The following is a 136,263-nucleotide window of genomic DNA, read 5'->3' on the forward strand; positions in this document are numbered from 1 at the left end:
TTGTTAACATACTCAGACCTGATGATCATTATGTATGCATCTGTCTTTCAAACATGTTAAAAATGATGCTTGCTTCAAAGGGCATTCAACTGTGAATGCACTGTACCAGTTATAGATATAGACAAAGAAAACACTAAAACTGTAAAAGCCAAGTTAACATGAATGATGGCTTATTGGATGATGCTAGAGATGTAAGAGGGGTGGGTGTAAAAATAAGTTCATACTACTACCCACTCCTATCAGCGTGCAAATATTACTTTACTGTCATTTTTCTTTTGCTTACTTTTGTTTTACATTTATTTTGTTTGCATATTACTTTTATTCTTTTATTACACTACGTTCAATAAAGTCAAACTCAAACCAGAAGTCAGGTTTGAAAGACAGATCTCCAGGAGGGTGGAGCATATTCGCCAGTCCATCATCAGGCAACACCCCAGCATAAACATAGTCACGTCACACTTAAAGACAATTTAAAGAGACCAATAAACCTTGCAGACATGTTTTTGAACTGTGGGAGGAAGTCAAAGTACCCGGTGAGAAGCCTTGTATGCACAGGAAGAACATCGTATTGTTTTATATAGAATTTTTTTAAGTTTAGAAAATTCTTTGAATCATTAACTGGCTTCAGGTCTTTGTATTTAATCTGAAGACATTTTTTTTGAACTCTTGTAACCATTTTGCTGTGTGACAAATTGTGTTTGAAGCATCTACAACTCCAGTTGATGGGATTAAAGGAAACTAAGGAAGTTTTTCTATTGTGTTCACTTTACACTGATCACAGCAAGTTTCTGTTTTCTTCCTGCCTCTTGCCATCCGCACCTCCTCACTTGAAACAGACAATGAAATAAAACCCTTTTCTGCTCAATCGCTCCAGTGGACGACGCACTGAGACCCATTTGATGACGCACTAAATGATTTTTATTTTCTGGTGGAAAAAGAGGGTCTGGAACCAATTTTTCACTGGCGCAAAGAGGGCAAAGGCAGGTTTTGGTATGGCAGTTGATAAATGACTGGTGGGAGGTAATCCATCTGCTGCATCAACAAGGAATGGGATTGTCTACTGTAAAAAAAAAAAAAAATCACAGTTGGAGGCAGATTCCTATAAAGTCCGAACATGCTGTGGAAAACAGTAACATGTTTGTGTCTGCATGTTTGAGCGAGCGATGGAGTGAGTGTCTTTCAATCTTTCTCACTTTTTTTGCTTCGTTTCTCTAGTTCACGCACACACACACACACACACACACACACACACACACACACACACACAAAGAATGGCCATGTGCCATCTTGCCTAAATACCAACTATCTATCATCCGTGATATTTCATATATTTTAAATTCAATAAGCCAATATGATTTATGTAGTGGCTCGGGTGGCTTCGGTACTTTGAGATTTAAGGCTAGAGACAGTAAAATGCATTAAGTAGTTCTTTGTTCTTTGTGTGTTTTCACTGACCAGGAACAGCATCTGAGGACTTCAGGTCTTTTGTGTTTGATCCTGTACAAAATCACATTTACATTGCATCCAACTCTTTAATATTAAATTCAATATCCTGCAAAATGACCCTAAGGTGTACTCTGATACATCCAACTGCATTTGTTGTGAATTTCTTTTTACCACTAGTGAACTTTGCACATTAATGTTTTCAGTTTCTTCTTCTCAGTAAGGAATCACTGTCATGTTTAAATATCAATATAGTTTGAAAATAAAACAAATTATGTAGAACCATCAAAATCTTAGAGATATTTTAAATGTTTCATTTTTCACAAATATTTTATTATAGTTTTATAAATAAATAATGTAAAATATAATTTTCAGATAAAACCTATATCTGTTTTATAGGTTATATGTATTGATAATCTTATATCAATACATATAACCGTTTGTCCATCCATCTCTCCATGTCCCAATGGTTATGTAAACATGACAGTTTTACCATGTGGCCATTTAATAAGTTTCATATTTATATTAAATTTATCTCATTGTGAGAAATAACTGTAAAATAGTGATTTTTTTTTTTTTCAGATTCTGACCATAGTTTTTTATTTCAAGTTTTGCTTCATGATATCTCCACCTCAGTCAAGAACACATTCAGTCCACCTGTCTGCCTTTGGATTGGTGCTATTGCTTGGTTGTACTCAAGACACAGAAAAAAAAAAATATGTGCATTTCTTTCTGCTGTTTATATTTTTTATTCATGCACCTACCTTTTGCAATAACGGCGTTCTTCAGCTGCTCCTGGTCCAGGAAATAAACAGCAGGAGAATAATAAGATTCACATTCAAAAGTCCCCCTCTGAGTTGCTTCCACAGCTACAAAGCACTCAGAGGAAGAAGTAGTCCACATGTAACTGTGTATTCTCACAGTACGACTGCAAATACAGTAAAAGTGGCTGTGTGTGAGTGACTGCATACGGTTGTGGTCTGAAACGTACTTACACTCATTATAGGCTTCAATTTGGTGCTTTAAAAAATGATTTGAGCCTCTTTTAGATTGGAATGAAAACGTGCAACTACAATAATTATTTTAATAAATGTCTAATAAGGTTTAGTTTATTGTAATCTATACGGTGCACTAACGATAAAAAACCATCATCAAGCTTGACAACTATTTTTTTTTTTTATAAAGTCTGAAACATCGTCTTGTCTGCTCCAAGCATGTCTCTACCTTTTGTGGCTTAATAGCTCAATTTTTTTCCTGATCTAAACATTTCGCCAGGAGGCATTTGACTTGGCAGTGCGACCCACTGCCTAAACGATTTACCTTCTTTCTTAGTCTGTCCTCTCTCATTCAGTTCTCTGTGGATGACGATGCTGGTGTTTCAGCAGCTTGACAGGTTCAAGATTTCAAACCAATGTTTGAATGTCCAAACCAATTTCCTTTCATTTCATGGTGACAGTTTGTGTCAGACGGTTGAAAATTGGACACAAATGGGTGCTCCAACACAAATTGAAACTGGTTTTGGAAGGGCTACAACTGGCTAACATTAAGTTTCTAAAAGGACCACGACTTCAACATTGTGGGAAATGTGAGGATTTTACAAGGAAAGTGTGGTCAAGGCTAGCAAAACCAATGAACTTTAACAAGAGAAGAGGTGCCTTTTATTGGACTAGAGGCAGGGTCATATTTAAGGGCTCTAGGAAGAACCCAGAGTATATGAAAGAGAGGCCGGGATTCGAACCCAGAACCTTCTTGTGGCAAGGCAACAGTCCTACCAGCTGCACCTCTCTGCAGACTTCTTATTACAGACAATGCTTTCTAAAAGTACATTTCTCTTAATAATCTCAGAGCAATTTGAAGTTTTTGTAACATCGCACACATTTTAATTAGTATGTGGCATCTTTTAGCTTTTCTTCAACAACTGACTTGTGTCTAAAAGCTTTAAAAAATATGTGCTTACAGCTGTTGCTGCGTACCACATGGGTATGTGGTACGCAGGTTATGAAAACCTTTTCAGTTTTAATGACGCTTTCAAATAAATGATCTAAACTATTAAAGTGTTGTTCAGTTGTAGTTGTAAGCCAACTCTGTGACTAGACTGATGAAACATTAGATTGTCATTTGTTCAAGTTCCTTTGGAGGGTTTTTAATCTCTAATTCTGTGAATCTAAACCGCTTGAAGTAGGAAGTTCCCACAGGCTTTGAGTTGGATATTTGATTCTGGTTTTTTGTTACCCGTTACCTCCAAGGTACTTGCATAATTTTTCACAGTATTCCTTTTTTTCCTCACTGTTTTTCAGTTTGTTTTGTTGATTTTGACTTACTGCTTTGTTTCTTTGTTATTCTCAGACAAATCCAGCTCTCTGTACTTAGTGTTTGAGGCACTAAGTACAGAGCTTACCTTCTTGTTGATTCAATCAGATTTCTTTCTTGGAAGAATTTGGTAATTAAATGATTTCTTTTGTCTTTAGAAGAATTAACCTTGGAGCTCGTATGTCTCCATATCTTACTGGACATGAGTGGAATGGTGGTGTGCAGACGGGGCTTTCTTTTGTATTTGCGTGGGCACTATTTTTATTTTTTTGGTTGTTTTTCAGTGAGAGCACCTCGAGAGGCGTGTTGCAACACAAATCCCCAGCAGTACATGAGATGAAGAAAACAAATGAGCACTTTTCCTGTTTTCTGTGCTGAAAGTGGAGCCTCTGTGTGCTCTTTTTCTATCTCAGCAGGGGAAGGTGTAGATGTGTAGGCCTCTGTGAACTGTTTTTTTTTTCTCCCTGTTTGTGAGCCTTTTCAATGTGTTTGCCTTTGAAAGGGAGGGAATAGAGATAGAGCTTGTATTTTGTAACCTTAACCTCAATATTTAAATTCACATCATTTCTATTATGTGTTTTACTTTTAAATCAGGCAGAGAGCAGTTCAAATGTGTAATTTCTGTTATTCTAATGTAATATCCCTTTGTCTTGGAAAGGTGCAGTGACAGAAGGATCATAGTCACAAGATAACAAGGTTCCCACGGAAATAAAGGTATCTTGCACACATACATACACACACCTACGTGTATAGACACTGTAGCGGGGTCTCTCTCTCTCTGTGTCTTTTAGTGCCAGACCAAACCTGTAACCCCAATAGGAGCAGTGGGTCCCCACAACATAATGTGTGTTAGGAAACTGGTCCTTAAAATGCATAAGACCATACACACATAATATTGTTGATTTGGATATATTAGAGTGTTATGCTCACTTACAAAATATATATTTGTTGAATCAAATGGGTGGGAAGAAAATAAATTCCCCAATGGGACCTTAATTGTGTGAAAATCTCTAGACCATGTCACCTTAATTTTAACATCAGAAAACCCTCAAAACCAATCCAGCAGTTCCCCTGGTACAGGAGAATTTTATTTTCCTAACTAAATCCTTTAATGAAGAATTATGTTTTTCTTAATTAAATTTTGCTTTTATCCCCTTCAGTTGCAAATTACTTTATTACTTCTCTTATGTGACTTGATAACAGTGTTTTAGAACAGTCATTGAGGGCGAGGCAACTAAAAAATTTCTGCACAACTGTTCTTTTAGCGGCTGTGTAGAAGCCCACAGTATAGCAACCTGTTTGTGTGACCAAATAAGAATCTACAATACAGAATGAATATCAGATTTTGCATTTGTGACCATTTATTTCGATTATTAAACGCGCTGCTAATAAACACTTGGAGAGAAATGCCAAAGAGAGAGTCACTTTCTAGCTACTTCCTCTCCATTTGTTACTGATCACAGATAATAAACCAGTTATCATTCTGATCAGAAATTCAATCACTCCTTTTCTCTCTCTCGGTGTTTGAAATTCCTTAACTATAACACAGAATACTCAATTGTCGGTTTAGTAGAAGACAAAAGGGGGCGTATGTGCTCCTGTAAAAATGATACAAAAAATATTTCTCATTGTTTTATTAACAAAAATGAAATATATTGTTACTTTTGCCTGATCTAAAACAAAACTAAAAAAAAAGGTGTAACCCTATTTAATGTCATACAGTGAGAATGTCTTTTATGACCTGCATATCTGGTTTCATTACATACATTCTGGATTGTATGCATATTTTTAATTTTGTTTGTGTGGCTGCACAAAACAAGAAGGCTAGCAGACGGGGGTGTAGGGCTACACATAAAGGCTTTCCTTATTTGTGACTGACAAATAAAGAGAGCCTACATCCTCAGCCCACATTATTTTGTGACAAACAATTAAAACTCCACCTACTTAAAGAATATGCAGAATCCCAACAGCAGCTGCTTTAGGGTTAATGACTTATGCTAATTTTCCGGAGAGTCAGCTAGCTTGTTTTAGCACAGTTAGCCGACTCCCTCGTTAAAGAAATCTCTGAGCTGTTTTAGCTTGTCACATGATACTTCTTGTAGAAATCAATCACTGTGTTTCATTAGCTCTTTCTGCACTGGGAGTGTGATTCATTACCTTTCTTAATTACTCATGGGTGAAGCAGCTTGGTAATCTTAATCTGTTAATTAAATTTTCAGCTCATGGATCTGACAAAATAGACCTGAAACCTGTTATGATTGCATGCTGGATGAGGGAGATAATTCACACAGATTTCAAGTTCTAATCAGAGATTATCAGGGGTCCCAGGCACGAAAGTTCAAAGCATGTTTTTTTATTAGTAATTTTATGGATAATGAGATTAAATATGTTATTTTTTTTCTATTAAGAGGATTAACATCAGATGCCTATGGTGTAGAGCCTCTGACTGTTTATCATACAGTCAGACAGGACAAATGGTATTGCCACGAGAATATTAATCACCTCTTTCTGTTTAATGCAGTCATTTAATTTATGGCTCAGTGGCTAATACCAGAGTGCAATGATTTGTTTTACTGGCATGTTGCACATTTTATAGAAAAATGGTCCACTTTAAGGTTTAAAACCTTAAACTTTTAAGGTTTATTTAAAAGTTTATGTTTGTCTCTGTAGTGCTGATCTAACAGTTTTGTGGCATCGAAGCTTCTTTAAACCGTTCCTATTAAAGTGACACATTCATCAGATAGATGTGTTTTCACTAGAGGTTTTGGATTTATTTCCGTCTGCAAAATAAGGTTGTTTTTTTTTTTTTGTTTTTTTATAGAAACCAAGCACAGTTTATGAGTGTTTTGATCTTTAACATATAAGGCTAGAAAACGGTAATCGCATCTTAATTTGACTTTTGATTTGATTAGAGATTTGTTTTGTGGAGATATAAGTGACAGTAAAGCAGGTTAACAGTTTAGGGAATAAACTTCTCTGCTGTTGTAATGGAATAATTAGAGGCTGTCAATAGTAGCAGAGTGAGGGATGGTAATTAAAGATAATGGTGAGTCAAGAGGAAGGACAGAAACCAAAATAGCTGTTGAATCAGTGTCAGCCTTTCTTCTGGTTAAACTGTTTTCTTGCTCCTCTTGTTGATAAACAGAAGGAAACAATCCACTAACAGAATAAATCCTCGTCTTGAATCCGTTAATCTTCCGCAATTAAGTGAATGTTGTTTTCCGTTTCTGATTATCAGTAGATTTGGATTTAATTTTAAATGAATTGATCTAGTTAAAAGCAGAGAAATGATATTTTCACTTATTTTAAATATAAAAATTGTAATATTTATTTCTTTTAAAAGACCTTAAATCAACCGCGCCTTACAGGTTACAATGCTCTGAAGGTCTGAATTGCTGGTCATACATCAAAGAGCTTCCTTTAACTTCCTTTATCTTGGTTGTATTAAATGAATTTGTCCTGAACCATTTTAAATTAAAAATCAGTACATAATTCCCCGCCATACTCTAAAAATAACCTCACACTCACACTGTTTGAACACCAGATGGCACTTGCTTATTTATTGTGTAATGTATTACACAATTGTGGGGTATTTAATTGCATTTATTAAATGTCACAGTTAGCTGCAAACCACAGTGATTGCACACCTTTGAACTTGTCATATGTTTACTGCTTACTTACACCCGTAACTAAAGGCGAATGTGAAAAATTTTCACACAACTGATTAAGTACAAGCGAATGAGGTATTCAAGCTCTTGCCCGTCATCATTACCAGCCATTCTTGCATTGATTTGTTGTGGAGTACTTTAGATGGTATCGACATGTACACTCTTTCTGCCATGACAGCGCAAAACATATGAGTGTTCTCCTGGATCAGCTTGTTGCAAGTACGTCGTTAGGCTAACGGCCTAAATTTGTCTCTCACTTTGCTTCTGGTTCTCCTGAATTTAACCCACTGAGGGACAAGGAAGGATATTTCTATTGTACTCTGTTTATGCTGCATGTACTTTTTTTTTTTGCTAAAACCCCCAAAAACAGTCGTGGAAAAAATGACCACCTTGTCAAATGTGTTTTTTCTTTAAACAGTTCAGTAGTTTTTGTCGTTGTTTGTTTGTTTGTTTGTTTGTTTATACTCGTTTATGAAAAGTGAGCAAAGACCAACACAGATGGAGAGAGGGAGAGTATGGAAAGAGACAAGTCTGCACTGAACTGAGAGAAGAGGTGAGAGCGACGGCAGTGGAAGCCTTTGATCTTAGGTTTCTAATCAATGGGGATTATAGTCTGCCTGCCTGTGTCGGTGCTGATTATTGCAGCAGGATCAGGGGATGGTAGACGTCGAAAACTGCAGCACAAAAATACACAACTGCGCCATCATGTCTGCTGTATTTGACTACATGCTTGCACTTTTTAATGGTGCTATTAATTCAATTTGAACAAATATTTGGAAAGATTATTCAGGCGTGTGTCACAGCTAAGCATAGTTTTTAGATATTGTGTTGTGGAAATAATACTGTGGCCTATGTGATTATGTGGCTCATGTCCCAGCGATTTGACTTGTGTCGGATGGAAAAACAGTATAAAGCAGTGCTACGGAAAATAAGTCTCCAACATATAGATGGATAAACTTTACTGTCCTTAAATCTACATAGTTTTGAGGTCTGCTGGAAGCAGCCAAATATTTCTGTTTGTCTGTGAGGTGAAGGATTTTTTTTTTTCAAGTTTTTCTTTTGTTTAGAATTGTGTGTACCGCTTTGACTTGCCAAGGATTATCCAGACATTGTACACAGAATTGTAAAGCATGATGCAAACAATGCATGGTAGTATAACAATGGCAGAAAGAGCACTAAAACATGATTGGAAACAACTATTCTTTAAGGGACCTTTGTTTTATTTATAGCTGCTGCCTTAGCAGCGGTTGGATTTTATTATATTTCTGCTTTGTTTTTTCTTCTCTCTGTTACATCTCTGCAGTGGAAAACAGTCGGAGCTTTCTTTCACTGTGGCAGGCTCTCTCTTAATGAAGAGGACCTTTTGTATCATCTCCTGACCAGGCTATTCTTGGAACTGATAGCATCAAAATCAGATGTCCTGGAACAGAGATGTAGCAAAGATAACGCCTTCAGTCTGACCTCCCATTTCCCCGTGTCGAAGGGTTTTCCATTTGACCTAAAGTTGGCGCGATCAATAGAGGATGTCTTAACTGGCTCTCCCTTTTTCTTAAGTATCTGATATTTCCTTAAAACATTACTGCTTGAATGATTCAAGCAGTAATGTTTCTCTACAAATCCGGTACAAGATAATTTCCATCGATCTCTCTATAGAAGATGCGGTGCATTGTGTAAAGTTTTCCCAGCGTTTTTTTAAACTTCCCAGTCAGATTAAATAAATTACTCACTCGTATTCGATTTCTAAATTTCCTATTCGTAAAAGTATAAGTTACAATAAATAAATACAGATACAGCACAATTTATTTGTCTATTTTTCATAAATATTTGTTTGGCTATGATCAGTCTCACTTGATCATAAAGATCCTGAAGATTTCAAGATGTCCAGAGCAGGGCTGCCTTTGTGTCTCAAGCCTTAACTCATGAAAGCTTAAAATGCTCATGTGTCACTGGGCACTCGTCCAACAAATCCCTTAAAGGTAATGAACAATATTTACAAGCGACGCACTCATTTCATGGCTGCCAGTAAAGTAATGTGCAAAGGCCAGCTGGTGTAAGAGCAAACTGCTTTGACAGTTATAGATCAGATCCACCCTAAAGCTTAACATGCTAATAGTGTACGTTTATTGGGAAGTAAAAATGTTAACGCAACACGGTTAACACAACTTAATTTCAAGGAACTCGGTACATTGTTCAATACTTTACATTTGAGGATAAAATGTTTCACAGATTGAGTTTAAGATGTAGTTTTTTTTTTTTCTTTTATCAAAAACCAGAGTGAACCAAAAGCAAACTTTAACTTTACTTTTGGTGTGATTTGCTTGTGTGTGAATAGCATTGCCCTAGTGTGTGAATACACTCAAGTGAAACCTGGTGCAGACCAAACAACTGCACCAACTGGTGCAGTTCACAGACTGGCCTCGATCCGAACCAACCACAGAAAACATGAGCCTTTTTGGACTTCACAGGCCACCGTTTTCTGGGCATCTGAGTGAAAACGAGACCTTCAGTGTTGCTTACGCTAGTGCAGCATGTATTGGTTGTACTGAAATCTGATCTGTTTTCTGCTTATTGATGCCGTTGCCAGCGTGATGTGGGTAAGGGCACGCAGAGCGTCTTTCTCATTCAGCTCACAGCGTGCATTTCCAAAATTAGAAATTCCACTGCAAAACAAGCATGGTATGATATGCTCTTGACATTTGAAACGGTATTACAGTTGCAGTGAAAGCACAAATGTGCACAACAGAAAAGTCTTTAGTAGGACTTCCAAGTTTGTTTTCCTCCAGGGTCTGACCAAAGGACTTTCCTGGTGTGCATACACCTTAGCAAACAAAGATTAATTGACTAATTAAGATCTATACAGGCGTGTTTGGTTAATATGTTCTCCAGCGCAAACGTAACATTTTGAGTGCATCTCAAATCGATCGACTTTTTTCAGTTTTCTGAAGGACATTTATAAATAAACAAAAATGTAATATTTTGTATTTATCGGTTTCCAACTAAACAGTAGTTTTAGAAATGTTATTAAAGGAAAAAAGAATCACTGGCACTTTCTGTCAATAGTCATAAAATAAAACATCACTACTTGCACTTCAAAGTAACCCTGTTTTCTGTTTTTTTTTTTTTTTTTTAGTCATTGAGTTGTTTGTTTGGTAATTAAATACAATTCCCGCTGAGTCCAGGGAGCATTTCTTCACTTGCTTTCCTGGTATCATTTCGACAGCCTTAACACAAGCACATGTCAATTGTTTTGATCCCTTGTAGTTTCTTTATCATCAGCGAACAGCTTATGGTATTTGATTGTCATAGCATTTCCGTGTCACTTCAGCTCGCCTTTTAAATCGCATAAAGAGAGGCGACAGACAGACGGCAGATACCAAAGGTGGAAAAAGGATTATGTATTTCTTCCTTCCCCATTTATTGCATATGAAAGATACTGGAGAATGTGTTGTCATTTTAGTCTCACAAGAGACAAAAACCTTTGAAAGTGGAAGATGAAAGGAGAGGCTCATGAGAAAGATTTGGAGAGGGACCAACACACAACAGCTCACAAGGTGACAGAGAGGAGGTTTTTGATGTTTTTTTTTTTTTTTTTAAGGTCATGCCTGAACAAAAAGATATAGGGGAAGAGAACTGAGTGAAGCTGGAGAAAATTGGCAGAGCTCTACAAATGGTGGCAAAAGGTATACACTATTTGAATGTACGCAGGTTTGAATGCAAAAAATAATTAAAAAAAAAAGAGTAAAATTTCTAAGGAAATTTCTCACATAAGGTATAGTAGAAAAATCAGCATCTCTTATAACTTCCTCTGACTAACTTAACGTTTATCAAGATTTCCAGTGCTTCTTAGTTGATTCTAATTACTACACATGTTCCTAAAAATAAGACAAATTGAGAAAAGAAGGAAACTGGCAGGCATACCACTACAAACTATCTCAGGATTAATGCAAAGGATGTCCTTAAAAAACTGATAGTAATTACTGTAATCCCCTCCAGCATTGTGTATCTGCCTTGTGTTGTATTGTACAACCCTCATAGATGTGACATTTTTTAATCCTTTATATTCTCCTTAGTACATGCAATCATCTCCATTTCAAGTAGGAAAGAGAATGCTAATGTTATCATGCAGTGTGAGCAGAGCTGAGACCTTGAGTCTAAGTAGTGCTGTTAAAATTCATGTTATTCAGACAGATTTTTTTTTTTTGTAAATGAGAAAACTGGATAGTTAAACCATTTTGTGATTGCTTCTGTACCTTTGATTATTATTCATGATTGTGTTCAACTTTTAAATGAGTATTCTGTTTTGTGCTGTGATTATAAATTTGATTCTCACAAGGTCGATATAGTTACAGTGACAATGTTTTTGTTTTAACTATCATAAAATTAGTTTTTTTTTTGTTTTTTTTTAAGGACCTTGGATGATTTTCTGTGGATGTGTCTGCTTCTAGGTTTGAGTTAATTCAAAGGTTTTCACACAAGAGTTAACTATCCTTTTCCAACTCATCATCCTGAGTGGATCCTGATTCTTACTGCCTTCCAATTTCTCCATTAACAAAATATTCGAGAGTGAAATATCAAAAGTTATTTGTTTCCTTTAATTTCTTCTGCACATGTGAGCATCCAATCTGTTATCTGTTTTTTTTTTATATACTGATGACTGGATGGTGGGCAGTGATCACCTGACCTTTAGAAGATGTTAAATATGCCCACAACATGCATCTAATGGCTTTAATCAATGTAACAGTGCTCTTTTACATCACCAATCAACTGATCATACACTTAATCGATTGATCCTTTCTTAAATATTATCTTTTTGCGGGTGTTGCAGAGGATATATATTTCTATGTGAGCTTCTAGGTAGGATTTCGTCTTTTCATCCATTTTCCTCAGTAGCAGTCACTAAATACTGGAAAATAAATGCAAATATCAACATATTCTAATTTCAGTTTGTATTAACAGGTTACTTCATTACTTCTCATACGTGTTTGTTTCCATTTTCATAAGTAAATGGATCAGAGAGTGCAGTGTGAAATGGTGTGTGGTTGTCAGTGACCATAGCTTTTGCTTTATGCTGTTAAACTGAATCCATTTTTTTGGCCTTTTCTTTGTGCAGCCATAGCCCAAAGATGGAGGGAAACAAAGACTTATACAGCCCTCAGGTTGAAGGAGCAGCCAATGAACAGAGCCCAATGGTCCTGAAAGACAAGGCAATTTGGCCAGAGTGATGAGAATAATGAGAAAGGCATCGTAATGTTGCCAGAGTCCAATTTACAAGGTGCAGAGGGTAGAAAGAGATTGAGAGAAAGAAACTGAGATGCGGGGATGGAGATGGAATAAAGGGGCATGTGAGATGTGAATGAGAGAGAGTGTGAGCAATCACCCCTGCTAGAAGGCTTGGTATTGGTTTTACTTTCATGCTGAGGTGGCTGCTCATTAACCTGTGCAAATGAAGGTTAGGGCTTTTCCTTCATAGGGCAAGGAAGAAGGGGATAACAAGGCCTCTGCTGAAGAAAGAAAAGGGATACTGTAACTAGATGTGGAAAAGACAAAATACTTTTTTTTCCCTCACCCTCCACAGTGGATGACTCTGAGCTTAAAAATCAGCGTCTCTGAGTGAACAGATTTACTGTGCAAAGTGACAAAAAGACTTTAGAGACGGGGATCAAGAAAATCCTCTGTCAAAGAAAGAAAATGAAAACCTTGTCAAAAAGATAAGAAGAGATGGTGAAAATGACAAGACCAGATAATGAAAAAATGAGAGTGGCAAATATATATTTATATATATAAAAGAAAAAGGAACAAGACCAGGATGGACCAAAGGTGCTTTTTTTTTTTTTTTTTTTCGGGGAAAGGTGACTAAAATCCCAAGGAAGCAAAAGTGCAAGTTCCGCAGAAAATCCTCCTCCTCTTTGCCGAGTGCAAAGCTGCTGAGGAGAGACAACATTTCAGCAGATGGAGGTTTTGTGCCCTCTGGTAACCATCCAGGCCGGGGATCGACATCAGCCTGCAGCATCTTAAACCACAAGCAGCACTTGATGCCGTCTTTTGCGCTGACTGCTCATGATCACAGTGCCTCTCTCAGCAACTGCATCTCGGCAGCTGGGGATATACTTGCGGCGACACCGCTGCAGCAGGGCCTTAGTGGAGCTCGCCTCATGAGCACTTTCGCTGTCCTAATCGTGAGTCTCGTAAAGGGATAGTGACAGTCAATTGCTCCCGAGGCTGATTTATCCATTCTCGCAGAGTCCCGAGAGGGACCCAAGTAGGAGAAAGACCATGTACACAGATTGAGACATATGTCTACTGGGCAGACAGCAAACACTTAATCAGAAGGCAGTCGTCTTAAAAAGCCTTGCAGCCATGGAATGAAAGCAGCACAATGTAAGAATGAGAGTTAATGAAGCATTCCAGTGTGTTTCTCTTCTGTAATCCAACTGGGATGTTAATCTCCAGTGGGCCCCACGCTGCCTAAACAAAGATACACACACCTACACACGAAAAGACTATGATCAAGAGGTCTGTGTGTGTGTGTGTGTGTGTGGGAAGAGATGAATTCAGGGTCTGCCTTTGTTTATACAGCTAGTTGTAAAAGAAAAAAGAAAAAAAGAAACATTGAAATTCTCATGCCATTTTCTCTTCTATTGTGCAGTACTTAGGGTTAACAGGTGAAATGAATAACACTTACCTGGCCCTCATGGCACCTGTTAGTGGGAGTGAACATTGTGTCCACACCACAAAGTTGATGCGCCAGATAAAGAGAAAATGAGACAGGGTAAAAATTTGAGCAAGTCTGACGAATGCGACCAGATCAGCGCATCCGACAAAATCAGAAGGATGGAGGTGTTTCCATCTGCAGTGGTCAGTTTTTCTCAAAAGTGGTGTAAGGTGGTGAGTTGACTGCAGGATCATGAGCGGCCAAACTTCACCGATGCACCGAAGCCTTGGCCGTTCATTAATATTAAAAGGTACTGTAGCTCATTCTGCTGAAAAACTTTATGTTGATCCTGATAGAGAGAGATAACGAAACACAAGGTGTATTGAAGTTGGATGAGGTTGGGTCTACAGAGATGCAGACCAGTCAGGATCCATCCCCATACTGAGTGCTGACTATTCCTCAAAATGTCAATGAAACTGTCTTCCGCCAAATAGATATGGCCCATGAATATTTTGAGGAACTGAACAAATTCTCCAAGTTTTGAAGAATTTGCTATATCTCAAATAAATCAGACATCTAAGGGTTCTACGGGCCACTTCTATTTAATTAGGTTAAACTTTTATTTCCATTTTTGATATACATTTCATAACAAAAGTGACACAAACGTTCCCTTACTTGCTTTTATTTTCATTTACACAAAACTGCTAATTAAGACAGGAGAATGTTGGATGGTTTCTGCAGACATGCGTCTGTGAAACATGCATTGAGATTCTACAGTTTGCTCATTAATTCATGCATCGTCCAGACTGAGGCTCTGAAGACGGAACAAAGAAGCAACTTTTTTCTCTTTTCCACAGTTCTCTCTTGTCTAAATAAATCTTTCTACCCTCATCTCTATGTACTTCATGTGCACCTTTGCATAGCATCCACTGATTTCTCAAGGGACTTGAACTGTTGTTCCGGTTGCCATGCAACTGTGAAGCTGTAGAAGGGAACAGGCAAAGCAAGTCTCAAGAAACACGATCAGATGTCTTGATCCAAACATCTCCAAAAGAGTAACAAGTCTTAAAGTCGGCTGCAAAACTTGGAATAGTGATGATGTGACAAAAATGTATTGCATTTTGAACGCATGGCCTTTCGAGACAGAAAGGCATACTCTTTCAAAAAGCTTTAATCTTGCTCTGAATTTTTAAATTCTGGATATTTGTGATATTTCTTTTGGAAATGCTGTATAATTGAACTTATAGCAAAACACTAGTGCATTATATGGACTCATTACTGAGCATTTGCATCACCTCTGTCTCCATTTGATTGGAAAAGAGCACCACTCCTTGAACTTTAGAAAATGTGAAAAGGAAATATAATTTGAAATGTCAAAAAGTTGTTCCGCAAATAAAAACTTAAAATAAGGTTAGCAGAAAGTCAGCTGCTGCTCAGACGTCAGTGACTAGTGACAAGTGTTCAGATTACGATTGAGTGTGCCATCTACATTTTTGCCATTTTTTTTATTTTATGATTTATTTTTAATAAAATTATGTCTCATAATAACTAAACCAATGAAGTTATCGGGCTGCACAGTGGCGCAGTAGGTAGCACTGTTGCCTTGTAGCAAGAAGGTCCTGGATTCGATTTCAGGCTCAGGGTCTTTCTGCATAATATCCCATATTATTCTTTTTACCATGATTACTTTCAGCTACATCGTTTGCCAAATATTATAAACATAAAAACATAATTTTCAGAAATATCTAAGGTTTATGCATAAATTATGAATTTATTTGGAACTTTGAAGACCTTGCTGTCTCTTTAGGGATAGTCTGTGGGCTGTACCTGGAATATTTTTTCAGAGTAAAAGGTGTAGAAGCATCACGGTGTGTGACTGTTGCCTATGCAAATCTAACCGAGCATGAATAACAAAACCAAGCCTGTATTTAATAAATGACTCTCAAGCCATCTGCGACTCCCGTGAGACTGCAATGAGGCATACAAATTTTATAATGTAGCAAAATAGAAACTTATTTGTTATTCATTGCATTTAAAATTTCAGTAAAAAATGTGAAAGTTAGCATGTAGACGAGAGGTACTATTGCCAATTAAAATTTGCATAAAACGAAGCTCTTCATACAACATGTTTGTAAGTGTGGACTTATTAGAAACGTCAGTGCTATGTGATATATTCTGCAAGCTTGACTAAACAGTTAACAATGTGTCTAACTGTGATGATTATAAAAGGAAACATAAGGCACCGCTGATGCTTGACTGAACGCGGGCATCAAAATGGTGATCTAAGCAAAGTTACCAGATGGGAGAATCTCGCTGGCTGCTTAAGTTTTTGTCTTTAAAAGATGGTCAGTGATACATGGAGAAGAATAAGGGGAAAAAAAAAAGTTTCCCTCAATCATGATGTTCATGTTTAAGAAACTCAACAGTGATATAAATGGTGTGATCATTTCTCACGTCGTATTACCTTATTTTTGTCCCACATCAAATTTAGAATTTTTCCAAATAAAGTAATAAAATGGTTCTTTTATGAGTTGTTCTTGCTTTAGGCTATATGAAACTCTTTCCCGATGATGGCAACTCAAATTTGCCATGAAGTGGCTGGTGGGGGGTGTGGAAGATGCATTTAGCCTTTTGTGTAAATTGTAGTAATTTGGTACTTTACTAATAATTTTCTAGTCACCTTTTCTATTTGTTTCATCCTCTTTTGATAGGTTGTTATGCTAAGTGATAGGACAACTTGCATCATCACTATGGTTATTTGGGATTCACCATTTATTTTTATGTTATTCTGCTCTGCTGTCTACCATGAACAACTGATGTTTTTTTTTAGTTTATTTATTTTTTTGTGTGTGTACCCGGTGACAGAAAATTGGATTACTGTCACTTTGTAATTGCACTCTGAGATATAATTCTTTATTCATATCTCCTCTCTTGCCCCTTAATCACATTAAAGATGAAAGATTTCGCCATACCAAGACAGCTCAGGGATAAATTTCATTTAACATAGAAGAATAAGTAAAAAAAAGACGAGATCAAAGTTTTTTTCTACCTGACTTTTAAGCCTTTGGGTTTTTTGTGATTCATTATACAGTCTGGGTTATTTTTTAAAGGGGGTTCTTTAATGGAGGCAGAATAATTTTCACCTTCCTTTGTGACATTACAGAGAAGCACTGATGGTTTTTGTTCTAATACGAACAAGCAGTTTTATTTTAGCCTTGGAGGGAGGCGAAGCCAATCAGTTTCTCCCAAGAAATCACCTGTGATTGATGTGACAGCAAACTTTCAACAGGATCTTGAACACCCTGACTTTACATCTCCCCTGGTAATAAAAATGTAGTTGTGAATAAACTAAAAGAGCCATCAGTATCTTACGTGAACCTTCTTTTTGTTCTTTTGTAAGACTGAAACCCCCCCCTGCTGATCACCTCAAGTTTTGACGAACAACACAGTCATGCACGCATCAAATCTCTTCATTCATACAATTATTTTTCCATTTAATTATTTCTCATGCATTTTTAAATGTATTTTTAAATATAAAACAAAATGACGTGATGGGGCTTTGAGGTTGTGTATATCAGAGCATTTGGCTTTGTGCTGGCTTCTTTTCTGAGGGCATGCACTTACTGCTACAAAAAGTAAGTATTCAAAGCCAGCTTTTAATGCCTGGAGCATGTTGATTCTCTTGAGCTGAAATGAGTGGGTCTCTTCTTAATTGAGCCTCCATGAAAAACCTCACCTAGCTGTTAACGATAATGCTTGTGGGCATCAGCCTCTTCCATTATCCAGTTTCATGAGCTTGTGACTTTCAACCTATTTTAAACTTTTTAGCACTCTCTTTAGAAACATATTTTTAAGTTGAAAATGAATTTCATGTTTTTTTTTAAATTATTTTATTTGGTCTGATTTTATTTTGTTTTAGTTATTAGCATTTTTATAAATGAAAAAAACAATCCGTTGTGTGATGATGTGACCATCTAATTTCCCTCTGGACAGTTTGCATTAACATCTAACAAATGACCAGTTTGGATTTTAGTCACATTTTAGATCGCCTATTAGAATAACAAGGTAATCAAAACATACCAAAACAGGTATGTGAAAGCAAAAGTTGCTGACGAATCAGCTTTCACTTGCTGCTTGTGTCAGCCTTTTTGGTAATATGAGTGATAGGAAAATGCAGGTCACTGGGTTGCATAAAACAACCAGTTTTAAAAATTTATGGTGTCAGGTTTTTGTATCAGTAGATAGAATCTCTCAACTGTCAAACAGCAGGGAGAAGAAGATCACACTATCTTGACTGTTATTTTTTATTGTTTACATTTTTAACCAATTTTGTTTGTGTATGGAAGCATGCATTTTATTAAATGAAATGTGAGAAAATATGTCAGATAGTTATTATAAAATCTAGAACAACTAATGATTACCGTATTTTTCGGATTATAAATTGCTACTTTTTTCCCACACTTTGCACCATGCGGCTTTTATGTGGATTTTTCTTCAACCACCAGGGGGCTCTTTAGCAGGAAATGAATCATTGGAAGTCAGAATTGGAAATCAAAGAAGAAAGCGCTAATCTTCATTTCGAACAAGCACATGCTAGCAGCAGGCACGATGGAGAAATGTTTTCAAAACTCATGCTGCGTCCTTGTGGAAAACTGAGAGCTGCGGAGATACCAGCGGCTTATAGTGAGATGCGCTCTATAGTCCAGGAAATACGGTAGATTTTTCAAACGAATATGTGCATTAATGTAGTCTGACTTTGTTTGATAATTAAAAAAATAATAATAATTCAGTCATAACAAGTATTGTGAAGACTTGGCCTGCCTATATGCTTATTTGGGATTTTGTTATCTTGTCACGTGAAGTTGCCCACCTTGTCATGGATGGATGGATGAATTAGATATTATGTCACAAGATGTTCATTCATATTAACAATCAAAAGAGAAGAACGATAAAATTATGTAATTCACAAGTATCAAACACCTTGTTGCACTTGATCTTAAAATGCTGTCTTTTGTTTTATACTTCTCAGGGAAAATTTATGATGAACCATTTATTATCCCAGCCTCTCCCAAAGACCGCCTAAAGTAGCTTTTCTGTTAACAGGATGGTTGTAGTCGGTCTTGCTCACCTCATCCCATCATTTACATCAGTGGTGTTTTGCTTGGTGAATTTGGCAGATAAATGTCTCCTGGGTAGTGAAACATTTTCCATCTCATAGGCACAGACTATTGGGGCAAAGTCCTTTTTCAGCAAGGCCAAAGTCATCTGTAAAACCAGCGGTGTGGTAACATCAGCTAGATCAGTATATGCAATTACTTTGTCGTTTTTTTGGCTTGTTTTTATGGAACAAAAATATTTAATATTCAGAAAAAAAAATTTACAGTAAAGTGTTCCTTTGCTGAAATGTAAAGTATGTACGTAGATAGGAAAGCTGAGGCATTACATATGCAATAATGACAAAGAAATTCTTTGAATGACACAATCTTATAAGGATGCCTGGCTCTAGCACTGTAAACCTGGCTGTTTCTTATTTATGTGCAAATGCACTGAGTCCCGAGCCCGTAAGGCGGGCTAAGATGCTTTCCATCTTGCTCTCTCAAAAGGCTCCAGCTGAGAGAAGCAGGCTGCTTTACCAACATGAGATGCACTGTTGAGATAATAAAAAAGGTTTCTAGAATTCAAATCACAGATCCTCTTATCCACCATACACACACAGAGACATGGTTAATCTGAAGGGAACTGGGAATGAAATTACTTCAAATCTCATTCAAAAACACGATCAAATGTCCTCAATATAAATATTCTGTTGAGTTTGATTGATGCATTTATACTCTAGCGACACAAACCAATCAACTCAAAATAATCACCTTTGAAGTTGTATTCCTGATGGAGACCCTGAACAAGTTTCGTATTTCTTATTTGCATGTATCTCACTACACCTGGCTAGTAAAACCGAAGTCAATGTCTTATTTGGAGCTTCAGATTTGGCCCTCAAATTACCCAGTTTAGGCTTAAGGTAGTTCCAAGACTACCTTAAGCCTGTTCTAATCCAATTACAGCCACCCTGTTAACAATAGCAATATCAATACAATTATAGATGTATCCGAGTAGAAAATCTGTGTAGTTACTACTTTGCCCAGTTATGCCAATGTACATCATACCTACATTTATGAATATTGTATATGTTTTATTCAAATAAGTGAGCTCTAAGCAAAAAGTGAAATAAAGTCAGGCAGGACTAAAGGTCTATTTTAAGGTTTGAGTTATGGCCACATTTCACAATCTCTTGCTTAAAATCTAAAATATTTACACTAGTTAAAGCTGAAATGAATTATTTTATCCTGAACAGACACTTGTTCAAATTCTACTAAAAATGTATTTGTGAAATGTTGATTTCTTTTCTTTTTTTCTTTTTTTTTTTTTTAAATGTCATAATTCAATAGACTTGTCAAACTTGGTCTGAAATACCGTACACTCCGAAACCGACAAAAATTTAGGAAAAAGCTGTCAGTTTTAGTTTTTAACTATGCTGCTATTCTGATTCCAGTATTTTGCTCCAAACAGACTGGATTGTAGCAGCATCCTTAAAATGACATTGGAAATTCAACCACTAGCCTCATCCCATCACATTCCTAAGTGAGATGACCAAATATCGCTCTGTGAAATATCTTTAAAAATTTCTTAGCTGAGTGCTTAATATTTCTTTTTCATTTTAGATTTACTCATGTTGTTTTTATTTTATACAGGACCACAGGCATTTATTTTTATATTTATAAAGGATAAGCTTTCAGCTCTGCACTTGCACAAAGTAATGACTTTATATTTCAAAGTGTATTTATGTACAGACACATAACAGCCATTGTACTAATTGCTTTCTTTGGAAATGTCATTGAAAATAACGACTTTTCTTTTTTCTCTTCCTCTGCTCCTTAATATAATAGGTGTGAGTGGAGGACAGTGGTGAAGTGTGTCGCAAGGATGCCAGAATCAAAGCAACTTCATTGCACCAGAGAGCTCACAACAATGTTGGCTCTTGCTCTCCTTTTTGCACTACAGGTAAAATTGCCCTAGCAGTGTTAAAATTCAAGTGTCCCTTTATAGTCATTTGTTTTGTATCCAATCCTATTTAAGCCAAGATCAAATCTATAGTTGGCATACAAATTCTGACTTTTGACAGCATGTATATTTGCTGGGGATTTAAATGTTTTTTTTAATTTTTTTTTATCACTCCTTTGAAAAGCAGGCACTTCTCAGTTTGTTGAACCAGATTTTAGCAGTTGGTTTTAACACAGTTAGATCTGGATAATATGAACCAATTTTAGAGCAACACTTGCATTCACCCAAATGTCTGCATTTTGTTTTTTATTTTTTTGTGAAGTGTAAACCACATTCCGCATTTATTATTACAGCCAGGCTACATAAAAGGGTTCTGTGTTAAATTGGTCTGTGTGCAGCCCAGATCTGTCAAAATCGTTAAATACAGTCCTTAAATGTGCCGCTAAAATGGTTTGCATGCGCTTACCGAGAAAATTTCTACATGTTTCCACAACTGATGGTGCAAATAAGTCAATAGGATTCAAGAACCACATTACTGCTGTGCTCTATGGTTATAAAGCTACAATTCAAGCCCCGCGTGTCAAGTAGGGACATCTTTTAGTGCAGATGATGTTTGGTATGATTTCACTTTTATCGAGGCAAACAAAAATATGTGCTTGGCAACTGCAGTGCATCTGTTATAAGTGGGAGAAGCTCACAAGTAAATTGTTAGGATTGCTCTTTGGTTGGCAATACATTTTCAGCTTCAAATGCACTTCAGTTTGAAAAGACATGAAAGGGTTTGTGTTTTGTTCATTTGGACCACAAATAAAAAATCCTTTCATTCATAGGTGGGAAAAAAAAGGGAAAAAAACTTTTGATTCGAGCTTCAAAGCTTTCAAATGGCTATCATTCTGAAATCAAGCTGCAACGACAGGTGGAGTTATTCAAATCTTGACATATCTGTCATTGTTAGCTGCGTGTTGGTGTACTGAATATGCTCAGTTCTCTGACAGAAAAAAATGGAGCAATTCTTCAGTCTTTTATATATATATATATATATATATATATATATATATATTGTATTGTATTGCTGGTCTATCGATACAGGGTCACCAGCCCAATTAAGGTGTTTAAAGCCCCTGTTGTCAGTTTTGTGTGCAATATGGCACTTCCCAGCCTCCATGAGACACTGAGAGAGCTCTCATAGACAAGTGGGGGTCCAACCTTTTAATACTGGCCTAAACAGATAGTCGAGAAGCAGCCAAGGGGACCATAATAACTCTGGAGAAACAGCTGAGATCCACAGATTAGGTGGAAGAATCTGATGACAGACCTGTTAGTCATGCAGTCCAGAAATATGGCCCTTTTGGAAGAGTGTCATGGAGAGAACCAATTCTTCTTGTCATCTTTCATTTATCATAAAAGTTCTGCTATCAAACATATGGAGTTTGTTTTTAATAAGGTGCAACCAAAAAGGCTGAAGCTGAGGACGGAGGTTTAGCATCTTGCACACTGTAAGCCCCCCCCCCCCAAACCCCCCCTAAATTAGGGTACAATGTTAGCAGCTGTGGTTGCTAGAATTTTACGATAAAATTCTGGCAACCACAGCTGTTAATATTTTACCCTAAATTAGAGACGTTTCTTCTGTACAGTACAGGCAAACATGCAACCCAATCTCCGATAACAATATTTAAATCCAGACCTTAATCTAATTTGTAACTGATGGTAAGATTTAAGATTTGTTGTTCATATGTGTTATTCATCCACAAGCCTGAGCTGAATTGCAAAACAAGGTTGGACAAAAATCTTAGTCTATTTAAAGTTGGTGAAGAAGACGTACCCCAAATGACTCTCAGCTGTAGTTTCTTGAAAATATGGTTCTACAAAGAGTTGATCCAGGTGTCCTTAATGAACATTACATTTTTCAGAGTTTAAATGCTTTTTAATGCAAATTAAATTAAATCAAATCGCAATATAGAAAGTTTAAATGGGGCTCTAGGGTACTTTTGTAGATATATATGATTACTTCTATATGATGGGATCTTGCTTCTTACGTAATACATTTCACTTTGGCAGTCAGAAAACCTACTAGCTTTTAAACGCAGAGCTGTCACCACTGATTTTTTGGAGATTACTGTTTCTCTATTTGAAAATGGTTTTGTCAGTGTTACAGTCAGAAAACACCATTTTTCAGATTTTGCGTTTTATTGTCACAAATAAGACGCGACAATAAAATACCCCTGGGCTCTTTTCTTGGTCGTTACTCCATCATTTTGTAAATGCACTCTCATCTGAAGGACAAAAAAAAGAGAGAGAGAACAAACCTGAATCCCCTGAGTCCACAAAACGTGTAATGTTGTTTTTTTGTTTTTTTCATGTTGTCTCTCGCTCCAGGGTGCTGCACACGCTGCTCCATCAGGAGACAACAAGCTGGTTCGAACCACCAGAGTGAGGAGGCAGATCCCAGAGGGGGATCAGTTTCCCTCTGCTTCCTCAGTCAATCAGACACTACGAGAGCAGCCTCTTGTCTTTAACCACGTGTACAACATTAACGTGCCGATGGAGTCTCTGTGCTCCGTCGACCTGGATGCATCTGTGGCCCCAGGTGACCCTCTCATCCCTCTGATCAGCTGGATATTGTGAAGGCTCAATTTAGAGAAATAGTCTCGCCATTTTAGAAGCATGTGCAGTATCAATTTTTATTTTTATTTATTTCTTTTTTTTATTTAAAAAATTTAAGACGTGTTCTTTGAATTGTGCAGATTCTCACGCTGAGTTGGGATCCAGACCTCCAGCTGAGGGACCAGGGGAGCCAGCCGGGCCAACAGAATACGCGGAGCAGACGCTTGATGCAGAGAGTCAGGTGGCTTTTCTGAACATTATTGTGCACTATTACTTTCAGTAATTTCACACGATGACATAAGTTATTTAGAGACGAGTGTTGTTTTTACCCAAATTAAAATCAATCACTTTTATAGCCTTTGCTGTTCAATTGGGTTCAGTGCACGGAGTCTGTTTGGATTTTTCATGTCTATTTGCTCTTATTATACAACAACAAAACAATGCGTTTATTACTGACAGACATTTCAACAATCTTTCTAAAATTATAATAATAAAACAGCCTCTTGTCTGGAGCCTGGGCAGTTTGAACAATCAGTGTCCTACCTTAGCTTGCATTTAAGTTACAGATATCTTCTGCCACTTTCCCTCCTGACCTGTCCCCTCCTCTTGTCCTAAGTGGAATTAACAAAATGCAACTGCATAGCATTTTTTTTTTTTTTTTGATTAGTCTGCATTGCTTCATGTATATTTTTCACCTTGTCTGAGAGTGTTGCTGGTGGGGAGAAACCTTACTGTAAGCTAAAACTAAAAAAAAGTAAATCGTAAAACTGTTTGCGGACTGTTGCATATAAAATTCACTCGCAGTAAACATTGTGCTAGTATTAGTGTTTGACCAAAGAAAGCAAGGCAGTTGCAGGCCTTTCACTTCATGTATGTGTGTCTGATGGGTAAGATAAGACTCAAGAAATAGTCTGCATCAGGGGGCCCAAAATTTCTCGTATGCTGATCATAATCTTATACTTAAACAGGAGTCTAAAACCTTAATTCTTCAAACATGAACAAACCCAAGAGGACATTCGAAATAGATGATTTTGTTGCCTTGCCAATGCTGTGAAATTCAAACCAAACTGTTGCTCCTTGCTTAGGTGACGTTTACGCACCGCATCAACATACCAAAAGCAGCGTGCAGTTGTCCAGCGATAACCACAATCCAGCAACTCGCCACCAGAGTGGAGATGCTGGAGAGAGAGGTGTCCATGCTCAGAGCTCAGTGTGGATCTGGATGCTGTGGGGAAGGCTCTGCCATGGGTGAGTTCTGTCGCTTCCTGGCGACAACGCATTTAAATAAAGATTCAGGTTTTTTTGTGTGTGTTCTTTATGTAGAAAGAAAGAAAAATTGAACAGGTTAACAAAAACAAACAGACAGACAAACAAGTATGCCGAGCAGAAAACACGAGGCACAGACAACACGGTGTTATTGATTCTGATTGGCATTTTCTTTTTACCCGCTCCGTGGAGAAAGGGTGTAGAGAAACCTCTGATAATTCTCCCATCCATGTTATGAGAAGACCAGCGTGGACAGATCCACAGAATAAATGACGGTTAAAGTATCTTCTCCAATGACACCATCACCCATTTCAAATACTCTCTGAAAACGCTCCATCTCCATGGTGAGAAAATGATTTTCTCTAGCAGTCATGATCAGAATCAGAAAGAGGATGACACACTCAGCCGAGGAGGATGGTTGCTGGAATAATCTAATTGAAGCAACTGTACTTATATTTGTCCTGACAACTGTTTTCTAGTCTGTGTTTGCAATTGTCTTATTAAAACACAAAGTCTTTGACTTTGAAATGAGTTTAACAAATTTTATTCAACATGTAATGTTTTCTTTCTTGCTTGAAGAAGGTATCAAACTAGAGCCATTTCGTAAAGCAGACCATGTCCACTTTTCGTCTTAGGTCGTCTGGACTTTGTCCCGGGTTGCAGCGGCCACGGGAGCTTCAGCTTTGATCTGTGTGGCTGCATCTGCGAGGAAGGCTGGGGGGGCAAAAACTGCTCCGAGCCTCGTTGCCCAAATGACTGCTCCGGTCAGGGGGTGTGCATCGAAGGGGAGTGCGTGTGTGATCGGGACTTTGGAGGCGACAACTGTTCAGAGCCACGATGCCCCTCCGACTGCTCAGGCAGAGGCCTGTGCATCGATGGGGAATGCGTGTGCGAGGAGTCCTTCACAGGCGAAGACTGCATGGTCGGACGGTGTCTCAACGACTGCTCGGATCAGGGGTTGTGTGTCAACGGGACATGCCAGTGCCGCCCCGGCTATGTGGGAGAAGACTGTTCGTTGGTGTACTGCGCCAACAACTGTAGCAAGAAGGGAGTCTGCAAGGAGGGTTTCTGTGTCTGCCAGGATGGCTTTGCTGGAGATGATTGTAACTCAGGTAAGCTAATTTTATTATTATTATTATTATTTTTTTTTTTACTATAAGAAGTATATTGGCATATGTTATTTAACCATGTGAAGCAAAAAAAATAAGAAATCCCTCAAAAAAGTTGTTCTTCATTAATAAAGATCTGAAAGATTAAATGCTTGAGGACAGAAACACAATAATAAAAAAAAAAAACACACAAGCTTACACCACACAAGAGCTGCGGGAAACAGAATATGTGTTTCTGACCTTTTTATTTTATTGTTTTGACTATGATTTTCTGACACTGTGATAACAGGGCTTGGTTGTAATCCTGAGATTACAAAGTGCAACCGAATCCCCCATGGTTTTTTGTTGCAGTTATTCCTCTCAGTATCATCATTTGAAGATTCTGACGAAAATCTCAGCACTCTGATTAAATCAGTGTTAGATCTGTTGTCGAATGCTTTACAGATGATTATTTGTAAAAAAAACAAATTATTGAAAAGACAAAAAAATTCTTTAAAGAAACAAAAAAAATCTCGTCTATGGTTGTTGGAGTGCCCAAACCTTTTCAGTACATGCCCTAGTTTTAAAAAAATTGCTATGTGCAAAATATTAAGACTTTATATGCCTAAATATACCAGGTTTTACCATGAGTGTTCAGTTTTAGTTGGAGTTGTCAAGAAGGCAAAAGAAGCAATATAAAACCACTTATTTTGTTATACGTGAAGTCACTGACTTCACGTATGACGTGGCTAACGTGGCATAATAATTAATCATTTGTCATTTTAAATATAACTGGCTAGAAAACCAGTAGATATCATACTAGAGTGGGTGACCAATGAAAAATGGAAAACTAACTTGAAAAGTCTCACAATTTAAAGAGATTAAATTATCATAAAAAATGTTTTGAACCGATACCGTGTGTATCGATTTGGAGAGTAGTCAGTAATTGTTTTTAAAGCTCTGGGTCCAGGGGCCATGCTTTTTAGTCATGTAATACAAGAGTCTTCTCAACGTTTCAGTGTTTAGCTCACCAAAAAGGAGAGAAACATCTTAATAATGCAGCTTTTTTTTCTTTTAAGTGAACTCTTACATTTAGCCTCACTAGTACCGCACAAAGAAAAATCTATTCAGATCATGTTGCACAAAAAAAGCAGTTTCAGTTACCTTGAATGAATGAATGAATGAATTTGGCCTTTTCTCATGTTGTTGATCATTTAAATTTACCTTGTCGGTAGAATTTTATTTCTTAAACTCTAATCTTTTTTGTGACTATGATAAGAGATTTGAAGATCTTAACATGCCTGAAGTTAAAAAATAAAAAAAAAAAATATGTGCATGAACATCTATTGAATTAATTTCTCTTATAAACGGAGAAAAAAAAACAAAAAAAACAACCTTACTGTGTTTTGTGTTTAACATAGATTCCACAAGCTTGAGGTGGGAAGATTACAGGCTTCAGCTCCACCATTGTTAGCATACATGCAGGGCTGTGAAATAAACCTTTTTGTGCTGCAAATGCAAGTAGTGGGGGTGCATGACTTGCTGGACAGCAGAAGGTCTAACGATGTTCATTTGTCAAAAGTCACATTCATCTGGGGAGCCAACTGTCACATTAACTGCAGCTGAGACAGTTTCTGAGCTGTGCCTGCCTTTGTTCAAAGCCGAGCCTCAGTGCCAAAATATCACATCCTCCTCTGCCATTTGAGTTACCTGTCAACAAAATGATGGATGGGGACAGATAGGGGAGCAAGCGATAAAAAAATCAGGAAGGGAAAATGGTATTTCTAAGGCTGATTCATCCGTTCCATTTCCCCTTATTTAATATCTATACCAAGTGAGAGGGACTGATTGCTTATTTATTTTTATTTTTTATTTTTTTGTAATTAGCCACTGCTTGTAGGGTGAGTTTGTTGAATACAAAACGTGGCAGTTCAATAACCAGAGGAGCACCGGGTGACAGGCTTAAGTGTTTCATGTTATCAGGAACCGAAGAGAAACGGCATGCATTTTTTCCTTCAATTATGGTGGCCTATATTCTCTCAGTATGTGAAATAATGGAGACTGTTGAATTTAAATTGGATCTTTTTAGTCATGGGGTCAGAAACTGCACATATATTTTTATGTGAAAATTCTGTGGCACTGGGTACCTAGACAAAAGGTATTCCCCAGTTTTTCAATGACATCTTGTTAAAGAGAAAGGTACAGACAAGTTTTATTTTATATTTTTTTTAATCATAAGCCCCTCATCACACCTATTAAAAAATAAGCCTTGCTTGTTTGTGTTTCTCTATAAAAATGGACTCAAACACTGAGGGGGAAAAAAATGAGTTGTGGTCAAGCTAATTATTCTGGGTAAACATGAGGGAGAAATGATTTGAGAGAGTAGTTATCGATTTATTTACTAATGGGATCAGCAGACTCACTAATATGTGGCACAGATTAAAAATCTAGCAATCTATTGGTTGAAATAATAATAATAATAAAACAATGTCTTTAGCTGCTTCTGTTCTACTCGGCTAAGAATCCATGTAAGTAGACTTTAACGGGCACATCATGCAAAGAATGACTAGAATCACAGCACATTGTGAAACAAAGAGGGGAAGGAGAAGCTTCTCCAATCCAAAGACAATGAGTGCAGAGGGGTGTGAAACCAGATTTAAGTGAAATGCATAAAGAAAAAGTAAAGAAATGAGCAAAAAGTGAAAGAGAAGCATAATCTGGCTGTATTTTAGCAGTATTGGAGATTGCAGAGTGCAGAATTTGAAAAAATGAAGATATTCATCAGAGCTCTACATTAGAACTTATTCTAGAAATGCGTTTCCATCTCTCCTTTAGCTCTGTATCTCTTTTTTGGAAAAGCCAAAAGCCACTTCAACCGAGAGTAAAACCATTTTTGCAAAACTGAGGAAATTATTTCAAGCTTTGAGATTTCCATCGACTTGAACGTGATACTTCAAAATGAAACAAAAATTTAATTAAACCACACAGCTCTGCATTATACAGCACATACAGCGGTAAAACCAGAAGACATTATTAGCCTGCCTAAGTGGGCGGAGCTCTGCTCGGGTTGCTAGGTGAGGGGCTGGGCTCTATTGGGGTTGCTAGGTGAAGGGCAGTGCCTGTCAATTGAGTTTTTTTTTTTTTTTTAAAGCTGATTTTCATAACACTGACTAAACATGAAATTATTGCTAAAAAAAAACATCTGAGTGTTTTTATTGTTTTAAGTACTAGGACTGTTTCAGCAGTAGAGACCTGAATGGAAACAAAAAAACTTGAAAGGCCCCCTCTGAATGAAATATATTTAATTTAGATTACATAAACAGTAAACTATAAAGGAGGATAAACTGGGAAATTACTCAACAGTAAAAATCTTGGCAAACAGTATAAAATGTTTTGTATAATTTTGTTATGAATCTCATCCTTTAGTTGGGATCCCGTTCAGAAAGTCTTATTTCAATTTATTTATGTTTTACACTGTCATTTTTTTATTTTTATTTTTTACTTTTTTGCTGTAAGATGTTATTATATCTAGTTTTTAAACCACATTTTATTAAATGTGAGCCAGTAAAGGAGCCCATGCAACATCAGACCTCTCCCCTGGATCTGCTTCTTGTGTAACTGCACATGTCTCTCTATGCTCATAAACTGTAGGCTTAACCTGCTGCTCTCTTTAATCAGTAAGGAGAGGTTGAGAAGAGGGAAGGATGTGGATGTTACTGGGGCAGGAAGGAGATGAGCTGAGAGACGGGGCTAATTTGTGTATTCGCAGATGGCAGCATACTAAATGAAGCAAAAATGTAAGAGTATCATCTAAGCTGTTTCGAGACATGAAAATATTAATATATCATACGAATGAAGACAGATTTTTTTTTTTTTTTCGGGGTTTAATCAGAATGTGAAGACAGAATCAAGCAGCAGCAGCAGCAAAAAAAAAAAAATACATATGAGCTGACATTCATGCAGACAACCCGTCTGAGAACATATTATTCACAAGTAATTTTATTAGATTAGGGTTGCAGCCACATTTTACCTGCAAGTCCATGATGCAAATCTCCTGCTCCACAACATCCCAAAGGTGCTCTGCTGGATTTCGATCCAGTAGAGCACTGTGTGTGGGGGTCTTTGAAATCATTGTTGTTATTGTTTACTGTTCAACAAGCACATCTGAGATTACAAAGAAGACACACTGCATTTGTTTATTACTTTGTTTACTCTACCGTATCCCACAGTGCAATGCAAACCTTGTTACAGATAGATTTTTGACTCAAGCTTTGTGCATTGACCTGGTAGGTGTGTTGCCTCAGAGTCAGATTGCATTCACACCCAATACTAACTGATCCAGAGTTTCTTTGCAACTGTCCCGAGACAGAGGAGGCGGTATGGGGATCCCCGTCTTGGTGTGATTGTTCTGTTCACAGCTACAAAACACACCAAGATCAGAGTGAACCAGAATTTGTTTTAAACGGACTAAACACGTTAATTGTGATAACACCTTGAATGTATTCGGTTTAGACTGAAACTATACCTTCTGACAGAATGATATCTAGACCCTTAAAAAGTTTTTGCTCTTGTGATAAACTCTTTAGTAGTTTCTGTGTAGCAATCTACCAAAACTGACATGGATGTATTGATTCTGAAATGGCCTGTTTTTGAATATCAGTTTTAATAGTACTTAGTTAAAATGCCCTTTGCTAAGTCATACTGTTTTTGATCTCCAAGCACTGTCTATACTTGGTGAAGCGCTTTGTAGTCCTCTGACTTGTTAAAATACAAGTCATTTTAGAGGCCTGCGTGACCACGCTTAACCATTAGAACCTTATTCATGTTGATACAGAATTTTATTCTATCAAGATGTTAGCTTCACCTACCTGTATTTTGTTGGCGTGAAAGACTTACTGCCCACCGAGTCGTGACAGGGTCAAGTCTCTGCAGAATAGTGGGGACAATAGCTGCTGATTTCTTGTTCCTGCAGTGAAAGTTCCACCTCATCCACTCCATTTTGTCAGGACTGGACAAGAGCCAAAATTAGGATGGACAAAAGAATAGCTGTAGTTCCAGGCTTGATTCTTATCCCCATTTTCTTTTCCTCCTTGGAATCAGTGCCTCTGCTTGTGTTGACATCATTTGTGCTGGTTAACTAAAAAATAAGTCTGTTTAAATGTCTCGTGCAATGAAGTTGTTGCTGCAACTAGGGATTAGTGATTTTAAAAACCCTTTTTATTTTTTCTTAAGTATTGTATTTTTATCTCACACATGGACCAGCTGAAAAGGACTGAATGGCGGTGCATTTTACAATACATTCATTTTTGCCATTTACTTATACAGTATTGATAAAAGTAAAAAAAAAAAAAAAAAAACATGTTTCTCTAACTTGCAATAATGGATTATGAGAAGGTGAACTTTAAACTTATCTGAGAGAAATAAATTGACATTAGTCATGTGCATCGTAACAACAGCTACTGTTAAAAAATGTTTTGTAATTTAAGACTACTTCCTAGTTTTATATGCGGGTGGCAAATAATATTTTTCACGCTTTCTGAAACATTTATTGTTGTACTTTAGTGTTTCAGATAATCAAATTAATATTATTATTGGAGAAAGGTATACGAAATATTTTTTTAAATGATGATTTCCTTCTCTCTGGTGGAAAAAAAGCTTTAGAAAAACACTAACTTTCTTACTCAGGTTGTTTGTCTTTTATTGAAATTTATTTGACAATTGTGCATGACAAACATGCAAAAATACGAGAAATCTGTAAGGGGGCAAAACCTTCTCAGACCACTGCGTAAAGGTCTTAACTCAATCAGGTAATAGAAGTTAATTACACAATGGAGCATCTGATGGTGGAGTGACCTTTGTTGTTAGGCTCAGTCTTTCCGCTGATTACACCTAATGAGACTTGGAATTATCACAAGATGCTGAAATGACCTTCAGTCTGCCGCTCTTTTGAATTTAACCACAAAAGATGCAATTTGGATAAATGGTGCCAATTTCTTTTTATACTGAAGCAAAACTTTAAGAACTGTAATAAGTTAAAAGATATAACCTCATCTTCATATAACATCTAATTGATCAGCTGTTTCTGGTGGCTTTCCCATTACACTGCTTCTGGTGTATTTATTTACCGTCTTTGAAGAAAATGTATCCTGAGAAAATGCTGGTATGTTGAAACCTTTCTTGCAGCTGCATCATATTCAAATATTAATAAAAGCTCAACAGTGTTCGTGAATATTGCATTACTCTTTACAGAAAACGTACACACTTTAGCTTCGGGACAAATTTTACATTCACAGGAACTCTGCTCCTGTCTTTCATCTTGATTTATGTCTCTGTTTTTGAGTGAATGACTTCACTTCGCCTGCAGGCTGACCTTATTTCATCACTGTTCATCTTTCCTCTGGACTTCTGTTGCTTCCCCTTGGACTTTTATTTTCTTCCTGTACCCAACCAAGTTGAGTTGGGCTGCTGAAATAAATCTCGCTGCAAAATGTTGGAGAAGTTGTTTGTGCCGCTTTAAAATAAACAAGCTGCTGCACAGCATGTTGCCCGTCTGTCAGGCACGTGGGAAAGTAGTTGAAGTGGCTCCTGAAATGTCCCAAAAGTTCCCAGAGGAGGCCTCGTTGTATGGCCTCTTGTGCTGCGGAGGTGAGAGGTTGTTTATCACACCGTTGCACTCATTGGCCCTTTACCTGTGTCCGCTTCACGCTTCTTGTCTTTATCGCTCACTTGATCATCTTTCAGGACTAATTATTTACTCCTCTCACGCACACGCTCCATCCACTTTTCCCACTCTATTCTGTCCTCTGTGTGTCTCTGACTTAAACCGTTCGTGTCCACCGCTTCATCTTCCTGTGTACGTCCTTCACTTGTCTCCCCAGCCCCGCTTTTGTTCTTTGTGGCAGGGGAAGCTGTAAACACTCCTGCATATGCCTCCACATTTACATTCATAGCCGTCGGTCTGGTTTATGGCTGGAAAAGCTCGCCTCTCGCTACAAGTGCAGAGTTCTTTTACTTGTGGGAATGTTCAGTGTCAGTGAAGTGGTGAAATGAAAGGTGTTTAGCAAGCCGTACGGAGTGTCTTTAATTACGACGATGTTTATGCTCTCTTTTATTGGAGGCTTCTGAACGTGTGCCGAGTCTGGCGCAGAAGTCGAGATGTAGCCAAACGAATATGGCATTTGATTTCATTTGGTTTCATGAGTGATTGAAACTGAGCCCGTGAGCTGCTGCGGCCGAGTGTTTTATCAGGCACCGCTAATGTTTTTGTTTGCTAATTTAAAGTGTGGAGACCTGCTTTGGGCTAAGCCATTAATGCACACAGCATTTACATTTATTGTATTCACAAATCGTATTCGCTACAGGATCTGATGCGATCGAAAGCTTTACAGCCCTCATTTACAGCAGTTTATTTATTTATGTTTGCTAGTCAGATGTATTGAGAGTGGTTTGACTGATCAATCATCTGTACTGTACATAAAGGCTATTACACAAAAGTGCATTTAGAAAAATGAGCTTGCTTTTTTTCCCCTCATCATCAGCTGTTATGACAAAAATAACTGGAGTGTGGAAGAAGAATGTTATCTATGAGTGTTTTTAATATTTCAGCATAGTGTCAGTGTCAGATGTACTCATTGCTCGCTTATTTTAATACTGAAAAGAGTTGAGAGGGGAGAAAAACTGTCTATATGTGAAAACACTCAGTGAATATTTAAATAATTACATCGTGTTCGATAATTCTGAGTAACATTACTTTTGTTGTTTGACAGACGAACGCCTTCAGGTGAGGCTTTGCACTGCTTTGATGTTTGAATTAGCTCATTATTTTTACTGACAAAAAAGGATTGTTTACATGGCAAATGGAAATGGTGAGATATGATGGATCTTACTGTGTAAAACACATGCTACTGAGTGTAACTGAAATAAAAAGGAAAATTAGTTTTTTTTTTTTTTACATATTTCATTATCACTACACGTTTCAGTCAGGCCCTTTACTGGTGGAGCATCAATCATATGTGTGGACAAAAAAAAAAAGAAAAAAATGGTCTTAAAGACTACTCAATGCAAGCATTTTAATAGTTCATAACATAACCTATCCATTAACTGCAATGACATTATTGACACTGGAGTTCTTTAAGATGGTCCAAATGGTTGTTGTCTCCTTTTGAACTAATGTTCAGCTTCAGTCTGTGGGATCAGCTAATGTGGATTTGTAATAAAACAGAGTTTCATTTTGAAGGAAAGTTTTTAACTGGCTAAAACTTTAGAAAAGATTCTCAGATATCCAGACAGAAGAGGCCTCGACTTTTTCGAACATTGGTTGGGAAAATAAAGTTTTTAAAATGTTACACTAATGGGTCAGTTAAGGTTGTTCTGACTTGTTCTGAATGCCTTTAAGAAGCAGGAAACATCCAGATTTATTTTATCCAAGCACTTAGAACAGCTTTTAGCTGTCATTTAACTCTTTTTCAGCTTCCAGTGTTCTCTGGCCAGTTTTTCTACTTTTATGATAGTCACATCGTTTAAAAAAAAAAAAAGCAAATAGGCAGCAAATTTTCACCCACATTGTTAAAATCTTGCAGTTGACAGCAGTTATGTTATTGTTTTTTCATTACTTAATCTCAACATTCTTCTCTATTTTCCTTATTTTTTGACGACGTGTTTTTATTCAACATGGCCTCTGCTTTTTAGGCGGAGACCATAGTGTGGAGAGCAGTAGTGTGTGAATTTGTGGTATAGCTTTAAACATGCCTTATGCATGTGATGGTCATTTTTTTTAAACCTCTGGCAAACAATTTGCAGATTGTGAAAGTGTTAAAAAGAAAGTCATCTAATGACATTCTTGCGCACATTGGCCTGCTTGTGCCATACATTTATTTTTCGTAGACTAACTTACTCAAAAAACAAGCATATGGCTGAGTCCGGATTTGTTTTTAATTACAAAGAAAACTGATTTAAATTTAAAATAGTTTTTTGTTTTCTTACACTTGCTGTCTTTGATTATTTTTTAACTTTATGGACTGTTATAATTTGAAGGTTTAATCTTTAACAAAGCAAAAAAAAAAAAAAAAAAAAAATATATATATATATATATATATATATATATATATATATATATATATATATATGATATATTTTGTGTGTGTTTGTTTCAACAGTGGCACCTGCCATGAATTTAAATGCACGTGGAGTTACAGATCGTACTATCGAGCTGGAGTGGGAAGGGTCCATTATGGTGACAGATTTCTTGGTGACCTATACCCCAAGCAGCCCTGGAGGTAAGGAGAGATCTCTATTTAATCTAGAAAAAAAATACCATTTCAAACATCTGTCGTGTCATAATGCCGTGCAAAAGCAACAGGGGATAAAAGTGCATCCTTTTGTCATATTTTTTTTTTTGTTGTTGTTGTTGTTTCTGTCAGGTGTGCAGCTAGAAGTGAGGCTCCCAGGAAACACATCATCTTGGATTATCACAGGTCTTGAAGCGGGCATAGAGTACAACATCAATGTGTTTGCTGTCATCAACAACTCAATCAGCGTTCCCTCCAGTATCACTGTTTGGACGTGTAAGTTTCGTTCTGTACTTTGTTTATATCTTCTTTTCAAAAGACTCACTTGGCAGTTGCTGGAGTTTACGCGTTCAGTCCCAGACCTAATGTACTTTTTCTTTTTTTTTTCTTTTTTTTTTTTTATAGAGGTTTTCCATTAATACATTCTGACAGTCTCATGTCAGTTTTATAAATGCATTTACACCTCCCCTTAAAAAAAAAGAAAATACTTCCAATTTGTTTAAGATCACGACCTGCTTGTTTATGCTGTCTGGCTGTGATATAACCTGCAAAAACTGCTCAGTGTCACACACACGCTGGCAGGTGTTAATGGCAAGCCAGCGGATCTGCTGGGGAGGCATGCCAGTTGTTTTCATGCCTACTAAGAGCGCAGACTTATCAACCCCCTAAGTAAGTAATAGCCTATTCATTATTGCAGCTGATGTGTGGCTGCACAAACACATTTCCATTAGTCCCATCAAGGCTGCTAAAATCATCCTCAATTTCACACATAAGTGAATTTTATTTCAGTTATGGTAAAAATTTTGAGTAATAAAGTCAATTTAGAATAATTAAACTTGATGGAGCCATTTTTCAGTGAGGATGTGATATATTGGGCTGTCTTCTTGAAATAACATAAAACAGAGAATCCGATTATCCATCGAGATGTTTAGATCGTAGCTGCTGGTGAACAAGGCATTTTAATATCTTGCAGAAATAATGTGTGCTGGTGAGTAATGATTATATTTTTTGTTTACTGAAGTGCAGATTATATATATTAATACAACAAAATGATCATAGATTATTGTGGAAGTATGGAACGCCCTGGAACGCTTTCAAATTCTGTCAAATTAAATACCATAAGATTTAATGTGTTTTACAGGTATTTCATAAGACAAATCAATAAAAAACATTCCAAAATGTTTAAGAGATGATTATAATTCAGAAATGTGTAGTGTGCACTCAGCTCCTTTACAAGTGAAGCCTTGGGTAAAATTAAGCTCAACCAGTTGCCTTCAGAAATCACCAAGTCGCTTAGTAGTCATTTTGTGCATAATTTAAACTCGATATAAAAATCTAAATCCAGTTGTTTTGTTAAAACTATAAAAGTTAGGTTAGGTTCTAAAATAATATTACAAGATTTGAACATCTCACAGAACACCGATCAATTAATTGTGTGACAGCGTATAATATGACTGAAAACATAACCTAAACTGAAAGTTAAGGTAAGGAGATCACTGCTAAACACTGCCCCACTACTGCTGGGGTGCTTTTGTTTTGAAGGACAGGAACATCACTCAAAGTTTTGAAGATGATGAATACAAAACAACAAGCAAGTCCAATAGTGGACTGATTTTGATTTTAGCAATTTCAATGTGCAAGAAACTGTAGTTCATGTAAGGACCTAAATCCATTTGAGTACCTAAAAGCACTTCATCCAGTTTGACCAAATGTGAACTATTTTGCAATAAAAAAGTCATTTAAAAACATTATACTCTAGATGTTTAAAGCTTCTGGAGACATACAGTGGCTCACTGTCTTTTTGTGGTTCAGTATTTGCAGATTAGCCTGTTTGTTGATTTTTCTATGGATTATGACTCCGAGTTATCCGCGGAAAGTCACCTATCTAAGGAATATTTTGTGTATATATCTAAACTATTCAAAAGAAAATGCAACTTGTGAAGCTAGAATAACTAGGCAGACTGGTACTTAACATGTCATTGGTTACCATGTCTGCAACCATATCAGCTGTATTCGGATCCAGATCATGGAAAACTTTGACATTTAATTTTAGTCACATGAATCTGGATTGGAATGAACAAAAAACAGTTACACCTTAAGAATAAAGAAAAGCGAAAGTTAATGTAGCCTTATTGATAATCAGTCTAAAATGTAGTAAAGTACAAGAATGAAACAGAGTGTTACTAAACAAATGCTTTTTTTCTATGTATCCAGATCTCTCCAATCCAGATGGATTAGTCTTCAAATCTATCACAGAGACATCAGTGGAAGTCCAATGGCAACCGTTTTACTATTCCTTTGACGGATGGGAGATCAGCTTCATCCCCAAGGTAGAACACAATGTTTAATACTGGGGTTGCATGATATGTAGAAAAAAATGTGATGTGAAATCATGTTTGAGAATGTTTTGATTACGCTTTTTATGATTCAGTGCATACATACACAGGACTGCCTTCTACAAGTGTGTTTATGCCATCTATCACAAAAAACCCTAATAGACTTTATATGAACTGAAATTATTGCAACGAAACCAAAAAGTCGACACATCCACCTGAATAAAATGGTACAGATAACCTGAATGATGAACATTCTGAAAGCAGCAAGGTGTAATGGTTCCGCATGGGCTTCTTTTACACACCATTTTGCAATGGTCTTGAGGAGCAGAAGCTCAGTTTAGCCAGAATTTACACAGTATTTTCAATATCGCTTTAAGTTTAAGTGCCTGCACAACATGAAGCTTGAATGTAATTAAAGAAGCGGCTTGTGTTAAGGTCATTGGCTGTTAGATGGATAAACAAGCTTACTCCCTTTCCCCTTTTCTTTGTGAAATCATATCAAGGACAGGTTTTGAGCTAAAATGCGAGAAGTACTGTAACCTTATATAGACTCCAAATTCTAATCTCCCCTCTCACAGTAATTGGTTTTCTTCTTTAAGGTGTTCTCAAGGGAGACACCCCCTGTTATGGGCTGGCACTAAGCCCTAAATCTGAGGCTGAGAGCATTTTTGTTTTGTTTTGTTTTGCTTGTTTTTACTGTATTAAAGAAAAGCAGTATCATTTCACTGGTTTTAGCCATTCTCCTATTTTTTCTTTCAATAACTCAATACCTCGTTGGTGTCCATCACCTCTCAGTTTCCCAGATCTCTTGATTATTATACCTTCCATGCACCACTTCTTGCTTGATATCTGTAACTCTTTTCTCTCTAACTACCTTGCATCCTTTTCATTCTACTGTGCATTCCTTTCACTCAATCTTCCCTCACTGTCTCTTTCTACCACCACAGGGGAAATCATATTAAGGGTTGGCAGTTCCACCCCCCGTGGATTTAATCCAGCAGCGGGGATTGTGAATTTTGACAATCTCGTAATGGAAGTAGGCATTAATGCTTTGGCCTGTGTAACACAAAATTCTCGAAAGGGGAAACAGAGAAAGGGGCACGGGGGAGAGAAAAGGGAGCTTTGAGACCACCATTGTTGGGAAAAGCAACACTGCAGTGCATGTGAGGAAAACTAAAAGCTGTTTTGTTGCAGTTTTTTGAGCACAGAACGTAAATAAACGGTACACGTATGTTAGAGTTAAGGTATAATGATTAGGATCATGCACAGTGTGTAAAAATATCCAACAGTAAGAATGTCAGTTTTATAACTTTCCTTTTGTAAAAGTATATTAGAGCTTTTAGTTTATTATTCTGTAATTGTGCGTATTGGGTTTATAGAAATGAAACATAGCATGATTCCATGTATTTACTGCTAAAGCATCCGTTGACACTGGATCATCTTCAAGTCAAATTTAAAGGCAACGTGCGTTTATTTTGCATCTTTAATTGCATGAAATATATACATCTTTTTTTTAAAATCTGTTAAGATTACCGATTTTATCTCTGCGTAAGTAAAGCATTTTTTATGTGTAAATGCACAAAAATTTTGCCTTTAACCTCAGTCTTTCAGAAGCCTTTTGATGGAGGAAGACAGTGGGGGTGGATGGTTTCTCCATTATTTGGCTCACAGCAATACCAAGTGACATTTAAAACATGAGGAGCACTCAGAGCATTAAGTGCTCCGCCACAGCAACGACTCTGTCTCACAATCAAAGTGAAAGTCACTGGGTTCTTCTTTTATCCACGCTACTGCTCCCCTGATAGGTTTCATGATATTCTTGCTGCCTGGTAGGGACACACACAAACCAGCAGCACTGCAAACAGAAAGAAAAAAAAAATACAGCTACTGTGAAGGGGAATAAAAGAGAACGCTTTTTGGTGCAACTTTTCTACATGAAAAATATTACATATGAGTGGGATTTAGAAGGTTTAAACTTAGCACTTGGACTCTTTTTCGTAGTTTTTCTCCATGTAAAGGCATGCTTCAACTTGAAGCTTACGTTTTGCCATCACAAGAAATGAAAAATTCATCAATTTTTCATAAGTTTTCTGCAATTAAACATTTGATCAGGATGCAGTTTGTAAATTGTAGACCTAATGTATAGAAAATAATCTATCTTGTGACATTTTCAAACAGAGTACTACATTTAAAGTCAAGTCAAGCTTATAGAGCATATCTCAGCATCAGCACGGTTCTCAGTGCTTTACATCATAAAAACATCATACAGTCACCAATTGTGACACAAGCATTAAACATTACATTTTATCAAATGCCATCATCAAAATCACAAATGCACATTGAATATGTTGATCAATTTTACATGTTCTTAGTGTTTCTCCAAACAAAGGTTTTAGCCTTGATTTAAAGAAACTCGGCGTTTGAGATGTTTTGCAGTTTTCTGGAAGTTTGTTCCAGATTTGTGGTGCGTATAAGTTGAATGTTGCTTCTCCTTGTTTGGTCCTGGTTCTGGGTAAGCAGAGTAGGCTAGAACTAGACTGAAAGTGAACAAGACACAGACATTGATATCGTCACAGAGAGAAACAGCCACTGTGCACATAACTAAGAAAAACGGGATATCTAAATACGAGGAAGGGTAGGAACAAGCTTACACAGGTTTGCCCTGAACATTAAGGCGGTGGAAGAGCATTTTAGCAGTTCTTAGCAAGTTTAAGATCCCAGGAAATGAGAGCCTCCTATCAAAGCAAAAGCTTCAGGTATCACGCCTTTAGGCTTATACTGAGCAGCAAATATTAGAACAAAGAAAAAAAAAAATTCCTGAGGAAATATTTATAGCCACTCTTAAAAAATCTTGGGCTGTTTTCTTGCCTGTGAAAATGTTTAATTTTCAGTGTGATAGTTAAAAAAAAGAACTTGCTCTGACATTCTGTGTGACAACAGGTTGATCTTTATTACTACTGGATAAAAATGAAACTTCTGAGACGTGTCTAAGATCTAAGGAAAAACTTTACATTGACTTTAGGGGTGAGGTTTTTGAGTAGGTTTTTATAAGCCCTTTCCTCACAGATGGGACTTTAATCACTTTTTTGCTATCAGGTAGCTGCTTGGTGTGGAGGTGCGTAATTATGAGCACCGCCGGGAGCACATGCATCAATTTTTGAAGTAGAATGATCATGATTTTGTAGCCCTGCAAGCAGCACATCTCTCGGAAGAACAGGCACGCACCGAAAGAGCAAGAAACGGTGCAGCTCTGGCCAACATTTCTGAAAAAAACACCCTTGTGTACATGCTACTCAGAGCCTCCCTCTTCCTCTCTGCTACGCAACAGATTCTTCCAAATAGCAGAGTCTGCCATGATTGATCAGGCTAGTTAACACGACCACCACTGACGGCGGATAAACAGTTTTTTTTTTTCCTGGATTGGAAAGTTGTTCCTCTGCCATTAGCGCATTTAGCAGCATGTTCACGAGATTGATTGACACGCCCAAAATAGTGAGGAACAGACTGCAAAGGAGACGCTCCAGAATAAAACAGACGTTAACCAGCTACAGTAAGACTTGACAGTGGAGAAGAGACTTGAGTAAATAGACAAAAAGAAATCAAATAACACCAAAAAAATCACACACTCCTCCACTCTGTGATACGGACAATGATTCTGTTTCCATTTTTCGACTTTCATTGTTATTCAGACTGATTGAAATGTATTTATTCCAGTTTGATTATGTGTTACTGACAAACCTAGACTACATTTCATATTAGAAATGTATTTAAAGAAAGTTGCTACATCCTTTATGTTCTGCTCCGATGACAATCGTCAAAGTGCAAGTGGTTGGGGTTCTCAGATCAGCAGTAGGTAAAACATCTGTCAGCAGGAAGTGCATTTGCAACATTGACTCTTTGAGAACAGCTGGATGCAGCTGGGGCCTCTGTACTGATGAGTGACAGGCCTTTGGAATTGCACAGACTGCTGCCTCTGCAGAACACAACCTGGAAAAAAAAATAAAAAATCACTGTTGCACATAGTTTTTTTTGCTTGGTAATATGGTTTGGGAATTTAATGTGCTAAACCATCCAAAAGTTTACAGGTAAAAAAAAAAATGGACTGCAGTACGTTTCTCTGTACATTTACAGGAAGTGTAAATTGTTTTCAACAAGTTAGTTTTATGTGGACTTCTTCGTCTTCTATAGCGTCACTGTTAAAATATCGTTAGCTTACCTTATCACTTTTGTCTATTATTGTAAAGGACAATGATGGCGGCATGACAGCCCAGCTGCCCAGCACCATCACCTCATTTATTCAGAGCGGTCTGAGGCCCGGGGAGGAATACACAGTCAACCTGGTGGCGCTCAGAGAGCAGGGTCGGAGCCAGCCCGTCACTGCTACCTTCACAACCTGTAAGTGTGACAAAGCATCAACTGGAAATTGAAGTGATTTATGATAGATTATTACACTGATAGTTGCAAAGAGCTGGATGCTGACCATCATTGAGCATGACATTTTTCATACATATCCTCCCAATCAAAAGGACGAAATAAAAAGTTTAGAGTTTGACGTGTACCTAACCTGGCAGAGTGTTACCGAAGAGAAGACCTGTGACATCCGGGCATATGCATTCAAATATGCAACTGTCAGCCATTGTCTTTAAAACTTAAATATATGAACTATCATGATTACATTTACCTCACCATTCAGATAAATTGGAAGGAAAAGCAAAGTATATGTTTTGTTGTTAAACATTCCTTTTTTGTTCACGTGTCCTGCTGTTAAATTTAAGGTATATCCTATGAAATAGCTCATTGCATACACAAGTAAGGGCAGCTTTGATTTAGGAAAAAAGATAGTTGGAGATGACATCTTAATTGCTTGCTTAACTTTATTAACTTAGGATTCCATAAATCGTCAAACTAGACACGTTGCGTTAACAAAAAATCTATTAAAATCTGATTTTATTACATTCAGTCTTTCAGATTCTATGTTTGGGTGCATGAGTTTGAATGTCTGTAGGATAGGTTTGTGTGTTAGTTTGTCAGCTGAAGTTGCAAAGACAATACACTGGCGAGAAGAGTAGAAAATTTTAGCACTCATCATTCAAGAGCAGCAAGAGGCAGGTAGCCCCAGCTCCCAGAGGCCACAGCAGCCTCAGGCAGACAGACACCAGGCATCCCCCACCTGCTAGCTTTATCCCCACCACGGAGGCAGCTTGACAGTGAAGCACAGGAGAAGTTGCCCTCAGGGCAGAAAGGCGCTGGGAGAGACACGTTAAACCAAACTGCCCTATCACCCATTGCTATCACATACGTCCATACATCCTGTGAGCCATAGGCCACCACGCAGAGAACAAATGACCCCCAACACAAACACCATCACGCCAACAAAGCACCCAACCCACTTGTCCTCCTCCTGTAATGCTGCCAGAGCCCCCATGACAGTCCCCACTGAGACAGAGCAGGTGCCAACCCAAGAACTACATAAGGACAATGTCACTCCACTGTTTCCTGTTTGTTTGTTTTTTTGTTTTTTTTTTCCCCCCGGAGTACGCATGTGTGCCGGTGTTTAGGTGAAATGTTGTTATGAATGCAGGTGTGCATGCTCAAAATGCATTAAAATTGGTGCTGGAGGTGGTGCCTTGAAGACCCCTCTGCTTTCTGACAGATGATTTAATGTCCACAACCCTGTGTGTCTCAGATGCAGTAAAATTGAGGTGTAGGATGGATCTTAGCACAGTAAGGAATAGACTTTCCTTATTTGAAAACAAGGACATTTAACAACTATTAAACTTGCTTTCCGTCATGCCCAGATTTCTTCATGAAAAATGTTTTTATGAGCAGAAAATAAAACAATAAAGACTTGGAAAAACATCAGTCTTACATTTAGTAAATTGAGTTACTGAAACAAATGAACTTTTTAGTAATATTCTAAGTTATTGAATATGACTGTACATTATACTGGGCATGTTGCAATGCAACATGCTCCTGATACTATGGAAGGAAAATTGTTCAGATGCAAGTTAAAGACTAACTATACAGCTATATAATTGTACATTAACCGTACAGGCATAAAAAAAGTATTATCTTATTACTTATATTTTTGTCCCCAGCGCAACGTAGCTGATGTATGGGTCCCACTCCTCACCCAGCAGACACTATTTAGGTGTAATAGGTCCAATTCAAATCTCATCCATAACAATTCAGACGCCGACGTCTGCAGTCAAAACACCATCAATTTCCTGTCAAGTCTTCGTTCAGTTTTTTGGGGGGTTGTAATTAGATATCGATTAATAATTCATGTCATCTGCTCATTAATTTTTCACGGCGGCTCGCTGCATGACACCTTATTGGATAAGAAAAAAAAAGCGGAAAAGACAAATTTGAAGTTAGTAAATTATTCATAACAAAGATTTATCCCTCCTTGGAGATGGAGGGAGTCGGGAAGAAAACCCAGAGGGAGAGCAGAGCCGATGTGGGAGCTGGTTCCCAGGAAGTGGCTTCCTTGGATTGTTTTCTGGGACAAGACTCAAGGGGCCAATTTCTAATACATCAAGGATCAGAATGGACCTGCAATATGTCAAGTCTGAAATTGAGACTTATTTAGATCTCAGAAGCTCACCGCCTGTAAGAATCAGATCACTGTGAGATATGTCTGTGAGAAGTCAAACCTGTAACAAGCGTTGGTGAGTAACTATGCTGTCACAGTATAGTATAGAGCGCTGCTCAAGTTTTAAATTCTGATATGTCTTGTGGAATGAATTATTGTGACATAAAAGTAGTGATGAGAAATCTCAGCTTGGTTCTTTTTGAGTTGAGTTAAATAAAATTGACTTACAATTTAATATAAATCAGATAAAATGGAGAATAATGTAATTGTTGACAGAGGCCCCATGTGTTTTTTTAATTTAATTTTATTTTATTTTTTACACAAATGCACACGGACATATAGTGCTTTGCAGAAACATTTGTTCCTTTTCTCATTTGGTCATGGCACAGCTACAAACTTCAATGTATTTTATTCATGTTTTATGTGTTGCAAATAATAATGAAGGAGCCAAGGTCCAATTCTAAATCCATCAAAGAATATGCTGCAAGACTTGATAATATGTGTATATATATATATATATATATATATATATATATATATATATATATATATATATATATATATATATATATATATATATATATATATAGTAGATACCTGTAACTGCAAAGCATAGGTGGTTGAGAAATACCCCAATACATATTTGCTTATGTTCATTGATGGCATTTTACTTTAACAACGAGCCTCATTTTGTAACGGTTAATCAAGAAAGATGTCGATTTGAGTTCTTAGCACCTTTGCTACTTCTGTTATCTGCTAAAACCAGCAGCTGCCAAATTATAGCTTTCTCTGAGCCATCAGTATAAAGCGTTAATTGTAAACATATCTAATATGGCATTATTTTGATATAAATCTCATAATCTTTGATAAAGACACTATGCTGAGAAGTATAGTGAATCCCTCACCTGTCAGGCAGTTGGGTTTTCCCTTATTATCCATGATATGTGTGCAGCTTCTTACATCGTGTAAATACCTTTTCCTGACTTGTATCCCGCTTCATGTTTTACACCTTTCACAGATAAAGTTTGTTGTCGGAGCGTGTGTCAGCTCTGATAGGTTTAACATGAGTAGCTGTCAGACCAGGTTTCTCTGGGGATAAATCCGCATCGACCACTGTCAAACCCCGAGGCACTGAGTGCTAACACAATGAGTTTGGGGTTTTTATTTTAATGTTCCAATGTGGAATTCAGATCCCCATCTGAGATTGAAACTGAGTAAGTTTCGATCTCAAAAACTTACTCAGTTTCTATCCGAGAGACTCACTCAGAAATGTACTCAGCTTTTGTTTTTTTGTTGTTTTTTTTTGTGTTTCTCACCTTTGATAACAGTCAGCAAACAACCATCGTTCAGGTTGACAACATGATGCCTCTTTTGTTTTTTTTTTGTTTTTTTTGTTGCTTTTTTGCAGTGATTGATGGTCCGACTCAGCTGATTGTGCGTGACGTGTCGGACACCGTAGCCTTTGTGGAGTGGACACCACCAAAAGCAAAGATCGATCAGATTGTGTTGCGTTACGGCCTTGTGAGAGGAGAGGGCCCGCGGACCACCTTTAGACTCCAGCCCACACTTACCCAGTACTCGTTACAGGTGCACATTTGTGTGTTGTATGAATCATCACAGATCTGATCATATTCTAACATATGAGGGGACTCAGCTGTCATTTATATCACTTATGGAAAGAACTAAGTTCTCAAGGGATGTCTCCTTATCTTTGTTTCATGCTCAGAGTTATTGTTTCCTGTGGTATGCATAAATTATCTAATAAAAGGGTTGCTTTGCCACCTGTGTCAGGAGATAAACCAATGGCAAGAAAGAAATATTATACCAGTTTAAATAGCTGTGTTTTTTGTTTTTTTTTTCCTCCTGTGCAGGTTCTGCGTCCTGGTTCACGGTATGAGGTGTCTGTAAGCGGAGTTAGGAAAGGAAATGAAAGCGGCTCTATCTCTACTGAATTTACAACCGGTGAGGTCTGACAGCAACCAGATGTAGTGATAGTTTACCTGCATGTGTGAATCCAGGAGTAATGGTATAATGGCCTATAATGCATGCCATATTATTTATCTGCATTACACAAAGGAGCTTTTATTTTGCTCAAGGTTGCATAGAAAAGCACAACCTTCAACAGAAAAATCTATTGAAATCATTTGAGTGTATTATGTTCAGCTACGGTTTAACATTCAATCTGCATTGATCAGGAAATGTGAGAAGAGCTAAAGTAGCAGCCTGACATAAAGACTACATATGATAAATTTACCCTTTCTTTTAGTGGTTTCTGGTGCTTTTAAAAAATAAAAAAAAAACTGCTGATATATTTGCTTGCTCGCAATTTCTGAGAATTGGTCTTTGTGTCCCCAACATTGTCAGCTTTATCATTCTTCTCAGAGATCGATGCCCCCAAGAACTTACGGCTCGTGTCCAAGACCTCGACTACCCTCGAGCTTGAATGGGATAACAGTGAGGCTGAGGTAAAGAGACGTGAGACAGATTTAATCCATTTGTCTCAATTTGCTTTCAACCACTTTAAGAGATTGATGGCTGTGGGATTCATCTCAAGATAAGAGGTTTTAGTTATTTTGAATGTCAGTTTTGTAATCTGTTTTGCTTATGAAATTATGCTGATTAGAGCTCCCGACTGAAAGGTTATTATTAGATTGCAGGGGAAAAAAAAAAACAAGTTGATCTCAGCAGTGAGCATTTGAGCTGTCAATAGATAAACACCCTGTCACTCAAGAAAAATGCTGTCTTTACAGTTGCGTTTAAAGTAGAGACACCACAGATTATTTGAACTAAATGTACTAAATGTAGTCATGCAGACTGTAGAATTATGTACTGAAGTCACACAAATCCAGGGTTTCCCCCAGAAAACTTGCTAAGCCCGGTGGTCGGGGCACCGAGGTGGTCCACTGGCGGTCCATTGTTCTTTTGTATTAAAGATGCTAAGTAGACAGAGTACAAATATTACTGGGTAATTTAATTATACGTTATGGGAAATCAGTGTTGGTGAGACGCTATTTAAATCCACAACTAGTCTTAAAAACAACTAATCAAAAAATACAATTAAAATGAATATCAATTATTTGCACTTCTGTTTAATCCAAAATAAGTCAGTGGCTCAATAAGGCCCCATAAATGCTGATATTTTAATACAGACCACCGATATATAAATGTAGTATTTGTTTACTGAGATTATCAGTGCTGCTAAATTTGATTTAATGGTGTCAGCATACATAAATTGTACGTAAATTGTAAGTAAGTAAACTTTATGTATGTAGCACCTTTCACAGACATGAACATAACAAAGTGCTTTACAAAAATGGAAACACATCAATAATAAAATAATCTATTTCGTGTCTCAAACAGAAACTGTTGTGGTTGCTCAAGTTTGGGGGACGAGTTTCTCAGATCTCCGCGCAGCCGTGCGTAATAACTCTGGCTGACCAAGTAGACAAAGCATTTGATATGGTTTGGTGCACCGTTTAACTGGAAAAATAATACTAAAATTAATAATAAAATACTATAAAACCAGCGTGATGCGTTACCACGAGGCGAGCGTGAAAGCTCCTCACCGGGCTGAAGCTGCATGATGAACAGCACTGCATCGTTAACCACTAACGCTCTGGCCAACCGGGACCATAGACATAAACTTTACAGGGAAGACAGGGCCACACGCCGGGCAGCGTGTTGAGATGTAAAAGCCAAACATAATACTGTCCACAAAGTTAAATCATTCTCAACACTCGCTCAATGCGCAAATGGCTGCAAACAGACACGTGACTACAAGTTATTCCTGCGGTTCACATAGAGCTGCACAACCAGAGTTAATGTGGTTCGTTTTAAACTCTTACCTTGATATAGAGTTCTCCAAAGAAAAATAACTACCCATACCGGACTGTATCCATACAGGTCAGCCTGTGTCCAGTTTGAGTGAAAGGAGGTAAACTTAATAAAGCAGCGGCAGCTCGAGGCAACTGCAGCGTGTGATTGGTCCGCTCTCCGGCTTTAAATGCATAAACTATAAACCTTTTAGAAATAAATCTGCTTCGCGAGTGAAACGCTCAGAACACAGACGCTTGCAATCTGGCTTGAAGATTTATCTTAAAAAAAAAAAAAATAAATTAAGCGATTCCCCCGAATTACTAATTTTTCTAAAAATAAAAATAAGCAAGCTTAGCCTGGCGGGGGGCCAGGCTTGTAATACACTGGGGAAAACCCTGCAAATCCATCAGTTAGACTTAATGCTCAAACTTTTATGGAACTGAAAACATTACTATTGATCAAATGTCATCACTCCCCATCAGTGGTATGCAACAGCTATAAATTCACTTCTAGTTCTTCGTAAATCCAACTTAGTACTAATCATAGGATAAATACAATGTAGAAGCTCACAATCTCTAGATTGTGATGCACTTAAACACACTTAAAAAAGATCTACTTTGGAAATCCATCCATCCATCCGTCCATTTTCTTACACCCTTGTCCCTTAGTGGGGTCGGGAGGGTTGCTGATGCCTATCTCCAGCTAACGTTCCGGGCAAAAGGCGGGTTACACCCTGGACAGGTCGCCAGTCTGTCGCAGGGTACCACAGAGACACACAGGACAAACAACCATGCACACACACTCACACCTAGGGAGAATTTAGAGAGACCAATTAACCTGACTACTTTGGAAATATAATATCCAAAACATATGAAATCTGCTTTTGGAGGTAAAAAGCACAGAAAATCTTGGAATCTGATTTTTCTGGGTGCTTTAAATGTAAATAGTAATGATTCTTCATTCAATCACTGAGGAATTTTTTTTTTTTTCATTTTATATCAAAGTCACATTTATATCGTTCAGTCTCATTAATCACAAAGAGCAAACCAACCAATCAAGCAAACAGAAAAAGTGAAAATATAAATGTATGGTTAAAAATAGAAAGTTTAGACCTCTGAATAAAGCCAATCGGTAACCATTCCTGTGCAGTTTCTACCTCACCAAATCCCACCACAACATGAAACTTTTTAAAGAAAACTTAAACGCTGACTGACTCCCAATTTAACATTGTTTCCATAATGTATTATAACACTAAGATGTGTTAAAAAGGTTCACATGAGATTTAGGCTGACGAATAAAAGGATACGAAGCATAACATCTCTTTATTTTCCAAAAGTTACATTCAGATTTTTGTTTCTGCAAATGTTTAAATGTTCAAATACAGGTGGAGGGGTATCAGGTGGTGTACAGCACTTTAGCAGGAGATCAGTATGATAAAGTGATTGTGCCACGCAACGAGGGTGCCACCACTAAGACCAATCTCACAGGTAAGTGCAGAAGAAATTATGGTTTAACTTCTTTAAATTTCTGCTGTAAAACTTTCATATATTATTTATTACTGAGCTCTTCAGGGCTCTCATGCTTAATTCTCAGTTTTAGTTATGCTGTTAGTCTTATCACAGTCCATCTAATGAGCACTGAAGACGTTGGGGAGTGGCTGTGTTTTACATGGCAGGATTATCTCCAGAGCTAACATTTGGTTGATGGGCTACTGATGGTATCTCCCGATACGCTTGTTGTCTTGCAGGCACATTGAAGGAAAGATGGGTCATCTGGAATATTTTTTTTTTTTTTCATTTGTTAAAGGCCTTAATGCTGCAAAGGTCCCCGTTTCCACCCTCTTTATTTTCCGTTGCTCATCTCTTCATCTATATTTCTGCAACTCAAGACTTTGACACCTTCTCGTTTGACTTTGATTCCAATCATCATGCGGCTGACAAAAACTGATTTCTCTAAAAATCCCTCCTGTGTTCATGCAAACGTCCTCATAACCTTTGTTTATCTTTCAGAGCTGTGATGGAAAACTTCATTTTCTAAGTGCCTGTGAAGAGGAGAGTGTGAAAGTGTCTCCTGGAGTTTGACGTATTGCTCGTTGAATTGCTGCGTCTCTCTCTGTCTCTGTGCATCAGACCTTCTGCCGGGGACGGAGTACGGCATTGGCATCTCTGCCATGAAGGGTATCAACCAGAGTACACCAGCAACGATGAATGCCAGGACAGGTAACACTTCATGATTCAGTGAATGAAAACAAAGTTTAGCTTCCGCGTATTTAGAGTACAGGAAATGCTGTTTGGAAATGTCAGCATAGCAAGTCGGCTTATTTGTTTTAAACAGTCACCGCTCACTTTGCGGGGAGCGCTCATGTTTCACCCAATATAAGTCACTTGAAAATGCCAGGCGAATAAGATTTTTTTTCTTTTCTTTTTTTTTTTTTTTTTTTATAGAGGCATTTAGCAATTTCATTTTATCTGTGTTGGATCAAAGTTCCCATTGCAGCATTTTAAATCTGTAATCATCCATGCTATTTAGCTAATGGCCCTCTCTCTTTATCTCCGCAACCCAAAGGCCATTAGAATTTTTATTGTGCTTTGAGTCGTTTGACTGAGTATTAAAAAAAAGAAAAAACTTGATTCGACCTTCACCTGTTTGAAATGTCAGCGTGGATGCCTCGCTACTCTTTCAAACTGCATAGTTTTGTTCTTTTTAACAGCTAATTGTATTTCTATGGTTTATGTAAAGTCATCCTTTTGATTGTTTTGAAGGTTCTGCCACAGACAAACCCCCTGTAATAGTTAGATTAAAGCAACTACTTATGAATCTCTGGCTCGATGTATTTATTATATAATCATATAGGTCATTCAGGAATTATTTTTTTTATCACCTTCAGTTTCTCTTGAATTTTTTTCTGTCTTAATTTTAATTCTTAATATCTGATGAGGTAGCTGCAGACAAAGTGTAACTTAACATTGGCTTTAAAGCTATTAATACCCTGCCCTTACACTCTAAAGGGTATTTATTGTTCCTGCCATTTCTTATGTCAGAGCTGTAAGAAAACTGTGAAAATGTAATGAATAAAGTTAGTTAGCTTTAAGGACTGTTGTAAGCTATTATTTTAGTAAACTAGTAATTTATTTCCGTTATTCTAATGATTAATCCAGTAACTGAATAAACATTTTTCCATTATCTATCTGCTACTTAAGCTAGTAGAGGAAATATATGAAAGAGAAATTGCAGTGATACTGGAGATACTTTGTCCTTGTGATATGCATTTGAAAAAAAAAAACAAAACAACAAAACATTTTTTAGAATAATAATAGTGTCATGCAAAAAAATCCAGTCTCAGGTCTGTCCAGCTAAAGTTATTTCACAGTCCTGCTGAATGTAATAAAGTTATGTTTGCCCTCTGGTGTTGCAGGCCTGGATGTACCCATGGATTTAACTGTGACAGCTTCTACTGACAACTCCATCACTCTGGTGTGGGGTGTAGTCCAGGGTCCAATTGACCACTACAGGGTCACCTACACATCTTCCTCTGGTATCACAACTGAGGTAATAAACACAACAAATATGAGCCGGTTTACCGTCACCCAGGGATGAAGTTCATACATTACAGGGATCCACTCTCCACACTGTTGATTAAGATCTTAAAGCACATGTGTCAAACTCAAGGCCCGCGGGCCACATGTGGCCCGCCATGCCATTTTATGTGGCCCCCCCAGCATTTTATAGGCCAATGATTGACTTAAAATAGGTTTTGAGCACGAATTGACTACAAACTACATCTCCCACAATGCATTCCGATTGTTACCAGCCAACATTACGGCTTCTCGCCACTAGAGAGCAGCAGAGTCACCTCAAGCTGCTTATTGATTTTCCCAGCGAATAAAACTGAGATGTCTACAAGCTAACGTCAAAACGTCCAAGAAAAGAAAAATCGATTTACAAGTAAGACTGTGGATGAAGATGTGTGAGTTGGTGTCAGGGCGGCAGCTGGCGCTAGACTTTTTTGTTATCCGTTATCTTGACCGACAACATAAAAAAATCGGTCATGCACTATTTTTACCTGTGAAATTACAATCATATTAACATCGGCTATTTAGTTGCATTTTATGTGGTTTAGTTAATATTCACCGTGAATCCAGATCCCATCACAAATTAAGCAGATAAATGCATCTACATCTAAGTAACTTCACTTAAATTAATGTTACTTCACCCGCTGGGGTCTGAACGCACTTCCTCCTGGTTCCCGGTCTGCAGAAAAATCCGCCGCGTCCGCAGTGGTTGAGCAGCGGACTGCGTATGTTACAGTCTAATTAACTTTTGCATCGTCATTTATTTCCTCAAGATAAAGTACCGGCTCCTCAAATGGATCCTCAACGTTGCATTCTCTTTAGTTTTCTCTGTAATGGAGACTTGAATTTAACGCTCCATTTCAACCAAAGGTTTGTAATGCGCTTCCTAACCAGACGCTCCAAACCGTCCGGTCCATAACTCTTCAACACGCTGTCAGCTCCCGGTCAGAAAGACGCATTTAGTTCAGAGTCCATGAGATGATATTCAGAAAGGATTTTTAATTAATTGATTTCAGTTGCCTCTGAGACTAAATCTTTGCGTAAAGTCTATAATGTCTGCCCATGTGACTTGTTTTTATTATTTGTTTGCTTACCTTTAAACACTGATTTAAATATTGTAATTTTTAAACTGAGCAGTAATTTTACATCCATGGAAACTCAAATGTAATATTTAAAACTTCAATACATAAAATCAGTTATTCAACTATATGAGATGTTTAATTTATTTTTAACATTGTATTTTTATACATTTATGCTAGGGCTGCCCAAGTCTAGTTTTCCAGAGCTACCATCTGCAACTTTAGATGGTTCCTTCTCTAACACACCTGGACCATTGATAAGCCTCTACAGAACTGAATGAGGGAAGTCAACCTTTTGTCTGGGGTGTTTTAGCAGGGATGCACTCCTGATTTGTACCGTCAATGTGGCCCGTTGAGGGTGGCCAATATGCTGAAGTGGCCCTCGGTGAAATTGAGTTTGACACCCCTGTCTTAAAGGCTCTGAACCATTTTGGATAACCTGTAGTGTGCAGTTGCTCTCAATTTGAACTTGCGTGTCTTATTCTTTCTGTTCCAGCTGACAGTTCCTAAAGACATAACCACCACGACTCTGACAGACCTTGACCCTGGAACTGAATATACAATCACGGTAGCAGCGAGAAGAGGGAGGCAGCAGAGCACTGCAGCAACCATCGATGCCTTTACAGGTAAAGAGAAATGTCAGTTTTGTATTTACACATCTAATGCATACCTTTGGAAGAAGCAAGAGTAGCCATGCGATTTAATAAGAGTCAATTAGGGCTGTTGTAAACGAATATTTTAGTAATCGAGTAATCTATCGATTATTCTTACGATTAATCGAGTAATCGGATAAAAAAAATTATAAAATGAAATATTGGTAAATCTGGCTTAATACCGGTGTTACAATCAGATATTAATATCAGTCCAATTTTTCATATTTGAGCATCCCTAACAGTTGCTTTTTTGTAGTTTAGAAAACTAACCTGTAACAATAATAGCTCACTTTCTAAGTTAACCAGAAGAAAAGTTATAGAAAAATCTGAAATTATATTGAATTTAATAACAAAGAGGCAGGCTCACAAATATGCTTATAAAAAATGTCTACAATCCAGCTTTTAGTTTATGTATTCATCTTCAGTGAGTTTAATAGATTAATTAAACTCACCTTGCCACCTAACCTGTCACGCTTTGGGTTTGAAAATACGGGAAATGCCGCCTGGAGTGGGAGGAGAGGGCGAATGAACGTAAGATGGGTTGGAGGGGAGGAAATAGACCAGCGGACTGACGAACCGTTAGACCGGGGGACGAACACGGGGGGAAGCAATACGGGATATTTACGACACCTTCACTGGTCACACTCAGAAACTCATCTACCAGCCATGTACGATGCGCTCCGCCACCCGTTTCTTCAGACCGGGAGATGAAATTTATTGTGCGGTTCGTCGGTAAAGCTACATTTACACGGTAAGCATCAGCTACTCAGCCACCCGCCCTGTTCAGGCTATCCGCTCACCTCAGCGCTCTTCCCGCCGTTCGCTTTCAACCAGCAGCCCCTGAGGAGAAATGCTGCCGTACTCCAGGCATTCCCCCAGTCATTTTAAGGATGCTTATTGGTTCCCCAAAAACGATAAAAAGTCGGGCATTATCATCAATCAATAAAATCCCCACGGGCCAATCTTGAAGATTGGACTTTATGCCGCTGAGACTTAGCTTTTGTCAACAACTCAGAGGCGGAAGTGAGAGCTCCGCGCAACGCAAATTAAGTCCAGGCCGGAACACGGTGCGCTAACTAATAAAACATAAATTAACGAAGCTTCGAGGCAGGTAAATTTTCCTCGAGGAATTTTAGTAATCGAGGTACTCGAATCATTCGAGGAATCGTTTCAGCCCTAGAGTCGATGGATTTTTTTTTTCTTATTGATAAATAATAAATGATTTTTTTTTCTTTTTTGCAGTTTTACTGAAACTTTTTTTGCCAGTATCACTTTAAATACATGAGATAAATGAATTCCCAAGAGTCTGTGCATAGACAGAGACATGAAAGATCAGCCAATTACTACAGAAGCTTGAGACTGGTCTAAAGATGCTGCTGCATAATCAAGCAAACTGTGACTATAATGAACTAAAGTGTGGCTGCAGGTAAGGTACGCCATGTTAAAAGAAAACAGAGGACCTTAAAGGCTTTGAAGAAGCAATTAGCAGAGATAAATTATTCAAGTCAGTTAATGAGGTTGTTACAAGTGTTTCCTTACTATGCCTCTGTTTTGCATCCAAATGTATTTGACTTTGTTTTTGCTGGATTCTGTGCAGCACAGCGTTCTCACGGTTGCCTTTCCACACTGTCATCTTGTTTCTAAACCTGATGTCATTTCTTGGCATTCAGTTAGTTTCCTGTTTTTTTTTTTCACAAAGTCTGTCCATCAGAGCACGTCAGATTATCTGTCATTCTTCTCACCTCTGTAGGCTCTTTGTTACTTTTGTAAAAAGCTTGATGTGGTCTTTGCTTACACAAAGGATGATGTCCAAATGACGGGCACCACTGTCTTCTCTGCTGTCATTATCATCACCCTCATCATCTGCTTTCTTGTTCACTGCTACCATCGTGGCAGACTGGCAGTCGTCGCTATCACTACATCATCATCATTACCATCACCCTCATCGTCTTTCTGCTCTTCTTACCATGGCTTCTTGGGTAACTTCAATTTAACCACCCGCCAAGAGATAAGGACAAGATAAAATGACGGATCAAAAAATTCAGGGGAAAACTATTGATGTGTCTGTCATCTTTTCATTCACCGCTTGGCCTATTGGCAGAAACTGTTTGCACTCAGGGAAACCTGTGATAGCAAAACCAATGAAATATGTCAGGGGCCGTCTGTGGATCAACACCACCTTTACCACTCTTTTAATCAACTATTGATAATGTTTCACCACATTAACCAGGGATTATTTAACTAATTAATTATTACTTTTGAAAGATATTGTTAGGTTCACTCAATTATGCAGGAGTTTCTTTCAAAGGCTATTTTGTTTGCGTCCAGATTTTAGGACAAAAAAAAGATAAAACACTACTGAATTAAAAACCGACATTTGTTTAAATACTAGGCAGTTTGTATCAACTCTCTGATTGGTTTACTGTCATACTGTCATCTCAATTCAAATAAATAAATAAATAAAAAAATACAGCACATTTCATCATAACCACGGTCATTCTTTTTGCAATATTTAAGTTTATTCTGAAGAAATAACTTCAACAAAATATTTCTTCGGATAGCACTTTTTGCTTCCTAACTTTTTCCTGCTACTCTAAAGAAGGACAACTGGGGCTCATCATTAAGTAGGACAAAGAAGTCTGCGTGGCACACACATTTCTGCTGACGGCATTGACGTAAAATATCACTGCAGTCCGTGAAAGACAAAAGCTGGCAGCTCAAACCGACATTTGTGGATGTAGGTCAGTAATAATTGTAATAATTGTAATAGCAATAATAATAATGCAGCTTTAATGCAACGATTGACGGCAAAAGATCTGTTCAGTATGCGTTTCATCTGGATTAATCAGTTGAGGAAAAGTTATTGTTGCTATATTTCTCCTGCCGTATGAATCCACACGTGGCTAATCAAATGAGCCTCTTGTTGTGTTTGGAGGAGATTCATATATATATTACATTAGCTCCCGTTTGGGTCGGACAACATGACGGCAGCATCTGCTGTTATCACGCTTTCACAGTTCCGTCACATCTTCATCATTATTGCGGGTAATCTCATTAGTTTCTCCATTTCATGACCAATTAAATCATTATTGCCACATGACTGTGGTTTGCTCTGACTCACCTTGTTCATCAAGTCTAATCTTCCCAACTTTATTATAAGGAATCTATTACACCATCCTAGAGCGCTCCCATCCATCATTGCATGGCTTTGACACTCATTTCCATTCATCTTGCGACTGTTTGTCCCTCACCGCCTCTCATTCGCCGCTGGAATGTTAACCTGTTCTTGAACGCTACCGAGTGACTTCTAAACCCCCGTTCCTCCAGGGATCAGGCCTGTAACCCACCTTTACCTGTCGGAAGGGACGTCAGATTCAGTGTTGGTGGCATGGAGTGCCCCAGCACCACCCGCTGACCTCTTCATTCTGAGCTACAGCTCTGCTGACGGGACAGACACTTCTAAGGTGACACTAGATGGCTCCAAGACGAGGTCACTGGTCCAGGGCCTGCTGCCGTCCACTCACTACACGTTCAGTTTAATCACAATACAAGGGGATGTTACCTCTGAGCCCCTTACGGCATCCCTCAGGACAGGTGAGCTGCTCAGTCTGAAATGTGCTGTGTGTGCCATGGATGCATACAGTTTTCAGCATTTGTGACTTTTTCAAAGCAAAACGGAATCGGCAGCTTATTTTAATAATTGCTTGTAAAGTGTTTCTTTCATGAAGCTTTTTTTTTTTTCCAAAATAACACTCTTAATCCAGGGAGAATCAAAATTATTACACTCACTTAACTTCACCTAATACAAAGCAACAGCTTCTCAGAATAAATTGTTTTTTTTTTTAATCAGAAGTTATGAAAATCAATGTCTTCCTTTTTTTAAGCAATTTTTCAAAAATGTAAATGATGGACAATTTTATTACTAGGGCATGTGTGAAATCACTGCACACCTTTCACGGAAATTTGGTGGAATAATTGGGGATGGAGTGCCTCAAGAAAATAAACAGTGCCTCAAAAAAATAAACAAAAAAAAAAGAATGGGAATAAGGCGTTTTTAAAAGGAGACATTAATGTGTGGATGTCTGAATGGGTGATAAAAAGGGTGAAAAAAGCTGGCAAAATTCAATTAAAAAGGGATATCAAATTAGCATATTTGCAAAAAACGTTTTTTCGGCTTTTCATTTTTGCAGAGCTGTAGAAGGAAGACTTTTTTTTTTTGTTGGAGGCAAAAAAGTAAGAGGCTTTTTTGTTCTCCTAGGAAATCAGATGGCTGATACTCACCACAGTCAAAGTATTCAACTGGAACTCTGACTAATGATTCAGTGTTTGTTCTGAATTGAAGAACTTTTCTGCCAGAAGAATTTTGTGCAAAAACTGGTGACACATTATAGTCCTGAAAGAAGACTTAAAGAACAAGCAACGGGACAACATGGCTCACATTTGGTTTAACAAGGATTGTCTGCTTATTATTATTATTATTATTATTATTATTATTATTATTATTATTATTATTATTTTCTCTATGCATTAACTCTGAAGTCCCACCTGAATTCTCTTTTACTTAACTAAAACACTTTAACTTTCACAAATTAGTTTATTTTATCTCGTGAAATATTTCCCAGGATTTATTTTTTTCCATATTTCATCTGAATCAGTTTGATGGTGACATTCCATTTAAAGGTTAGTATTCATGTTTGAGTGGATAAATTACTAAGAGGAGGGTCAGAGTTGTATTCATTTAAAAACATTTAGGTGTTTTCTAAATTTTTTCATTTCGTTTTTTCCCCAAGGAGAAATTTGTCATAAGAAGGGAGGTATTTGAATGAATAGGAAGGCCTACAAGCACAAAAATGAGTATTTTAACCTTTACCGGAGGCTCAGATTTAAACAAAAACAGTTCAGCACCTTTTGGGCTGTGTCTCTTGCTCTCCTTTTTTGATTAACCTACACATTAAAAGCACATTTTCGAGGATGAAATTGGATGGGGATTTGGAGACGGATGCATAGTATTTCTTCCACCTCTCTTTTCAGGACCTCGCTTTGATCTGCCTTGTTTGAATGTGAGCGTTTATGAGGCTCCGCTCTCCTTTTTAGCTTCGCATTTGATTCATTTGCCATATTTAAAATATGCCGCTCGGCTTTACGTTTTAGCCACAGTTATAACAGACGATTTTGCCGAGCTGACTTTGATAGTCATTTTGCCACAATGGTCAGTTCAAGTTTCAAACTGTGCTTTGATGTAAGCTTACACAGTCTGTACACTACTGTCATCTGCCTGCGGGACATAGAAAAAGTATTATATCTCTGACAGAACAGTTTTTTTTCTCCTCTGGTGGGTTTTAAACCTATTAGAAAATATGTGCATTAGCGCCATACAAATATATAGAATAACATACGATATATAGAATTACATGCAACTTCAAATTACAACAAATATTGTTACTGAAGTGAACATTTTTTAGTTTAGTTTCATTTTGTCTATCTTTGAACAAAACAATAATGTCTAAATCATTATATTACTGTAACTTTATAGCACTTAAAAGGACTTATCAGCCCTTTCAGGAGACACTCACAGAATAAATGCAATTGAATGCACACTATCATTTATTCAGGAAATCTTCTGATCATTACATTTCTCTGGTATATTAGTCCGTTCACTCCAGGTGTTTAGTGTGTCATTGCCATTAAGGGAAAATTAGGTGTAACAATGTGTTAATTAAGAACAACCTTTGAAGATTTCTATAAAGTTATTTGATCAAGCTACCATAGTAGATTGCATTGTTCATTTTAAGTTTGCTCTTAAGGTGCTTTTGCTGCTTTTTTTTCTTTTTTTTATTGGCCTTTGCTTTATTCATACCCTTCAGAACGCTCTGTTCTTTCTTCTGTTTGAAAACAAAGTGAGAACTAAAACTTATAATGAGGCGTCATTTCATTTTACGGCTCTCACATGTTGCTTTTGAAAGCAAAATAAGCCAGTATTGCTATTGTGAAGCTTTATTTAATCTGGCTTTTGATTGTTTCATAATTAGTTTGTTTGCAATATGTTTATTCATTTACTAAACATTTCTACCATATTTTGAATACTTATTATCTATTTGATTAGTGTTTTATTTGCCATTGTTTTACATTTTATCACAGACATTTTTATCTTCATTTAATGGGGCAACAGTGGTAGGAGTTTATCCTGTAACCGTTGGGTTGCTGGTTTGAACCCGAGCTTTTTCTGTCTTAGTTGGACAAGATGCTTCACCCAGTAGGTTTCCCTCCTACTGGACAGTACTGGCTACTGTCCAGGAGGACCATCAGCGTTTAAATGTGTGCGTGAATGAGTAAATGCAGTGCAAAGTGCTTTGGAGTTCTCAGGACTTGACAAAGTGCTATACAAGTAGAGGTCATTTACCATCTTTGTTTTGTATTTATGGTTTTATAAGCAAATAAAACAAACATACAACGGCCATTTATACCATTCTATCATTTTTGAGCTACTATTCCCATGTGTTGAGCATTGTGAATTTGAGTAGTTAATAATTCTTTACTAATTGTTGTCCTAGAAATGGACCCTCCAAAGGAACTGGCGGTCTCAGATGTGACGGAGGACTCGGTGACCATCTCTTGGATCAAGCCACTGGCTCCCTTTGAATATTATAAGCTCTCCTACCAGTCAGCCAGAGGTAGCATGCGTTACGTTTCATCACGCTGTTTGAACTAAGCGGGTTTTAATTTTATGAAATTCACTATATTATTATATGGAAATCACGGTGGTGTTTCTAGCTACAGTTAAATTAACACGGCATTTGCTTTCTTACACAAGGTACATTTTGTGCTGGCACACTCTGTTACACAGTGTGTTATAGCAATTAATCATGACATTTTATCAGTCGGCTTTAATTGAATTTTAAATTAAAATTCCATACTGATCAGCAATTCATTCCAGATAGCAGCCGGTTACACGGTACACCGTGTATTAAATGTGGGATAACAGCTGGGCCTAAGATTTCGTCATTTCTTGTGCCCGCTTCAGGTCGAGTGGACAGCGAGATGATCGACAGCGATGTGACAAACTACACCTTGTCTAGTCTGTTTCCTGCCACAGAGTACGAGATCAGCCTCAACGCTGTCAGAGGGAGTCAAGAGAGCAGACCTGTCACCACGTCTGTCTTCACAGGTAGCCGCTAACAGTCAATAAGATCACCCACAACACTGTGCGCAGGACAGACAGTGGCGGTGCTGTTTTTTTTTGTGTTTTTTTTTGTTTTGTTTTTTTTAGCGCATCATTCTTTAATAAGATTTATTTAAACAGAACATTCTAAAAGGAGCCAGAAAATGTGTCTTAGTTTTTCAGAGTAAAACGTGAGGATGTGCTGATCGGCTCCATCAATGCGACTAAATGCATGAAAAATCACTGATTGTAAAGGGCAGTAAAATAGCCCACAACAGTTTAGCCGTATTACATTAGCTTTGGTATTATGTAGCACTTAACTTACTCACCAATATGTTTGTTTGTTTTTTCGTTTTACTACAGTATCTGTTGTTCTTAATAGCTACAGATATGTTGATATGCTGTTTTGACAGTGAGTAGCTTTAGTGTGTGTTTTAATGTCTGTGTAGGATTCAGAACATCACCACCCTGCTGTCAACCGTAGCGCAAAGGAAAACGCACCTTGACTCTTTTTTTTTAAATTTTAAATCAGTAATTGTTTTCAATATCTGCTTGTATTAGCCTTCATTAGCCTGTATCTCTATTTTAATATTTCTTTTTCTGAAATGCTTTATTGTTTCTTGTGCTTGCTTAACTCATCTTCCATGTAAATCCAGGTGATGCTCAGAAGGTCGCTCAAAAACCAGAGTGATTCTGTATATGGTGCCAAATTGGCCTCTCAGCAGACAAATGCTTCATGGTGATGTTTATTAAAGGGATCGAAGAGTAGGCCTCAAACACTGCTTTTGAGTAATTGTCTTATATATTGTGGAGCTAAGACTGTGTAACTGCGGGGAAACTTTTAAACAAATCACGAGAAACGGAACAAACTTTTGACAAAATGAACCATTAACCATAATTAAAATCGTTAATTATGCGACCCGACCCTGGATAAGCGGCGGATGGATGGATGGATGGATGGATGGATGGATGGATGGATGGATGGATGGATGGATGGATGGATGGATGGATGGATGGATGGATGGATGGATGGATGGATGGATGGATGGATGGATGGATGGATGGATGACAGACAGTGTTTTGGTAGTATATGTAATAAACTCAAAAATCTCAGGATTTAACACCTAAAACAAGGTTAAGATAAGAAACTTAAAAATGTCCATATGTAATTTTCTTTTCTGATTACTATGACCATTTTCAAGCTACAACAAATGTGACTTAATTTGCAAGAATAATCTGGGATTTCATTCTTTGCTGGACCATCAGACCAATTTTTCCTGTGCAACTGGGTTTCATGCAAGAGTTTGCACAAAGATGTCACATAAAATATAAGATACAGCTGACACTGTAGAACTCTTTCCTGGAGCAACAGATGAAAGTGTCCATACCACGATTCTGTAATTGGTTACCACCTCCCAGCTCCATCTCACTCTGAGCCATCACTCTTGCTGCTTTCTCCCCTCACTTATCTCTTTATCCATTTTACTCTCTTCGATCTTCCGGTATAACTGTCTGTCTCTGCCTTTTTCCCTCTTCCTTCATCTCTCTGTCTTATGTTTCCTATTTATTTCCTTCTCTCTTTTCTTAATCCTACCTTGTCTGGGTCTTGCTGTACTATTTTTTTTTTCCTTTTGTGCATGTGAAGGTTTTTCACTTTGAAATGAGGTATTAGTCACAAATCAGAAGAACAAAGGACATCCTATTTGCCTTTGTAAAGCTATTCTCGAAACCAAAGAATAGCACAGTGGCTCATTGTTGCTTGATAACATATACTGTGTTTGATGAAGGAACATTTCCAGCACTCAGATACATTTCTATCAGCTAATTCTTTCAATAATTCCAGTATACTTGCATTGAGCAGAGTCGTTGGGACTTGCCTGAAAAGAACATAACTCTAAAGTCAAGTTTGTTAGAAGTGGTAAATAACATTTTCTTCACATAGCACAAGGTTCAACCGGGGACAATTTTGCTCTCCACAACAATACATTAACAGGGGATTGGAGGAGTAATCCAGCCTTGCCCCAGCCAAGTATTTAATGACTTGAAAATCACAGCAGTTTCAACATAACTCGCCTTCATAATCAATTATTGTGGAAAAGGTTGAAAATAGCAGCCAGCCACTCTTTGTTTTGCTAAAACGGCTGGTTATTTTAATCTAACATGAAACTCCTGACATTAAACATAGACAATGTAGCAATCTGTTTAAAGGGATTATAACTGTACTTGTAGTGTGAAGACCTCTCACTTTTCACAACTCAAACATCTTAATCAGCCACCTTTTTAACCAGCAAAGTAAAAGTAATATTTTTTTATTTTTATTTCACTAGACCTGCTGAGATTCTAGTTCTTCTAAAAACCACCTGAAAGGTTTATTTTAACTCGATGTCAGAAGACCCTTTCAATGACAAGATACTTAAAAAGGCTTCATTTTGCACCGTTTGAACCGATTTCTAATGTACTCACAGAAAAGTAGTTGAATGTCAGGAACAATTTATTTTAAATAACTTTGACTTCTGGCACTTTTTCACGTTGTGTATGTAAAATACTGAACAATTATTACTGTAATATAGCCAAATAATATCAGAAGGCAATGCAAAGATTAGATTTTTGATTTACAACCCAATTAAAACAGAACGAAGTGACTGAACAGGCTAAACACTGTTGGAAAATATTGATAGTATTTCATTATTCAGATCTTTTTATGAAACACAAAACATTTACTGTGGTGTTCAATAAGCATCACTACGCAGCTGTTCATCTGTTGCAAATTATATAGATATATTGGTGATTTTATATCGAATGCATTCAGTTTTACTTGAGAGTCATTGCCGCTTCATGTGATTGTTATTGACAGCATTTAGGGAGTCTTTTGTTTCGGACTGAACATGTACTTGATGCGTGGCTACCTGGAGAGCTTAAAGATGACATTGCATAGCATCATAATGGTACTTATTGTTATTTTGGTCATAATGGTTATATTGTTAGTCAATATCGCCATGATGTGTTTGTGCAACGTCGTAGTTACCTTAATGAACAAATAGCTACATGACGGCATAATGTGCAATATCTTATATTATTGTACAAAGGGATTGTAGGCATACATAATCGTTTACATAACCCTGAGGGATTTTAGTGTTAACATATTGCTTTATAAAACTTTAGTGTACAACTTTTACAACTACTACAATCTAAATCACATGGCCCAAATATATTGTGACATAAAGAGAACCGGACAAATGCAACATACAAAATAACATTTGAAACGCAAGTGAGAAAATACTGAAGAAAAGAAAGCAGAAACATTTTTACTTTTTTGTTTTTGGTAGAAAGCAGCAAAGCTTATTTCAGGTCATTTGTGTCCCTCGTGTGTTGCAGGCCCAGTGAAAGCTGTCATCCTTAGCTAGAGCACTCCAACATATAATTAAGGATGGGACATGTATTTTTTTTTAAGTGCTCTATAATCATCAGAATAGCATTTAACAAAATAACAGTCATGTCAGTCACACTGTAAGATTTTATAATAATCCCAGGCTTTTAGGCGATACTTAAATTAATGTCATGGTGGGGTAATAATTATCTGCTGATAATTGTGCAGTTAAAAAGTGCTTTAGGCTCAATTGGCTCTACACCAGGGCGTAACAGAGAAATCTGCTGTAATAACAGGTCATGTCTCACATTTCACATTGATCTATTAGCAAGCATTTTACTTCCACATGCAGTGTATTTACCATAAAAAATCCTAAATCGGCAGGTTTCCCTGCAACTCCCCACGGCGCAGCTCACATACTGGGTAAACATGGCTGCTGCAGCAGGTACAAATATTTGACTTTTCATGGTAGGAGTGTTGGGTTGATACCACAAACACCCCGTATGGCTCAGGGATTAACATGGAGTACAAGTTCACATAGTGATAAATCACTTTTTTGTTTCATTAAAAAGAGGCGGTGCAGAGAGGAGCGATTGTAAAAAAAAATTATATATATATATATATATATATATATATATATATATATATATATATATATATATATATATATATATATATATATATATGCAAACCTTACAATGGCTACTTGTGTATCATATCCTTTTTTTATAGCTAAATATATATATTTAGTGTCTGTTTCTAAATAAAATATGGATTAAAACTGATTACAAATGCAAACATTTTTGTTTAAGCTGTTGAACTTGACATTTTGGATCTTCAATGAGGGTTTTTTTCTTCAAAATCCAAGTATAGAGCCACTTGTTTTTCCTTCAATAAATACAGCTGCATATCATACCATCCTTTTAACGTTAGAAGCCTTGGGTTTGAACTTTTAATCACCTGGCCTAGTTGAAAACTAAACTATAATGTGGCATCTGTTGTCAACATCCCAAGAATTATTTCTTCGATACATCGGCTGACCATCCTGTGCAGAAAGTATAATGCTCTACACAGTGAATGAGTGCCCAAAGTTACAACTAAAAAATATTATAAATAGGGCCCACTCCCCCAACAGCACCAGGCTGTAGAGTCAGCAACAGCTACCATTTGGTTTATGGAAATCAATAAATCTTCATTAGTGCAGACAGAATGTCTGCTTAGCATAGCATGAGATTAGGCAACATTGGTTGCAACACTGTTACGCTACTTGTTTGCTTATTTATTTGTTAGTATAGCTGTAAATAAATCTAAGTAAGAAATCTTCCGATTTTAAAGATGCAGACCCACAGCAGCGAGATATTGCAAACTCCAAAGTATCGGTTTTGATAATGGGTGTTATTTAAAATCTTCCTACGCCATACAGAATAGCATGCAAAGGTTTAAAGCCTCAAAACATGGAGAGATGTGAATCCTATTAATATTAGGAAATTAGTTTGAGAGGTTTGCACAAATTTTTCTGACTTTTTTGTAGTTGATGTAATTGTTGTGAGATTAGTTCACCTATTCAAGCAACAAAACAAGGAACTGTGCGACACTTTAGTGTGCAAATAAGAGCAATTCCATTTTTTCTGCTTTAATAAGGCTTTTATCAATCATCTGATATGTCCAGAAGCTTGGCTCTCACTCAGATTTCCACATCTACCTGCCTCACTCTCTGCCTTGCCAAAATAACTTGCCTGAGGGGAAATTGGGGTTGAAACACTCGGGTTAAAGGTATAATTAAATTCAAACTCAATTGTGGCATGTCCAGCAGTCTGAGAGACGAATTAAAAAGAGGCTGGGGAAACAGAAGGCTCAGGAGAATATTTGAGTTTTCCTATATTATATTTGAATTTCAAAGAGAGTTTCTTTTGCTACAGACTCATTGAATAAAATATTTTCATTCGGCTAGGGTCTGTGCAATGTGATAGGCAGCAGGCATAAATCTGTGCAAGGTAATGTTGATGTGACTTCCATTTTTCATCATAGTCATTTTTATACCAAATCTTTAACCTTCTTTTATTCCAAAATTGTCCCCCTTTACTCTCTTTGCATAAAAAAACCTCCACAGTTTCAATGCACTTTTTTTTTTTTTTTTGTATACGCATAGCCATGGACATGCCTGCAGAATTGACAGCCCTCAACATCACTCCACAAGGTGCCCTGCTGAGGTGGAACCCTCCCCTGTCTAATGTGGACAACTACGTGCTGACCATCACACATAACCAGCGTGAGTTGTCGTCCGCTTGCTTTTATTCGTTTGTTCTCTGTTATACCGTAAAACTAATAAATTAATAGACGCTGAAAGGCAACAACTCCACAGCTTTTGTCTCTTGCATGACGTACTTGCATCTATTTAAGGTTTTTAATTTTTGGGATGTCTCTTGTGTGACTGCCAAAGTTCAAGACATCAATTTAGAACTTTTCCAAGCTCACATGTGATTGATGTTTTGTTTAGTTTTGTGTGATTTATGCATAGTTAGATGTTTTTCGCACATAATTAAAAAAAAAAGAACTCAGCCCTCATTTCCCATCTTAGCCTCTAATTAGCAGATCTTCAAATGTTTGAAATGCTCTAAGAATACCACATGCATTATGTATGTTGTAATACTGATATAAATACAGTAATTAGTGGTGTCCCATTCAGATTTTCTGTTTCATTCCTAGTTGGGAACAGTCTCTACTATCCATTTTACTTGACAGTAATAAGATAACGTGTCCCAACTGGAGTTTCTGTAGACTAAACTCAACTGCATGAAATGTTAAAAGAACAAGTTAACCAAGCCAGAAAGGCTAGAATATGTCCATCATGGGTTTTGTTTTTGATAGTGCTCCGGTAGCAGACAAACATGCAGCCTTGTCGTTGTTTTTTCTAAGACAAATTGCTAAGTTGAAGTCGAACCGCCCAACAAAAGACCAAAGGTTGGATTATTGTAATGCTTTCTATGTTGGACTAGTTAAATCATCTCTGCATCGTCTACAAACTGTGGAAAATGTGGCAGCTCGCTTTTTAACAGGTACTAAATAATGAGAACACATCTCAGATTTCTGTTCTTTTGCTTCCTGTTGGTTTTAGGACTGATTTTAAGATTGTCTTATTTTTAAAATTTTCAACGGATTGGCTGCATCACATCTCAATGATCTTCTTAACACTCACATTCTAGTGAATTTGGTCAGCCAATCGGTTTCTTTTAGATGCTCTGAGATCTGGGTTAAAATTCAGGGGTGATTGTCCTTTTGCAATTTATGCTCCTAAACTTTGGAATTTCATATGCAGAAGACTGAGACGGTAGAGGCTTTTAAATCTTTGCTCAAGACCCTTTTTTATCCTTCAGCCTTTGATTTTTGTTATAATGACAGTTTTGGAGCATAGTCTTATTTCACTTAAACCTTATTTTTATATTTATTTTTCTTTAATTGTACAGTATTGACATTGACATTGAGATTAGAGATCCTTTAAGACATTGCAGAGCTGCAGGACCTTTTCTCATTTTGTTTGATTGATGGCTAGTTTAAACTTGGTTCAAACAATGCAGTTGTTAAAGAACATGAACTTTGTATGCAGTTCTTGTCTTCTGTGTCCAGATTTGAAATGAAGAGTCAGGTCACTTTTGAACTAATGCTTTGATACGAAAGCAGAAAGAGCTGATGTTCTTTTTAAGCAAGCAAAACACAGATTTGGTAGTTAATTAACTTTTCAGTTAATTTTTGGGACGTCTCTTAATATTTCTACACGATATGGTGGAAAAGTGACTGCAGAGACACTTCGGATTGCTACTCCTTTAAATTTTACATCATTTGGCTGAATAGATACATAAATGTCTTCGTAGGTTAGAAGGCAACCAGATTATATCAGACAAATAAATGTATCTGATATGAGATAAGAGTATGTGTATGCTGAACAGATATTTGTTAAAAAAAAAAAAAAAAAGCATCAACCAGGATTTGTAAAAGTGCAAAGTAAGGTTTCAACACATTCCCTTGAATGTTAATATGGCTAACCCAGATCAATAAATAAATACTCCACTGAAAATTGCACTGGATTACAAGAAAGATTTGTATCGGCAGGAACACCCACATAAAATCCATAAAAGCAAACCTACATAAATAGCAAAAACTGGTGTGCTCTCCATCACTTTGCGTCACTCTCAGGCACTTGAGTGCCATTAAGAGAAATATGTATTCTGTTATAAAGAAGAAAGCTTATTGCATGTAAGTTTTCATCAATTTTTCTTGCAGTGAAAGATCTTGCATATCAGATTGGTATAAGAAATAGAGAAGTTTGTTATCCATCAAATACCTTGTACAAAATGCTGTAGTACCATACTGTTTTTTGCTAAAGATTTTTTATAGACTCAGTTAAACAAAACAAATACATTGTCAAATGTCTAAGTTCACAAAACGCTTACAGTTGTGATAAGAAACTAAAGTACTGTTTGACCAATGATAAAACCAAACATGTTATCTGTTCTATGTGTTAGTTACAAATGCACAGCCGATTGATTCTGATCAGACTTGAGTTATTTCGGAAAGAAGAACGGACAGATATGTTAATTTGTAGACATACAGTTCTGGACATAAAAGACAACTTTTGCTGCTGTAACAGCAGCAAATGCTTGTCCAACAAAGTATTGATTCAAAGTGGTGGGGATACATATCCAACTATTGTCACCTTTTTTTAAAAAAAAAAAAAAAGTCAAAAACAATTTCTTCTAATTCACAATTTACTCAGGATAATAAAAAAGTACTTGATGGCTATGTTTTTTTCTTTCTTTTTTTTTAGTGACAGCAGACACTTTCCTGGTTGAAGGACACAAGCATGAGCACCAGCTGTCCAACCTCAAGCCAAGCACCACCTACTCAGTGGCCCTGTATGCCACCAAAGGACCCCTGACAAGTGGCACTGTGATCACCAACCTTCAGACACGTATGTGTTAAATTTATTTAGCTGGTCTCAGCACAATCGGCTCCACTCTGCCTCCGTGGTTACCAGTGGCGCCTCACAGTGGGACGCCCTCTCTCATTCTGATTCAGTCCATTCTGTGTCAAATTGAGATGTTCCACACTGTTTGCACAAGCTCTCAGTGGTTGCATAATTTAATTCACAGGAAAACTTTTTGCATGAATGAGTACTTTTTTTTTTTAGACATTCATGGAAATCCTTTTTAGTTTTTTGTTTGTTTGTTTGTTTCTTAGAAGTCAGCTACTCTTTTTTTATTGTCTCAGATGACATACAACATTATTTTTTTAGATAATATTTCCTGCTCAGATTTAGCCTCAGTTTTGGTTTTATTTGATCAAACCATAACAACATGTTAACTCTTTTTAGACAAAGGTCTACGTGAGTATGGTATGTGGACAGTTTTTCAACTTTTAACCAAAGTTGCACATTTTTTAGACTGAAGACATGTTCATATTTTGTCATTTGGGGCTAGCTGAGCATCTATTGATATGGCTTCAGTTGTTATTTAATTTCTAAGCATTAGTTTTGATCATTTTTTGAGCTATCAAGATATTATCTATTTCTGCTTATACGATTTTATTTGTTGAAAAAAAATCCAACAAAGCCTGCAGTAATTTCCATACTTCCCACATATTTTTCTATTGGAGCATCTGTCCATCCATTATTTTACATGCTGGGATTGGAGAGGTGCTGGAATTTATCTCCAATGGTCTATGGGTGGGAGACGGGGGTTGTCAGTCCATCGCAGTACAACACAGAGAAAGACAGGACAAACAGCCATGCATGCACACACCCACACCAAAGGAGAAATTAGAGAGACCAATTAGAGAGACCAATCAACATCCCACTCATGTTTTTTTGACTGTGGGAGGACACCGGAGTACACGGAGAGATGCACAGGGAGAACATGCAGACTCCATGCAGAAATTTGATACAGGACCTTCTTGCTGCAAAGCAACAGTGCTACCAACTGCACCACTGGCATCCCTGCTTTAGAGCATATTGTGACGGACAAAGGACAAAGTTACAACAAAAAAAAGTCAATTTAACACAAATGATTTTCTGGACTTCATTAATTTTTCCATCTAGCATTGGATGAAAAAATCTGCACTTTCTGTCTGATTTCTAATCTTTTTACGAGGATCGAAGTGAGTTGAGAGGGTTTGGTGTTCATTCCTCCACATCCTTTCGATCCAGTTTCTGATCCAGTCAGCAGAGTGACAGAATTCTCTCACCTAAAGTCCATGGAGATGTCACTTCTTATCTGGGTCCCATTCTCTCAGCCAACAGACACGATGAACATCCAGCTTTTTAAATCTCTCTATATTGAATAAGTCTCTTGCGTCTGGCTTGGATTGCTCTGAGGAATAATAGGAGGCAATATGTGTCTGTCCAACAGCCTGGGGTGTTTGGTTTCAGATCCCACCTGGGAGCAAAGCTCAATGTAACAACAGAGTGTGAAAAGTTGTTTGCCGCGTTGGATCATAAGAAGTTTACTTGTGGATGATAAGGAGGCACAGTCAAAAACTCTTCTGCTAAAAAAATAAATAAATAAATAAATGAAGGAGTTTAGTAGAAGGCTGGTAAAAATCAATTAAGACATGCAAGATGATGCTGGCAAATGATATTTGATCATTGGGTGAAAATCTTTCTCTATACTTTATCAAATACCCCTGTTTTCTTTAGAAAGAAACCAAAGAAAGAGTAACACACAGACTGTAGAAATCAGACTCTAGAAACACCTAGAGTATCGACTGAAGACCTTCACTGTGAATGCTTGCAGATAATTATTAAAGCAAGGCATTAATTGGAAAGGGTATTCTGTTATAGAAAATAAAAAGGTAAAAATTAGACATACTTGACTGAAGGTCACAGTCAAACAACCATTAGGACTAGTTGAAGGTTGGGATTTACCCAAACTGCATTTCTGTTAAATAACAAAATAAATTATTTGTATTGAAATACAAATAATTTATTAAATAAAAAAATAATGTTTTATGTAATAAATGAAAATCAATAAGACTGACAAAAATCTTACAAAAATATTAATTTGACAAAAATATTAAGAAGATCGATGACAGCATTTCAAACATGGTGGTCTGCCCTTGTTGAACTCAGGCTATGCTGCTACCTAAATTCCAATTTCATGTATTTTTTCAGTCCAGCTTTTTCCAATCACTTTCCCATTCTCGACACCAAGCCACATATGGCAAGTGTTGCATCATGACTCCAGTAGACTTGAAAGCAAACATGTTGACATGGTGAGACACATTCTGAAAGCTGGTTTCACTTCAAACTTTTCTTCTTTCACTTGCATCCGTAACTTTATCTGCCAGCTTATTGGGAACAGAATACAATTAAAGTAATTGTTACTTGCTCCAGCTCTGAAAACATTTCTTTTTCTTGAGTTATTGTGAGGAAAACAAAACATTCATCCAGCATGAGAGTTTTTAATCCCTCATGGAGCAACAGTAGCTTCCTCTTTAATAAGAAACAAGCGCTAGGAAGGCTGCATGGACTTTTAGTTATTCATTTGGTTTAAAAAGGCACAGTATTCATCTTACTATGTTATAATGTGAACAAAGTATTAGTTCAAGTCAGCCTGGTGCATATTCAGCAGTAAACGGGACTGGAAGACACATTAAATTGAATCTTTTGTGCTAGTGTGTTTGCACATTTCTCAAAATGATTTTTCAGATAAAATTATATAATTGTAATGAATAGAAACCATGTATATGGTTTCAACTAAGTTAATGAAAATGTGTAACCGGGTGATCGTAAAAGAGATCATTACTTCCTCTATGTGCTCAAAGTTTTTTTTTGCTTTTTTTTTTCATGGAGAAATATGGGGAGTCCTTTTCATAAATATTTTAAAGTGTGACTAACCTAATCATCTGTTTTTGCTGATAAATTGTCAAAATACATTGCTTAGGGTTCCATCTTCATTTTTTTTTTTTTTTTTTTTTTGTGGAAATCTTCAAATTTTGGCGAGTTCTGCATTATTTTTGCCTAGAAATGTCCCAGATGTCTAAGACGACAGATCTTCTCCTGGAGGAACAGCCACAGTTTGAGCATGTTTAGATACCCCATATTTTAATGAATAGGAAAGTTTTTTGTAAAATAGCAAAAAACTTCAAAACACCTAGTGAGGAAAAAGCGACTAAGCGTGTTTGGACAATTCATGTCAATAACACTTCCTGGATCTATTTTTTTCATATTTCTTAGAGTCTTTTAATCTCGTCTTTACCAACCAATACAATGTGCACATGTAACAAAATTTGGAAGGTAACTATAAATATACAGGGTGCTTATATACCTTGTTTTTCCGCCAGGCCATCTCTATGTTTTTAGTTGTGTCCCATTACTAATAAAATGCCAGTCCATACGTTGAACTTTGATGCTGTGTCTGTCTGGAGCTATATTTCAATATTAAATCTACTCCTGCTTGGTTATAATTTATTACAGGGAAGGAGATCTCGAATCAAAGTTATTTTCTCATGGTCAGTGCAATGTATTTAAAAGATCTCTGCAAATGCCAGTGATAGCTGCCCAAGCTAAAAGGTCAGCAAAAGTTTCACTTGTGAAACTTTAAAATTTTCTCCTAGGAATAAGTGACATTTCCACAAAGTCGCAGAGAAAGAAGTGGAGGAAAAAAAAGAAAAAAAAAAGGCCAATCGCACCCCTTCGCTTTTATTTATTTATTTATTAGGTATGGAGTTCTTTGTAGATCCCCAAACCTCTTAGACACAGCTGAGAGTGGTTTTGTTGTCTGGCCCGTACGCCTCAAGAGCTCAGCATAGAGTAAGACAGCATGCCTCCCGGAAGGCTGATATTTAAGCTCTCAGGGTGGAAAATAGCAGACTTTGCTGCAGGTGTCTCGGGGAGTATTTTTGACTGGAGTAGCAGGACGTTTTCTCTCATGTGCCTCAGTCAGCTTGTTGAGTAGTTATTGGTATGGCGATGAAGCAGCTATAATCCTTGCTTGGGGCACCTTCTCACAGTCCTCCTGGATTGCTGTACACCAAGTGTTAAGAGCTGCTAGTACATAACCACAATCTTACATTTTCAGGCAAAGGGTGCATTTCTGACTAGTTGCATGCTTGCTTTCAGCTTCACACAAAGTTTTGCTAGTTTTCAAACTGCTTGCATCCCCAGTTGTTCATATTTTAACTTAGATTTTCTTGTCTTATCTAGATTCATGTCATTATTATACCTCTAGATACTTCTTGCACACCTCTACTGATGTGCTCATTTGTAGTTGGTGGTGAAATAACACCATGAGGAGAAGTCGGTTTGTCCAATATACCCTGTAGTCTCCTTTAGTCTAAATTATGCAGATGATGAAGATGCTATCCATGTAAAGTTCTGGATAACTTTTCAAAGCAATCACTTTTCACCAATGAAAAAAAAATAGCCTTTTTAATTCTGAACTGGGGGCTCATTGGGAAGGTTTTTTTTTTCCAAATTTTTATTAGGAAAACCAGTGTTGAAGAACTCAGGAGAAGAATCGATGAGACATGTACTGTGAAGAGATCAAATGGCACTTAAAAATAACTTGTCGAGAAGAGTGTCAAAATTTGCTGTGGTTCTCAAAATGGAGAAAGAAGAGCAAAAAATCAATTTGTTCTTTGACTGTGAAAGGCACCTTATCAGAGGGCCACCAGCAAGTCATGTTCAGTGTTTGGATGCAATAAAAAATGTGTCAAATTAATTAAATTATTTGTAACTAGTTGGTAAAGGTTAACTGCAGTTTTTGAAAAAAAATAAAAATAAATAAATAAATAAATAAATAAACTAATGTTTAAATTAGCAAGGTTCTTTTCAGATTTTTAAATAAATTTTAGTATATCACTGAATGAAGCAAATAAAATTTGCATTATGATGATGTACTAGTGTGGCTTTGTTTCATGTAGTAATAATATCCAGATACAGTTCAGATGAAAGTGTCATGCTACATGTTAACTATAGCAGCTTTACTGTTCATACTTCTTGAAATTATGAAACAAATTGGTAAATATTTAGATAATTCTATATTTTATGGAACAGTTTTCCTGTTGAGCAGTTCTACATTCACAAGTGTTAAACCCATATCTGTGTAACGCTTACATTTTTACATGCACATTACACTGCAGAACTCTACTGGGCAATGATGATGCTACCCTGTCCTCAACTACCTGACAATTCTGGCTGCCTTTAATCTTCATATCAAGGAATCCTTAATATTTTAAGATATTTTCATTCAGTGTTTTTTTTCTCTTCTTCTTCTATTGCACACTCAACATAGCATTTTAGGAGAAACATTAATTAGCCTCCTTTACATGAAGTTTATTTTTGCTACAATGCCTTTCTACCCAATCCAAACACTGGATCAATAACCAAAAGGCTGAAATAAGGCCTTTTGGCCTTATTTCAGCATGATTTCAGTTCTGGACTGAAATCATGCTGGCATGGCAACACGGATATGCTGTGATGCTCAGCTGTTAGTCTGCACACCTTAGATAGACCATGACACCACAAATGTTCTCTGGCAATAGGATTGAAAGGTAAAAGTTCTGTAGTAAAAAAAAAAAAATACCTTTACGTTTTTCTCTAAGAAATGGTGCTCCATTAAATGGACGGAGCCTGTTGCTGAGGTTGGAGACCTTGTCCTGTTAGGCGACGGGGCCTGGATAATACCCGTGTTAAACGGACGGCAGAGTCCGGCAACGACAGGCGCTTAAATTCCGTAACAAAAGTATGTTTTTATCTTTTCTTTTTTTTTTTTTTTATCTTTTTCCTTTTTTTTCTTTTTCCAAAATCTCTTTCTCTTTCTTACTGTTTATTCAATGTCACATGCTGTTTTTAATTTTGTTTTTTTAAATTATGTAAAACACCTTGAAATGCCTTGCTGCTGAAATGTGCTATGCAAATAAAATTTGATTGATTAAAACTATAATTAAAGCAATGCAGCTCTAATCATTTCCCATCACCACACCAGGGTGAGGTGCAGCTCACAGATCCTTCTGCAATCCATGAACTTGCATCTGATCTTTTCTCTTTTGTACTAGATTAACCAGCATGTGTTCTTACATTTACCATATAAAATTTAGGTAGCAAGTAATCAAATGCACACTCCCTCATGAAAACCTCCCATCACCATGCTGGCTCCACTCTTAGCGCAATTAAACATGTTACTATACGCTTTGGTTTTCTCAAAATAATCAATTCAATTTAGACATTAGAGTTCCAGCCTTACATTTTGTTTTTGAAACTATATACCTTAATGCACTGAAACAAATCGAATCTTTAAGTTTTTCTCATAGTGGTAGACATAGATGGTGTAATTTACGTTCTTGTCCATAAATACATGTACATAATATGAATCGAGGTTTTTATGTCTCACTTCACTTGTTTTCCTGACATAGCAACACTTCATACTGGAAAAAAATTGACTTTCTTGAAATAATCAGCCAGATTCCAGGTGATAATGTAATTAATGTAACGTGTTTTCTCAGTCTCCAATCACTTGTAGATAGTAGTTCTGAGAAATTACGTACTGGGCTCAGTCAGCCTAATCATTGTTGCTATATTTTTCCACACTACTGATATATTTGGTTAGTTTTTCATTAGTTTTTCAAAGTAGCCAGATTGCAAGAGCACTTGTATCATGTTATCCATCATCACTGTATTTTCATCACTTTAATTCATATTTTATTTTCTTTAATTACCTGCAGGAAGTAAATGAATCTTGTATACATTGTGAATACATTTCCATTTACTTAGAAGAGGTCCCAGAGATGCCACTTAAAAAAAATATATCTTTGTCCATCTTATATCATTACAGCAATTTACTGCAAATAGAGCTGCTTTTCCATCTGCTGCTTTATATTTGTGGGTTTTTTTTTTCTTCCTCTAATGTTGTTGGCGTATTTAATGGATCATCAGATGTAGCCAAACCCATTCATCTCAGTGTTATTGTTCAAATCTCATGCTTGAATAAGACGGTGTCGGAGTTGACACCTGCTCACCTGTGCTTTGCGCAAAGGTTTTATTGTGGGCGAATGAAATAGAGGTGCCAGACTTAATTGGAGAATGAAGAGGAAGGAAGAATAGAGACTGTTGTCCACATAATCCTCACCATCTGTGTTCATCAACACGAGTGTTTGATGAGAATAACATACGGGGTCTTTTCACTGTTGGCCACGATAGACTAGAACTGTGGTTCTAAAAGCCGCAGTAGGGAGTTCTGAAAACACTGTGGACTAAGTATTAAAATGTGAACAAGCACGCCCTATCTGTCCCTTCTCCATGCATCCTCTCTGCTCTGCTACAGCTCTCCCTCAAAAGCTGCTCCTCCACGTCCGAACCTGCAAAGAACTTGAGAAATTGTTTGTTTTCCCGTAATGTTTCTAAACCATTAGCACAGCAAAAACTCACCCGCACTCTTGAGCTTGAAGAACGGTATGTGCTGTGTGGGGGAAGGGCAACAGCAGCATTTACTCGAGCGTGATTGACATCCTGACTCAGTAGAGTATTTTTGCAAATGGCAGTAGGACCGAGGAGCCACAGGAGCTTGATTTTTTTTTTTTTTTTTTCAAAGATTATCTACCTCATATCTTACTGTAAGGACATTGTGATAGTTGTAACAAAAATACAACTTTATGACTGTTAAGTACTGCAGCTTTGAACCAGGCCTGGATTGGCTAATTGGCAGAGCTGATACATTTCCCAGTGGGCCGGCCAAATATTTGGACTGCAAAGCTGTTTGAATGTGAACTGGAGGTGTGACTGAAACATTATTTCTTTTTGTTTGTTTGTTTGTTTTGCTGAAGAAAAATGTTGGCCTGGGTAGGAAAATTTAATGAGGCAACATTATAAACTACTTTACCAACAGAGGATTAGGTTATGACAAAGAAACAAACACAAAAGAGGGTAGAAAGAGAAAGATGAGGAAGATCTACAGGCTAAAAGAGAAGAAAGTGTACTTTTACTCCAGTTCCTTAAAGATGTGACAGAGAGGAAAAGACAACACACTTTAACACAGTGTGCAGGTTGCTGCTTTATCTGATCCCCATCACACCTAAAACACCTTTTGTTTTCTCTTTCTCACTTAATCTTTACACAGTTTTCACAGCTGCCTTTCATTACAGTTGAGAAAATACGTTCTGCATCCATATGGAAGTTATCAGCGTTGGTCCATGCTGTTAATTACAGAGCTGTCATTGATCACAGCAGCAGTGTGTACTCACCTCAGTACTTAATTCACCAAAAGGTGGTGCTTCCAATGGTGTGAATTTCCTTTGTGTTTATACTCTTTAATGAGGCGTACAGGTTTGATTTTAGGTCGGTCTTTAAACCAAAGTTTAATTCTCCTGTTCTTACAGAGGAGGTACTAAATATAGAAGCCACAGTCTGTTACTAAACAGTGAATGAAGGAGACGAAAGCAAAAATCAAAACCCAGAAGGTGTGTTTAAGAAAGGGACAGCAATGTATATAATATCTTCACTACATTTTCACCTCTGCATTTTATTTGTATTGATGCCCCTTCCTCCTCAGACTGAGCTCTTTCGGGTGACTTACTGATGATGCGCCCTAGAGTCATGATGTAACTCCAGGAAACAGATTTTGTGTATAGAGGGTCATTTAATTTTTTTTTTGTCATACAATAAAATGCAGTTACAGCTTGTCAATGCTTTCGGTGTAGTCACGTTGACTACAGGGTGATGTAAGGTGGGGAAATTGATGTGAGCTTGCTTTTTTATGTGTTTTAAGTACCAACAAAGGCTCTGTAATCAGGGCTTGTTCCAAAGTGTATAGGGACAAAAAAAAATTATACACGAATTGCGTGATGTAACATGCAGTAAAACTTTGGTGGGCTTTCTTATTAACAGCTCGGATGCTTGGGAGGCTATGATTTGTCTCTGGTAAAACAGAAAAGTGCCTTGCTGCTGTTTGTACAAGTTCCTGTGGGGTTTTAAGATTACTGACATGGTGATTTTGCTTCTCTTGAAGTTGCCCTGCAGTGTGGTTCTTCATGTTGTCACCTTTTTTCTTCTTTTTCTGCTTTTTCTGTCTCATGAATGAAGACATGCTTCATTCATGAGTATTTTTGCTTTCATCGCTACTATCACGACAAAGTAAAAAGAAAAAATTAAATAAATCTCATTATGGAATATTTTCATTGTCAGTGTTTGTAAGGTGTAATATATACAGTTGAAATTAGATATTCACTTACAATTTATGAAAAGACACGTTTTTTTTTTTTTTTCCTCTTACTGTCTGACATCCAGCTAAACATGTTCAGTTTTTTGTCCATTAGGTTGTCTCAAATAATGTTTGGTTTTTATTTCCTAAACTAATAGGTTGGAAAATGTTTTCATCTTTTTAAAATAATTACTTTCTTCCTATTTAGACATTTAAATACACAATTGATATACCTATAATAGGGCCATGATGGCCTTGCAAGATTTGAAATGGTTAATTCACAATAGCTGAGTTTCATATCCACATAAGGCTACATGTAAAAGCACTCCGACATGGAGGAGTGCTTTATCAAAAAGCAAACAAACAGTGAGACCTTGTTTATATGTCAGAATTTAAATCCGACATAATTGGCTTCATTAGCTGAATGTGACATGATTTTTTATTATTATTATTATTCAGAAACTATGGTTTGTAACCTTTTTGAGTGGACCATTAAACCAGCTTATTTTAATGCGTTAGGTATTTGTCTTTAAATTTTATCAGGGGGATTCGAATGTTCAGTAGCTCATTAACATGTTGACATTTTCTCCAACACGTTATGGGTTTCAGCATTAAGTTTTAAGCATTTTGCCCCTATAAAGAATAAAGAATCTGGAACGGAGGAACGATAACCTTTTCACATAATCATTATAGCATGTCTGAACTGCACTTCTCGAGTGTTTTAAAAGTTGTAAGCATATTTTTACTCCTGTCTTTACAAAAAGTGCTAATATGACTTTTCCTTCATGAACTATTCCTCAAAAGTAAAGTCATTTTCTTCCTCTGCTTTTGGCAGCCATGGATGCACCTGTGAACCTGACGGCCAGTGAAGTGAACCACCGCAGCGGTCTCATTTCCTGGCAGCCGCCAATTGCAGAAATAGACAACTACATGCTCACTTACAAAACTCCTGATGGCAGCCGGAAAGTAAGTGATATTCTATGGTTCTTCTGTACATAGGTCACAGCCTAATATGCTGTATGTCCATTATCATTAACATCTGAGGACAAGACGGCGTGTTCAAGTTCAGCGGTTCTGTGCAGTCACCAGTAAGAATGTAGCTAGAGCTTTTTTGAAGGAAAGTAGAAAGTAATTATTTGCCAATATTAAAGGATATCTAAAATAAAGACCCAATTATTTAATTTATTCAGTTATTTTCTACACATTTACATAGAATTTGGGCAGGATTGAAAATCCAAAGTGGCTGTTTTTACAATTATACATTAGAGAATATGCATTTTATCTTTCACTCAGGCTGTATATGAGCCGTTCATCAACACTGACAGATTGTTTCACACCAGCCACATGATAAAATTGCCTTTCCGTTAGAAGTATCACCCTAATGTGCCTCAGTAGAAACATTGTTTATTTTGATTAAGGGTTTTGATGTGACTGAGTGATTGTAACGAAGTGCGTTAAGGGAGAACTGTGTGCTGAAATCCACATGCAGAGACCCGCTGTGGCGATGAGCCACAACAAGTCTACCTGTTTCTGAGCACACACATTAACACAGTGACCTTGTAAGGGAACCATTAGCCATGTGGTTGCTCACTGGGGAGCACTAATACACAGGAAATGCAAAAGTAAACTTTCAAATGATTACTTTAAAATTCTGTTTTCAAAGCGAAAATATTAGCATTTCCCAGTTGCTGCCTTTTCCTCTCTGCAGGGTCATGTTTGTATTGAAGGAGAATAGCAAATGATGTATGCCCATTCCACACTTTTATATGCACTTCAGTCTTAATTTAAAACATTTAAACTGCCTTTCCTTGTACAAAAGTTGCTGTAACATGCTCACTTGCAAGCTAAAAGCAAATATTAATTTTAAGCTTTGAAATTTTTAGGGTAGTAGTAACATGTTCAGTCATTTTCAATACATGCAAGCAAAATGGTAAACTTTATTTAATCTAAATTTAAACACATGTTCTATCTGTTCTATCACAAACCGTTCCATACATTAAAATAATGAAATGAAAAAAAAAAGTATTTTTGACTACTTGTTTTAGGGTTTAGTTTCCAAAAGTAAAAAAATAAAAATTCAATATTTTATTTGAGTACTTTTATTTACTTATGTTGAAATATCCCAATGGAAGCTTTGTGAGAGAGCATGGCATGGTGTACCCTATAAAACATCAAAAAATTTAAAATATCTGGTGACCTCTGCCCAAAATAAGATGCTGGTTTTGTCACTAGTTGTTTCAGGATATTGAGTCAAAGCAAATGAACACGTTGGCTCACTAGGCTGGACATCAGCTGCCTTCTGCTGCCAACTTAGTCCATCCGGCTGTCCACGGTATTTCACTTGCTACTAAAACCAGAAATATACATTCACCAATTAAAAAGACATACACACATTTCTTTTCTCACTGTCTTAGGTTGAATCAGACCAAACTTCTCTTGTTTTAGGTTAATTAAAATTACCTAAATTATTTATATTTTCTAAATGCCAGAAACAGATTTTTCTGTAGCTTTCTTTGAATTCAGCAGTTTACATACATTTGGTCAGTACAAAAAATAATTGTCTTTTGAACTGTATGACTTGGGTCAAACTTTTGGGTTTCCTTCCACAAGCTTCTCACAGTACTTTGCTGGAGTTCTGACCCATTCCTCCTAACAAAACTGGGATTCACCATATGATTGAGATGACTTCTTTCTGGTGGTCACGCCAAACATCGAGTTTGTTGTCCTTAGCCACTTTATAACCACTTTGGTTGTATGCTTAGTGTTATTATCTCTTTGGTCTTTAATCTCCTGACTGATGTCTTTAGATGTGACGTCAACATTTCCACATAATATCCTTTCCTCATAATGCCATATTTTATGAAATGTACAGGTTTCTCCTACAGCAAAACAGCCCACGACATGATGCTGCCACCCCCATACTTCACATTTAAGATGGTGGCTTACAAGCATCTCTCTTTGTAACAATGGTCATTATGGCCATCGGATCAGAGGACATGTCTCCAAAACAGAAGGTCTTTGTCCCTTTATGCATTTACAAACTCGAATCCAGCTGTCTTTATATATGTTTTTGTATGAATGGATCTGGAAATGGGATCTGAGAGAGACAATAACCATTCCTTATACAAGCTTCTGACTTTGAAGATATTAAAAATAATTAATTTATATCTTGTCTCTCCTTTTTGGGGCATTTAGCAAATAGAGATCATTTTGGTAATTCTAACTGACCTAAAACAAGAGAAATCTGGTCTGATTTTCCTTCAGCAGTGAGGAAAAATGTGTGTTTTTATTCAGACTATGTAAACATCTGGTTTCAACTGTATCTGAGATGGGTCCCGAGGGTAACAGGCCTATGAGGGAAACTTAGACATTCATCTCCCCAGCGACTTTCTCCAGGTCATTGTGGAGGATTTAAAATAATTCCCAGGCTAGCAGAAATATACAGTCTCTACAGTCTCTCCTTAAGGGCTTTAGGGCTTGGCAGTAGTATTCATGCTACTTCCAGCTCTGGATCCCACTGAGATTTGAAGTTTTGGCTTCTAATGAGGCCATAAAACAGAAGATAGTTGACACTCTTTTCATCCTCAAATGCAAATTAACCAAACTATTTGCACCTTCCTTTGGACTACAGTTATTTAAATAACTGCACAGAATTTATGTTGACATTTCGGCCTTTTATTTTATATTTTATATTTTATATTTTGGGGAGTCTACATGCCACTTTGCTGCTGTAGCACCATAATTTCCCTTTTGTGAAATTTCGATTCTGCTCTCTGTCTGCTCAGAAGAAACATGGAAGCAAGAAAGAAGAAAAAAATTGATTTGTTATTGCAGTTTTTCTAACCTTGTTGTTCCTGAAGGTCAAATTGTTCACATTGAAAAAAAAAAGGAAATCTCTTCATAATTCATTTAAACAAGCATTGATGTTGATGTTCTCCTGCTAATGATCTGATACTTAATTTCTTGTATCTGTTTTGTGTTTCAGACCACTCTCTGACTGAGACTGTTATTGTACTTATGCACTTGCATGACCAGGGTGGTAATCCAAAAAATATATATATTACCAGAACAGGTGCCAGTATTCTGGCATGAAATAAATATGTAAAAATCATTATTTGTCAATATTGTATTCTTGTATAATTGTATAAATAAAATTAAATGTTTTAGATCTCTAAGCTGTCCAGTGGAACAGCATACTACTGCAATAACTTGAATTTTCAAAGTCTTGTAACACATCTATACCTGCGGATCCAATAAAAAGGGGTGTATGCGGTTTCATTGGGGTGAGTTTGTGCTCTCTCTGCTTTGCTGTCATGTAAGCCTGAGTTCACAGAGTCCGTAGATTTACATTCTCAGTGAGGAGAAATAAAAAGCTCTTCTATTTTCTCAAAACCCCCTTTCCTTTCTGTTTATGCCCGGTATTTATTGTGGTTTAGTATTTGTCAGAAATCATCAACCCACAAACAAAGAAATTAATACGGAAAATCCGCCATGTATGAAATTCTATTTAATTTTATAGTTTTTTCAAAACTTTTATTGCCGAACAAGCATCGCGCTGCTTATCCACAGAGCAGTGCTCATGGCAACATCTGCACGTCAAGGTGTTTCTCTTTTTTTATTTCCCTCTTATTGTCTGAGTGTGAGTCTGTGCCTTTAGCAGTTATCTGCATAAAGGCAGTGTTGGTCAGCCTCTGTGCATGAAGCTTCTCCCTCGCTGAGACAATGGGGATTTATGGTTTAGACCAATTAAAAGTGAGATTCATTTCTAATCTGTCATTTACCAATTAAGTTTTACGTCCAGGTAAAACTCCCGGGGACGTGCATGCCTGGAATGGCAAAACATCTCAGACAAGGGCAAATACACACCTGGCAAACGTCTGACCACTTAACTGTGCGTACACAATCGATATGAAAGGAAAGAGTAGAGAGGTACGCATTAGCCTTGATAAGACAGGGCTCTTCGATTGCAATAAATATACTGACCCTGAAAGCCCTCAGATGGGTGAATGTCAGCTCCTAAGAGAGAGAGAGAGAGAGAGAGACACTTTTTACCAGCTGTTTCAATGCATAATTCACATGGACACATCGCCTTAGAACATGTGATCCGTTTTTCCAATCCCGCTAAATATTTTATTCTCCTTTTTTTTAATTTATATATATATTTAATGTGTATCCAGGCTACACTGTAACAAACTCAAAAACACTAATGCATTCATAAACCAGTGAAAACCCCTTTTATTTTATCGTCTTCATCTAAAGTAAATGACATCCGTTCTTTGCCATCTGTTTTCTTTTTGACTTTAATTTATTTCCCTCCACACATTTTACTGCTTGAACGTTCAGAAAGTGAGACCAGTAACCTTTACTCTAGCACAAACTAATTAACCAGGTTTTTCCCATTTTCTTTTTCTGACACACTTCTAAAATTAATTTTCTGTAAATATACAAATAAGCCATTAGGAATGTTCAGTACAAGAATACCTTAAAGGTCTTTTCAAGCTTTCCAACTGGTTGCACCTATGATTAAGAGCTTTGCCAAAAAATATTTTGCCGAGCAATGCCTTCCTCCCCACAGTAAATGTTAATGAATCTGGTACTGTGTGTGCACTAGGAGCTGATTCTTGATGCAGAGGACACATGGATTCGACTGGAGGGATTGGTGGAGAGCGCAGAGTACACGGTTAAGCTCCAGGCTGCTAGAGGGCTTGATACCAGTGCTGTGGTTTCCACCACCTTTACTACAGGTACAGGATTTGCAGTCCATGTGTTTTCTTTGTTTGGACTTGTGTTACGGAAGGATTCCTTAGCCCCAGAGGTTTTTCACTGAATGTGGTGTTAGAGTTAACAGAGCAGAGGTACGTGATAATCTCTCCTTAAAGGCAGAAGCAATTTTTTTTTTTTTATCTCCAGGTCCTTGCCTTACGGTGAGCCTGCTGCACCTATAGGCTGTCTGTAAGAAATAACACAGAATAATGTGGCCAGGAAGAGAATATCAATTTCAATTGTGACTATCCCCTCCAAACTTGGAAAAACCTATTTGTAGAGCCCATGAATGTTGCTCCAAAGTGTTATGAAGGTTTAGTTTGTCTTTAATTTCCTTTTCACTTAATACATTGTATCAAATAACATACAGTAATGATACTGAGAGATGTCCATCTCAGAGATGAATGTTAAACAATATTACATTCAGTAGAAAACAAAACTAGATTTTAGTCATATTTTTAGGAAACCCAAAGAGAGAAACTGTTTAACAAATCACAAACGTTTACTTGTATTTTAGATTTTGAACTAGACAGGATGATGCAGTTCACTTTCGATGTCAGATTGTGTCACATTTCATGTCTCTGCAAGCTGTTAATGCAAGAACAACTTGACTTCTTAGTTAAAAATAGGAATTTCAAATACTACATGGGATCAACCTTAAACTACACACCTCAGTCGTCATATAGTTTTTGCTATTTTTGAAAAACAAAATAACATATTAACAGCAGTATTTTCATATCCCTCTGGTAACATCTGCAGCACAGTATCTGATAGAGCATAAACGGGGGAGGAAATGAAAGATTTTGAACTATTGCAGCATAATTCATCTATTCCTAATGCATGTTTTTTTTTTTGACTAAAAAATGCAGAAGCTAATTAAATTCTGTCATCATTTCTGTATTTCTCTCCAGGGAGCCGTCTGTTTTCAACACCTCAGAACTGTGCCCAACACCTGCTGAACGGGGAGACTGTGAGTGGCGTCTACACCATTTACATCAACAGAGATCCGAGCCAAGGGGTGCAGGTGTACTGTGACATGACCACAGATGAAGGAGGCTGGATTGTAAGTCACTGTGAAGACAGCACTGTTTAGCACTTCGGCTGAATTAAGAAAATGCAAGAAACCAGTAGAGCAAGGATAGGAAACCTTGTTTTTACTGTTACAGAGCCTCTCAGTCAATTTATTTTAATCCCCTTTTCTTTGCCATTTTTGCTTTCCAGGTGTTTCAGCGTCGTCAAAATGGTCTGACTGACTTTTCCAGGAAGTGGAGTGATTATCGAGTTGGATTTGGAAACCTTGAGGATGAGTTTTGGCTTGGTAAGTTTCCCACTTTGAGTGAGTGAACATAGAAAAGAAATGGTAAAAAAAAAAACAGTTTGCTTCCACCCTCTGCCCCCCCTACAAATCCTGCTTGATTTTAAGAGCTAAACAGAGAAGAACAATGTCTACTTTTGATGTGTCTATCAAAAACGCCATGACACTTTTGAACTGCAATTCAAGGTGGCTGCATTTTTTTTTTTTTTATGTCACTGTCTCCACCTTGCCAATATATTTCAGCTCCATTTTACACAGAATATTGATCCACAACCTGCCACCTATTTTGTTCAATCTTCGTTCCACTTTTCTGAACGCTGTATTTCTGTCTCTAGCATCACACCAGATCACTGACTTTGGATGATTTAGTTCATCCAATCAATAGAGCCTCATTGTTTCTACTTGGTTTCAATTGATACATTGATTTTACAAAGCGGAGAGACGTCTTCAGTATTCTGTTCAGATGTTATGGCCTTATTACATTTGTATGATGAATAGTCATACCGTTGGACTGTTTTTATTTTTTTCTTAATTTTTATTCCCTCATCTCATGTTTTGGCACTTGACTTTATAAAGTCTGTTTGATGCATTACTGAATTCTCCGAGAGCTCATCTCCCGCTGAAATTACTTGGTAATTGTTGCGCTGCTCTGATCTAAAGACAAAAACAACTCAACGTTCCCATTCCTTTGATGGACAGCTGAATCATTTTCTCTTGCCTCTAAATCTCATTATGAAACTATAATTGTATTCATTGCAAAATGTGCAAATGAGTCATGAGCTCAACAGGTCACCTTTTGTGTTATTGTTTGAGTACAGATGGTTTATAAAAAATAATGCATGAATATTTTATCGCATGAATCGGAGCCTCAAAAGGGATCTTTTGCCTTTTAAAGAAATCTGACACATTATTGATATGATGAGGGGTGGAAAGTGGGGAATTAAGCCTTTCATCCATCTTTACTTACAGTTTCAGTCAAAGGCTTACAGAACTGTTCATTGTTGCAACATTGAATGCTTATGCAAATACCATTGTATATATAGACAGACAGACATTTAACATTTATCCAAATGTGATTTTTCAAAGTAGAGATTGATCACATTTTTAGTTCCCATCAGTTTCTAGCAAAATTATATATATATATATATATATATATATATATATATATATATATATATATATATATATATATATGTTCATTTCGTAAGTTTTAATATTTGTGAACAAGAAATCAAAATCCAGTGATGAGAATCAAATATAGGCGACTAAGGAAATAAAGGAACTTTCTAAAACAGCAATAGATGTAAAAGGGGGTTCTTGTCCATCATATGTTTGTGACAATTTCTTACTTGCATTGTACATTCCTACACCCAAAGCAAGATTCTTTCTTTTCAGGAGACACGCTATTAAGTCAGACTCTTGGTAAGAAAATAGATGAGAACTTAAAAGGACAGTTTTAGATCTAACTCATCATGAACTGGAACTGACAGCATAAAATGTTTTTTTTTTTCTTTTATCAGATATTTTTAAATCTGTAGTTTCACTTGTCATTAAGTCTCACTTGTCATTAAGTTGAACTGAAGCTTCTTATGTTAGTTCTGCACCACCACAGGGAAAGTGTTCAAAGATAGATGTTAAAAGCACGCTGCCATAAATTCATTCTTTATCTATAGCTGTTGTATTTCAGCTGAAACAAAAGGGAGATATCTTCTGCTAAAGCAAAGGCTGAGACAGAGAGAGAAATTCCAGATTCTTTACCTACTTTGAGATACTAAGTCACAGATATGTCTTTGCTTTTTTCGACAAGACCACCTGAGGGGCATTACGCTGAAGCATACTAACACCGATTTACTGTATGCTTAATGGCTGTGCCTCTAGATTACAATCCAAAGAGCCCTGGAAAAATATATGCAGTTCAGTGAGTACAAAATTTTATCTGACCTGTTTCCTCTACAGTGGAGTCACTCATACTGAGTCCTTTCACCTCCTCTGAACATGCACCACAAAAAGCTGACTTTGTCTCCTTTCTTTATCTTGTTGTTGCCTTCCAGGCTGCACTCTATACCCTTTCTGTTTTATATATATATATATATATATATATATATATATATATATATATATATATATATATATATATATATATATATATATATTTGGTCTCTAATTGTGTCTTTTCAGTGCATACAAGCTGCTTGATGTAACCTGTGGGTGTGGAGGATCAAGAATTTTCTGTAATGCCAGACGTTAGTCAACATCCCAGCTTGGAGCTCAGCAGACTCTGTTGTTTGGCACAAAACATTCAGAAAGAAAACATGAAGTTGTCATGTTAGCCGAATGATCTGCTAGTTAGAATAGTTGAGCCTGGAAACCTTGATGTATCTTGACGGCGGTAACCGATTCACGCCTACTGCGAAAAACGACACAGGGTGAAGTTTCTAAGATCTCAACTTTTAGGACTGATTGGTGAATAATAGATTTTACATTATTTGGACTAAGCCTTATAGGTAAAAGCATTATCATTGCTGGAGTTTTATGTCAGTGACTTAACCCATACTTGAATGATCCACACAAACTAAGTACCAAGGAATTCTGCTCTCATAAGAGCCACCAGATTTTCTGGTATTAAGTAAATACATTTTATTAGATTGTGGGACCACGTGTCTACTAATTACACTATAATCATATAGGATAAAACGGATTTAATTTTGCCACTGAATGCTTCTAGAATGTATTTGTTTGTAGTTTATGATCATAATAATGTCTACCTTGTTTCAGCTTCTCTTCTTAACAGTGTCTTCAAGTCAAATCAAATTTTATTTGTATAGCACATTTCAGCAGCAAGGCATTTCAAAGTGCTTTACATAATTAAAAACAGAAACACAGTCATGTAACATTGAATAAACAGTAAAAAAAAATATTTAAAAAATTAACAAAATATTTAAATAAAAATTAATAAATAAATAAAAAATAAAGATAAAAACATTAAAACCCGCACCCCTTTTCAACCAGAGGGGGACGACACCGGCACCCCTTCACACTTTCAAGAAAGGGGGACGGCACCCTCACTTCTCTGGGGGGGACAACACCTGCACCCCTTTACACTTGGTGTGAAACTCGTGTTAAACTTGTCTCACATTTGTTACTCGAGTTAATAAAAACGTGTAGCTTTAAGTTTTATAAAACCATATTCAAATCATATTTGCCAAAGATTAAAATTGTGAGTGTTTATTCTTACGTTGAAAACTCCAAAACGTCATGCCAGTAGTGCAATTGAGTATGGCAACATTACCGAGGAAGCGAGTCTAAAACCCTCCATGGTGGTCACCCCACACCTTGCCAAAAAAAGACTCAAAAACAATAAAACTGAAATGGAGCCGCCAACTTAGAGAAGGCAATATGTTGTTGAATTACAGAGGGGAGTCTCAGATAAAGAAAATCCTGTGGCAATTCATATTTAGAAATTTTCTTTAATGAAATATGAACCCAGTGAAGCCAAGTTGTTATGAGCACAGTGTGCCAAATGAAGTGATCCAATACAAATATAGTTGTTTTTTTTGCTGTTTTTTTTTTTTTTTACACTAACATACGTGGTCAATTAAATTATGTACTTAACTTTTAAAGCATACTAAATATTGTATTCCATTTCTCCTTTCAGTATTTACCATTTAAGAAGTGACCTCAGACGATTTTATTGTTATAAATGTACATCTAGTGACATCTTGCCCAATGTCAGTGTAGTTCCACTGTGTGCAGACGTCAATAAATTAGATCACAGTCATAGCCTTGGGGAGCCATTGCGGCAAACATTCAGCTAATCACCACCTCTGCACTCAGAATAGCAATTTACTGCACAATCGGAACCATAAACACAGATATTAAATCCACTCAAACTGAAAAGGCGAGCCACTCGACTGGCCAGCGGTAAAGAGTTTGATAATTATCCGCTGTACTTTGAGGACGATCATTTTTAACGGTGCTCTTTATTTGCACCACGCTCGCTGACCTCTGCTGAACGCAGTTTTAGTTTGATGATGTAATAAAAGAGACGTTCAGGTGACTGGGAGCAATCTGTAATCATTATCCCATCCTTTTGCCTTTTAATTCTCCCCTTATTGTTTCAGCATAAGGGTGGGAGTGAGGCCGGTAATAAAATGGAGGATAATAGCACAGGGGCTCAATCGTGTGTCAAAATGCATTTTCGGTCACCACACTTAAGAATGAAGCAGTTAAAAAAAAAGAAAAGAAAAAGTATAAATGATGGGTGACGCATTAATAGCTGATAACACAACTATGTTATACAACAGAATTTAAAAGCGACTCATTGTTAACCTCAGTTTTATTACCACAATTGCTTTTTTCCCCATCGCCCTAAGTGCCCCTGGGTTGTAACATCGATTGTATCTCTCTTCCATTGACAAACTGTATTACAGCAGACTTCGTTTTCCTGCTGCACCACTTCTTATCAGTAAAGGCTGGCGATTTAATTCCTGTCAAATCTTTTCTCAGGTTGGTTCATCTAAAGTGCACATGTGATGCATCTGCTAGAGGTTAAGCAGAGAGGGACGCTCTTTTTCCAAATGGGCGCTTGTTGTAATCTGATAGCGAAGGCAGCTCCAATCGCTCAGGTCGGTGTGGGACCTTATCGCATGTCGGGGGTTCAAACGAGCTTTGTATCTGCTGCCTCTGAGATAGCAAGCAACAGACACAGATCTCAGAGAGTTGCGAGATGTGGTATTTGGAGGAGGGCAGGTGGCGACAGCGTCCACCACTCTGCAGCGTCAGTCATACACGGCGGCTGACAAAGGCGTTTGACGGATGCACTTATCGGGATGCAACCTTTCGCCCCCCATAAACCGGTGGCGAAAAGACTGACATGGAGCTGCGTCTTGGAGCATAAAGTCTGTGAATATTTTGGCTATTTACAGTCAGAAAAACTCTCAACTTTAAGCTGCCTGTGCTCTCTCAACATTGCTGGAATTTGCACATTTGTTAGATAATAATCCAGATTTACAAGAAATCGCTCTTTATGTTTCTTTTATTTACTCAAAGACATTTATTTTGATTGGCTCCCTTGAATTTAACTTTGAGAAATATTACAATTGATGGTGAGGCATTTCACAACATTGGAATATGATGGAGTATTAAGGCTAGGTTAAGATTTTTATATATTTTTTTTAATTACGAGAATATCTTCAGAACATTACAAGAATAAAGATGCATACCATGTTCCCCATTTCAAATTTTAGTTTTTGATTATTTTCATGTAGCAGTTCCTACAAAATGACTACTTCACTCTCCCAATATTCTGACTTTATTCTAGTAATATAATATTTTTACCATATTATTTAGACTTTTTTGTCTGATAACCTTATTCTCATAGTTTTATTGTCATATAAGTTTATTCTCATAATATTATGACTTTTTTCTGGCCTGGCCCTTATACTCCTTTATATTGGAATAAATATTGAAATGTTCATTTGTTTCCGTAATTCAACTAAAAAATGGAAACTCTAGATCAGGGGTGCCAAAGTCGGTCCTCGAGGGCCGGCATCCTGCATGTTTTAGTTCTCTCCCTGGTTTAACGCACCTGGATCAAATGATGGCTCATTAGAAGGTCTAAGAAGAACAATTGACATGCTGAAAAGGTTGTTACTACCACCAGGGAGAGAACTAAAACGTGCAGGATGTCGGCCCTCGAGGACCGACTTTGGGCACCCCTGATCTAGATCATTATACTGATTAGTTAAAACACAGAAAATTAGAATATTACAATGTAGGTGGTTACAAAGTCCTGCTCAAAAATGATCAGCATCTCCAAAAAAAACTTGTCAGCATATCAGAATAAAGTTCTCTAAGGTTTCCTGCAGTCACACAGACTTTGGACTTGATATAAAACACAGTGAATCCTCACTATTAGATGACATAGCTCCTCAAACCACTACCTTCTAGACTGTAGAGTTTTGCCTTTTCTTTCTTAAAAGGACTTTGAACCACCCAACAACGTCAAGTACTTTTTCCTCGAGCAATCTCAAGTACTTTAGTCCGGGTTTGATGCTTCGGACATAGACTTGTCCAAGCGGTTCAGCACAAGGAACTAAATTGTAGTTGTGGATAAATCTGTGTGCTGTAGTTCCTGAAGCACTGAATTCACACCTTTTGAATGTCCTGCAGACCCTTGAATCACCATTGCTTCTCAGTAATCTTAAAGCTATGTTTACCACTGTTGGTTTTTCATCCTTCTCTGCAGCTGTTCCTCCCACACATGCCTTGTCAACAATTAGTTTCCAGAATTTTTTTTTTTGAAACTTACTCTCCTACATTTACTTAATGTTTTACACGATTACTTGTTTTTTTACAGGTCTTGATAACATCCAGAAGATTGCTTCTCAGGGACGCTATGAGCTGAGAATTGACATGAGGGACGGACAGGAATCAGTTTATGCCAATTATGACAAATTTTCCATTGGAGATGCAAGAAACCTCTACAAGCTCAGGATAGGAGAATATAATGGCACTGCTGGTAGGTGGTTTGGCCATAAAGAGCATTTTCAGCATGTAGCTCTTCAACACTCAAAGCTGATCGTTAATTTTATTAAAAAATTGACACTTATGTAATTCTTTTTTTTTTCCTGGGTGTTACCCAGAGTACTTCACAAAGACTTCTTTCTGTTTCACTTCTTATATCCCTGCTGCTTTTTTAAATCATGTTACTGTTAATTGTGGTCCCAGTGATATTAAATGTTTTCCCGCTCTTCTCTGATCACAGGTGACTCTTTCAGCTACCACCAGGGCCGCCCATTCTCCACTAAAGACAGAGACAATGACATTGCTGTCACTAACTGTGCCTTGTCCTACAAAGGAGCCTGGTGGTACAAGAACTGCCACCGGGCCAACCTCAACGGAAAATATGGCGAGTCCAGACACAGTCAGGTCTGTCCTTTAACTCACTACATTCACAGTTCGAAATGTAACATAAAAGTGTGACCATTTCTCAGCTTTACTCTGAATCAGTTCCATTTTACAAGTTTGGTTCTTCTTAGAATCGGACCTCTTTACCTTTAGATTAGCTGCTTTAACCAATACTTGTGTAATGTAGATTCAACTTTGTGGGAGGATTGAAGTGATGAAGGATATATTGTAATTCAGGTCACTTAAGATAGCAAGCTGTTGATAATCTGTAATCCCCAAAATGTTTGCTTGTGTCCATTAAATTAACAAAAACAAAGACTTTCCTGTCATTAGTTTCTAACTTACAAACTTTGACCTGATCCGCTGTTTATGAATCGCTTCAACTAATCTAAAAACTCTTTTCCAAGCATTGACACACTGTGCTGTTAGGGACAAAGGCTTTTTTGCAGATTCCCTATCCTGATTTTGCCTTTGTATCAACAATGTGATAGTATTAAGCCTTTTCCTATAAATCTTTAGGATTTTTATTTTTTGCTATCTTTATTAAAGGATTTTTTTTTGTCTTTACTTCTCTGAAAACTTGTCATTTGGTTCAAGTTTAGTTGTCTCTGTATCATTTCACAGTATTTTGTCAACAATGTTAGAGCAGCAACCGTCCCTGGGTGGCTGTGACCCAGTGGGAAGAGTAGTCATCTGACATTTAGGGGGTGTGAACTCAATTCCAACAATCCCGACCATCCTGCCCAGCGTCACCATATGTCAAAGTGCTCCTGCGTATCGTACATGTGGTGAATGTAAGCTATAGCGGGGAATTGCTCTGTAAGGTTAGAAAAGCTGCGTCAAAGTGCCATCTATGTACTGCTAATGGCGTCGGAGCAATATGTTACGACAAGTTTACATATTGCTAAGAGGTGCTTACATCAGTAAAAATACACAAGTCAACAGTTTATTGTCTTCCCATAAACAGAGTCCATGTTTTTTTAATTCTATTTTCTCTAATTTTCTGTAGTTTTCCTTGTTTGTGTGGTGTGGTGGTTGAGGTTTTATATTTGTTATTTTTGTGGCCATTTGAATCAATCGCCTATTAAACTAAATGTCCTCATTTGAAAAGGTTGACATTTTCAAAGTGTATTTTGGCATTTGCGAAAATCGACATGAAAGGAAGCCATTACAGCACACTGATTAAAGGTTAAAACCTCTTGAATTGAAAGACTAATTATTAGCAAATTAAAACACTTGAAAGAGCATCCTGAGTGGCCTTGCGGAGCAGCTCAGAAACAACTGCTGCACAGATCTTCTTGTCATACATTCCTAGGGAGAATATGATCCACAAAACACACTGCGAAGAGGGTTCAAATCATCTGAACACTTCCAAAAGCTTCTAGTTATTTTGGAGGAGTATTTTTTGCAATGGAAAACAAAGTAATTTAAAATATTTTCTTATTTATAATAAACTCAGGTGCAGCCATATAAAGCCTTGATGTTATGTCAACCCCTTTTTCAGCCTCATGCAGGAAACGCTGTACAAGCCATGAATGTGTTTTTTTTCTGTCGGTGTTTGTACGTGCTTGTGCTTGTGTGTGTGTGAAGTAAAAATCAGGCTGAGTCACGAAGGCTTTAGAGAAGTCCTGTTTTTCCCTCTCTGCTTCTGCTTTTTTTCCTTTTGACATCTTGAAGTAAAAAAAAATAAAAATAAAATGCAGAAACAAATATAGAATGAAGGTAGGCTTAAAATGAAAATCTTATGAAGGCTTCAGACGAGAAGAAGCAGAAGGAGATGACGCACAAAAGGGCTAGAATAAAACTATTATTGGGGTTAAGAGATTAACATTAGGAAAAATATTAGCATTTCACTGGCTCCCCTTGTTATTAGCCTTTTCCCTAAAATATGTTTTTATGTATTAGCTGTGTTTAGTATACTGAAAGGAGGAAGTCAATGGAAGACAACATGCTAGTGATACCTCGCATGCTACTGAATGTTAGCATTTAGGCTAACATTAGCATTTTGGCTAATTGTACATTTAAAATCATATCTCTGGTCTGTATTTCTGACATGCGACTGTTACTAAAATTAATGTTTCTCTTCACAATCTATGACATTTCCTTTTTGAGCCTTGATCTTAAATGTTTTCTGTTTGTTTTTTTCTTCAATGTAAAAGTTTCAGTACACGAATATCACACACTCAAAAAGAGGAGGCAATTTTTCATGGTAAATCCAACTTTGCAGATTTAATGTTTTGTGAAGTAAAACCAACACAACACAATTTCATGATAGTTACGGGCTTAATCATAAGCTGCTTGAAGTTATATCCCACGAAGGTTTCTGCTAGAGAACATAAATGTGATGAAGTAGCAAACAGACACAAGCTCACTAAGCGCAATGTATGTTAGCTGCTGTGCAGCATTTGTAATTAGCTTAATAAGTTTCACTCTCATCTAGCTTCAGTGTATTTTTTATGACTCATTTATTTTTAACTAAACAATTACGAAACTGTGGTCTGACTAGAAGAGAGAGTTTATTTTAAGTAGGCAAATTAGGAAAATGTGCCCAACCAATCCTTTACTGTTGTGAAGTAAAAACAAATAAGTTTTTCCATTTGAAGTCATTTTTCTTAAATGTAGTTATTGAGCTATCATCTTGATAAATTGTGTCCACACAGCAAGACTACACTGTTATGTTTAGAAAGCTCTTTATTATAAGCTTTGTACATTAGAGTTGTTAGTCTTTATTAGAGCATAAAATTTTCAGATTGAGGCAGCATCTCTTAAGTTTTACTTCCATTCTTGCAGGGTATCAACTGGTACCACTGGAAAGGCCACGAGTTTTCCATTCCCTTTGTGGAGATGAAGATGAGGCCCTTCAACTTTCGCAGTATCAGCAGTAAGAGGAGACGATCCACCTCTGTATAAACACACCGCCTCCGCCCTGCCCAGAGTCGTGGATAAATGGAGTTTAGACGATACCGGGTGTTGAATCTCTGCTATCTGTGCGCCTCTCTGACCGCAAAGGCAGGCTGGAATTAAACTGTGCCACATCTCGTTAGTGAGGCCACAGAGATTGAATGAGTGAGCAATTAAACAAAGCTACTAATATTTCATTTAGCAAATTTCATAAATTAATACTTTACCAACTTGTTATTTAACTGGTTTTGACACCACATCCAAACTCTGTTGATCTTTCCGCCTGCCCAGCATATGCTGTCTTTTCCTGCTGTACTTCTGCTTAGAAGACAATGTATGTAATTTATTAAGTACTCAGAATGACAATGGTCGTAACTGCTGTAAAAATAAAAAGAGGGAAGGCAAACGAAGATGTTTTGGTTTAACCTTAATATTTGAGTTTTCCTTCTTTGAGATGCTGAATTGTGCTCAGAAATGCTGTTAAGAGTAAGATACTGCGCTTTTTTTAGCCATTACAAAATGACACTGAAATCAATAATATATGCCCTTAAAACTCTGTAATATATATATATAAATATATTTTTATAGCTAATAATGTGACTGAGTCCATCTATAATTTGATGCCTTGGTTTATGAACCTTGATTAAGTTAACTCAAAAATAGTAACATACTGGACTGAGTCAGAAAAAAAAAACATTACACAGCAAAATTGAATATACAAAATAATCATTAATCCAATAATTCACCAGCAACATCTTCATTGCCTTGTAATTTATTTTATCCATGTGTAATGTAAACTACTTCACACATCGTTATATATTTGGTAGCCTCACTGAGACGATGTCTGCACTGAGAGCGGAAACACAGCTAAGCCATTGCAGTTCATTATGTTAGGTGAACACATTTAGTTGTTCATGGGCATTTTGTACTCGATTTCATTTCCAAGCAAATTACAGTCAGAAAATGTAACTTTGTTGCTGACGTAGGGATTTCTTGCGGAAATGACGCCGGTAGATGCAACAGTTAACCAAAGGCCTTCGTAATAAAGATTTAACGATGGAAAATAAGCTCAGCTGTTTCTGTCACCAAGGCTGTCTTGATACTGCACCACATTTCAAGCCCCCTTTTGTAGTCATTGTGATTCCCCCCAAATGCGAAGCGAAACTTTCTAAATGCTATTCAGAACAAAGTCGCTGTGGGCATAGTGCAGTTTTAAGTCTGGCTCCCCTCCTGCTGCTTGCTGAAATGAACTAAACAAAGAAAGCAGAACAGAAGGTGGAGCGAAGCCAAGTTTTCCTTGTACTCGCTTCACTGTTTAAGCTGCTTCGCGAAACAAAGAAATCCACTAACACTGCTGGGAATGAGTTCCTTTTAGTGGGGTTGGCGTAATCCACGGCTTGCCAACCAACCATGTGTTCACGGTGGCACACGAGGCGTTCGGGGCCAGTTAGCTGACAGCAGTCTTTCTGCCTGAGTTTAAGACAGACAAAACAAACATGACTGGAAGAAAGAAACCAATGTCACTATAAGCAACATTTTGTCTCATTTATTAGGTAATCAAACACTTTGTTTCCTATTATTTTCTGTATCTCCTTTTCTGTATCTCCTTTACTCTCCTAAAGGACAGAGGACGTAAATTCTCTGAAGCAAACCAACCAATCAGACTCTATTTTTTTGTCTAGAGATTGAAAATAGTTGCCCTCCCCTGTTCTACTACTTCTACTATTACTACTACTACTACTACTACTAATATACTCATGTAGATATGAAGTTGAACTGTCTTTTACTTTCACTGACCCCATTCGATGGAAGCCAACAAAGAAACCCCTCTGGGGAATTCCTGCTAAAAACGGTGCATTTCTAAGCACTGTTGTGTGAAGGGATGAGTGGAGCCCACTGCATGTTGACTGAAATGCTACCAAGAACTTGAGAGTGAACAACAAATGTCTTTAGAATATATTTGTGCACATATTTATCTTTTGTTCTATCTTAAAGCTGCCCCAGAAATGTTTTAAAAATAGATTTAAATTGCCTTTTTCCCCCCACTTTAAGCCTTTTAACCAACATGAAACCTTTCCCGGGTTGATGATTGGGTTTTTTTATTGTCAAAGGATTTCAGACTCTCTCATGCAATAAACTTCTCTTAGTTATTTATAGTGAAGTAGATTAATATGTGTGTGTGTGTGCTTATTTAATTACTTGCTTTGATAAATTTCTCTTCTTTGGGATTTGTAAAATGGATAATGGTCTGGAAGCTCTTCTGAAAGGAAACAGACTGTATTTTGTGTTCTGGCAATTTCTCTCTTTGCAAACGCCAAGGTGCTTGTAAATCAAACAAAAACAGAACTGTCATTTTTATTTACGGCGGGGAAAATAACTACTGAACACCTAATTTTTTCTGATGCATATATTTATATTCAGGCTGTTGACATGAAATTCACACCAGATTCTTGTAACTATCCAGGTATTCCACACATACAAATAAAACAAATCAAAGAAAAATAATAAGTCTGTTTTGTTTGTCTGGGGGACAAAATTGTCTGTTGGTAGTGAAAAAAATCTCAAGATTGTAGACATTGCTCAGGTATGATTTTGATAAGTATTTCTATCCAAAAGTTTTAAAATATTGAAGGTTGTTTGCTTTTCTATGCTTTCCGATCTTCAGCTATTCCCTAGATTTTCAATTGGATTAAATTCAGTTCTTGCCGCTTTATTTTCCGTTTCTGAAACCAGTTAAAAGTTCAGGTTTGTTGTCTGACTTAAAAAAAAAAATCCATCTTTTCCTTCCTCCATTTTCTGTTAGATGAGCTCAGTCAGTATGATATGCTGAAAGACAGACACACATATATCGATGGTGTTTTTAGGGTGGTCTTCAATGGCTCTTGGACAACTTTTCTGATTTTTTTTTTCTTTTCTTTTCTCACTTTATTCTAAGAAATGAGCATTTGGTTACTGCTGGGGCATGGCAGCCCCAACGGTGCTCACTGAAACATTCATAACTTTAGACAATCCAGTCGCTATGCTTTACAACAATAAGGTTGCAGAGGTATTGAGAGAGTTTAGTTTATTTTCCTCATAATGAGCTGCTTGTCGTGCAACAGTTTTGTAATGTGTCTGTAGGTTATATATAGTTACAGCCAAGCCAGGTGAAATTATTTGACATTTTATTTCATGTTTGATATCTTTACCCTAAAGGCTATTGTATTTACTCATGACTTAATTTATATAGATTATGTTCTTGATGTCTTTAAAAGCATGGATTACTTGGGTAGTTACCAATGTATACTGTGAATTTCATGTTAATGTCTGATCATATATATATTGAAGGGGGAAAAAAACACTGACATGCTAAATATTTATTTTATTCACTGTATATATAAAATGGTCAAATCTCCTTTTTTATATTCAAGTACTGTTTCGCATGGCACTAACTTTTTGGAGAACTATGATGATATTTGTCTTCTATGCTGTTTTAGGAAATTTAATAAATTCTTCAAATACATTTTCTCTTCAAGGTATGCCTCAAAATGCAATTAAAAAGAGCATCAAATATTGACTTGATTTAAAATAGGAATTAATAATATTCTTTTTTTTGCACCACGTAAAGTTTCATCTGTTTGATTCACTGTTATTTTTTTTAAAACATCTTAATTCTTGGAAACCTAAAGACATTCATTGTTTAGTCATTTGTACAGAAGAATTGTTTACTTAATTGTTCTTCATTTTTCCACTTGCTGTGACATCCGTCACGCTCGGCCCAGTAAACTACTGAAGAAGAAATACCACAAGTTTACATGCTCTCAGTTTGCTTAATCAAGAAACTGTAACTTGAAGTGATCTGAAAAAATGCTGGCATGGACATGTAAATGTTGATAAAATGTGATTTTGACTGTTTGAAAGCTTAGGTAAACTTAAGAGTTTGTTGTTGGGTAACCTTGAATATTACTGTCAAATTTAGCTCTAGTTTGACTTAAACATGTACTATAAAGTTCCTTTTTTAAAACATTTTCTACATATTAATAAAATATTCAAATACTCTCATTTGATGACTGTTTTTCCTTCGCTTTGTGGCTGTTAACCATGTTTTTGTTTTTGGCAAGTGTGCAGAGGGCTACCCAGGATCATTTTAACATGCATGTACATCAGTTACTTGAGTAAACTCATATCTAAAGTGTCAGATCTCACAAACATTCTTCATCTCAATATAATCAGGGGTAAAAAACAAATAAATGTGTGGTTCTTCAAAACAAAAGCACTTCCTGTTTGATTCAGTCAAATTGTCAACATTACATTTTCTTAATCTATTACTATTTTCCTTGAAAATAAATATATATTTTCATTTATTCTAGGGCTTCACTGTTGTAGAAAATCCAGCAGTGATTATATGTATTGTGAAGACGGTATAATTTGGCATTGATAGTCTCCTCACTCCTTTCTCATCTGTTAGTGCAATCCTCCCAATATGTTTCATCTTCCTTTTCTTTGTCATGTCATCTGTGTCAAAAATGCAGGTCTACGCAAAAGGCTGAATATGTTATCGACACTGAAAATGGTAATTCCTGACACAATGTAATATTGAATACTCAATGCATTCCAAATAGCCTGTTGCAAAATTAGTATCGCATTCCACTAATATCAGGATTATGGTACACTCTGCAGCCGATAAGAGTGTCTTTTACTTGCTTAATTAAAGAGATAAGATTCTCATGAGACAAATTAAAATAATCATTTTACTTCATGAGATAAAAAAATGGAAAAAGTAACTGAAGATTATTCATCAGACAAATATTGAAAACCCCGTCAAGTTGGAGAATATTTTCTCAGGTCGGAAAATTGTGCACATCTTTCAGTAAATACACGCAATACACTCTGCCACATTTTTTTTTTTTTTTTTTACAGACTAGATTCTCAAAAACCTTTATATCAGCAAATTTAGATGCATTGTGTATTCATGGCATGTTCCAATTATCCACTAATTATTCATTCAGGTGACTGGTCAGCAAAAACAACTTGGTAAATAACTATGCTTTGTGAAGTTTCTGAATAAATTAAACTAAAACACAAAGAAATAAGCAACACAGCAGTTGTTCTGCAATAGCAAAGGTCAGAGGGATTAGCTGATTTCTCAAAATGCTTCACAAAACCAAATGCTGTACTAATTGCAGTTTTTAGATTAAAAAAGGAATATCTTTGTACTTTGATTCAGTTCAACTATACGCTATTGCTTTCAAGGCAAAATAAAGGGAAATAAACATTTAATAAAACATTTCCTTCTTCAAGTTAAGAACTGAGACAAATTTGTTAAATCTTCATAATTCTTCATAAAGGCTAAAAGAAAGTATGTTATTGCCTCAACTTGAGCACAAATGCAGACAAAGCAATCATTACCAATTTGAAATATTAAAATGTGATGATCAAGGTTGGAAAATAACTCAAATTTATCATCAGACACAGAGCAGACTGTAACAATAAATCTTCCAAGTACTAGTGAAGAACTATATCTCAGACTTTTGAATTCTTCATATTTTTTTAAAACACATTAGTAAATGGTGTTACCCAGGGTGTGAGTAATTAAGGTCAGGGGAGGATTAGTTTACAAAACTATCAAGGATTTCCCGAGTGAGTCATTGTCATGACCCATGGAGAAGCTGTTGGACTCGCCCTGCAGTCACGCAGAAAACTCTTGGCTTTTGTATCTCTCCGCTCCAGTCAGGCAGATCTCGGCGCATTTAACAATCACTGATAACTGGTTATTATTTGTCAAGATGTATTTGAGAACAAACCAAGTTGAAACACAATTGATTAAGCTCATACCATAAGATTGCAGCTATGGTAACACAACACCCAAACTGATTTATCTGGACTAATCTTTCAAAATGAACCAAACTGAAATTTTTGAATTCACGTCTCTTGATTTCGTTAAATCAAATTTCATAGGATTTTCATTTGCAGCAAACAAATGTCATAATTCTAGAGCCATAGTCTGGCTCTATAATTGTGACATTCTAGAGCCCCACATAAATTCAATCATTTATGTGGGGCGCCAAGTAGCTGCTTGGTTCATTTATGCCTTTGACTGCCTTGTCATCTTGTTATTCCTCCGAGGAACATTGCCTGACAGTCACTGAAGCTGTAAGCAACATTAAATAAGTCCACAGTGGCTGTGTAAGACATAAAAATGGTGCTGAAAAGTGGAGACATAGTTTCATGGTCTTCTTTTCCACCTGAGCACCTGCCCCCCATAATGTCTGTGCAAACCACTGCTGATAACCACTTCTGGTATTGATCTATAACTAACATAATGCAATAATAACCCAACTTTTTACTAAATGTTACCAGTATTATGTCAATGGTGTTTATTTTTTAATATACTTTTAAGCACCTTGTTTTGTAGTATTATTATTGCATCCAGCAGGTGGCAGTCTTTCCTGCTACACCCTTTAACGTCACCGATCTTCTATGTATGACAATAATCTCTAGTATTTTTTAATGATTTTTTTAATTAACATCTCAAAATCTTGTTTTCTAGTGAAACCAACCTATGCTTTTGTGCCATTATTCTTTGTGGTTTGTTTGACACAAAAACAGACCTGAGCAGCATTAAACATAGCCCTACAGTGAAAGATGTTGGTGGCAGCATCATGCTTTGGGGCTGCTTTTCTCAAATTTTTCAATACAGATGAAATAATGAACTAGTTGTTGAGCCAAAACTTTTAAGGCTTTACAACAAAGGCAAAGGAGTTAGGCAATATCAAAAAGCCAGGATGTGGCAATCTGATAAACTCCTAGTAAAATAAAAACTGAATATTGTTTTCATTCTAAAGGTGTTTCAACAACATATTAGTGAGAACATGCTGTTTGCAATCAGACTGTAGCAAGTATGGCTTTAAAAATGCAGAAATTTGAACAAGGATGTGGATAAATGTCTGCCATCCATCATTTGTTGTTTCTGGGTAGGGCAGAAGGGTGGGGATTTAAAAATGATCTATAAATATTAATTAAAAAATAATAAAATGGCCAATTTTCCTAAATAGTGTATCTCAATGTAATCTGAATTACTTACGCAACCTTACCACTTCTTATTCAACAGAGAATTTTCCCGGACAGACTCCTGTTAGCTGTTTTCTGGAGGAAGCTAACCAGCCAATCGTGTGTGGTTGCTAGGTAAAAATAATAAACATTTGGCCAATCAGCATCGCTAAAGTCAATGTCTTTTGGGCGGTCAGAACGGTGCCCCCTGTCATAGTAGATGCCCGATAAGTTCTGTGTTGCTATGGTAATAAAGTTGAAAATGGCGACAATGGCAGCAGAGGGAATCTTAAATCCCCACCTTGAATGACAATGCAGAGGATTTTACAGATGGTCGGTAAGCTACAGCTTCCGTCGCTCAGTGTGCTTTATTAGTTTTAGCAACCATATTGCTCTCTTTTTCGTTGTTTAGTTTTTCTGTTAATCAGCTGCACAACATTGCTGTGTTTTTATGCTTACGATGCTCAGTTAGCATAAGGCTAATGCTACTCTGGATTATTGGTAACATTTCTTTATTTTAATCGGTAATGTTAATGTTGCCCTTGTTGCCTTGTTTGAGTTTCTTTTCCTATTATAAAGCTAATATGTTGTTGATATCATGACGTTTGCTGGGTCAGATGGCCCTCCTGATGTGGTGTTGTACAGGGAGCCGCCTGTTTGCTGACTCAGATATTTGAGCATATCAATATTTTGTTGAGTGTCTCATTGTCAGATAAATCCAGGTTTTGTTTGGAGTTGTGGTTGCAGCTGAACCTCGTTAAGTCCTTCTAATTTTGGGGTTAAATTGTGTGAAGGGCCATAGATATTTCATCCTGTAACAGTGTGTTTTATATATATATATATATATATATATATATATATATATATATATATATATATATATATATATATATATATATATATATTTTTTTTTTTTTTTTAAGTAGAAATGCCTCTGGTGTCATTAGTTGATTCTCTTCAGTTTTAATTGAATTTAGCCTGTTGTTTGTCTAGAGTTAAACTTACATAGTTTGGTGTTTTTCACAGGTTTGAGTCTGACTCAGTGTTAAAGGGTAAAAATAAAAAGTAACTAATTGCTGTTACTGCATATAAATATAAACAATTTAAAGTTAAATTCTTTATATTTTTCAAGTTACTGAACAGACATTACTTTTAGCTTTTATGTTTTTTCAGCAGCAAAGAAGTGTCACCTTGCTTATGATCATTTGCACCAATATTTAACACATTTACTTATCCACTACTGCAGTTGCTCTGTTGAGGTGCAACATTAATAAAACTGTGAACTTTGGCATGCCAAAAGCTACAAGAACTAATCCCTGTGAAAAAGTAGCTCTAAAGAACATTTAAAATTCATCAGTAGTTTCCCTACACAGAGAAACATCAAGGACTTAAAGCCATTTTACTATGACATCTCCACTGGAAAAAAACAAAAACAAACAACATTTAATCAATTTACCATTTTTGCTCCAACGTACAACATTGGTTTCAGGCTTGGAGTATTTGTTTGGCATATACTCTGGTAAGAAAGTTGGTATCTGAGACGAAGAAATTAGGACGTGTTTTGTGTTGTTTTGGTTTTGCATAAAAACTCAATTTACAGATTCAATAAAAAGAGCAGCAAATGACTTTTGCGTCTTTGCAGCAGTTTTTCTTTCTTTTCCACGGTCTGAAAGGATACAGGCAACATAAGGCCTGCTGTTCTTAAGCCAGTCAAGTTTCAAAGATTTGGCATTACTGGAGTCTCAGTCAGTGCAGTTATTTTTAACACAAGTTAACAGTCACTCTATTTAAGTAGTTTTGCAACCTAATTGGACCAAATTATGATGCAGTCTCTGGAGAAAACACTGAATTCTAGTAATTCTGGAGATTCTGTTTATGATGATACAAAATCCTTTGGAAATGGTGTTTTATGACAAAAGTCTAGCTGGTCAAAAACCTCCAGAGACTAAATAGAAAATTCAATCTAATATGTATAAATCTAATCCAAAATGTAATTATTCATGCATCCTGACTAAAAAGATCAATAATGCAGAACTAATTTAGGAAAATTAGATTTTTGTGCAGATGCATGAACAGCTTCTTCTTTTTAGCTCTGCATGGTTAAAGAAGCAGGGCTCATTTCTTTTATGCAAATCATCCTCTTGGTTTATTCCATCATTTTTTTAATTTACTTTTTTGTTGCTTTTCATCAGCAAAAAGCACACCAGTTCAGTTCTATCCATCTGGTAAAATATCCACATCTCTGGACAGCATTGAACACAAAACTGGCCGTGATGTGAGGCTGATGAAAAGCGGCGTTGTGGCCCACCCGCAGCCTCCTGTGTTCTCCCTGAGTCTCTTACATCTCACTGAGCCCAGAAAGTTAACAGGCCATGGCAGTCATCTGAATAAGAGGGAGGTGCAGCCCAGATTTCCCAGTTAGGCTCTCGCTGTGATGGAGCTGTAAACACTGGGGCATAATTGGGCGACTGGCCGGTGAGCAGCTTGATTTTTATCAGACATTTATTGATGCTCAGAGTGCCGTGAGTTGGAATGGGAAAGCATGAACAGACAGGGCCTCTCATAAATCACAGAAACAAGGGAGACATGAAGATTTGCCCATTGACAACTTCAGTGGGGCTGAAAGTGGGGTTGGGATTGGCATGCTGGTTAACTTTATGCTGTTTATGCTTTCAGAGGGACCTGTATTCTTATTGTTATAATGGTTTTATTCCAAATGAAACACTGGTAATTAAATTTGTCAGCATATTTGAATAAGTAAGACCAAAGAGTGGGTAGAGCTCCTGTTGCCCCCATGGTTTGTTTTCACGGTTACCTTTAATTAAAATTGCTGACAAACACTCATAATAATTTCTACTGTGTAAGTGTTTGCGAGTTGTTTACTTTTTAGATTTAGACCAACTAAAAGGCTAAAGCTATCTCTAAAAGTGTCACACTATGGCCTCCCTTTAATAAGCTGACCTATAAATGTAGACGTGAGCTCATGGCTTTGTGCTTAGATAGATGTAGAGCTTGACTACATAAGAATTAAGAAAAGAATAAAAGAAATAATTTTCTTATTTCATTTTCATACATCATTTTTAGATGATTAAGGAAAGCAATGCATTTTTTCTTCATGATTTATTTTTCCAACCTCTCGTAACATCTTCCTCACTTGCTTAACAATGCTCCACTAAGATATTCATTGGGTGAGAATAAGATGCATACATTTTGCATGGGAGTTGTTTATGTCATTGTAGTAGAAAGTTGCTGGAAGGGAGACAATATAATAAGCTCAGATTTATTTAAATATTGTAAGACATTGCGTGCGTTGTGTCAAGATAGTTTTCATCCAGTGGCAGTATTCTTACAAAGAATTCATCCCTCTTCAACCTTTTCCCATTTTGTCACATTACATCCGCAAACCTCAGCAAATTTTGTTGGGATTTTACATGACAGATCTTTTTTTTTTTTTTTTGTTTTGTCTGAAATGTTGCTATTGCAAGAAAGTTGCTGAGTTGTCAATTGTGCGGTGATTATTGTTAACTGCAAACATGCAGCCATAACCTGGTGAGCCAGTCTATCAGTCAAACCTATCTGACAGGAGAGCAGAAGAAGACTGTGGTTGATGTTTAGACCTTTGCTGAGGTAAATAAGATGGGGGTATAAGATCGGCTTCACGTACAAGTATCGGTTGGTCACCGATCTCCCAAAATTACGGAAATCGGCTGGGCTGTGTGCTTTGTGTTATTCTTCTGGAAGGCGAACCTCCACGCCAGTCTTAAGTCTTTTGGCGTCTTTACAGGATTGTTCTGCATTTAGCTTCATCCATCTTCCTGCCTACTCTGACCAGCTTCTCTATGTTAAAGAAAGCCATCCCCACAACATGAAAGTACTGCCCACATACTTTCCTTTGGGAATAGTGTGTTAAGGGTGGATGTTTGTTTGCAGGCCATACTCAGCATTTTCCACCTAGTTGAGATCCTTTGACCAGATCATCTGACCACGTCCACGTTTGTCATATCTGCTACAGGGCTTGTAGCAACCCGCTAGAAAAAAAACATTTTATAACTTTGTTTCAAAAATGGCATCATCTTTCCTCCCCTAAATAAAATAAGATTTGTGGAGTGTACGGCAAAACGTTATTACATTCTTTTCCACCTGAGCTGGAGATTCAGTCAATCACTGAAGGTTTTCGGGAATCACCATGGGCCGCTTTGCTGATTCTCTTATTAATGCTCTTTTTGCCTGGCCTGCCAGCTTCGGTAGAAAGCCATGTGTAGCTTTGCAATTGTGGCTAACTCTTCTAATTTTTAGACGTTGGACTGGACAATGAGCCTTTGAATGTTGTTTGGGATCTTGCTTTATAGCCTAACCCTTGCTTCTCTGCAATTTTAACTCTGACCTCTCTGGTGTGGTCCTTGGTCTGCATCCTTCTGTTTTTGAACAAACTTCTGAAGTCTTCATATTAGATGTTATTAATATACTTTTAAAGAAATCACACAAGTGATATCTACTTTCAACATCACATTCTCAATATTAGTGACCCTGGTGATTTAAGTAAGGACTTAAATAACCCAAGCTTAAGTTATTTGACAAGAAAAGCTGATAAGGCGTTTTAGAGCTCCATCAACTTTAAAGATGGTGTAGCTGCCTCTGTTATATCTAGAGGCAGCTGGTTGCACTGAATTGTATTTTGGATGCCAGAATGCCTGACATGCGTACCACATTTCGTATAAGTCTGTAACAATAAAGATTTTGGTTGTCGGGGCAAAACGTAATGTAATGATAACATTTAGGCCAAGGGGTATATGGAAAGGCACTAGATTAATCCCTACTTTAAGAGAGGACAAGTTGATCTCCTGAACTAGAAGGCTGCACTTTTGTCTGCATTTAAAGTATTTTGTGCAATCTGCTTGCTAATTACAGCGTTGAAACAAAAAACTGTGTAACCAGTTGCAAAACTATTTATTTTATGTAGAGAGAACTTTCACCATTTTGTGTCCAGGCAATGCATCTTCACAAAAAACTTTGCATTTACTTTTGTTCATTTTTAAAATCAATTTCTATAACCTAACCATGACCTACAGCTAACCATCATCAGTACATTGCCTAACCCTAAATCTAACCTAACTCCTGACCCCAAAAACAAACACTTCCTTTATACATGAAGCTTTGGCTTTCGGTCCCAAAGGCGCAGGTCCTCTCAACTTTGAAAAAAACTGACTGTACAAGATGAGAAATGCTAAACACACACGCACTCAAAAGAAACAAGACAGGGAAGTGCATTCATGACATAGTTTATTGTTGTATGACCACATAAGGTCATTTTGTGGTTTGTGGTTTTTTTTTTTTTCAGACTGGTTATCTGCCTTCTCAGAAACTTGAGCCAGAGTCTGTTTTCAAGTGATGAAGAAAGAGCAATAATACAGGGCAAACATGTTGCCTTTCTGAATGCACACAGAATAGCTTATCTGCTGCATTTTGCTTAGTCATTTTTTTTTCCATAGGTCTGTATATCCTAGGAAACCCTAAACATCAACACCTCAACAGTGTGACTCTACAATCCCACAGGACATTATTTTCCTGCTTCCCTGTCTGGAAATGAGAGACAAGCAACGAGGAACTTGAAAGGTCTTTGTTGATTGATGGTCAGCCTTTGCTAAAGAAAAATACTTTCCACTCCTCAAGTGGATTGCGTCTCTCTGTTTATTTTTATGTAGCCAGGGTATGAAATCAAGCTTAAGAAAGCTGCGTTTGTCATGTGAGAACTATGCTGGGATTCTTATGTAATAAAATGCTTAAATAGCAGTCTGACTTCATGTGCAACAAGGAACCCCTTGTGAAAACCTTCAGTTTACATGGCAACTAATAGCTGGATTATGCAGCACAAGAAGCAATTCCTTATAAAGTGAAAACATGCGTTTTCCCATCGTGTTACCTGGATTCAAACATTTTGCACGGCTAAGTCACTCGTCAGGTCTGTCCCTGAGGAGACTTTATTGGCCGAGCTATTCCTGGACACTTGTCAGATCCCACTACAACCTCATTTTAGTCACTTTTCATTAGCACTCACATACAAGAACTCACAGAAGCACTCACTGTTGGATCCTTTCTGGCTCACGTTAGTGTGTTGTCAGAGCCAGACGGTCGCTGTGATCGGTACTGCTCTCTTACATGGCCCAGTAATTTCATAAGCCTTTAGTTAATGCTCCTGGTAATGTCACAGCTACTTTTTGCCTTTGCTATCGTGCTTGTCTGACCAGTGATCCAACATAAGCTCAGTGGTCTTTCCTGTAATTTGTTCAGCCATAGACCTGTGTTGGATAAAAGGATGTATTATTTGAGCTTTTCCCTCCTAGGTGAGATCCACTGTGGAAAACCAGATGGCAGCTACACCCATTATAGCGCCAGGTCAAAGCAGGATGAAGTGAGAGTAAGGTTTCACAGAGGAAATGGGACATATACAAGAGGTCAGTGCAGTCAAAATTGAGAATGCAGTGTTCCGGAAAGTAGGAAAATGTATGGAGAGCTTATTTTATAAGAGTAATACTGTTTCTATCAAAGAAATGGCAAAATATTGTAAACTATATCCCCCATGAATAACTGGATAACGTTTATCCAGTTACTCATTCTTACTGCCGAGAGCAACCGAGTAGCATCTAACATCCAGAACTTTCAGAATCAAACATTCAACTATCTTTACCAGATTAAATGTCTATCCATGCATACAGGATGACTTCAGCGCACTGGTTTCCGAAGCTGCAAATGGGATCTACACGTCTAAATGATTTTCATATAAAGTACCCTAAAGATGAATTTCCATCAGGGGAAGTGTTGCTCTGCCGAGGCCATTAATCAACTCTTTCTCGATATGACTGGACACACTCAAGCCTTAACAGCTGTTGGGCTGGGCCTAGTTTCACTGTGAACACACTGCCAGTCAGGCAGCACCCTCTGGGCTCGTACTGCGCATTACAGTGTGTGTGTGCGTGCGTGTGTGTGTGTGAATGGCTGAGAGTCAGGCACACCTGCAAGATGTGGTGAGACTTGCCTCATCAAATCTCTTGAAACCATGCCCTGCAGACACAGAGGAGCACACTGAAAGTTCACTCAGTTGATCAGGAAGTAAGCTATGTGTGTATTTATTTATTTTTGTTGTTTATCAGATGAAGTGCTGCAGACAGTACATTATCACACGGTCGCAGCTGTGCTGTGATCATGCTTCAGACTTTATTTGAAGTAAACAAAGAAACCATTTGTTAAGGGAACTGTAAATAGTTAAACTTTATAGCCTGGAGATACTTCTTGCAAAACTATTCAAATGTCTGCAGCTTTTTTTTTTTTTTTTTTTTTTTTTTTTACATTTTGTTACATTGCAGCCATGTACTTTAATTTGTGTAACTGGAATTGAATGTGAAACACCAGTACAAAGTGGAGCATTTTGGTAAAGGTTACAGGTTTTTCATGCCTTTTATTTATTTATTTTTTTAGATTAAATCCCAAAAATATGGAGCACATTTTTTATTTATCCCCCATAGATTAATACTCTGTAGCACTATTTTTCTCCGCAGTTACAGATGGAAATCATTTAACATAGTGTGTTTAATGTATTTTCCAGCTTTGCACGTAAGGATTCCAAAAGACAGACAATTCGATTTTTATAAATTAGCACAGCATCAGTCAGACTAGATGCAGTTTCTGTAAATACCAGTTCTCAAGTCAACAGGATTATCAAATACATGTAGATCTGGACTTTCACTTGGTCATTTTAAGATGCTGAAAGTGTTTGACATGGACCATTTCGATGCATGTGCATTGGTCAAAGCCAAAAAGTTAAAGTCTTATCTGAACAGAGACGTAAATATTTACACAAGCAAATGGAAGTTAAAGTTTGTGCTTTTTAATTCAATCAGACTATGGAAACATTCAAACAGCATGAACACTTTTACACCGTACAGGCTAACACAAAGCCGCTTTTGAATTCACTCAGGCTCACATTGTACATTATGTGAGCAGATTTACAGTTCATAAGTCAGAACACCAAAGCTCAAAGGCTTTTCCTTAGAGGAGGAGAGATGAACCCCTCTGTGTCCCTTTCTTACTTGAATACAAAATCCTATTTTGCTTGACTGAGCTAAGAGAGAGCATTGACCACAGTGCCACAGGCAGAAAGTCGAGGTTTGTGAGTATACACACTTCACATGACATGTCACATTCATATCTTGCTTTCATCCGACTCTTTCACCTGCTGTTGTTCTCAGCAGCATGACCGTTTTCATTTCCCTTTTTTTTATTCTCGATTTGGGAATTAGGGATGGGTGGACTCTTGTTCTGTCATTATGCAACGTGTCTCCACCTTTCCTGCAACATATCCTGGTGTTGCAAGGTCTTCATGTCAGGTAATGTAACGCAGTAGGGGAAGTTTATTTCTAACTACTTCCATTGAGAACTTTTGTGCTCGAAAATATAAGATTCGTCATGAATTTGCTTGAGCTTTCTGCCTTTCTGGCTGATGTCACCCCGTGCTTGTTATGTGGGGAAAGTATGGCGACCGCAAGAATCCAGCACCGTGCAGGAAACATAACCATAGACAGAGGGCCCATTCTTACACAAAGTGGGCAGGGACCAAAACACACACACTCACAGAAAGAGGAGGGGGAGGAGGAGGAGGAGTACGGAAAACACGGGTAGAGAGAGAGCAAAACAGGAACAGAAAGTGAAGACTTGTCAAGATGTTTGGGTAAGAGGTTCCAGGACTGAACAGAACACAGCAGAAGCCAGATGCTAAACTGAAAGGAGCAAAAGTCTGAGCAGCTGACTGGATTAGACAAGAGGGGTGACCTGACCTGCTGCCACAGAAGCGCCTGCGGGGTAAGGTGCTGCTTTTAAGCACTTCTTGAATGCCCATAGCTTCTCTAAAGTAGTTCTAAGTGATGTATTTGAGTTTGTGAGACGACTTTACAGAAAGCTGACGTTTCTAACTCCAGACTCCGTTAAAAAAACAAAAAAACAACAGTTGTTTTGACTGTGGTTAGACACAGCAGGATGTCTGACAGGTTGCAACAATGCGCTGATGAGTTTTTTCCTGCCTTTGAATTCTCCAGAATGTCAGTAACAGAGCCTTTTGGGCTTTTTAAACAAAAGCTCCCAATAATATGTATCTTGAACTGAAATGCTTAACTTTCAGTGCTTGAGTGTATATTTAGCTATTTCATAGAATGACAGCTTCCTTTACTTCTCACTTCACGAATGTCCTCAGACTCACTCATTTCACTCAGTTAGGATCGAGATCACACAAGCCGGAAGTGTAATGGTTCTGCTTAATATTACTTCAGAATACCTGAGAAAAATGATTTTTTTTTTTTTGTCGACTCATGTCCTCTGGAACAAAATACTTTCTTTTGCAGTTGACTTGAAATTAAATGTTCACATACGTAGACCTTATAAAAATATGCGTAGCTCAAACTAACATCTTCATGCAGAATTACTAAAATTACTTTTAGTTGCTAAATACCAGATACATCTTTTTTTTAATTTTTTAATTTTTATTTTTTTTACTTTCCACAAATGTAGAAGCCCTTTAGTATTTGGAAGGACTGTTAAAAATAGTTTGCACTAATTTTGACTCAACTCCTCCTCACAGGACTGGTGTGAGTCAGGTTTGTAGGCGGTCTTGCTTGTACACACCTTTTCAACTTTAACCACAATGAGTGACACTATAGGCTTGAGGCTTTGTGACTGATTTGGTTGAAGAAGAAATGTTGCTGTAATATTCCCAGGTGTTGTTCTTTCCTTTTGAAAGTCGAGCTTCTATTTTGGGAAGCTCTCCTGTCCCTCCTGCAAAACACCCCTTTTGGGGTGATCGTGCAGCCCCGATTCTTTCTCTGTTGGATGGGTGTCCTTAATGTCTTTTGGAGACATTACTCCAAAATCTTTATGTTGCTTTTGAAGTGATGTTTTCTTCCTCTCCGGGTGTAGACGGGACTTGTGCTCTTGTGAATAATGACACTATGCAACAAGGTTCAGAATCTCATAAAAATCATTACGTCACGTCATTGGCTTTTCTGATTTGTTTAAGCATATGTGTAATGTGGCAAATTTGAAGAAAGAAAGAAATGATTACAATTACATTGATAACATATAGAATTCTGGTAATCCTATGTGACGGCAAACAGGCTAGGTTTTATTGGCTATAGTGTCAAACAGTGAGAACAGTTCCTAAATTAAAGAGCAAAATGTCCAAGCCCTCCGTACTTATCGATGGTGAATAAAGAGGGATCTGCTCTGACTGTGTGCTCAAGGGCAAATCATTAAAGATTCCTGCGATGCCTTCTGTCGCTGCTCTGCCTTTTAGGTCACACATGCTCCCTAAAAAGCAGCGGAGGGTCCATTTCGGTGCAATCAAAACATTCTTCTCAGCCCCTTCCTGGCTTTGTGTGCCTCAGAAATGGTCTTTTCCTGTGTATCAGTTGCTCAAGGAGAGCACGGTGTCATGAGAAAGTGAAGAGGCCACTTAAAGTCAAGAAAGGCATCTCGGCGAGATAACTGAAAGACGTGATGTGATATGGTTAAAGGCCAGAGTTGACTTTCAAGTCTGAATGTTTTGCTTAAATTTGTGCTTCCATAACGTCACAAAATAAAACCTCGGATAAGACTGTCATTCTCACTGCCAGTGGCCTTGGTTATCTAAGTCCAAGCATGAAACAATGTAAGCAGTTTACAAAAAAAAAAAAAGTCTAACTGTGTATACAGCATAACGATTGTTATCTTTTCGTAGAAACAAATTGAAAAAGTAGGTTCAGATTGAACTATCAGTTTTCTTTTAATCTTCTGATTGTCCTAACAGTGTTGCTGTAGTGATCTATTTCTTTTTTTTTTTTTCCGGTAAAGAACTGAAGACTTATTCATTCCATTCTCTGACTTTACCCAATGATTCATTATTTGCTGTCTTTGTTACGTGACCAGACTAAACCAACACCTCCCCTAATTTGTGGCTTCGTCTCTCCCACGAACACACGGCTCTGTGACTTTGACTTGTCATGTTTTTAATGTGAGTAAGATCCAATGCACACAAATGTGCTGCAGTTCTATAAGACCCATCACAACATGTACCAGCAGCCAGTTATCTTAAAAGATGAAGCAAAGACAACAGCAGCCCCCACGTGTAGGGAATTTTATACGTCCAGAATTAGCGCAAGTTTTTTTTTTTTTTTTTTTTTTTTTCCCCCATCCACTGCTGTTATTAGTAAGTTGAGTTCTTAAGACAAAAAAATTCCAGAATGACATAGGTTCTTAGTTTAAGGTTTATAGTACAGTACTTTAAGTCTGTGGAAATTAGGTGTCAGCATAATACGATAAAAGGAAGTGCTGATTTGGTTTTTCTGATGCATTTCTCAGAAATGGTGAAACTGTGTGTGAGCTGTGAATTACCTTTAGTTGTGAAATTATACATCGATTTAACCATGGCAACAGAAGATGAATATGACTGGATAAACTGATGGGAAAACAAAGAGAAATACAATCCTAAAGGACGCTTTTGATCCAAACTTATGGATTCTCGTTAAACTTTCACACCAATGTGATTTGAAACTCTGGCAAAATGAAAGACGAGTTGATCACAAGGCTTTTTTGTAAAGGGTGAAACTAAGTTTTGTCTCAAATTTGGAAGTCAAGGTACAAGAATCTGGATGAAGTGTGATAGTCTGAATCCAGTTTTCTTGAGAGTAAATGATAATTTTCCACAGCTAATAATGATATGGGAATCCAAGTCATATGTTGCCTTTGTTTCAAAGTTCCTTAAAGGGGAACTCGCCCCTTTTTCAGTCAGTGCACTCATCTAGACACACAAACCTAATTTCATGGCAAACATGAATGTGCACATAATATCACATGTGCACATTCATGTGATATTATGAAATACATAGCAATCTGTTTGTTTGATTCTAAACAAGATGACGCTCCAAAATAACTGCAACCCGACTATTGTCTTTTCTTGAGATCTCCGCTTGTGTATTTAGACACTTTGAGTGACTTCCTGTTGAGCACATGAACTTGGGTTTGTGGGGGAAGGTTAGTGGCTCTCTGCGGATAAACGTATTTCACACATGAGGCGTAATGCACGTTGACAGCAAAGCCAAATCTATTTGCTCTCCTCTTGCAGGTGCATCATCGCCTCTCTCCCTCTCTATCTCTCTCTCTCTCTCTATCAGGAGCAAGGTAATGTGAGGTGAAAATCTTCTGCCCTTCCTGCAGCCAGAATGCAAATAGTATTGAAAGCGACGGAGCATCTAAAAGAGAACACTTGAGTGAAATGGTGTTTGAAACTACTTAAAAAAAAACAATTTAAACAAAAGATGTTGCCTCAAGGGGTTCAGACTCAAACCGCTTCATTACAAAGAGGAGCAGTTTGGTTTCTGTGCCGAGTTTAATTTTGCACATCCGAAGCAGAAAGTTCTTTTTTGAAGAGCTGCTTAATAAGTTAAACAGGTCAAATGGAAGCAACGTGTTTCGAGGGCAGATTTCACTCCTCCGCTGCGACGGGAGCCATTAGTGTTGTACGGTTGAGGAAAAGAACTCACTCCTTCGCAGATTTATTCAGCCTTTTTGTTCACATTTAAAGCAAACGTTTCGGATCATCAAATGAGTTTTAAAGTCAGTCAGTGATATTCTGATTAAAGATAAAAATCAGGCTTTGGAAGTTTAATTAAATGTTTTACGGGGGTGGGGAGAGACATCCAAACCTGTGTGGGAAAAAAAAATCCCCCCTAAACTTAATACGTAGTTGTGAAGCTCTTTGCAGAAACAACGTCCGTCACTCATTTGCAATGACTGGCAGAGAGTCTTTTTTTGTGAAGAAATTTCAGACCACTCTTTGTTGCCAAATTGTTTTAATTCAGCCGGACAGGTCGGTTCTTAAAAATGAATGTCTTATGTGATGAAGCCACATTATCTAAATCAAATTAACAGTAAGTCCAGATTTTAAGTAGATTAGTTTTAAGCCTTAATTTAGAGTTGCCTTTGATTAGTAAGTGAAACATCAATCAACGTACTTCATGTGTATTTGCTTGATGATTTTTCATTAGGAGGTCTGACGTGGAAATGTGCTATACAAATAAACTTGACTATAACTAGTCAAAGATTTTGGAATGGACATTCTGGTGTGCTTTGGGTTGTGATCCTGCTTAATACCTTAGTATAAGATCACAGACCTGATATTCTTCAAGATTTGGTGCTAGCAAGAGAAAAAAAAAAGAAAAGGTTCCACTTCCAAGTTGTCCAAGTCCTTCAGTAGAAGATCAACCTCAGACCATCAAACACCGTCTCTGGGTTTTGATTAGATGCTCTTTTTCTCAGGTCATCTGTTTTTGTTTTTTTTCCAAAATTTTCCATTTCTGGCTTGTAAAAGTTTTGTCTCTTCTCTTTTGTCTTATACTAGAACGAGCTTTATCTCAGGAAAGTTCCCCACTTTTGGTGTTAGTAGATGTTTCTCATCTGATGTTGCATTTGGATGCACCAGGACATCACATCTTTCTTTTTGGGATGTTTTGTCACTTCATGCTTCAAACAGACTGGTTTCTTGATTTTACAGCTTTTACAGTAATCAGACCGCAGTTTGGCCAGTGAATCTGAACCAATCAAACGTGTTAAATCACACTTTTAAACATAAGCAAATATATTTTTATATAGGGAAATTATTTTTTTTTCTTTGATTAAGCATAATCATAAATTGGAGGGTATTTTAAATACTTGTGAGACAAATAAAAGGTCAAACAAGAAATCTGTAACGAAGCAAAAACTTTTTACAGCACTATACATCCAGAAAAGTCTACTTTAACAGGTCTCACTCTGGCCTTTCTGCCCTCTCTTTCCTAGTTTCCTCTGACACTCTGTCACACTCTCCATCTCAGCGGGACTCTTAGGAAGATTGGTTACCTCTGTCTCTCTCTCGCCTTCCCTCAGACGCAATCTCCCCTCGATTTTGTCCTCCCTTTTTTCCGCCTTGCCTCCGTCTTCTCTCAGCGGGACCCTTGAAGGGATCTGCCCTGAATCCTGAATGACTTCTCTGCAAATTTAATGAAAGAAAAGCTGAACAGAAAAAACGATATTCTAAGCTGACATTGACAAGAGGAAGGGGAGCAGGAGTGGAGATGTTTCAAGGCAGAAAGATGGATTGGAGTCAGGGAGAGCCAAAGAGGGTAGAAAGATAAGCCCCGTCTGCCTGAAAGCAAATTTCTGTCTGTGTTAATTTGACTTTTCTTCTGTTTGTTTCGCAGCCTCAACAATTCAGCAGCGTGACAAAACGAAACCGCAAGCTAAAGGGCAAGAGGGCTTGAGAAAACAATTAGAGGAATGCTGACCTGCATAAACAAACTCAGCTTAATTTTTTTTTTTATCCCCCTCCAGATTAAATCACAACAACAAGGCAATTTCAAGAAAAGACACTCCTACAAGCAAGCAGTGTTTTGGTCCTTATAAGAGCAAAACAGACGCGTTCTAACAGCATCTGTAAGGTGAACGTCCAAAGAGGAACAGAACAGCACAAGTTTGGACAGGTTCGTCACATAGAGCAGTGCCTCGGGGTAACTATCTCATCTGGGATCTTCACGAAGAATGAGGAGCATGTGAAGTTCATTGTCAAGTCACTGGAAATCTTTGTGCTGATGGCTGATGAACTGACTTGTGCTCAGAGAGCTAAATGAGATATCAATCAGCTTTTAAAGTTGAAGCTACTCACTCGGATGAGCGGCGCAAGTCGGTTATTTCGGTGTGCTGGCAGCGTTTCTTTTTCATCGCAGTATAGACCTCTAAGTCTCTGTAAAGCTTATTAAAACGTTTCTGGGAGTCCGACTCAAGCAACTGAGCTCCGCAGGCCAAACGTTATGGAAGGGAAGTTTCAGAGTGTCCAGGATTTTTTCAGCTGGCTGTGGACCTTGGCTGTGGACAAACACAACCAGGGGGTCTACAACACCGTCTGCCTGGTCATCCTGCTGACGCTTCCTCTGCTGGTCGTCCTCACCGCTGTGGTGGTGTGCTGCCACTGCTGCTGCTGTCGCCATGATGGCAGCTGCCGCTGCTGCTGCTGCTGCTGTGGTGGCTCTTCGAGGTCGGCAGGGAAAAAGAAAAAGAGTTCCTCCAACAGCGAGGACTTGTGGATATCCGTAAAGACTGGACCGACGACTCCTGATCGGGTCGCTATGGGAATGGTGTGAGGATTACGTCTGTTCAGGATTACCGCACTGGTGCCGATCAGTAGTTGAAAACTCAGACTTGTTTGGGATGTGGATATCGTTCAAATAAAAAAGAACTTCATATTGTCGTGGGCATACACACGGCTGAGACGAGTTTGTTTTTGTATATAAATACTTGTCACTTTGTATTCACATGATGCTGTGTTCTGGTTTTATGACAGTGTTTACAACATTTTTATGAGCTTTTTTTAGTGCGTGGTACATAAAAAAGAAATATGCAGACTTAAAAAAAAAATATATATATATATATATATATATATATGAATGCAAGTGTGTCTGTGCAGCGTGTGTGTGTCAGGTAGAGAGGCGTAGAGTTATTGGGAGAACTTAGTTCTTAGAGCTCCCATGTGAAATTCAATGCATCCATATTTGGGAGAGGGAGCAAAGGAAAAGTCGGCTCACTGCTCAAACAGCTGTACTAGCACCCACTTTTCAGAGTGCAGACTGAGAAAAACAGCAGAGATATCCCAAATGAGCCCTTATTTTATTACTTTTTAAAAACAATTTAGTATTGTTTAATAAAAGATATGTTTGTCCATACGTTGGAATCATTAGGGTTCTCACATTAACGGAAGATGAAGAATAGAGGCAGTTTGTTATGCAAGAAAACAAATTGAAATAATTTGCTTTTAGAAACTCACTATATACAGTGTGTGTATTATGGCTCTTTTTGGATTTGAAGCTCTGGAAAAGTAAAATGTCATTTCAAGCTAATATGTCAAGATATAGAAAAATAATTAATCACCAGTTTGGGTTTTTGAACGATGCTGTGCATTTCAGTGCACTGCAACTTAACGATTGCGAATGCAAGACACTGCTTCAGTGCAGAAATAAAATAAAAAAATAAAAAAAATTAATTGAGTTTGATGTCAGGTTAAGGGCACTATACAGATAAAACAGTTGCTCTTGCATAGAAAACCTTACAGAAGCACTTTGGAATTTAGACAGCTACTAGGCATTATGACCACACTTATGTCTGTTATGTATATATGGACATTCAGAATATAGTTTTATTAAAATTGCTAAGCAATCTTTTGTTTTACTACTTTCCCGAGTTCCCTCAACTCTTGTGTGTTTATATATAGACAAACATGTAAACAAGTTTTATGACCAATTAATTTTGTTACATTTCTGAAATACAGAAAATTGAAACTTTATTGAAATTGTATAAGATTTTGCCACATTTTTTTTTTTTTATATTATTGTAGCAACTTCTTCAAAGGCTAATTAAGCAGAAGTCTGTCTGCAGCGTCATCATCTTTATTCATTAGCTTACTCCGACACCAAGTTGGAGGCCGGCTCCTCTCATTACAGCTCACACAGACAATATCCCATGTGGAGAGCAGAGATGTCTCTTCTGCTTAATTTTTGCTGTATACAAAAATCCTGTAAAAAAAAAAAAAAAGAATGAATTAATTAAATCCTTAGTACGAATGTATAATGTCCAGTGAAAATCAGTGCATACGGCATCTTTAGTTTGTGTTTGTCAGAGAAAATGTGTTTTGAAGTTTGCAGAGTCAGTTTGCATGATTTGCATCCTTACTGTGGGAGACTTTTTGAGGCAGACTTGCGATGATCACAGACAAGCTGTTCTGTTTCCTGCCTTAGTGTAGATATCAGAGCAACGTCTTTTTTCTATCTTTTCTGTTTGCACACGGCTTATTTCACGTCAGTATTCAGTTACATGCAATAACAAAGCCAAATGCCATAAATGTTTGCGTCTCAAGTTATTCATACAGGAATAGCAATAGGTTTACTTGTTATACATATTCCATTTAAGTTGCAACCTATCACAAGTGTCTGCTTATGATTGTGTATTTTTAAAGTCCCTCTGAAATGAATGTCCATTAAAGTTTACAGGTTAAATTTATAGCATCACCTGCTAATAACAATGAGGGACGATATATAAAATGAATCACCGTTAAATTTTATCTTCTTTTTCACTTGATCAGACAAAATGAACCTATAAAGATGGTTTTATGTCATTATCTGCTAAGAATGCCCGTTTAATTTTCTGAGGGCTAATGAGTTTTGACATGTTTTCGTCCAGTCTAAACACGCAAGACATGTTTTGTTTGTTTGTTTAAACAATGCTGACTTTATTGGTTTTCTTTTAATTATACACTTGGGTAGATTTTATTGTTGTTCTGAATCCATAATTTATCGAGGCTTGTACAACGATCCAGCACGAAGTGGAAGCAGACAGGAAGAAATATTATAATTTTCTCAGTTTCTGCTCAACCCTAAGGAGCGGGATATTAAAGTTTGAACACAAAGCAGTCGTGGTTGGGTCTACGCTGATGTCTCCATACTGACAGCTTAGACAATATTAAGAAAAAATAGATATATGTATGTCATGGAAAGTAAAGCTCAAGATCATTTTTACCAAGTGAAGATTTCCTAACATTCACAGCAATAATCAAAACTAAAATTTGATTACTTAACAGCTCTGCCTGGTTATTCTTATAAAATACAACTCTGTTTTGCAGGATGCCGGTTTTTGCTGCAAGCAGGAAGTGAACTGCTCCTTTGAACAAATCGGGTATGTTGCTTAGGGATCTGTTGTGGATATTTGCTGTTGTCACTAGAAACAACACCTGAAACAAAATTTAAGACATTAATTTATTTCTCTGTTCTCAATAGTATAATTTTATATCTTAATGGTATTTTTTACCTTCAAAGTGACGAGGAGTTGGGGGCATCCAGTGGATCGAATGCACCATTTTTAATAACTTCTCTTTCTAAGCTAGTTTTGCTCTAAAGGATGTCCAAACAGGAATTCTTCATAAAACACATAGCAATTACCTAATTGCCAAAAGTGAAAAATTTCCTTCTTGCAGGCTTCTGCTGAGGTTACACACTCAGTTATTTTATTGACCTGTTTGGCAAAACATTTGATGAACCAAATATAAGTTGGATCCTGGATAAGATGATGTCAATGTCAACTTAGGTGTCTTTGTTCTTTTTTTAAAAAAAAAAACCTTCAATCTAGTCGATTTTATATCTTCATCCAGTTTTTGAAAAAAACATTTAAAATTACGTATCTTTCATTAGAGGTTTATACTAGAACAGAAGAACAGGCAATAAGCAGCAAATAGTTTATGTAATTTTATTATTTATTTTATTTTTTTTACATATTTGTTAAAGCTGTCAGCATGTCATGACAGAATAGTTTGAGACAGATAATCCATGACAAGATGAATCTCCTCCACCTCCTCCCCGAGCTGCTGTGGCCATCTGAAGAAATGCACCCTCCCCACCAAAAACAACCAATCAGAGCCAGGAGGAGGGTCTTAGCGCTGTCATTCATCCTCATGTACTCGTTGCTCAATGTGCTAATGGCGGAGAAACAACTTACTGTTCCAGGAAAACTGTTCATCCGCTGTCATTTGGGGCCATGCTTGCTAGCCTGAACATTCACAACATGCAATGCTAGTTGAAGCTTAGCAGAGAGAAAGTAGAGGAAGGGGATAAAAGAACAGCACTACGTGGAGGATGATTGACAATGCTAAGACCCGCCTTCCAGTTCTGATTGGTTGTTTCCAGGGAGCTCTGGAAAAAGGAAGAGGAGTGATTATTTATTTCATACCATACTGTAACAATATAGTGACAGTTTCAACAAATATGTACAAATATATATCTATTTTGTCAAAAGTTACAAATTGTAGCTTAATCCCAAACAAGTAAAATTCTGCATGGTCAAACAAAATGAAAAATATTATTTTGTAATGGAAGCACAAGTCTCTGCCTGATTCACCTGATTCAGCAAAGAGTAGCTGATTCAGGTGCTTCACTGCTAAATGACATCAAACCTTAAAATTGAGCTGGATTACTTTTCAGTTTATGTTGCGCAAATCTTAGACTATTGTTTCAAGATTATCTGAGTCTTCATCTGATAAACAAGGAAACACAGCAATAAGCCATGGGGAAACAACCTGAAACAAGAATCACTGGGGACGTGATGAGGTCACATTACAGACCCCATCAGGGTGGGGCTCACCACAGTGGATTTCTGAACAGCCAGATGGCAGATCATCCAAGGTGGTGCTGTTGCCAAGGTTGTGTGAGAGGAGCAGTTTTTGACCCAAAAAATTTTGAACCAAAGCAATTGGTAAGAAATGACCCGTTAGAGCGATCTGACCTGATAATTCATGACAATGTTGATGAGCGATACTAAAATAGAAGCCAATGGGGATCATTTACTGCCAACATGCAGAATGCTTACTAGGCCTGGAGGAATTATCTGTGAAATCGGGGTCAAACAGATCTCTTGCCGAGGCACAGTTCATTCTTTTATGATCTAAACTCTACATAAAATGCTTAATGAAATTTAATGATTTAAACATAAACCTTTCTCTTCTGTAGTTCTTTTTTTTTTGTCCACACCACAGACGACATTTTAAAACACCCCTTTGTTTCCTAACCAAGGTCTTGCAAAACGCGTCAAAGTGAACCTTGAGGGAAGTGTTGACCCGAATGGCACAGACAGACAAAAGGCACATGCATGTCGGCAAACTCATATTGTCCTCTGTATATATTTAGATGCACAGAAATGGGGAAGGAGAGAAGAGGAAATCGGCCAGCTCTTCCCACTTTCTGTTTGTTCTTGCACTGAGCAAAGCACTCACCTCTTAAAGCAATGGTAGAAACCAATCTCCTTAAAGTAATTTGCTGCCACTGTCTCAGACGGCCACTTGCATCACTGAGCCCTTGTGAGACATTTCATTCCCAAGCTGAAATAAAATACAACGGCAAAAACGGTTGTCACATTTTATGCATCTGTCTCCTCGGAGTCTGATGGATTCTGATGAGCGAACCGTAAACAACATTATCCTTTCGCATTCTACTTTGGCTGTTGTTTTTGGAACAACGCTGCAAAACTCACGTCTTGTTTCATCAAGTCAAATCTTTTGTCTAAATCTTTTTGTCTTTAATCAGTTTAGTGTGCTTCTTGTATCCTTTAGCTATGTAAGGTGGTTCTTGCTAAGACAGCCAATGCTCTCTCGCTGTTGGTAGATTGTGTGATAGAGAATTGAGAAATAGTTTCGAGACCAGACGGCGAACAGTCATCAGTTCCAGCAAGGGGAGTTACTTAACTCCTCTATGATGAAAGCGCGCTGTACTTTGGAAACTGTGGTTCTATATTTAAAGGCAATCAACTAAAAAGTGGTTTACACAATTACGCAATTTAGTAGATCAAACCGCACTTAAAACGACCGTGAACCTTAAAACTTTGTGCTTCTGACCAGTGTCCATGTCGGAGCTTTGGTGCCCTTGTCAAGATTATAGTTTAAATCCCCTGAGCATGAGGGTGTTGGCCAGTTTATTGGCACCGTAAAAATAGACTTTTAGAGCAACCATGTATCGACCGCAGCGCTCAATATTTCTTCAGTGAATCTGTTCAGGACAGTTGATGGTAAAGATTTACCCGTTTGCTGAATGCAGCTAACCGACAACTGGATGTGTTTAACTTAGCCAGTTATTTAGTTGAGAGTATGGATAACGCAGAGTGGATTGCACTTCTATAGTTAGACAGCAGTTACAGTTGTGATCCTTGGCATAAAAGAAAAAAAACGGAGCTTTCCAAGGGTTTGGATTTGTCCCACAGCAAAATAAAATAATGACAAATGGATCCATCTCCGATTTAAAACACACACACAGCTCACTGGAGATAAGAAGCGAAAAATGAATCAAAGCTGTGTTAACTAGTTTCCTCTAGGACTACTCCTGAGCCTTTGCCCCACATCCAAACCTTACAGAGGAGCTGTAACTACACCACACAACATAAGACTAAAAAAAGATGGAGAAAAAAAAGGTCAAGGGACTCATTAAAACAGATTTATTTTGTGACACTACAGTGAAAAAGAATGAATAATGTCAGTTTGAAAACATAATTAGTAAGGAAAATATTATTAATCAGGATCAAATGTTCAATAATTCTAATTAGTTACAAAATTTTAAAATGAAAAGCTTTGCAGCATCAAAAAAAAAAAAAAAAAATCCTATAAAGTTCAGCAACTTCAAATCCATTCTGGCAGATTGGCTGAAAAGCTGATTTATGTGCTCTACGTCCTTGTCACATAAACTGTGTTTGTGATAAAAGTGTTAAGAAAATCTAATTAAGCAGAGTAGGAGCCAGCGCAACATTAATAGCATATGTCAGCTTTCCAGATTAAAAACGGGAGTTTGGTAATTCGGTTTTCGAGAGCGGCACAAACAAATGTCATTGTTATTGACGTTTGATGGGGACACGTCACATTGATTGATACGAGCTGTCCCCCGTCATATGAATGTAAAGCAGGAGCAATTTGGATTTTCGAGGCTGCAATCAGTTGTTATTTTCTGGCCTGTGTCATACCGCCTTATGTGATGTGACAGTGTTGGATGCACAGTGGCAGCATAATCAATAGAGTAAGGGCACATGCTTCAGCAGCTGACAAATGAGCCATTCATTAAACACACAAGCAACGCTGCTTATTTGGATGCTGGATATTTGAATTATATCCCAGAGGATGTAATTCAAATTGGAACGTAGCTGTGACTCTAAAACAGGGTTAAGATTAATATAATAATAGGAGATAAAATAAAAACTTTATTTGGCATTATATTTTTTTCAGGTTTTTAGTCAGGTTGTCTAAAAAAACAGCAAAACATGATTGTCTACAAATGCATGTTCTTCCACGTAGCATGCAACTTCATTCAACCGAGTTTCTTGTTGACCAGTTTTTCCCCCACAATCACACTAAACCGGGGCTTTCTGATTTGTTTACAAACAAAAACAAAGTTACTGCGGGTTATTTTCGGTTGCTTTGGTCATGCTCGTCTTTCTCCAAAAATTATACAATATTTGAAGCACACATGTCTGCAAAATCCTTGTGTGATCTATCTACATTTGTACAGAAACACCAAAATCTAGTGTGATCAAAGGTTGATGGTGCCGACTGCTTCTGTTGCAGTTTTTGGCCGCTTTCCTATTTGTTGTAGCCGTTTGAGACTCTACTTTTTCCCTCCCTGGCCATCAACGATCGCCTCTTTCTGCTGGACAACGCTCCCACCGGTCGGATCTTCATCTCTGTGAAGTCCAGGGATGTTAGATGTCCTTTCCATGGCTCCCAGTTGACTCCCTAACAGCAAAACAGCAGATCAGGAGCACAGTGAGCAGAGGGGGGTGAGAGAGGCAACAGAATTGTGAAGAAGGCAAGATAGAGACAGATTCAGGGCCACAGAAAAAGGAAGTGGCATGACAGACAAGCAGAATAAAAGAAAGTAATAAATACCGGCCTCAGGGTCCATATTATGTGAGTACAAACCTGTTTTGACTGTTATTGCATTTTGGCAGCAAACACTGGAGTTGAGATCTGCAGCAAAAATGCTACGAATAGAATCTTGACAAGAGCAAAGAAATCCCCTGGCTTTTTCTGAAGTGTCCGTCTCTCTAAGACATAATAACTGCTGTTTTTTTTATTTTTTACTGCCTATCAGACTACCGACACACACTACTGGTTTAAAGCTGGCTCTTGAAATGTGTTTTCTTATCGTTGGATGATGGATTTTAGTCATTTTGGCTGTTCCCCAGCATTACAGAAACCAAGCAATAAGCAAAGGGCTGGGAGCAAGTTGTCCTAATTTCTAAAGAAATATCCTCATGCTGAGTAATTTTCTTCTGTCTTTAATTAAGCATGGCTGTAAGAGATCCTACATAACCATGATATGTTTTCTAATAGTTGTGTTACGGTATACTTTTAGAAACTGCAGCAGAGGAAACAGATATTTTTGTGACAAAAGTTGCATGTAAAATGTAAGTCTTCTGTAGAAAACGACCAGAAATATACAGTTCTCCCAGTGGTTATCGCCTCTCCTAATGAAGATGTGAAGATATGTAAAAAAGTAATCAAATATGTTTTTTTTAATATTCCAGTAGCATAAAATCACAACAAAAATATTGTGCGTGCAAAGATGGAGAGTTAATAAATCTTCCACATGCTGCATGTTGGTCAGGATATATGAAGTTCCGTTGACAAAGAATGCTTATAAAATACCAGATAATCCCTCTGATTAAATGCGCTAAAATTAAAAGTAGAATTGTTTTCTAAAAATGCATTATGAGTTTATGCTTAAGGGTTATTTTAGGACCTTTCACAAATCTTTACTGGGGAGGGTGCAAATAATTGTAAAAGAAGATTTGAATAACAGGAAATTGTAAAACCTTTAAAACTCTCAACAAGATTTTCAATAACTTCTAATAACATTATTTATCGTTACAATTACTAATATTTCTGGGAATTGGTGATGTTGCTTTTGTCTGACTTTGACTGACAGCTAATGTACTCAAGAACATAATAAATGGAATGAAAGGGGTTCAAAAATAATTAGAAATTAAAAATAAGGCAAAGGAAAACGGCAAGGTGACAAAATCAGACTTAAAAAAGTGTATTGTGCTCTAAAACCTCATCTAAAATTACCAAAAAAAAGAAAAAAAAAAGTAATTTCTTCCCCTTTAATAGTGTGACCACTTCTACCTAAATGCTGTTTTTGCAAAGAAATGCTACGTTTATCTTGCAACTATGTATATTTACTTCACCGAGGCACACTGAACACTGACCTGACTCGTCGGCCAGACTCGTTTTGAAAAGCATTCAGCAAGCCAGGTAATAAAGGCAAAGTGTCCTCCTTGTTCACTCACCACACTGTGTGTGTTGTCTCCCCATTTACCATTAAGGTTGGCCAAGTGACAGTTTGCATACCACCAAGCTCCTTGGTGGGTCCTGGCACAGTTAGTTAACGCAAGATCATTATCTGAGTCCATGGTGGTCCAGGGCCGGCCTTGATGGTAGGTCATGGCGTCACCTGGAAGTCATCAGTAAAAACAAGATTTCTGTAAATACTTCGCATTGGCTTGTACTCATCTGCCCAGGTATTCTGAGTCATGTGTTTAGAAGCAGAGGGATTTATAAAAGTAGAGAGGACTCAGGTAGACGCTGCCTCAGCAAACTCTGGGTTATATGCACACTGTGTCTCATTTTGTGTTTCTGGATTTGACTACTACATGTTTTAAAAAACCCTTTCTCTTTAAATATTCTGTCTGGCTTACTGTAACCTTTTGAAGCAAAAATCTCACACGTTGCTAAAGTGTGTTTACATAATGGTTGGTGTGCACAGGGTTTCAAACCCCTCAATTACTGCCCCCATCTGTCTTGTTTCTAAATCTGCCATCACATTCTCAGTATGCATCACTGTATGTGGGTGTTAAAAAAAAATTATAATTTATGAAAGCAGTGCTTCCAGCTCTCACATACACAGACTTTTACATGCCGAGACCCACCTGCTGTCCCTCTGTATTTGCCGATGGTGAGCTTGAATCTCTGTCTGACCGGAGCGATCTTAAAGTTGTCGTAAACGGCGTACGCTCTATCTGAGCCCAGGCCCAAGTCGAACCTGATCTCATACTGCGTGGGAGTGTTGGTTAGCTCGTGTATCTTATCCAAACCTGTGACGGCGAATAAACAGATGCAGAAATTGAAGGGAGTACATGATGCACAATTACAGCTCATATGAGCGTGTTTTATAGTCTGCAGATAGAGCTCTACCCCACAAAACAGGAACACCAAGTCGCTCACCAATCCAGAACTCCTCTGTCAGGTTGCCAAAGCCTGCTATGTACTGCCTCCAGCGTCTCATGAAGTCCAGATTCCCAGTGTTACGCCGCTGAAGCACCTGAAAGCATCAGGAACAAATTTTTACTTACAGATGTTGGATTAGAAATATGTAAAAAGAAGTTCATGAGTAGAAGCTCATGTTCAAATAGGCGTAAAACTTGTCGATATTTTTATGTATTGGAAAGTGGTGAAGAAGTATTTGCCCGTTTACATGTTTTATTGGTTTTTGTATTCTTTTTGTCACACTTAAAGGTTTAGATCAAGGAAAAGCTGATCCAATTCATCAAACTACCACCATCATTTTTGAATGTAGGCGTCATATATAGCGTTGCCAAACATAATGAATTGAACACCTTCCATTCCAGTCCAGTCCACAGAATATTTTCCCGAAAGTCTTATGGCTCATCAAGATGATTTATGCAGTTTATGAGACAGGTCTTTCTGTTCTGTTTGATGAGCTACGGTTTAAGTGTTATGCTCTGTCTTAACACTCCCATGGTCTCAGCACGACTCTCAGGAGGAGTGTGGCAAATTTCATGGTTGGACAACGGTGAAGCAGGGAGGATGTCCTGTCAGACTGTTAGTTTCCAAAGCCACACACACACACACACACACACACACACACACACACACACACACACACACACACACGCACACACACACATACAAAAAGGGGACCCACAAAAACCACACAGGGTAAAAAAAAAAGGTTGTGGGGTCAAAGGTTAAATCTTGGACACCTCTCCTCCTGCTCTGACCTTGGTGTTGCTCTGGGTTCTTTTGTAATCTGCTGTAAAAGTTGTGGATGTGTTGCTTCTGAGATGCTTTCAGCCAAATTCTTGTTATCAGGCTTGTTTGATTTGTTACTTTTGCAAGTGAAATTCAACAAAATGTTGGTTCTAATACCTATCCTATTTACTCACCTTATCTTTGTCTAATAAAAAAATAGCCTGATGATTTGAAACCTTTAAGTGTGACAAAAAGGCAAGAACAGAAGTTTGCTTTTTCACAGAACTGCATTATATAATGCAAATTCTACATAATTTGAGAAGTCAGTCAAAAATAATATACCAGCCAACCGCCTCCGTCGGTGGTCATGTCACAGTAAACCTGTATTGGCTTGGATTGGTTATTATTAATGTAGACAGTATAGACACCATTGTTTTTATTGCCGTTCTTCATTATTTGTCCACAGTCCATAGGGAAGGGGTACAGCAGAGCAACTAATAACAACAAAGGGAAGGAAAGTCATATTAAAAAATAGAATACAATGACAAATAGCAGAAAGTTGTTTTTAGTTGAAGAATGCTGACCTGTTTTGAAGAAGGTCTCCACCACCTTACTCCTTTTGCTGCCTCTAAAGGCATAAATGGTGACAATGTACCTCTTTCCCCTCTCCAGCTTGGACGCAGCGAAGCGTCTCTTGCTGGAGGCGAGCGTATTTTCAATAGTCTGGTAAAATAAGATAAAAAAAACAACATGTTTTTACAATATGTACAATGATAATTATCTTCATAAGCTTATCATCAGGTCAAGTGATGGTTTAGATTAAATTAATTTTCATTCATTTTTTTGCAATCTATTCATCCTTGATTTGTTTTTTTCTGTGACCACAAGAGGTCAGCGTTTCAAAGCACTTAAATTCAATGTCACAGCTTTTACAAAAGGAGGAATCAGTTATGGGTTATAAAAGATTAGAAAAAGATGTGGAATGTTCTCCAGACTCCGCTTTCAAGCAAGCTATTGATTTGGACCGCCACACACGTTCATTAAAAGTTGTGCTTTTTGAGCGTTCACAGTTTTATCGACATTTGAGACCAAGGGAAGAGTGGAGCCACTTGCACAGAATGCAAGTGGCATGGGGTCCGATGTGAAGTTTACACAGCCAGTGATAATTTAGGAAGCCATGCCATCTGCTGGTGTTGAGCTATTCTCTAAAGTTCAAAGTCGGTGCAAAGCCCTTGAAACTTCAGAGCACCTAATGCTTGACTCTGCTGACAAGCTGTACAGACAAACTGGCATATACTTCTGCTTAAAGTAGCAGAAAATAGTTGAAAGACCCTGGTATCACTGTGCTGGATTAGCCAGCAAAGTTGAGCAACCTGAATCCAATTGACAATCTGTGGGGAACGGCCAAGAGGAAGACGAGAGACACCAGAACCAACAATGCAGACGGTGTGACCCAGGCGTCCTCGTCATCATTCAGATAACCCCACAGGCTGATCTTCTCTATCACACACCGCAGTGATGCAGCAGTTCATGCAAAAGGATCCTTGATCAAGTATTGGCATATATAGCATAGCACATCGCCAAACTTCCTGTGCTTTTTTTTGGATTAGTTTTATATAATATTCTTATTTTCTGAGAAATGAATTTTAATTTTTGTCAACTATAAAACATTAAAATGCCCTTTAAAATGGCAGAAATTAACATTTGGAATACATGACTGTGTTTAATGAATCAAAATAAGACACAAATTGAATTACTGAAACACAATTTTCAATTCCCTAAGTTATCGAGACACACCTGCACCCTAAAGTGAAATGATCTGCACTTATAAGTCACTTTTAAAGACGTGTACCCATTTAGTTGAGAAAACGCAAAACAAACCATGCAGCCGAGTACCTGTAATTTTCCTTCTTCGTCTCTAATAGTGAGGACATAACCATTGATGTCGGCCAGAGGAGGAACCCATGTCAAGGAAACTGAATCCTGCGTCACATCTGAAGCCTTTAGGTCCTTAGGGGAGTCGATTTCTGTAGGCATGCATGTAAATCAGATAGGATCACAGCAAAGAAACATTATCTTATTCTTTCACATGTATGATAATATTTTGTGCTGCATCCATTCAAGTGAATTCTCCGTAGACTATAACTCCCAAGAAGATACTCTTTACTTTTGATTAGTTCCATTGTTTTAAATTTTACTAGTGTTTGTCTTTAGATCTAAAGCTCTTTATGATAAGCTATCATTACTCTTTTCATAAGTCTAAAGTGGGTTTCGTGTGACTTTCAGGTCTTGAAGTGCCTCAGAAGCATGTGGCATCTGCCAGCTCAGTTTTAGTTTGCAGATAAGCTGGCAGGTTTGCTTGCTCTTATTGAAATGCTTTGAAAATGTTATTTGAAACACATGCTGCAATATTGTGTTTGATACAAGGAGGCGAGGCGAGCTAAAGCAGCGGGGGCTTTAACCTCCCATGGATCAAAATATTAAAGAAAGCGACGCCATAAGGCCCAGAATCGTCACAGACAAATCAGCAGTTTCACTTCAGAAACATTCAAAGTTCAAGTTAATTTCTGTACAAAAAATACATTTAAAAGGTTATGTAGAATGTCAAAGAGTGAAAAGTGAGAAATAGCATCATTGATAACACAGGTGGTGAACAACATTCTCCTTTAAAAAAAACAAACAAAAAAAAAACCCTTATGTTTAAAGGAGTTCTTTAAAATTTGATTGGTGCTTTTACTCAGCACATCCCTTTATGCAACCCAGACGATTTTCGACGCAACAGCAGCTTTTATGTTTGAAGTCAGCGCCACGCTGGTCTCAAGCCACTGATGGAGTCTGACTATTTATGATGAAATGTTTATCATCTAAAACGCTGCCATTTACTGCCTAATTGAAAAAGAGTTAGCTTTCACTTAAAGCTCCCCAGAGATTTTACAGATCATCTGGCGAATACAAAGATGGCCCTGTTGCCAGCCGCTCACATGTGCAGCCTCTTTTTATGCCGAATTATGAGACGTAACCAGTGACTTGGCTTCGTCTGTGGGAATTATTTCTCGGTTGAAAGGGAGGCTTTGTTCACTTGTGTTCCGCAATTTAGAAGTTCACTACATCACAGTTCATAAAGGGCCTATAAAGAGTTACGTACCCTTTTGTTTATGGAAGGCCCTAGCAAAGACCAAGTAATCTGACAGCCTCTCTTGTTCTGTCTGAACAGGTGAAATCAGATGTTTACGTGCGTTGTATAAGAAAAAAAGAAACTCATAGGCCAGTTGGGATTACTAAATGATGACATCATGGCTTTGTTTGGTTAACACCAAGTATTTCAGGTAGATCTGTAGACCTACCTGACAAAATCAATCAGAGATATTTTGGTGACCTTTGATGTTTTGTGATGTGCTAAAATGTTATGCATGAGTTGCTCTCTACAGCTGCCTTCAGCTGCTTTTGGGTCCAGGACGCTGCTGTAAACGGGATTTTAGGATTCAGTCTGTCTTTCGTGGTGAATTACACCATGAAAACTATAAAAATGAAAATAAATAAACGATGCTGAATGATCCATATGTTCAGGAAGGATGTTGGTTTGGACTCCCAGATAAGAGAATGCTTTGATGCGAATTATGTCCATCAAGCACAGAATAAAAGGAAAATATGTGGAAGGGAGCTGGTAAGAGTGTCATTATTTACAGTCAAAAGATTCCTTTACCAAACTTGGGATGAAAGTCCACTCACCAAGAAAGAAGCCATAACAACCTAGCGGTGGCCAAGTCCAGTCCTCGAGAGCCACCATCCTGCAAGTTTTAGAAGTATCCTTACTCCAACAGACCGGGATCAGCTCTACAAAGGCCTGATAACGAGCCATTCATTTGATTCAGGTGTGTTGAAGCAGGGATGCATCTGAAAGTTGCAGGATGGTGGCTCTCGAGGACTGGACTTGGCCACCCCTGGTATGACGATTTCGGTAGTAAGAAGAAGCTGTGCGAGTGTTTTGCTTCACAAACTAGATGGCATCATAAAGAAAGACCATTGTGTGAAAATATTAAAAGGAATGTCACGACACCAGCAAGGAAGTTGAACATTGGATTTTCTGAAGGTAAATCCATTGCACATTGTAGTGCATACTGTACTACAAAGTGCATTAAAGATAAAAAAAAAAAAAGTAAAAGTTTTGGGGTGTCACCAAAACTCTTATGTCAATTAAAAGAAGATTTGTGGGCAGAGGTGAAAAAAAAAATATGCATGGATAAAACATGATATGAATATTACACAGATTCTTTCAGGAAAATGAGACCAATGGTCTGAAAAGACCGAAAGTAATTTAAACATCCTCTTTATCTGTAAGATTGTGCCTTTTCTGCCTCTCCACCTAAAATTTCTCCAACGAGATCGCCTCCTTTACTCTCTATGGAGTCATTGTTACCTGAAAATTAATGCCATATGTTCTTCACCTTGACCGGCTGGAAAATACTTTTTTTTTTTTAAGGTCCCACATTGAAATCTTTTTATTTTTTTAGTAACCGAAACAGCATAAAAATCTCTTTAAAACTGAGTATGTAACAACAGCTGGGACGCAGTGCTAAATGCAGCTTGAAAATTCCTGGTGAAACTCCCGGTTTCCAGTCAGAACAATTGGTTTTAGGGTGGAAATTTGGTTGGACATATTATGGGGAAAGAAAGGCATTAATCTGGCAGACCATTTCAAGAAATATTAAAATTATATCACCACTAAAAGCAAACTGCCTGTCTTTATCATATCAACCTGTCTCTGCTGCTGTTGGAATCTTCTGGGACATTTTGTCCTCCTTGATGGCCTGGACTATAGGCGGTGTGTAACTTTAGGTCTTAGACTTGTCAGCAAGTAAGAGGTCATCTCTGTGTTGCTGTTTTTTTTTTTTTTTTTTTTAAATCCGAGACTAAATTAATAAGTTTCTATTTCTCTGATGGCATTCTAAGGATCGACTGTCTTCTTAAGACTTTTTCCGACAACCTCTACCACCGAGAACAGAGATGGATCCAGCAGAAACTGACAGAGTGTGGACTAAATGGACTGTATTCGTCAGCTCTGGCAGGAATCATGACGTTCAGATAACTGAACTGATTTGGGGGAAGAGGAACATGGTAAAGTGACTGTACAGAGTGGCGATCATGTTCTTTAACTAAATGTAAAAGGTAATGAAATTTGGCTGAGATGTATCAAATAAATATTGCAATCTCTGTCGTCTGTTTGCACAACTCTTTCTGGAGCTCTTAAGAAAAATCATGAAAGAAAATCTTGGTTGCTGCTAAGACAGGGATTCATGAGGAAACAAAAAATAATAATTTCTCAAGCAAATCCTTTTAAATCTTTGCTTTTTATGAGAAAAAAAAAATCTCATCCAGAAGTGCTTCAATTTGAGTCGAGATGCAGAATATTTCAAATCACTGAAGCTAAAACGTTGCTGCCGTTTAAGACTGCTGAGAGTAGCGTTTAATCTGAGAGCCAAGTTTCTCCAGGTATCCTACCCTCCTCCTCTATCAAAAGCTATTCTGCGCCGGTGAGATGAAAGGTACTCCAGGGAATTCGAGTAAAAGTGGTAGTACACTCAAGTTGCAGATTAATGAATAAACTGCTGCTGACGTTATCTCAGAAGGTGCTAATGAGGAGGAAGTTGTGGCGTTCAGACTTGCTTCAGCCTTCTAAGGATGCTGCTGAAACAGACTTTGATGCCTCAAATGAGCATCCTTTTGAATAAAAGATTCTGGGATAAAGTTTTCTAACAAGTACAAAGAGCTCACTTCTCTGAGAACACAACAAGGGAGTCGTATCTTGACGTGTGTACCAAATAAAAGTAAGAACGATTCTAAGAGTTTCCCTTACATTGTGGCCGTGACAGGATGAAAGGAAATCACAGGCCTATCTTGGGACATGTGTATTACCCTTCTGATCCCGCATGGATCAGCTGAGGGAGACTTGAGCCAATTCATCAAGAAAATTAAATACAGAGGAATCCAAAATTGTTCAGACCCCTTGAATAGCTTTTTCATCTTTTTCCACAAAAAATTGTTTTGATAAATCCTTTTTTTTTTTTTTTGCTTTCGCTATCCTAATTTTGTTCCAACTCATTTTCTAAGAAGACTGTGGACATTGCTAAAAGGCTGTAGAGAGGCTGTATACCACTGAATGCAGAGCGGTTGTTCAGCCGAGCTAAAAATAGGTTTAATAAAAAACAAGTGCATGACCACAAGGTCCAAGAAAGCCGAGTGCAGTGACACATGTCCCAGAGGCTGCAGAAAGACTTAAGGCTGTGGGGCGTATTCATGTAGGAAGAGCAAAGACAAAGTCCACACCTAAACACAAGTGGGAATCTGAGATGAGACTTAAACATAGACGTTCCCAGAAACCGGTCATGCAGTCTGATTGAACTTTTGATATTTCCATAAAGTCTGAGATCACATGGACTGCCTACTTTGAGTAGGTGACTCAGAGTAATTGTCAGGGCTTTTATTTCGGTTTAAATATAGACCTTTCACTGTGCACCAAAACTTCAAGGGATATGAAGTCAAGGTCCTGGATAGAAGAGATATAAAAACACAAGTTGTGCATGAGGCTGAGCAGACGTTATCTCCGGAGGAGCCAGCTTTAAAGCTTGACTTAATTCATAGTTATGGTGACTATTTATTTTACTTATTTATTTTTTTGTACAGTTATGCTCGTCACGACTTAAAGAGGAAGTTGGAAAAAAATATATAGATGAATTCATAAAGGAGAACTATAAAATACTTTATGGACATTATAAATGGTTCGGTCAGTGATGCATTTTAAGGTCACACATTTCTCGAGTTTACAAGCGGGACACATGGTTGCCTGATTAACAGAAATGTAGTTGCAGGCCATTTGAATTCCTTAATGGTTCAAACAAGGACACAATCAAAGGGAAAATTGGTTTACCAAAGCCTGATATGCGACACCTGTTTCAGCTTGTATTGAAATTGTCCTGCTGGCTTTGTCTCCCCTCACAGCTTTGATGTAGACAGTGTAGATGAACGCAGGCCGTAAACCCGTCAGCACATAAGAGGCGCTATCAGGCCCCACAAGGATCTCTTTACTAGAGCCATCGTGGAAGGTGTAGGTAAGGATATAGCCATCTATTTCTGCTCGGACTGGATCCCAAGAAAGGATGAAGCTGGACTCGGTTTCGCCTCTGGCTATGAGGTTAGCTGGAGCATCCAGTTCTAGAGAAACATGTTAGTAGCTGATATTAAACAGACGTTTCTAAATAGCAAAATGCATGAAAGAGGCAGGTGGGAAAAATAAAACCGTTTCAAAGATCTCAATCCAACTGGGGAACAATATTCTTGAAAGTACATGTTGTAATTTATACATTCAATAAATTAGAATATACATTCTCATGAGGCTCATTTGTCAGATTAAAAGTACTTTCTGAAAATTATCACCTTTAAGCAGGTATTAAACATGTTCTTCATTAAGGCTACAGTTCTGCGTTAAATGTTTTTTTTTTTTTTTTTATTGGCCTGATGTAGTATTCTAACTTTAAATGTCATGTTTTCATTAGCTGCAAGCGGAAAATGATCATAATTAACCATTAACCAAGTAAAGGGTTTCAAACATCCATCTGTGTGTAATTAATCTATATAATGTGTTTCACTTGGTGATAAAGTTCCAGAAATAAATTGACTTTTTAATGATATTCTAATTTATTGAATAGGTTTTATCCATCATTCTGTTATCATCTCAGTTTTACCCTGTAAGAAAGAAAAAAAAGCTTGCAAATTTTAGAAATTAGCCACAAAGTCTTAAGATTATGAAGTGTCATGGTTCTAAACAAAGAGATGCAGATCTGAAACCTGTCTCAGCTTGTGTGGATATTGTCCTGCTGGTTTTGTCTCCCCTCGAGGCTTTGATGTAGACAGTGTAGAGGACTCCAGGCCTTAAACCAGTCAGCAAATAAGAGGTGCTGTCGGGGCCCAAAGGGATTTCTTTACTCGATCCATCAAGGAAGGTGTAGGTGAGGATGTACCCATCAATTTCTGCCTGGACTGGATCCCAGGAAAGGCTGAAGCTGGACTCGGTTTCATCGTAAGCTACGAGGTTAGCTGGGGCGTCCAGCTCTAAGGGAAGATGTTGGTAGTGGATTTAATGTACAGCTCTTTAAAGCAAACTACACAATAGTTCCTCATGTTTGGATGTTTTATATGTAGTTTGGACTTTAACCTGTGTATTTATGTTATGTGTTGTTTGGATGCAACATCATTGGAATTAAAACAAGACCAAACAAAAAAAAAAAAAGGATTATGTTCTAAAGTCAAAAAGTGGCTCAAGGATAACAGAGTCAATGTTTTAACTTGGTCATCACTTGCACCAGTTTGGTGATAAATCAGCTCCAATTACAGCAAATTATTGCAAGAAAATAAAGGAAGACTATGCAAAAACATTTAACCAACATCAAAATGCAGGCCATTCTGCTAACTACTAAGAAAATATATGTAAACTTCTAAATAAAAAAAAGTAAATTATTTAATTAATTAAATAAAAACTGCACTCAAAATTCTGGCATTTAGTAAGCAAAAATAATTTTGTTAATCAAAGCTGACTTAAA

At 37.4% G+C, this 136,263-nt stretch overlaps 3 protein-coding genes across 9 annotated transcripts in view; 2 read left to right on the forward strand and 1 right to left on the reverse strand.

Moving 5' to 3' along the window:
- The first annotated feature begins 21,031 nt into the window (after window positions 1-21,031).
- Window positions 21,032-99,066, forward strand: tnr (tenascin R (restrictin, janusin)). The gene is made up of 27 exons (XM_088014437.1): window positions 21,032-21,129; window positions 23,506-23,716; window positions 23,874-23,974; window positions 24,819-24,981; window positions 25,635-26,111; window positions 35,243-35,650; window positions 37,589-37,704; window positions 41,955-42,105; window positions 45,714-45,892; window positions 46,177-46,267; window positions 46,670-46,770; window positions 49,506-49,608; window positions 50,251-50,340; window positions 51,537-51,670; window positions 53,269-53,398; window positions 56,753-57,019; window positions 59,977-60,096; window positions 60,447-60,590; window positions 66,101-66,220; window positions 68,774-68,917; window positions 78,973-79,103; window positions 83,749-83,881; window positions 84,812-84,963; window positions 85,122-85,218; window positions 91,574-91,735; window positions 91,982-92,145; window positions 94,915-99,066. The coding sequence occupies exons 1-27, from the start codon at window positions 21,052-21,054 to the stop codon at window positions 95,032-95,034; spliced, it is 4,287 nt and encodes a 1,428-aa protein (XP_087870563.1). The 5' UTR covers window positions 21,032-21,051; the 3' UTR covers window positions 95,035-99,066.
- Window positions 99,067-102,306: 3,240 nt separating this feature from the next.
- Window positions 102,307-119,563, forward strand: kiaa0040 (KIAA0040 ortholog). Of its 4 annotated transcripts, none has more exons than XM_015008366.2 (2): window positions 102,307-102,391; window positions 116,440-119,563. In XM_015008366.2, the coding sequence occupies exon 2, from the start codon at window positions 116,916-116,918 to the stop codon at window positions 117,243-117,245; it is 330 nt and encodes a 109-aa protein (XP_014863852.2). In that variant the 5' UTR covers window positions 102,307-102,391; window positions 116,440-116,915; the 3' UTR covers window positions 117,246-119,563. The 4 variants fall into 4 exon arrangements, with proteins under 4 accessions (XP_014863852.2, XP_014863849.2, XP_014863847.2 ...); XM_015008363.2 differs by having other exon boundaries at window positions 102,376-102,391; window positions 116,310-119,563; XM_015008361.2 differs by lacking the exon at window positions 102,307-102,391 and adding an exon at window positions 110,712-110,907 and having other exon boundaries at window positions 116,310-119,563.
- Window positions 119,564-123,108: 3,545 nt separating this feature from the next.
- tnn (tenascin N) overlaps window positions 123,109-136,263 on the reverse strand; it is a 40,096-nt gene continuing 26,941 nt past the window's right edge. For 3 of the 4 annotated variants that reach the window (XM_015000145.2, XM_088014991.1, XM_088014990.1), the window contains 9 exons: window positions 135,512-135,775; window positions 134,615-134,878; window positions 129,566-129,696; window positions 128,254-128,392; window positions 128,012-128,163; window positions 126,902-126,998; window positions 126,607-126,771; window positions 125,968-126,131; window positions 123,109-124,408 (listed from right to left, as the gene is read on the reverse strand). In XM_015000145.2, the coding sequence (XP_014855631.2) occupies window positions 124,256-124,408; window positions 125,968-126,131; window positions 126,607-126,771; window positions 126,902-126,998; window positions 128,012-128,163; window positions 128,254-128,392; window positions 129,566-129,696; window positions 134,615-134,878; window positions 135,512-135,775 (1,529 nt within the window). In that variant the 3' untranslated portion in view covers window positions 123,109-124,255. The remainder of the gene's footprint in view (window positions 124,409-125,967; window positions 126,132-126,606; window positions 126,772-126,901; window positions 126,999-128,011; window positions 128,164-128,253; window positions 128,393-129,565; window positions 129,697-134,614; window positions 134,879-135,511; window positions 135,776-136,263) is intronic. The other variant, XM_088014992.1, reaches the window with a different exon arrangement.

The sequence above is a fragment of the Poecilia mexicana genome, unplaced genomic scaffold, assembly GCF_051168715.1.
Source record: "Poecilia mexicana isolate PSO_F unplaced genomic scaffold, ASM5116871v1 scaffold_17, whole genome shotgun sequence".
NCBI lineage: Eukaryota > Metazoa > Chordata > Actinopteri > Cyprinodontiformes > Poeciliidae > Poecilia > Poecilia mexicana.

What these genes read in the sequence shown, in the direction of transcription:
- kiaa0040 (XM_015008366.2), top strand. Translation starts at nt 116,916, where the DNA reads ATGGAAGGGAAGTTTCAGAGTGTCCAGGATTTTTTCAGCTGGCTGTGG.
- tnr (XM_088014437.1), top strand. Translation starts at nt 21,052, where the DNA reads ATGCCAGAATCAAAGCAACTTCATTGCACCAGAGAGCTCACAACAATG. An exon ending in CAGTATCACTGTTTGGACGT is followed by an intron (nt 35,651 to 37,588) that starts GTAAGTTTCGTT and finishes CTATGTATCCAG; the next exon opens with ATCTCTCCAATCCAGATGGA. An exon ending in GACCATCACACATAACCAGC is followed by an intron (nt 66,221 to 68,773) that starts GTGAGTTGTCGT and finishes CTTTTTTTTTAG; the next exon opens with TGACAGCAGACACTTTCCTG.